General features: G+C 36.8%; 1 protein-coding gene across 1 annotated transcript; it reads left to right on the top strand.

The window, feature by feature from the left end:
* Positions 1-27,849: 27,849 nt before the first annotated feature.
* Positions 27,850-96,023, top strand: LOC308276100 (large ribosomal subunit protein uL23-like; the record flags this gene model as incomplete). Its single annotated transcript, XM_080714695.1, has 2 exons — positions 27,850-27,873; positions 95,571-96,023. The coding sequence occupies 2 exons, from the start codon at positions 27,850-27,852 to the stop codon at positions 96,021-96,023; spliced, it is 477 nt and encodes a 158-aa protein (XP_080570821.1).
* Positions 96,024-144,179: the final 48,156 nt, after the last annotated feature.

Raw genomic sequence — 144,179 nt, forward strand, 5'->3', positions numbered from 1 at the left:
CAAGTGTTAAGAGAGTTAAATGCACTCATTTTAATGGTAATAAAATATTATACTGGTGCAAGATAATGCTACTAACAAACAAATGTATATATGCATAGATGTGTATATATTTTTTCCTGTTTGAATTTTACAGAAATGCAAACAGTTAAGTTTCAATTAAAATAGTCTCAAATTCTTTAGACTCACACATTCTTCTTTTTTGTACATTTGAATAATTTAATGTTACTTTATATATGTGTATATATATATATATATATATAATCAAATATGCTTTTCCTCTCTTGCTTTTGTTGCTGAAATTGCCAGATTTTATTTTAATCTTATATGGTGAAGATGAAACAGAAAGGGAATATTAACATCATGATGAATATAGTTCATAATGAATTCTTTCTCTCAACTGAATACATTAAGGGGCAGAGGAAAGAGAGATTTTTAACATAAACCATCCTAGATCTTTAAATTTGTATGTAAAACTGGCACTAGTTCATCACTGCTTTCGCTGAGAAAAAAAATCAAAGTCACCCACAAGGGTTTTCCCCCCTCTTTCTTTAATAATGGATACTTTCAGAGACCTCCTAAGGTCCCATTCCCCCTGTCATGTTTAAAGGGTTTATTGTTTCCCGAAAAGCTTTCGCTGCTCCCTCTGGAGACTGAGCTGATCCAAGGTAATATTAATTCTGTGCCTCTCTCTTGTCGGAACTCAACTTCAAATGGAATATAAGAGATGAAAGCTGAAAGAGAGGTTATGTGGGCTGTCATCCGCCATTGTATCTGAAGCATCAACTGTGTTCAGAACAAATTAGGTGTCAGTCTGGTAAATCACAGTCAGGAAGGCAAATCAGTTTATAGAAGACTTATTTGGTCTCCTGGAATGCTCCACCATTCAGAGAACAGTTAATCTTTTTCTTCTTTTTGGTAATTAAGAAAAAAAATTCGAGATTTAGCTGGTCATTTTTATTGTCTCAACCCCTCCCCAACCCACTCCTTGTTTTCCCTACAGAGATGAAGAGCTATTGCTCTAAAGGGCTCCTTCCATTTGCTGGACCATTCACATGATGTCTCATTATTTTAGTTTAATTTTCTAAGTGAAGAAAGACCTTGGAAAGAGGAGAAGGAGGGGCTCGTGCTTTGCAAGGGGGTGATAGAAAGGGAGGGGAAGTGTGGCTTAGCTGTGGGCCTCCTTGGTGGAATGTTTGCAGAAAAAGGAGAGAAAGCACATGGAAGAATAGGCAGATCCTCTCTCCTGGGATGTGTTTAGTTTTCCCAACCCTTTTTTGATTTCATTAGCTCTTCATTAAGAAGTTTGGGTGGCAGAAAACGGGCAATTGCTTTTCACCTTGGAAAGTAGAATTTTAAATCTGTCCAATCTTTAGCCTGAGAAAAAAGGGAGACAAGAGATAAAATGAAAATACATTTTATCATATCAGGCTGCCCACTTTGCTTTAATTTCAAATAAAACTTTATTGAAAATTATAGACCAAGTAGCAACAGAAAAACACCAGACTGGGATGTGGTTGACCAGCATTTTAGCTTTGACAGCAATAATTGCAGGCGTCTGAGATAATTGCCTTAATATGCTTAATATGTTGGTTCACCCTCTTGTCACCTACAAATGGCGATTATTATTTCTTTTGGTAACACTGTTATTATGTGGATCAAATGAAAATAAATTATATCTAAATAAAATGTGCAAAAATTATGTTATTCCAAAGGCCTCACCACTGTTCATATCTGGGTTAGTACATACGTGTTTTTTCTCAAAGTACATTCATTATTTTCTGAATTCTCATTTAGTCTATTTGTCTGCATGGTTAGCTTTTAGTAACTTTGGGTATATTTGGCCTGCTGATAATAAGAGACTTCATGATTTCAACATTAAATGATTTCCTAGTATTTTTACAAAAACAATTGTATAAAGTAAAAGCATTGAATACTTTATATAGTTTATTTTTTTTTCTTATTTGAGACTTTTTAAGTACTCAGATAAGTACCCTTATCTGAGACTTTTTGCCTTTTTCTAATAACCCACTTGTTGATTCAAGTCAGTCTTTCAGTCTACTCATTTCTATCCCACATCTAGAAAGAAGGAATGGTACACAAAGACCACAATGAATTTGAACATACAGACCTTCTTATTTCCCTCTAAGTTTATTATCAGTAGATCATACCCCTGTGTTGAATCCCATTTCTCTATGGCTGTCCATTCTTCATCAAACCTAAGCATACAAGCAGATAATTTTTCCTAAGTCTTTGGGTCTTCACTTCCAAAGAGATTTTTTGTCATATAATATACTTCTTAAGCCTTTTCCCTTGTTAACCTACCTGTCCTGTTGTATGAGGGTTAGCCATGGCCCTTCTGAGAGGTGATGAAAGGCAGCTCATCGTCCCATCATTACAGAACATTCTTTTTGAAATGCTCTCCTGACCTAGTTTTCTTATTCTGAACACTCATGGTTCTCCTTCATTTTTGACTTCTCATTTTCTGCTACATTGAATATTCTCCTCGTATGTTTATCTCTGGAATAGCATATTAAGTTCCAGACCCTGTACTTCTTTGGCGTTAAGATTTTTAGCCTTTTCCAAGCATGGTGATGTATACCTGTAATCTCATTACTCAGGAGGCTGAAACAGGAGGATTACGGGTCTCAGAAATGTAGCCAGGCCCTCAGCAAGTTAGTGAGAATCTGTTTAAAAATAAAAATAATATATTAAGGCTTGGGTATAGGTTGGAGGTAGAATGCCCCTCAGGTCAATCCCAAGGATCAAATAAAAAACAATATATATATAATTTAAACTTCATCTGTCTCCTAATAACCAACTAGCATTTCCAGCTACTATAAATTTCCCCACAATGAGGAAATGGATCCATAGTCCATGGTATGCCTGACATAATAGAAATGAATCTTTTCATCAAATCGACCCCCCCTATATTTCTTAGTATTATATGCTACTAAAGAGCCCCAACTAGACTTTTCTTTTTATTTCTTCACAACTCAGTTTTTTGCTGATCCTCCCCCTCCCTCTAGATGCCAAAGCCTTTACTCTGTCACTGGCAGCCTCTCTGGCTCTTTTATTTAAGGCCCTCACCACTTCTCAGTCTGATTCCAAACATTTCCTATGCTACTTGAAGCCTTTCCTCCCATCCCACCCCTTCCAGTGAGTGCTCCAGCAGCTGCTTTTCTCCCCAAACCTGAAGTAATGTATCTTTGTGTTTTCTTTCTTTTTATCATGCAAAGTTTTCTACTAAAATGATTTTCTTCAGGTCAGTTCCTCCCCTGTGAGATCTTCTTACTCCCTTCTTAACTACACCTCCCTTCAAATTTGCTTCAGCTGGATTTGGTGGCACGCTTGTAATCCCAGTAATGGAGAGGCTGAGACCAGAGGATCTTAGGTGTGCTGCCAGCCTCAGGTACTTAGTGCGACCCTGTTTCAAAATAAAGAATGAAAAGTAGGACTGCAGGCATAGCTTAGCAGTAGAATACCCCTGGGTTTAATTCCCAGGATCCCACACACAAAAAAGCTTGCTTCAAATCAATTCATCAACATGCAAAGCAATCATAATCTTATTTCACTGTGTTTTTGATACTGACAAAAGTTCCAAAGTAAGATGCAGCAGACTGTTTCTTTTTCCCCAGGAATACTAATAATTCTTGATACAGAAAGATCTCCCAGACTTTACCGATGGGGGAAACTGATTCTTTTAGTTGATTGTTTTTTATTTTTCAAATTGTAACACCTCTACCATCCTTAGTATGAATGGTTTTGTTTTATTTTTTAATTCAGTGATATTGTTGGAATCCAAGTACACACAAAATGTGATAATTGAGCCCTGGAAGATCTAAAGAAAGTCATGTGCCAAGTCACTGGAGCCATGGGAGTCTCCACGGGTAAGCCGGAGCCACGTGGATTTATTCATACCCATTAAAAAATCTTCTTGTGTTATGATCGCTGGCTTTTAGGAGATCAAAGGAGCCAGGGCGGAAATGTTGTTCTTCTGACTGCGCAGCACACAAACATCATTTAAATGTCTTCTCAACATGTGCGTGCATCCAAAGCCCATTGGAGCATCAGGCAGCAATGGGAGTTGGCACCGTGCCTGCATTGTTAGTCTTGTTCCATTATGATGAAAACAGCAGTCAAGATGGAGACAGAAAGCCGGGGGGTAGTCATGGGTCTGAGTGAGGGCTGAAGACATAGTCCCACTGATATGTTCGAGTTTCTATTTTTGTCTTGAAAAACAAAATCATTGTGAACATTGGTAATCTCTGTGGCTAAAAGTGACCTGTGAAAAGTTCTTGCTTTCATCTGTTTGGAGACAAAGCTCTGTAGCCACAAGTAGCCTCAGTATTGAGATTAATCCACCCATGGTCGAAAATTGAGAAGAGCAATGGTCATGTCTGGACTGGTCAAATGCCTGAGTCCAAAGAGAGAGAGAGAAAAAATGCCAGTCAGCAAGGAGAAACATTTCTGTGCACTCTCCTCTCAAAATCTCTTCCTTTCAACATATTCCAAGAACACTGCATGGAATGATTTTATAACATTCATTTATGAAATATTATTATTCAAAGCACTTTTACATTTGCTAACTTCTTTGGGACTTTAATCTCTCCTGTAATGTTATGAAGCTTTAAAGTTCGAAAATTCCTTAGCAACTATTTCTCGAAAGCTCACATCTACTAAGACCCGAAGAGATCTCCTTAGTCCACCTAAAATCTTATAAATGGTAATACTGTATGATACACTTGTTGATTTTTCACTGATGTGAAACTTTACATAAATTTATTCCTAGAATCCTTTACAAGGTGGACACATAAAAGGAGATTCTGTGGCTGATGAGGAAGACTGTGGAGGACACTTTAGGTATCCAATCTGGGGTGGGAGATGAGTGACAAGTGTAGCCGGGATGTTGTTGAAACAATCAAAGTCTGATTAGTATTAGGTAATTGGCTAGTTTTCTGTTTTTGTCGTTTTGTCTCTGTGTGGTTTTTATGTTGGAAGAGATGAATCCTGGATAGAAATATGAAAGTATAAGAAACAGCAGGCTCTCCTGCTATGACTTCTGCACTCGCTACTTGCCTTTCCTGTAATTCAGTCCCCACACAGGCAGGGTACGTGCCCCTTATAATCATTCACACAGGTGAATAGTTGACTATTAGTCCTAACTACCTTAGACCGAGAAAAATGATTGTTCCCTCTGTCAATTCCCCAAACATGGAGAAGAATATTTTAAAGTAAGAAAAAGTTGCATTCTTATATAACTATGAGAAGCATTGGTCCACTACCTCAGCAGATGTCTTTCTGTAAATTTCTCTTATCCAGTCTTTCAAACCTATGGAGAGTACATATACTAGGTACATATCAGGCATCCAAACCCTCTCCCTGTGTACATCTTTCTCTCTTGCACTGTTTTTTAAGTTTCTTACCTTTTCCAGTGTGCCTATTTTTAAGGTTCAGTTAATATCACGTCTTTTAGAAGACACATTTATTGAATAAAAGCAAATAATTGTCTAGATTTTGCTAGCTTCAGGTTTCTGACTACAAACCTGATATTTAAGAATAGGCTGTGTTATCTTTCTTTTATATTTTTTCCTTTTATCATAGGATTTTGAGTATCACCAACATTTAGGATATTCAACTTTTTCTACTTTTAAAATATTCTATCAGAAATTTAGGGGAATTTCAAGGAATAGCTTTTCAATTCAGCCTATGTAGAAATCAAGGTGAATAATCAACTTGCTACTGGAAAAAAATGATCCTTAACTGTATCACATGTATTGAGTTACATCAGTGAAGACAAACAAAGACCCTGTGTATATTCTTCTCATTCCATGATGTCTCACAGTATGCTGAGTACAGGAATGGACTCTACTATGACTTGGATAGTTTTGGTATTCTCCTCAGAATTCACGTGTTGGGAGCTTGGTTTCTAGTGTTGAGAGTTGGGAATTCTATTGGAGGCAGGGGCTAGTGGGAAGCTTCAACCCTGGCCTCTCTCTTTTACTCTGGCTTCCTTTCTTACCATGTAATCCTTCCCTCTCACATGTGTTCCTGCCATTGTGGTTCCATTTGCCTTGAGGTGATACAGAAAAGGAGGACCTTTCCAGACTTGGCACTGGGCAGTCTGGACATTCAGCTTCCAAAATTGTAAGATAAATAAACTACTTAATAAAAAATGTACCCACCTTCAGGTGTTTCATGACAGTTAAAACCAAAAGCAAACAATAATGACACCAAAAACATGGTATAAATAAATATATTTTCTAAATAATATATACTATAAATATTCACTTATTTTATTTTCTCAGTTTTCAATATTGACATAAAACATTTTAATAATTCCAACAATAAATCTGTTATCACTAAAATACATTGTGAAAAAGTGGAAGTCAAAGAACAAAAATTTTGTCCAATATTTGTCATGTTGTAGTTTCATGAAATCACCTATGAGTAAGTCTCTTTTTCCTTAGTACCAAAAATAATGTTTGCTCTGCTTACCTCCAGAGTTTGTAATGAGGAAAAGTCTTAAAAAAATTAACTCAACATTCTCAAGCCTTATAATAAGACAAACACTATTTAGTGCTTATTATTACACATCTTGGGTATTCATTTTAGTTTACTACTTTATGGTGTTCTATTTTGTGTTTTGCTTTTTTTTGCTGATTTTTTTTTTATGGAACCCAGGGTCATTTGACTTCCAAGCTACACCTGCTGCCCTATTTTTTATTCTTTATTTTGAAACAGGGTTTCACTAAGTTGTGGAGGGCCTCACTAAGTAGCTGAGGCTGTCCATAAACCGCAATCTTTCGGTTTCAGCTTCCTCAATAGCATGCACCACCACGTCCACCCAATTTTTGTTTTTCTGTCATATTTTCTTACATCTCATTCACATTTCATATATTTTGAACACAGTCAAATATAGATGGATCCTTTGTTTTATTTTTCAAAGCAGTTTCTAGAACAGGTCAGAATTTTTGACAAATACTTTCTTGGATTTGAATCTATTTGAGTGTGCATTGGTTTTTCATTGAAAGAAGAGTTGTAGAATAGGCAAATGATGTAAATTTTCAGTTGAATTTTAAATATGAGAAAAATAAAATGATTTACCTACAAATCCATGGAAACACCACTGTGTACATCTGTGTGGAGGGGCTTGTTCTGTGTTTAGAGAATCCATCTGCCATCATTGCTACCCTGTCAAGAGGTCAGAAGATGTGATTATGGAAGCAGTAACCTTGCCATCAGTATTTAATCATCCCCACAATACTCACAATAATCAGTAGAGACAGGTGGGCGGCAGAACACTGGAAGTGAGACACAGGAAGGCAGCCCTCATCTGACTGCGGCTTCTCAATAAGTCACTCCTTTTTTCCTTTCCTCAAAGAGGTCACAGACTGAGCTGGCTGTGCTTATTGTCAAGTTGCCAGTCCTATTTGACCTGCAGATAAGTGAAATCTCCATGTGTCTGGGTGTCTGGAGATGCTTCACCCACCCTCCCTGTCAAACTCAGACTCAATTACCAGCCCAGAGAGCTGAAGGAATAAAATTGTATTGGCATCTCTCCAGCACCCCAAGACCTCACCGTCTGTCACCCTCTCTCACCTCTTCTACCGCGCAAACAGAAAGGTTAATGGTTAACGACGATGAGTTTGCTCTGCTGAAGGGTAGGGACAGGAAGATGTATAAGCTTTAATCCAGAAATCAGCATCTTCTGTGTCAGAGATCCAAGTAAAGTCATTGGCATGAAAAGGGGCAGCACAATAGTGTATCTCTAGACTTCAAAGTTAGCATAGAATTCATGTTCTACCTTTAAAACTAGCTCTCAGGGTGACAGTGGAAAAAACATGTAACTAATCTTGGTCTTGTTAAAAAATCATTTAGGAACAAATAGTCTCTAATTTTCCCATGATCTGAAAATAATCCTTAAAAGTTCGGGAACAGAATTTTGGCACAACACAACCTGTTTATCAAGCAAGTCTATGAAATGAATGCTTTCATTACAGGAATTTAAGATTGATCATTAGAATCATTTTTTTAAATCTAGGGTAGTATTGAACTCAGAGCCTCATGCATACTAAGAAAGTGGTCTACCATTCAGCTACATGCCCAGCTCTTAATTTTATTTTGATACTGGGTCTAGCTAAGTTTTCAGGTCTGATCTTGAACTTGTCATTCTCCTGCTTCATCTTTCTCAGTAACTGGGATTATAGGAAGGCACTACCATGCCCAAATGGAAATGATGGCCTTAAATATTGTATTATATTGGAAAATATTCAATTGCATCATACATTAAAAAATCAAGAAAAAAACCCAACACAAAGATATATGTTGTGGTGAATACCTATAATCCCAGTACTTGAGAGGCTGAAACAAAAATGATCACAGGTTTGAGGACATCCTCAGCAAGTCAGTGATATTCTCAACAACCTAGTGAGATCCTGTTTCAAAACAAAAAATAAAAAAGGGTCGGGTGTATCTGAGAGGTAGAATTCCCCTGGGTTTAATCCCCAGTACCAAAAACACATGATAAAAAAATAAAGATAGATAACATTTAATTAGCAATTATCACGAGTCAGGGTATGAATTAGATGAATTTTTTAATTCAATTCTCCCACCAAAGTTATTACATATGTTCTTGTATTGTCATTTTAAGTTGTCGAATAAAGTAAGAAAGCACAATTTGTATTACACAATGTGTCTGAGGATACACATGTTTGGTCTCAAATTCAGAAATATCTGAGTCAAAGCTTATATTCTTCAGAAAGATTTTTTACTCGAAAAGAATGGAAGAAACTTGACAGAATATGTCCAATTTGGATGGGTATTTCAGAACCTTTAGTTGAGAAACCTAAGAGACTAAGACAACTTCTCCAATTAACCAATATTTTTGTAAGAGTACTAAAGGATAGTAGATAGGTAGAGATGAGGTGACTGATAAAGTATCTTCTCTTGTAGTCCCCACTTTCTCCATTAAGACTTTCATGACCATGCTAACAGTCGATAATCTGTTCCACATATGAGTTCTTATAGTTTCTGATTATGAAAGATGCATATTTATATATGGTATATTTACAACACTGAATTTTCTAAACATATCTTTTATCAGTGTATTTAAATTGCAGTTCATGACAAGGACTATCTGCATATTTTGTATAGATCTGAATTCAGAAAACGTTTCCAGTAAACATATTAAAAGAGGACAATTTAAGTTTTCATCATAAATTACTGGATATCTCTTTATTACTTATGGACACAAAAATGTATATAAGATACTGATGTCGCTATGACACTTTCAGTTTCTCTCTAAGGAAAGAGCATTTATCCATGGAACATCATGTAATTGTGTCATTTTGGATACTTCTTTTTATTCAGCTTGGTCTACATTCAGACTTGAAGTAGAGTTCAAATGAACAGTGGTATGGGAAGTATGGAGTCCTTCCAGTAATCAAAATGAGTCCATAATTTAAAGCTTTTCAGTGATCTCTGTTTAAATTCTGTTTTATTCATTCATTCTGCAGCAATTTCTTTAACAACTATAGTTAGAATTGAGAGATTTGAGGCAGAGAGAATTGATTTCAATAAAAGTTTTATTCTTTTACTACTAATTCTCTTAAGTGGGCTTCAGCGAATTACCTTTGTTATGAAGCTATTACCAAGGATAGCATCAAAATAACTGGGGCCTCAGCCAAAGAATTTCTTAACTACAGTACAAGAATATAGCCCTTTTGAGAGAGGACATTTTCTATCCCAGAACTGGGAATAATCACAGTATGGCATTTGCCTTGATGCAAAACTGGGAATTTGAGCCTGAGACTACATAAATTAAAGGTCTTAATAGAAACCATGGGGAATTTTCATGAAATATCTGTGAGGAAAAGCACTTTTGTTCATTCTACTGCAGTGGCAATTTCAGCATTACATGTTATAATTTTAACAACCTGTACAATAGCGCTGCACTCCACCAGTTTTCTTTATTTTTCATCAAATATATTCTGCATGAGTTGGGTATGTTGGCACACACCTATAATCCCAGTACTTTGGAGGCTGAGACAGAGTGTCACAGGTTTGAGGTCAGCTTTAGAAAGGCCTTCAGAAACAAAAAATAAAAAAAATAAAATCAGACTGGGGCTGTGTGTCAGAGCTGCAACACTCTGGGTTCAATCTTCAATACCACAAAAGGAAAAGAAATTCTTCATGGATGTCAAAGAAGGCTTTCCATGAGATAGAATATTGGTCATGTGTCTTCTAAATAAAACATATACTATCAACTACTTAAAGGGGGAAGAGAGAGAGGGGAAGAGAGAGAGACAAAGAGAGGGAGAGAGAGAGAGAGAGAGAGAGAGAGAGAGAGAGAGAGAGAGAGAGAGAGGGAGAGAGAGAGAACCATTTAAAAGAACAACTAGTCTTGAGGAACCTATAGCTTCAAATAAAATGTTGAATTATTAATATTTTCACAGAGCTTAAAAACAGAGTATATATAAATTACTTTGAAATAAGAAATTTCCAGCAGAGAAAAATCCTACAATCATGAAGGACAATACATATGTATAAATTAACCAGTAAAAAGAAAGGGCAAAAAATTTAATTAGATATTGTTTAACATCAGTTATATTGAATCATATTAGAAAGTAAGTGAGATTAAAATGAATATCAAGATCTTTGGTAAGAGCTACAGTAATTTTAGAACAACTGTAACAGATTTTATTAATTTTTAAATTTTTTATTGGTGCATTGTATTTGTACATCTTACTGGGAGGCAAGATGGTAGAGACATACATGCACATTTTACCCAATTATCCCTTACCCAGTTCCCACCCCATTCCCTCCCCTGTCCTCCTCTTCATGTTTGGCTTATTGATTGGTATTGGTATGTTTTTTAAATTATATCATGTGCATTAGAAAGTTTCCCTCTTTCTACCTCCCACCCCCTTAGAAACTATAGACATAGAAGGAGATTCTATAGATGAGAAAATAAGGTGACCTAACTAACAGATTTTATTTAAGTTAAATACAGATATACCACCTGGTTGTGGTAGTGCAGTACTCAGTACTTCAGAGACAGTGATTAGAGGATCACAGGTTCAAGGCCCAAATCAGCAATGTAGCAAGACTCTCAGCAACTTAGCATGACCCTGGTTCAAAATAAAAATAAATAAATAAAAATGAAGTTAGAATGTCCTTAGATACACACACACACACACACACACACACACACACACACACACTGATGTTTTTCTTTTACTATGAAGTAAAATCTCATCCCATAGAAATAATTAGGTATAAAAATATAAAGAACTGTTCAATAGCATGAAGGAACAACAGAGAAGCCATTACTTAAGCACAAAGATTCTGGATGTAAAACCCTGAGGAGACGTCGACACTCTGCAGCTAACTCCCGCTTGAGCTGACTCCTAAATTTCACATGAATGTAATTAGAAGCAAGAAGCAAATAAAAATCAAGAAGCAATGTTTGAGAGATGAAAACATTAAAGTGATTTTTTTCCCCTTTGAGTCTAGGAGTACAAGAATCACCAAAGCTGGAGTTTAAGGTCACGAAGAAATAAGACCCATGCTCATTAATACTCCAAGGTTTTAATTTTAATTTTTGGAGGAACATAAACCTGTATTAAGGGCAAATTAAAATAAGACAATGTCCATACATTATTTGCAACCGAGGACAAAGCATGTCCTCTGTCAAAATAGCATTTAGCACCTTTACAATTTTTATATATAATGCACAACATCAAAGCAAAATGTGCAACATCATTGACCAAAATACAAGTGAAAAAAGTGATTGATAAACTCAGGTTAATGGGTGATCTGAATTTTAATGTTCAAATAAGAATTTTAAAGTAAATATGACAAGTAATAATGAGGATAAGTGCATTAAAAACATAATTATATCTTTACATTAAATTTTATTAGTCAATAATGAACCAAGAAAGATCCTAAAATTTAAAATGAACTGAAAAATAAACCAATGAAGATCCTAGGACTTAACAAAGATCAATGGCAGTAAAGAATTCAATAAGTGATTTAGGCATAGCGACGCCTGCCTGGAATATCAATATTGGGGAAGCCAGTAGAGGAGGATTCCAGGGTTGAGGACAGCCTCAGCAATTTAGCAAGAAATTCAGCAATTCAATGATATCTTGCTTCAAAAAAATGAATAAATAAATAAGCCAGGCATGATGGCACACGCTTGTAATCCCAGAGCTTGGGAGCCTGAGACGGGAGGATCGCGCAGGTTCAAAGCCAGCCTCTGCTACTTAGTGAGGCTCTCAGGAACTTAGTGAGACCCTGTTTCCAAATAAAGTATAAAATAGGTCTGGGAGTATAAATAAGAAAATAATAAGAAGGACTAGGGATAGAGCTTGGAGGCAGAATGCCTCTGGGTTCAATCCCAAACTCAAAAAAGAAAGAAACAAAAAAAAAAAAAAGGAAAGAAATCAATAAATACTTTATATTTAATGGTGAAATGTAAAGTGCAGAAAAGAGATATTCCAATAAAAAGATATATAAGTAGAAAATGTCAATGTTGAGGCAAATATATATACAAAACGTGCAGGAAAGTGAGTAAAAGCAGAATATCAATAGATATATGATTTTAATCCCAGCAACAAAGGAAAGAGTTGAGACACATAAGGTAAACTGAAGATAAACTTCCCAAGAATTTATCAGACTTGATACAAGAAATAAAGCCAACAATGACAGTACTATACTATCCAGAAACAAAAATTGAAAGAAATGGCATGTCAGCTAGGTGTGGTGGCACACACCTAAGATTCCAGTTCTTGGAGGGCTAAGACATGAGGGTCGCAATTTGGAGACAAGCCTCAGCAATTTAGCAAGGCCTTCAGCAACTTAGGGAGAGGCTGTTTCTAAGCAAAAATTAAATATGGCTTGGGGTGTAGCTCAGAGGTAGAATGTTCCTGTGTTCCATCCCCAGTAGCCTCCCCACACACACAAATACCTGTGAATATTATAGTAAATTTCTAGAAACTCAATGATAAAAATGCTTATGGTTCAAATAGAGAAAAGAAATATTTAGCTTCAAAGTTACAACAAAAATCTAACTACTTACTTGTCACAATAAGGAAAAGAATCTAGAAAATATTAGAATACCGATTTGGAAAAATAGAAAGAAAATAATGGCTAACATATACCACCCCAAACAAGTAATAACAGTAATGGCAAACACGGATGCATTTAGGAAAAGAAAAAAAAAAGAAAAAAAAAAACTAGAGATCTTCACAAAAGTAAATATTTTACCCAAAGAATTTTTCAGACTGAAGAAACAATATGTTAGAGGGAACTATATCATGGTGATACAGAAAAAATAAGGGTAAATCTTAAGGAAAACATGACTGTTTAAACAATAATGATAATATTTTTCAGGGTTTGAAATACATATTGTACTTATAGAACTAATAGTAATAAAATAGTTCTGGGATAAGTAAAGCCAAGTCTAAAATGTCAGATATTTAAAAAATGTAATGTAATCTATTATAAAAATGTGTATTTTGTAACCAGTAAGATAAATGGGAAAATTCAGGGATAGTGGAGCATGCCTGTAATACCAGTACTTGGGAAATTGAGACAGGAAGATTGCAGATTTGAGGCCAGCATGGAATAATTTAGTGAGACACTATTTCAAACTAAAAAATTAAATAGGTCTGGGTGTATAGCTTGGATGTAGCGCATCCTTGAGTTCAACCCCAGTGCCCATCCCACAAACAAATAAATGGGAGGAAAAAGAGCAGCATAATATTTAATTACAAGTTAATGGCACTGGGAAAGAACAGAATAAAATATGATGGCAAGAAAAAAGAAAATAGATGGGGCAGATGAAGACAAATACTGAAATAAAAATTTAGCTGACATATATATGTAAATTTTACTTAATTAAAAAATATGTAACAAAGGTTGTCAACATAGACATAAGCATAAAACATTACTATATATGCCTTATCAATCTAACATATAAGGGAATAAAATTTGAAAATAACCTTCTAATTGCAAAGATTATAGGTTAATAAAAGTTAAATCAAGAGTATGTACATCTAAGGAAAGCAAGTAAATTTATTTAATGTATAAATTCTAGCATCGGTAAAATATACCACTGAAGATAAAGAACTATATTTAAACTACATTTTAAAGGTAGGCATGGTGACACACACCATGTTTATTGTACTAATAGAACTAATAAACTAATAAACTACAATCCGAGTTGTTTGGGAGTCTGAGACAGGAGGATCTCTGGCTCAAAGATAGCCTCAGCAACATAGTGAGAATCTCAGCAAACTAGCAAGACCCTGTTTCAAAAACAAGAACAACAAAAGGGCCCAGGGTATAGTTTGAAGGTAGAATGTACTGGGTTCAATCCCTACCACAATAATAATAATAGTAATAAATAATAATAATAATAATAATAATAATAATGATGATGATAATAGCAACAACAACTAAAGTTAAGTCAATTCAATAGGATTTACTGCAAGTTTTTTTTTGTATTTTATTTAAGATGCATGAGCAAAGCAAACATTAGGTTAGTTAATAATAGAAAACTCTTAAAAGTAATTCAGAACATTGTCATAAAGTAAAAAAAATCATTTAATAATTTGAATGGAAGCAAAAATACCTAAAAATTAACACTCATAATTACTTATAAGCCAAAGGATAAAATTCCTTAATCTGAAAAAATAAAATAATGAAAAATTCTAAAGAAACATTAAACTCAATGGTGCAATATAGAAAACATTCACTTGGAATGAATCACAGATATACAAAGATTATCACTTTTACTAAACATACTGAAAGTCCTTGCTAGTGCAATAAGGCAAGAAAAAGAGGTAGGCAAAAAATAAACTAAAAGAGGTAGAAAAAATAAGACATGGAAAGAAATGAAAAAAATTTACACAGAGAAAAAAATTAAGCTTCTAAAAATGTTTTAAGGATTCATAATATTTTAGAATTAGCACATGTACTTAACAATGTCTTTGAATAGAAAAACAATATATAAAAATTACTGTATTATATTATCATATGTCAGTAACATCAAATGAGAAAAATTAATAGACCATTTAGAGTAACAAAATCCTATGAATTAATTTATGGAAACATATACAAGACATAAACAATAAAAACTTAAAAATAAAATTATGAGAAATTAAAAGAACAACGGGAGAAATATACTGATATGCATAAGAAGAATAGGTATAAAGTTGTTGATCCATCCACAATTAAAGGTATATCTTTAATATAATCTCAGTTATGTCCCCAAAGATTTTTTTTAAGAATTGGTACGCCAATATGAAAAAAATGCATATGGAATTGCAAAAGGCTACAGCTACATTATACGTATTTGTCCAAAGATTTCTAAAATAAAGAACTCCTATAACTCAATAAAAAAAAATTCATCTCTAGCTGGGCATGGTGGCGCATGCTTGTAATCCCCACGCTTGGGAGGCGGAGACAGGAGGATTGCACAGGTTCAAAGCCAGCCTCTCTGGCTTAAGAGACCCTGTTTCCAAAATAAAATATAAAATAGGTCTGGTAGTGCAACATGGATATAGAAGGGTTCCAACCCCAGGACCTCAAAAAATATTCTCTAAACATAGATATGCAAGTATCATTATAATATTCAGATTTCATTTTGGGGGTAATGGGGGAATTTTATTTGGGGAGAAGATGCCCAGGAGCACTATTGCTGGGTAATATGGTAGTTCCATTCCAGTCTTTTGAGAAACTTCCACACTGATTACCACACAGGCTGCACTAGTTTGCAGTCCCACCAATGGTATAGTAAGATTCTTATTTCCCCACAACATTGCTAGAATTTATCATTATTTGTTTTTGGTAATTACTATTCTTACTGGAGTTAGATGGAATCTCAGTGTAATTTTAATTTGTATTTGTCTCATTGCTAAAGATATTGAGCATTTTTCCATATATTTGTTGGCCATTTGTATTTCTTCCTTTGAAAAATGTCTATTAAATTTTCTCATTTTTAAATTTATTTTAGTGTTAAACTTTTTAAATTCTTGATATATTCTATTTATTAGACCTTTGTCTGATAGGTAAGTGAAATCTTCCATTCTGTAGGCTTTCTCTCTAGATTTTTTATGGTTCTCTTTGCTGTCCAGAAGCTTTTTAATTTAATGCTACTCAATTCATTAAAAGTTGTTCTACAGGCCAGGCATGGTGGTGCAAGCTTTTAATCCCAGCCCTTGGGAGGCTTAGACAGGAGGATCAAACAGGTTTGAAGCCAGCCTCAGCTGGCTCTCAGTAGTGAGACTTAGTGAGGCTCTCAGTAACTTAGTGGGACCTTATTTCCAAATAAAATATAAAAGAGGTCAGGGAGTAAAGCCTGGAGTAGAAAAACCCCTGGGTTCTACTCCCAGTACCACAAAAATGTTGTTGTACTTTCTTGGGGTATTATTGAGGAAGTTTCTACCTGTACCTATATGTTGGAGCATTGGTCTTATGTCCCTTTCTAGCAGTTTTAATGTTGCAGGCCTAGTTTATATGTCTTTGAACCATCATGAGTAGACTTTTGTTCAGGGTGAGACATTAGAGTTTTGTTTCATGTTTCTATGTATGAATAGCTAGCTTTCCAAGCACTATTTGTTGAAATGGCTGTCCTTTCCCCAGTGCATGTCTTCAGTGCCTTTATGAAAGACAAACCAATTATAGACATGGGGCTTTGTTTCCGAGTCTTTCTATTCTGTTTCATTGTCTTATGTGATTATTTTTGTGCCAATTGCATATGTTTTTTACTACTATCACTTTTGTAGTATAATTTGAAGTTTGGTATTGTCATGCCTCCAGCATAGTTCTTATTTAAAGAAGAACAAAACCATGCCATTTATAGGAAAATGTACGGAACTCGAGAGTATTATGCTAAGTAAATACAGCCAGTCTCAAAAAGTGAGTACATGTATGTTATCTTTATATATGGAAGCTAAAGATATATTCAAAAATAAAGGCAACATCAAAGAGATGAGCAGAGATCCATGGGAGTAACTGAAGAGAATTGGGAAAGGGAATTGAAGTCATGAGGAGTGTAATAGTTTAAGTTATGAATATATACAAAACTACCAGTTTCAATACTAAAGATATTCATGTGGAGGGGGAAGGAGGGGAGAGGAACACTTAGGGGGGAGGGCACCAAGAACTATGCTCATGCATCTCTCTAACATTCTTTACCCTAATATGATGTAAAATTACAATTCACCAAATAAAGAATGCATGTTATGTTTTCTCTAATATGCTCAAACTAGGGAGTATTAGGGATACCAGAGGGACTCCAGACAATGGAGGAGAAACCTCAGCAAAGCTAGAATGGAAGGATAGGAGAGGAAGAAGGCTGAGGTTGATTAAGGAAGGAGCTACATCTGAATTTGTGTAAAAATATAAATATAGCATGGTTAACCTGGACACTGATTGTTAGGAGGAAGAGTAGGGGAAGCGATTGGGAGGGTACCAAGCATAGTCTGTATGTATGCTATTTTCAATATGTTCTATATAAAAATAAAAAAAAATTTAAAAATAAAAATAAATAAATAAATCATAAAAATAACCCAGAATGAAATTAAATACTTAAGAGTAAAAGTACATATCTCATAGTTTTATAATCCATTCATCTGTTAGTTGATAGGTGGAAATCTAGACAAAGAAGGAAAAACCATTTATGAGTAAATAAGGTGACATACCCGAGGGGGATAGAAGGTAGGAACATACATTCATAAACATATCATTCATAAACATATCATAAACATATTATAAACATTCATAAACACACTCATAAACATATCATGACACACATTCATAAACATACCAAAGTCCATCAATAAGTCAAAGATGAGGAGGAGGGAGAGGAAGGGAATGGGGTAGAAAACGGGAAAGTGCTAAAGAAGTGATATGTGCATGTATGCCTTCATCATTGACCTCCGTTAAATGTATTACTACAATGCAGCAATACAAAATTTTTTAATGAGAAAAAAACAACTTGCATCTTCCTTAAAATAGTAAAAGTAATTGCAAAATTACTGGAAAAACTATGTCGATAATTATGCTGTCTTGAGATTAATAGGGTCTTTAAATTTGACTCTCAGATTCAGAAAGCATAAGAGAAAGAGAATTATTGTTTCTACTTGAAAACACTTGTTATTTTTATATGAAACAAGTATACTATAATGTTGAATTGTAAAACACTGATAGGAAAAATATTTGTTCCACAAATGTCTGAAAATGTTTTATATTCTGAGCATTCATCTTTTGTGTGGCACTGGGGATTGAACCCAGAGGCATTCTACCTCTAAGCTGAACACTCAGCCCGATTTTATTTCTTATTTGAGAACAGGGTCTTACTAAGTTGCACAGGGCCTTGCAAATTTGTCAGTCCTGGCTTTGAACCTGGGATCTTCCTGTCTCAGCCCTCAAGAACTAGGAAGGCAAGCATGCACCGACACACTCAGCTATATGCTAAGCATTCTGATTTAAAAAAAAATGAAACCAGATAAAATAGATAATATATTAAAAAGGAGAATTATAAGTGCAAAGTCACAAGTTTCTAGTAAATCCTTAACATATTCAACTTCCTCATGAATAATAGTAGTCAAAGAAACTCACATGAAAACAATCTATCTGATTGCCAACAATTAAAAAGAAATCTTGTTAGTACAGTTGGAATAAAACAGCATCTCTCATACACTCTTGATGGGTATTGTAAATTGGTCTGATTCTCAAGGCAATTTGATCAAATGAAGCTAAAAGCTTAAAAGCGTGTGTATTCTGTGAAGCCGTAATTACATTTCTAAATATAAGAAAATAATTGAATATTACAATAAATAGGTAGAAACTTCAGTGTTGATTCTTTAAAAATGTAAAAAAAAATGAAAACAATGTATTTTGAGCAGACTTAGACTGTAAAAAAACAACCAAAACATAGTGTCAGTCCTTCTAAGTATGTTTATTGCAATGGTGACCAGGACAGTCTCTTTATTAGTTAATACTTTTATGCAAACTTTATATAAATTATGCTATTTTAGGGCAGAGAGGATAGAGGAAGAAAGAGAGAGAGAGAGAGAGAGAGAGAGAGAGAGAGGGGGGGGGGAAAGGGGAAAGGAGAGGGAGAGAAAGAAAGAAAAAGATAGAGAAAGTGAGGGAGGGAGGGAAGGAGGGAGGGGAGAGAGAGAGAGAGAGAGAGAGAGAGAGAGAGAGAGAGAGAGAGAGAGAGAGAGAGAGAGAGAGAGAGAGAGAGAGAGAGAGAGAGAGAGAGAGAGAGAGAGAGAGAGAGAGACATTAGTACAACATAGAAAGCAGGTTGGGCAGTCATTTAACCACACAGCTCAGCTTGCTGTTTGAAGGTCTCAGTTTCAGGTCAGTTGTGGGTCTATCTGGGGTTTTCAGGCCTAACCAAATCTAGTACTCAACCAGAACTAAAGGTAAGAAATTACCAGACAGTTCCAGCCTTGTGGACAGGGTCAGCATTCAGCTTCATTTTCCCTGGTCAGAATGGCAAGATGGCAAGGCTCCTTGGCAGAAGCAGCTATGAGTCAGTCTCAGGTATGGACAATCATTATTCCCCAGGTTGCTAGAGACTCCAGGTGATTTTCAAAGCATAACAGCTGGGAGGAAAGCATTGGGCCTGCATGTAGCCTTTTAGTCTTGGTGTGGCACCTTGTGTCTGGCACCCTGATACTCTGGGTGGATTGTGCCACACCTATGTGGCACTGAGATTTACCCCTATGCCCTGCACATCATGTTGGAGTCTGCTGAGCCACACACAGGTATGCTTTGGGAGTTAAGTTCCTTTTTGTCATTAATGAAGTCCCCTTTTTAATATGTGATCCATACAATTTATCCCTGGATTCCATAGTGCCCACACAGAGACTGAGCCAAATCACAGAATCATGGAAACATAGCAAGTCTCAGCAAGTAATCGAACAAGTAAAACTCTAAAATAAAAAATTAAAAAGTATAAAAAGTTATACAGAGACTATTGGTAAAAATTATAGCATGAATTAGAAACCTAAAGAAAAGTTACAGACATCCATTATGCTAAGTAGGTGAAGGAAGACCAAGCCATATCAGTAAAATAGCATCGGCCTGTAAATAAAAAGGATATTATGACCAAGAAAAAGCAGAATCCTACCCAAGGAACTAATAATTGGTAGAGTAGAGAAATTTACATAGCCAGAAGAGGAAACAGTCCTACAACAGTGGATGGAGAGTGTGGAGGGACTTGGTTTAAACAGGTGTTTTTTGTTATGGGATTATATCAACTCAGTGAAAGTATATCCAATCAGCCACGAAACAGATGCAGTTAGATATTTGTCTACATAAAAATCCTTTTTAAATATATAGTCTTTGTGTTTAAAAGACCAAATAAGAGGGAATACAGATTCAAATGCTAAATAAACAGGTACAATTTACATATCTATTTAAAAGAAATATAGAATGCCTAATGGACAAGAAATGCTAACTGGTTAAAGCAATGTTTTTTTTTTTCTTTTTTTCTTTAGGTTAATCTGTTTATGCTAACTTCTATACACAGGAAGATGAGCTCTTAGCACTGTATCACATGGACCTTCTTGGAGGTTGGAGTATGCAGGGTGATACCCGACCTAATCTGATAATGTATCTCTCTTGGACCTAGAAGAAGGTGAGGATAGGAGCTAAGGGTGCAGTATCTAAGCAGCTTCGGTGCATGTAATCTCTGTAGAATTTCTAGCTCAGTGGCTGCTATAATCAAGGAACCCATGGCTCATTGCACTTCCTGAAATTATTGTTATTGTTTTTATTGAATAAAATTTCTAATTATCTCTACTTTCTCGCATTACATTAGAATTGGGTGCTCAGAAAACAATACCCCAAAGTATGGCCCGTTGACATTGAGATAAAGTAAACTGAGGGGCATTATAAGCATCCTCAGAAAAAAAAAAAATTCTGACCTTGTCCTGTGTCTCCCCTGAGATGCAAAAGGATTCTTACTCTCTGAAGTTCTTTTATCGGAAACTCTTCTAGAAGAAACACAATTGCATTTGGTGTTCTCCCAGTCCTTTCTTTAACCAGGGAATATTAAACTCATATTATATTTGAATATCAAAGAGTACCCAGTCTTTTACTTTATTATTTTGTAGGGTTTCGAGTTATTATTAAGGTGTGATCATATCTACTATATGCCCAGCCCAGAAGACAAAGCATGGTAAAGTAACCTTGCTAGGTTGAGAATTTTCATCTCAATAACTCATATTTCTTTTCCTTATCAAACTCATAAAACTTCCCTCCCAGAATACTTCTTTCTTCCCTGGTACATCCTCAGCTTTTGTGGTGTCCAGTGACTTTGACTCAGATATCACCAGCATAGCTATTAATAACACAAAGAAAAAATGTATTGCTTACGACAGCTAGAAAGAACCCCATTTCAGATACCTTTGGTGGAGTCATAGGAAGAATGGCAAAATAAATTTATTGAGAATTTGACATTTGGCTTACTTACTTCATTCAGGTCCATCAAAGTGAGAATTTGATTAGAGTTGAATAAGGATCATGATATGATTTATGAAATCATGGGGCAATGATTCTATTGAGATGTTGATGAATCTTTTGGAAAGTTTCTCTAATGAACAATCAAGTTATTTGCCTAGGCCAAAATCTTCTGGAATAATAATGTTATGCAAATGAAGAAACTGAAATAGTAATGTTAATGCAGTCAGCAATCTGGATGTAGGGCAGGTACATTCAGTTCTTTGTCCAATCTCCATAGAATGGTAAATTATTTTGTTCTCAATAAGCCCCTGGTTTCCTGACCTACCAACTTTGCCAGTCATAACATTAGAACCCTAAATTTCTTAAAAGTTCAGCCTCTGTCTCTTGTTATTGATGGACTTTATTTTAATAGAATTGAAGACAGCTTTCCAGTACATAAGTGTACCAAGTTGGAAATGAAGCATATCATACTGAAGGCAATAAGAATTGTTTAGTTACAGTGGGACCTTTATTTCTGAATAAAAGAGGACTTAATGAAAAGATTTGTAGTTGCCTAGGTATTAATGCTGCATTTCTATGAATTTGTGTATTTGAATGCTTGCCATTAGGCCACATTTTTCACAACTATAAAAAAAGGTTTTATATTACTTTTCTTCTGGCTCTAGTATGGCATAAGTGCTTATGAAAATGAATATTCCTATAATGATAAATAACTTTGAAATGGGCATATGGCCAAACATTTTTCTCTCTCTACATCATAAGTACCTTCTTGACTAGAGGAGGTAATGGTATCCCAGCAACAGATATGCAGTGCTCAATCTAATTGCCAAAGATTATATTTTAATGAACTTTGAAAAAAAAAAGTCAAGTTGACTACAGGGTTCTTTGTCTGATTAATTTGAATAAAATCTATAAACATCTGACCTAGCTCATTAACACCTTAATGAAGACAGAAGGATCTCTGATGCTCAATTTCCAAGGAACAAGTGTGGTGTGTGGTATTTTGATTTTCTGGAAGTAGAATAATAAGGTTCATAAAGTAGAATTTATGTGTTACAAGTCAGTGTGAGTGTGGCAATTACCAATACAATAATTGGGATACAGAGGACCTTGTCGATTATCTCACCAAAGGCACATTGCCAGCTGGTATTCCACCCTTTTGCTTCTATTTTCTTCTCCTTTACACTGCTGTGTTCCTGCCCTGAAAGTATATAATGTAATTTTACTACTACTTAATAAACACGTACCCAATGGAAGTAGCTGCCTCAGTTTAGAACACTAAATATTTAGTAAGAAATATTTCTGTGTGTGATTCTGTGTGTGTGTGTGTGTGTGTGTGTGTGTGTGTGTGTGTGTGTGTGTGTCTGGGATTTAACCTAGGGCATTCTATGTCTGAGCTACATCACAGTCCTTTTTTTTTTTTTTTCATTTGTTTGTTTTGAAACAAGGTCTCACTATGTTTCTGAGAACCTTGCTACACTGCTGAGGCTGACCTTAAACCTGAATCCTCTTGTCTGAGCTTTCTAAGTAGTAGGATTATAGGCATATGCCACCATACCCAACTCACTTATTGAGCAATTTTTGTAGAGATCAGTATAATTAATAAGAACACGAAAAATAAACATGCATGGTCTTGGCCCCTGAAAAGCAGTCAGATTGGGCTGATAATAAATGCAAAAGATTGTAAGAGATTTTTAAGTTTATTTAATTTTTTATTGGTATATTGCAATATAGAGGTTTTTCTATTAGATAACTCATTTAATGGTTATAAAAACTGGAAAACCATACCTAGTTATAATAGCCAGAAATACCACTAGATGCTGAAGTGTGAAACCTTTCTCTCATGGGATGGGGTATCTATCTCAAAGATTGTTTGGGTTACTTGAGAAGATAGAACATGCTCCTATCCTGTGCTTTTCCTTCTTTTTTGTGGTATATTGGAGATCCAATCCAGGAACATTCTACCTCCAAGCCACACCTCCAACCCTATTTTATTTTATTTTATTTTATTTTATTTTATTTTATTTTAATACAGAGTCTCACTAAGTTGCTGAGACTGCCCTTGAACCTGGGATCCTCCTGTCTCGGCCTCCCAAGTACTGGAATTACAGATACACACCCCCATACTCGGCTTCCATCTTGCACTTCTTTTTTATATTGGTGGTACTGGGGATGGAACACTTCTACATCTGGGCTGCACTCCCAGACCTATTTATATTTTATTTGGAAACAGGGTCTCTTAAGCCAGCGGGGCTGGCCTCATACCTGCACGATCCTCCTCTCTCCGCCTCCCAAGCGCGGAGATTACAAGCATGCACCACCATGCCCGGCCATCTTGCACTTCTTGAGTTACGAGTTCTTGAATACAAGTCTTGTCAGCATCTGATTGGTGAGTCTAGTGCTCCTGCCCATTCATCAGTGCATAGAAACTATAAAAGCATATAATTCAGACATTTAAACTCCTTTGAGTTTAAGACTGAGAAATCTGGAGGGAATTCTCCAAGCAGAGCAGATGATTAAGATGCCTAATGACTAGAGTCAATGACAAGAGTTCATGAGGGATTTACAGCTTACACTTAGGAGAACCACAGAGACACGGCTCAGTAATGGAAAACTACAGAAACTGTGGTTAGGATAAAATAAAATGCTGGCGGGCTGAAGTGGTGGTCCAGTCAAAATTCTTGAAGCTATAATCTAAGAAATTGCCCAGGTAACTTAGAGAAAAGGTGTCTTTTCTTACAGTTTTGAGTTTAGTACATGGGAAGCTGGGGAGCATGGATCTCAGGGCATGGTGGACGAAAGCAGAGAGAACAAGAGCACATGGGCTGTGTGCCCCTCACATCAAGAAGGCCAGAAGTAAGAGAAAGAGTGGGCAGAGAAGGAACCATTTATACAGTCCCCAAGGCTAAACTCCCAGAGACCCATCTCCAGCCACAACTTACTGGTGTGGATCAGGAAAATCAACTAAATGGATTTATCCATTCTGGGATTACAACCTTCAAGCGTTGATTACCTTAGCATCACACATTAATAAATGAGACTTTTAGGGGACATTTTATATCTAACTGTAACAAGTGGTAGAGAACATTCCCTTTATAGTGAACAAGTACATTGAGAAAGAATCAACAATAATATTAAGTAGATGTAGAACTTAAAAAAGGCTATTTTTGGAGGAGGACATAGTATAAGCAAAAGACGAGGGCTGTGAAACCACAAGTGGAGATCATCAAATTTTCATCTTTCTGTAAGAGATTGTATCATTCAGTTAATTGTATGAATTGAGGGCAAGGAACTTAATATTAAAATGAAGACTAAGCACCGGGCATGGTGGTGCATGGTTGTAATCCCCGTGCTTGGGAGGCTGAGACAGGAGGATCGCGCAGGTTCGAAGGCAGCCTTAACTGACTTAAGAGACCCTGTTTCCAAATAAAATATAAAATAGGTCTGAGAGTGTAACCCGGAGGCAGAAGGCCCCTGGGTTCCATCTCCAGTAGCACCCAAAAAAAAAAAAAATGAAGCCCCAAGCACAATTGGTGTTATGATAAATCGCTGAAATATAACAGAAATTTTACATTGTGGGACCCAGCAAAAGCTATGTGAAACTGGAATTGATCAAAGATTGACTTTTGTATTTCAAGAAGCATATTTTATAAATACAAGTCAACATAAACTCCACAGTAAATATTAATTTTTCATGAAGATTCTCTATTTCTTAAATTTCAAATCCATAACTATGTCCAATACTTCTTTTTTATTCTAGTGGTCATAGATGACTCTATCTTGTCTTTAAATATGCATGCCAATTTGTAAAATACTTCTTGCCTTGGAATATCACATCTATTTAGATATATTCTTTATTTAGGTCTTTATTGCTATTTTTATGGACTTTTGACTGGGGGTTTTGTTTATTTGTTTTTGTTATCAAGAGTGTTCCTAAACTTTGTTTATGTTAGATTTCATCAAGTGAGTTCTGAAAAATGCTACTGTGTAAACTGACTTCTGCAAATATATGTAACACATATCTGTGGCACAGCTCTTTTCAGGGAAGACTCTGAAAAGACTCTATTTTTAAAAATAATATAATTGTTAATTATGGTTAATTTCATGAGTCATATTGACTAACCACAGGATGCTCAGATATTTGGCTAAACCTTTTCCTGAGTGTCTGAAAAGATGCTTCAGAATGAGATGAACATTTGAGTAAAACAGATTACCCTTTCCATTGTGAATTGACGAGCCTAATTTAGCCTATCAAAGCCTTACTAAATAGGACAAAACAGTGGAAGAAGAGAAAACTTCCTTTCTTTTCTGTATCTCTTCAAGCTGAAGAATTGGCTTTTTTCTACCTTTAGATTTGAACTCAAGCTAGAACTTATACCATTAGCTACTCTGGTTCTCCATCTTGTCAACTAACGATCCTAATTCTCTGTGACCCCATGACCTAATTCCTTTTTATAATTCTTACACATAAGGGATATATAGCAGGAATATGCCATATATATGAGGTAGATATATATTTAAATAAAATGCATTTATATATAAATCTCAATATATAAGTAACATATACATGTATGAACACTGTTTACACACACACACACACACACACACAAACACATATATTTGACATGAGGATTCTCTATTCTTGACCTTCAAATACATAACTATGTTGATTCAACACCTTTTTATACTTTGCCATAGATATACACATATATATGTACATACAAATGCATGTATGTACTCATTATGTCTCTTTATATATATCATAAATATAGATATATTACATATTATACATAAGTTATGCAAATTGTAATCACAAAAAAGTTTTGCAATTTTTCTTACTGTAAACTTTCCACAAAGAAAATAGTATTCTTAAGTTATTTGTAATTTTTTCTGCTATGGGGTGAATGAATCTAGAAAACTTACATCAAGAGGTTTTAGTCAAATGTATACAAAGCTGGCTTGATAGAGTGTAATCCAGCCATGTGACAGGTTGGGTCCTGCGGGGTGGGACCTTAGAAAAGGAGGAGACTATGCTGGGCGATATTGCGAGACAGGCGATATTGTGAGAAGGCGGAGTTTCCATGCATAACCCCACCCACAAGATGTAAACTTTAAAAGGAAGAGCATATCCTTTCCAGGGTCAGAGGAGCTCAGAGGTCTTCAGGAGTGGTCTAGCTCCTATTCCCAAGAGAAGACCATATTAAAATTATTTTCTTTTTGGCGCATCAGTCTCTCTCACCTTTTTTATTCTGCCTAAAAAAACTTAACATTTGGTGCCAACACCTGGGGCAATTATTTTGTTTTAATTTAATTAAAATTTTTTTTTAATTTCTTGCTGCTGCTGCTGCTGCTGCTGCTGCTGCTGCTGCTGCTGCTGCTGCTGCTGCAGTTTACTCTGGGCGGGCTTGGCGGAAACCTCCGCCTGGATCCACCAGGGTGCTCGGACCGCTGGGACAGCTTCCACCCCGCATGCCACTCCAGGACCGCTACGGCCACCCACTGCTGCCCCGTACCTGCCTGGACCATGAGCCTTCTTCCTCAGCCCCCAGCCCTGTGCTCTCCGGGAGAGCCGGTGGCCACCTTCCAGGCCCCAAGCCCTGCTGGGAGCTGGCAGCCATCGCCCCAGGCCCGAGCTCTGCTGAGGGCCATCGGCCACCTTCCTGGCCCTGAGATCTGCTGAGAGCCGGTGGACTTCTTCCCGCCCCCAGCTCTGCTGAGATCCCCAGCCCTGTGCTCTCTTCCGAAGAGCCTGCGGCAATCTTCCCAGCCCGAGCTCTGCTGAGAGCCGGTCGATACATCCGACGAATGCTCAGAGCCGGTGGCCATCTCACCTCCCTGACAAGCCCCGGAGACCATCTTAAACCTCATCCAGCCCTGATTCCACCCAACAGTTCCACGGCGTGTTTTCCTGGCTCTGCAGCCTCTCAGCACTGCGGTTCCAGTCAGCACTGGCTGATAATACTACACTGCTAAGCTTCCCCTTCCTTGGACAAGTGGGTTCTGGCTTTTAGCCTCTTCTGGATTTGGGTTCACGGCTGTTAAAAAACCCAAATATTTGGTTCCGAAGTTCTCCAAGGGTAGCCAGGCTGCCCTACGGTTGTGTAAAGGGAATGGAGATGTCCTCTAACACAACTACACTGTTTCTGGACATTAGGCCAGTTTTGGGATGCCAAATTCCTGTTTTCGTCCTCACCCTCTGACCAGTCATGGGGTGAAGCCAGTCATCTAAAATAGACTCCCAATCCGCACTAGGCCATGTTCTGCTTAATCTCCAGACTCTAGGTTTATCTGGGGAACTGTGCCCCGAGCGGCTCATATTTTTCTGCATAAAAGTCTGGTCTACTTATGAGTTGGGTAATGGCTCTCGGTGACCTGAGATGGGTACGTTAGATCTTAAAATGTTAACTGATCTCAGAAACTTTTACAAATGGGCAAATAAATGGTCAGAAGTTCTGTACATATAGGCTTTTCTATGCATGCATTCCCCGCTTTCCCTTCAGATTCCCTTCCTTTGGCTTCCTGTCTTCCTTACTTGTCTTTTCTCAGGCACCTTCTTAGGGAACATGCTGACCGGTATCTTCCCCAACCTGGGACTGAAAAAGCAGCTCCACACCCTGTAATCAAGGCACTTAAGCCAGGGGATCAAGTCCTCCTCAAGTTACTTCAACCAAAACATCTCCAACCACGGTGGACTGGGCCCTTCACGGTGATCCTCACCACACCTACCGCAGCCAAACTGCTGGGGGACCCCAACTGGCATCATCTTACCCAGCTGAAAAAGGCTCCGGTACAACAGTTCCATGACAAATTATCTTGCACAGTCTTGGGGCCTACTAAGCTTCGTTTTTCTCGGCATAATTCTCTTTGATGTTTTATTTTAAGAGATCAACTTGTTCACAAACTATGATACTCTCCCTCTTCGCATGCCATACTATCATAACTCCGTGTCTGCTAAAGTCTCCTCGAGCACACATCACCAAGCTGTCCAGGGTAACCTCCAACTCACGCCGTAGCCATACTCCCACCTGCCCACTTCTGGAGGACCCAACTTCTCCCATCTGAGGATCCCCCTTACAATGCCCCTTTACAGCAGGAAGTAGTTTAAGATTCGAATTTCTGCCCATTATCACCAAAAGGCCGTGATGACAGGTTGGGTCCCACAAGCCGGGACATTAGAAAAGGAGGAGACTGTGCTGGGCAATATCGCAAGACAGGTGATATCATGAGAGGGGCAGAGTTTCCACACATAACCCCACCCACAAGACGTAAACTTTAAAAGGAAGGGCATTTCCTTTCGAGCGTCGGAGGAACTCGGAGGTCTTCAGGAGCGGTCTAGCTCCTATCCCCGAGAGAAGACCGTATTAAAATTCTTTTGGTGCACTGGTCTCTCTCGCCTTTTTTATTGCACCTAAAAAACTTAACACTATGTATACAAGATGTAAATAAGATGACACTTGGGATAATAATTTAGTGGGATAGTATTATAATATCCCAATACAGACTGCTGGAGAGAATCTCATTCTTGGAGAAAGTGATACAATGTAAAATGTTTGCCTAAGAAAAAGAGTCAAACTCTTATCACTAGAGTAAAATTTGGAGCAAATGAGCCAAATACCATGTCAATAAGTATAGCCAAACCAGATTTGGACAGGTGGTACACGCCTGTATTTCCAGTACTTGGGAGGCTAAGAAAGGAGGATCACATATTTGTGAACAGCCTCAGTAACATAACAAGACTCTCAGCAACCTACATTTCTAAAAACATATCCAAAGAGCAAATAAAAGCCCTTGGGCTGAGGGTATAGCCTAAAGACAGAATGTCCCTGGGTTTACTTGTGAATACCAAACACACACACACACACACACACACACACACACACAAGTGTAACCAGGCTGTGTGTGGTGGCACATGCCTGTAAAGTACTTTGGAGGATAAAACAGGAGAATTGCAGGTTCGAGGACAGCCTCAACAATGTAGCTAGATACTCGGCCTGTTTAAAAACAAAAAATAATGTAGATAGATACTCGACCCTGTTTAAAAACAAAAAATAAAAATGGCTGGGTGTATACTTGAAGGTAGAACACTGGGTTCCACCTCCATTCTCTCCTCTTCCCCCAAAAGAGGAAAATAGATAAAACAATAAGCTTAACTAAGTATAAATTTTTCAGTTGATTTGATCAGGTTTAAAACTGAGAGAATAACAATAATTAACATAATAAGAATGAGATAATAAGGGGATACTTAAATATTTCAATTGGTATATTTAACACATATTTTCTGTATTTTTTTTTCATGAGGTACTGGAGATTGAACCAGGGATATTGTATTTCTGACCTACATGCCCAGCCCCTTTTTTTTTCTTCTTATTTTGAAACAGAGTCTCACTAAATTGCGGAGGGCCTCACTAAGTAGCTGAGGCTGGCTGCAAACCCAGATCTTTCTGTCTCAGACTCTCAAGTACCTGGATTTCAAGCATTAACCACCACGCCTGATATATGTGCTGTATTTTATTCTTACATAGTACCCGATTTTAAATATGAAATAGCTTAAATTGCTATAGTTAGAATACTGCTTTACTGCTATAACAATATCATGTCAGGTGTGTGTGTGTGTGTGTGTGTGTGTGTGTTATCCAATTGAACTCAGGGGTATTCTACCTTTGAGTTACACTCCCAGACCTTTCTCTTTTTCAGTTTTAATCAGGGTCCTGCTAGGTTTTTAAGAGTTGCTAAATTGCTGAGGCTGTCCTTGAGCCTGCATTCCTCCTGTTTTAGCCTTCTAAGTGCAGTGATTACAGGTATTCACCACAACATGGGTTATGGTATTTGATGCTTTTATCCTTCTACATCCACTCCTTTGTTTCTCATCCATATGAATTTTTTAAATTTTTTATTGCTGCATTGAAGTCATACATCGTAATGGGACAAAAGATGGTGCAGACATTCATGCACACATCACCCAGTTAACCCTTACCCGATTCCCACCCAATTTCCTCCCCCTCCTTCCTGCTCATGCTTGGCTTAGTGATTGACTTTGATATGTTTGTTTAAGTACATTATGTGCTTTAGAGAATGTCCCTCTTCCCCCCTCCCATCCTTCCATCCGCTCAGTTAGGTCACATTATTTGCTCATTTATAGAATCTCCTTTTTTTTGTGTGGTACTGGGGTTCCTGGAAACCCTTCTACCTCCGGGCCATACTCCCAGACCTATTTTATATTTTTATTTTGGAAACAGGGTCTCTTAAGCCAGCAAGGCTGGCTTCAAACTAGGGCGATCCTCCTGTCTCTGCCTCCCAAGCGTGCGGAGATTACAAGTGTGTGCCACCACGCCCGGCCTAGAATCTCCTTCTTTGTCTAGAGTTCTTCCTGTTACCCATTTCTCCCTAGCTTTCATATATTAGGGAAAGCATCTGATTTCCTATTTTTTTGTGACTGACTAATATCACTTAGCGTAGATGTTTTTTATTCCCAAAATATATGAGTTTAGACTAGACCTTTTTCCCAAACAAGACTCACAAATCTAATTGTACACTCAAACTGTTTTCTCACTAACAGACATCTAAATTTGACATGTCTTAAACTGGCAGTCATAATTATTCCTGTCTACCTTTTATACTTGTTTTAAATGATAATTTTCAAAATACAAGTAAAATCATAATTCTTATATTGCTAAAATTTGTATTCAATTATTATGTAATGAATAGGACCTATGACCAGTTAGAAAGATAATACAGAAACAAGACACATTTATAGATCAAGCATATAAAGACAAGTGTATAAGAGGAGGCAAATTTTTCTTCTAACATGTGGAAGCTAATTAAACCTTCTACTGGACAGAATTTACATGTCTATCTATAGACAGGAATTATTTTGCATTGCTTTCAGACATACAAATTACAGACCATAATTTAGATCAAAAGTACCTGTAAAATCAGAATCAGATCAACTGAATCTAAGCAATGAATAGTATTTCATTGAAATAACTAAGTTATTTCACTAAAAAAAAATATTTTCTCTTTTGTTTCTTGCAGTCCATGCTTCCATTTCCTTGGGCCTTAAGGAGTAAAGTCATCCTAAACTCCTCTCTGTCTCTGACACTATAAATCATATTCTTTAGGACAAACTGTTGTCATTGTCTTTAAACTATATATAGAACCTGACAAATTCCTATCACCTGTTAATGTTATCATCTTGTTTGAGCTTCTATTATTTTCTACCATTTTTATCCAGCAGTTTGTTAATAAGCAGTGCATTCATAAGCACTTCTCTTCTTGTTTTTCTCTCCCCATATCTGGTGCAAGAACGATTCTTTTGAGTATGTAAATGAATTCCCCTCATTTGTCTGTTCAGTGCCCTCTATTTTCTTCTTCTCTCAGTGTCCAGAGTACTTACAATGATCTGCAAGGCCCTACCTGGTCTGATCACCATTAATTTTTTTTCCTTCTTGATTTTGGGGATTAAACTCAGGGACATTCTGCTTCTTAGATCCATCTCTAGATCTTTCTATTTTTTATTTTAAAACTGGATCTCCCTAAGTTTTCAAGGTCCTTACTAAATTACCAAGGCTGGCTTTGAACCTGTGATCCTTCTGTCTCAGCTTCCCAAGCACTGGGATTATAAGCCTTCAAACCCATTTCACATTCACTCCTTAACCTTGATTCTATTAGTCTTTACTATGCACTTTGCTCTGTCTTTTGTCTCTGTTTGGAACCTTTATACACATACACTTGGCTGACTCCCTCGTAGCTTCTTTATATGTTTTTGCTAAATTTCATCTTTTCAGTATAAAGCATTGTGATGGTTTTGCTAGAAACTGAAAACTGCTCCACTCTTCTACTCCCACACTTACCCTTACCCTCTGTTTCTTATACTTTCTAGTTTAGCATGTAAACCACTTATTTAATATGCATGTTGTTTATTGTCTCTGTACCTCAGCTGGACATAATTCATCAGGGTTAGAATTTTTTCTATCTGTTTTCTTACCTATAAATGTGCCAGAAGCACAATCCTTGCTCAAAAATATTTGTCAAATGAATACATAAATAGGTGATGAGTCTGCTGGCAATAACCAAGGCAGCTGGGCTTATGGGAACAAAGTGTTCAGTGCAAGAATAGTGGCTGCAACCCCGTGGGATGCAGTTCCTTTGCCTAGGATGAAGCTGTAAAAATACTTATTGGGACAGTATCTTCAAGGCTCTTAAGAGTTTAACTCCAAATTGAGTCAAATCTACAGACATTTATTCATATGAAAACAGCAAAAAAGGGAGTATTTAAAAGACATGGAGTAGACAGTAAGTAGGAATCCACTTACAGCTACTGTAAAAGAGGAGATTAAGAAAAAATGTCTTAAGCTGGTCTTGGTGGTGCAAGCATGTAATCACAGCATTTGGGAGGCTGAGACAGGAGGATCTCAGTTCACAGGCAGCCTCACTACTTCGTTAGGCCCTTAGCAACTCAATGAGACGCTGTTTCAAAGTAAAAAAATAAAAATCAGGGCTGGGGTTGTAGCTTGAAGGTAGGATGCCTTTGGGTTCCCTCCCTATTACCGCAAGAAAAAAAAATAAGGAAAAGAAAAAATAAAAATGTCCCAGAAATTCTCAGGGTAAAGGTATGTCATCACAAAAAGGATAGTAGTAAGATTTAGAATAGAAAGGAAAACATTAGCAACAGGAAGTGAAATATTAGTATAATAGAGTGATATCTTTTGATGGGTAGATATAAATTGTAGAAATTATATCCTGCCAAACTATTATTAAGAATCAAGGAAAATACCTAGCAAGGATTTTCTCCCATTTTGTAGGCTTTCTCTTTAGACTTCTGATGGTTTCCTCTGCATCACAGAAACTTTTTAATTTAACATCATCCCATTTATTAATTCTTATTTTAATTCCCTGTCTTAGAAAATTTTCACTAGTGCCTTTATTTTGAAGTATTGGTCCTATGTCCTCCTTTGGTAATTTTCAACTCTCTGGTCTAATTTCCAGGTCTTTGATCCATCCTGAGTTGATTCTTAGGCATGGTGAGAGGTTTAGGTATAATTTCATTTTTCTATTAATCATTAACCACTTTTCCCTATACCACTGTTGAAAAGGCTGTCTTTTCTCCAATGTATTTTTAGTTGAAAATCAGTTGGCTATAAGTATGTGGCTTTGCTTCTTTATCTTCTATTCTGTCCCATTGGTCTATGTGTCAGTTTTGGTGTCAATACCATATTGTTTCATTACTCTATATTTGTAGTGTAATTTTAAGTCAGGTATTGTGATGCCTCTTACATAGTTCTTATTGCTGAGAATTGCTTTGATTATTCTAAATATTTTATTTTTCCATAAGAAATTTAGGACTGAGCTGTACAGTTCTGTAACAAATAACATTGATATTTTAATAGGGGAATGCATTGAATTTGTAGATCACTTTTGGTAGAATTTCCATTTTGATGTTTGTTCTACCTATCTACCTATCTATAGGAGATCTTTCCATCTTCTAAGATCTTTGAATTTTCTTTCTTTCTTTCTGTTTTCTTTCTTTTATCTTTCTTTCATTTGCAGTACTAGGGATGGAACTCAGGGGCACTGTACTTCTGAGCTACATCCTCAGCCCTATTTTCTAGTCTTTTTATTTTTTGAAACAGGGTCTTACCAAGTTGCAAAGGGCCTCACTAAGTAGCTAAGGCTCTCTGTGAACTGGAATCCTCTAGTCTCAACTTCCTGAGTACTGTGATTATAAGAGTATGCCACCATGCCCAACTTTAGTCTTTTATAATTTTCATTATAAATGTCTATCACTACATTGATTAGATTTATTATTGATATTTTAATTTATATTTTAGGTAACTGTGAATGGCATTGTTTTCTGGATTTAAATTTACAGTGAATTCATGGTTACAATATAGAAAAACTACTGATTTTGTAGATTGATTTTGTATCCTACTACTTTGTTGAATTTGGGTCTTAGTGTGGAGATTCCTCAGAAAACAAAAATATCTAAATAGACTAATTAATTAAATTTAGTCTATTTAGTTTACTAAATATTTATTTATTTAGTTTACTAAATAGACTAAATAATTAAATAGACTAATAATAACAATATATGAATGTGGTCTTTTTCATGTTATCTGCAAATAGAGATAATTCAATTCTTCTTTTCCTATTTCCTTTCCTTTAATTTCCTTCTTTTGCCTTATTGCTTTGGCTACAGTATCAACTACTATATTGAAAATAAATTGAGATAGTAGGAATTTTTGACTTGTTCCTGATTTTTAAAGGAAATTATTAGAATTTTTCTCATTTAATATGATGTTGACTTTGGGATTATTGTATATTGTTTTTATGATGCTGAGGTAAATTCCATCTATTCTGATTTTTCTCAGCGTTTTTTTTATTTATTTTTATTTTTGGTAGTACTGGGGTTCCTGGAAACCCTTTTACTTCTGGGCTAAATTCCCAGACCTATTTTTATACTTTTTTAAAAAATTTGGAAACACGGTCTCTTAAGCCAGCGGGGCTGGTTTTGAACCTGCATGATCCTCCTGTCTCTGCCTCCCAAGCACAGGGATTACAAGTGTGCACCACCACACCCGGTTCTCAGTGTTTTTTAACATGAATGAGTGTTGGATTTTTCTTTTTCACCATTTATTAAAATAATCATATGATTTTTTCCTTAGCTATAAAAACTTAAAAGACTTAACACTACAAAAATAATCCAGTTAAAAAACAGGCAATTGAATTACCTAGACACTTCACAAAAGAAGAAATGCAAAAGGCTAATAAGTATGTGAAAAAAATCATTTCAATCATAAAAATCATGTTGGTAGCAATCAGGGAAATACAAATCAAAACCATACTGAGATTCAATCTCACCCTAGTTGGAATAGCAATAATCAGGAATAGAAACAAAAATAAATGCTGGTGAGGATGTGGGAAAATAGGAACATTTATACACTGTTAGTGGACTTAACAAATTAGTACATCTGCTATGGAGATTAGTGTGGAGATTCCTCAGAAAACTAGAAAGGTATTCACTATAAATTCCAGGGACTAAAATAATAATATAGTGATAAATAAATATTCATAGTGATAAATAATATCATAATGATAAATATTCGTATTTATAGCATCAAAATTAACAATAGCCAAATTATTCTCCTGCCTAGGTGTCAATCAATAAAAGAATGAGTTACAAAATTATGGTATATATACACACAATAGAATCTATTCAGCAATAAAGAAGAACAAAAAAAAAAATGTAATTTTCAGAAAAATGGATGGACCTGGAGAACATTCAGTGAGATGAGTCTGTCACAGAAAGTGTGAGGTCATATGCAGAAGCTGGGAAGAAATCTGGGCATAAGAGACTTTAAATAATGGAGCAGAAACTCCAGTGGAACAATGGAGGGGTTTGGAGAGGTTGGTGGGGGATGAAAAATATGAGTATTGAATAAAAAACTTTCCTTGAGATTATGAGTGTATATGAAATTACCAGTACCAATCTCAATATCATATACAGAAAAGGGAAAGGAGTGAGGAGGGATTTGGGGGAAGCTCACCAAGGGCTGTGTACATTTATGTCACAACTACTCTGGACTATATTATGATGTGTGTGATTGCAATGCACCAATAAAAATATATAAAAATGAAGAAAAATATAGAGGGTTTCAGGTTTACCAAGAAAATAGTTAATCTTTCCATGTCTTCAGCGAAAACAACTACAGAAATATTTATTTCAATATGAAAAACATAAATAAACCTGGAATATTATGAATAAAAAACGAATATGTGAATTAGTTTGGAATTAAGTCACTTTTATTTTAATGGTTGATTGTGAAGAGGTTAGTAATAATTACACTTATCCTCCTTTATCCATGGGTAATATGGCTTTGGGTTTATTGTAGAATGCCATTATGATCTGTAGGTAAGTTCCATCTATTCTGACTTCCTAATTGATGCCTGAAATCATATGCAGTACCAAATTCTATAAATGTTATGGTGTTTTTTTCTTTTATATATCTATGATACATTTTGATTTTAAATTTATGCACAGTAAAAGATCAACAAAATTATCTAAAATTAAAGACTGTAACAATATATCAATGTGGTCTTTCTCTAAAAATGTTACTTTCTTCTTGTGTTGATGTGAGATGATATAATGCCTACATATCAGATGAAATGAGGTGAATGGTGTAGACATTGTGAAATGTCTTTAGGCTGCTATTGACATTTTTCTAAGGACACATCAGAAGAAGTATCAGCCAGGCGTGGTGGTGCATGCTTGTAATCCCAGCATTTGGGAGGCTGAGACTAGAGGATTGTGGTTCGTGGACAGCCTCAGCTACTTAGGAAGGCCGTCCACAAATTAGTGAGACCCTGTTTCAAAATAAAGAATAAAAAAAAAAGGGCAGGAGTTTAGCTCAGAAGTTGAATGCCCTTGGATTGCATCCCCAGTACTGAAAAAAAAATGAGAGAGAGAATCATTCACTTCAAATTATTCTGGGTCATTGAGTCATACAGGGTGGGTAGCTCAATGTGAGAATCAGACTATCTCACTGGTTGGGGATCTTTAAAATTTGAAGGGTTTTTTGTTGAAATATTTTGTAGGGACATTGTAATCAGAAATGGTTATCACTTTCTTAGTAACTCATTAAAACATTACTGCAGAGGTTGGAATACTTTGGTGATTATATGAGTGACTTTAAAGCTTGTTTCTATCTGAAGATCATATTTAATAACTTTTCCTTTCATTGCTGTGTAATTTGCACATTGTGAGTCCCTTTTCAGATTCTTCCTCTTCCTTTGTAGATGACTTAACAAGTATTTCTAAGTCTTTTTTCATTATTTAAGGCCTTTTAGTTGGCCTTCAAGATTTTTTTCACTTATTCAACAAATAACATTGGCAAATCTATCTCTACCAACTTGTCAGCTGTATGAATCACTTTCTTAATCTTTTCCTTGACTCCCAGGAAGCCTACAAAGTTATTCACAACTTCATTCCATAATTTCTTCCAGAAAACATATTACTTGTTCATTACAGTTCTAAAAAATGCTATTTGCATCAGAGTGAATGCTCTCCTGCAGCACATTATGTATAGTTTGGGATCTGCATCCATTGCTGATTGAATGTACACCAAAGAACAGGCAGGTGTATGTGGCCTTGAAAAACCAAGAATGCATAGCTCAGTAGTTGAAGCAATAAAGTTGTTTGGAGGTAGAAACACAATTTCAACATTTTCATTTACATTTTTACAGCAACAGATTCAGGATAGCCAGGTACATTGTCTGTTATAATAGGATTTTAAGTTTCCATCCTTCCTCTTTCATATATTTTTCACATTCATTCTGAGATAAGCATTGGTGGAACCATCCCATACATAAGATAGATGCTGTCTGATTATAATGTCAGAACACAGATAGGTAAGACTTGTTTTTGAGAGCATGTAGATTATTTGCTCTCTACTCAACACTTGGCCGTATCATGTACCTATAGAGTATTTCCACAGAGTGCTACAGTTAATTTGTACCTCCTGTTTATCTCTGGTACTTCTTTGGTACTTCTGTGAATTTAGGTTTTATTGGGTATCTTCTCCCAGAAGAGCCTGGTTTCTTTGAATAATATTTCTTCTTAGGATCTTCAACTCTGCCAGAAATGTGGCAGAAGCTTTTTCTTTAATAAGTAGATGCAGTCTCTCCTATAATTTTAGTTCAAGTCTCAAATATGTGTAGCTATGCCTTACTTGCTATAAATTGCTTGGGTAATTAATATCCGGGGTTCATTAGCTGAAGTCTTCATATAGGCTCAATAGTTCTATTCATGTTTTTCACTTATAAATGTATTGCCTTTTCTATCTTAATGAAGTACTTACCATGGACTACTTATCATTCAGTATGCCCATAGGTTTTGCATTATGACAGCAAAAACTAGCACAAAGTTCTTTATTTTTCTACAATTTTATACATAGAAGTTTTTTAACTATTTATCTTAGCAATATGAGTCAGACATGGAGGTCTACACCTATAATCCCAGTACTTGGGATACTGAGACAGTGTTGCAGGTTCTAGAACAACCTCAGCAGCATAGCAAGATTTAGCAACTTAGTGAGACTCAATTTCAAAGTAAAAAAGATTTTAAAAATCTAAGGGTATAACTCAGAGATAGAATACACCTGGATATAATTTCTAGTACTAAAAAAAAAAGAGAGTTGAGAAATTTCAACATTTCACTTAAAAGAGCACTTGATAGCTTTTCTTTGGCATATCCAAACTGCCAACATCAGCAGGGCGTGGTGGCACAAGCTTGTAATCACAGCACTTGTGAGGCAGAGACAGTTGGATCGCACATATTGGAAGCCAACCTCCTCTACATCGTGAGGTTCTCAGCAACTTAATGAGACCCTGTTTCCAAATAAATTATAAGATAGGGCTGGAGTTATATCCCAGAGGTAGAAAGCCCCTGAGTTCCACCCCCAGTACCACACAAACACACACACACACACACACACACACACACACACACACACACACATGCACACACCGCTGCCAACATCACTACCATTTTATGACCATTATTAAGTAAAATAGGGTTACTTGAACAGAAATACTGTGATACATTGGCAGTACCTCTAATAAGATGACAACCACATAACTGAAGGTCAGGTATCATACGTGACATGAATATGCTGTAAAAAGGGATGATGCATGTCCAGGGCAGGATGGAGTGGGATGATATGAGAGTTTATTCTGTGATTCAGAATGGCGTGCTACTTAACTGTATGAGTTATTCAATCTGCAATTTTCTATTTAATATTTCAGACGAGGGTAGACTGTGGGTCACTAAGACCATAAAAAATAAAACTGTAGATCAGGGAGGACTACTGTAAATCCTCACTCCACTGCAAGCATTATATTCATTTTTATTATACACAGAATTATCACTTGAAAACAATTTAGTATGAAGATAAAATACTTGATTATCATAACTAACATCCTTGATCAATGTATGGAACACATATGGCCAATTTATATAAGTTGATTGCATAATAGATTTGAAAGAAAGCCTCAAGCCATAGATAAAAGCACACACACCAAAATGACTGTAAATCAATTAAAATTAAAATAAAAAATTGGAGTTCACCGGACGACTCCAGCAACAACCCACCAGGCTCCAGAGAGAAGGGGTGGACAGCGACCTGAGGCGAGCAGCTGCAGAACAGCCGGGTGTTATTAAGCAGTTTTTTCAGTGCAAGGAGCGTCTAAAGCTCCCAGGGGCTGGGCTCAGCACACCCTACAGGGACTCAGAGCTGAGCTCAAAACCAGAGAAGAAACACTCCAGGCTCACAGCCGAGGGCGTGGCAGCAGTGCCATATTGCCAGCTGCAGCAGCAGCGAGTTCAATGAGTCCACTACAGCTCCATCGGCACACTCAAAAACTGTGAGTCACATTGTGGCCCCTAGAGGAGAAATCCCAGTACTGCACTCCCAGGGACTTGCGCAGATAGTCTCCCTGGGTCAGAGATTTTTGCAGTCCAACCCAGTGGGGGAGAGGTGGCGGCAGAGATATCACACTATACTTGCAGCTCCCCATGGGAGAACGCCAAGCCTGGCACCCCCATGGTCTAAAGCAGCCTCAATTGACTCCCTGGGTCTGAGACTTTGCAATACAACCCAGTAAAGAAATAGTGGTGACTGAGATACCACAGACTCAAGATCCAGAGCACCTTAAGTGAAGTCGTAGTGACCCAGGAAAGAACCCAGAGAAGGCACAAACTTCTGAAATCATGGGAAAGAGGAAAAACAATGGAGCATTGAATGCCCACAATCCCACAACATTAGGAACCTGATAACACAGAAATTCAGAGATCTCTAGAAGATCAAATCATAAAAATTATTGTAGAAATAATAGAGGACTTTTGAAAAGAATTCAGAGAGTCAAAAAGAGATAAAGGATGGAATCATTGAAGTAAAGGCCTCAGTTCAAAGTATAAACAACTGATTAGACCACGTGGAGAATAGAATCTCGCTCCTAGAAGATGACCACTTCAAAAATGAATGCATAGTCTCTAATTTAGAAAAAAAAAATCTGGCAGCAGGAATTTAACATTGAAGAAATATGGACCCATTTTAAGAGAGCTAACCTAAGAATAATTGGAATAAAGGAGGGAAAAGAAGGTGAAACCAAAGGGATCTATAATCTCTTCAAGGAAGTGATAGCAGAAAATTTTCCAAACATAGAGCAAGAGGTTGATACACAGGTCCAGGAAACTTATAGAACTCCCTTTAGACAGGATCAGAGAAGAGGATCCCCATGCCACATAATTGTCAAAATGACTAATGTGGAAGCCAAGCAGAGAATCTTAAAGGCAACAAAAATAAAGGGCCAAGTGACATTCAGAGGCAAACCAATTAGAATCACTCCAGACTTCCCAAACCAAGTCATGAAAGCCAGAAGGGCATGAAGTAACATATTCCAAAAATTTAATGATAGCCAGAAAACTATCATTCAAATTAGATGGGTAAATAAGAAGCTTCCATGACAAACAGAAACTTAAGGAAATTATGTCTTCAAAACCAGGGCTAGAGAAAATACTCAAGGAGATTAACTGAAAAGAAGAAATATGTAATACACACCATAATCAGAAAAACAAGATTTCCCATCCAGCAGACAACTAAGCAAAGAAGAATAAACAGTATCTCAAACAGAAATAAAATGTTAACATGTTAGGAATTAAAAATTATCTCTCTATAATCACACTGAATGTAAACAGCCTCAACTTCCCAATAAAAAGCAAAAAGTGGCAAAATAGATTAAAAACCAGAATCCATCCATCTGCTGCTTACAAGAAACACACCTTACAAGTAAAGATAGGAACAAACTCAAGGTAAAGGGCTGGATCAAGGTAATCCATGCTAATGGAACTCGAAGACAAGCAGGAGTAGCAACTACAATATCACACAAGTTAGACTTCAAACTCAAACTTATTAGAAGAGACAAAGAAGGTCATATTTTACTGGCAAAAGGAATAATCCAGCAAGAGGAAATAACAATAATCAACATCTATGCCCCAAACATAGGTGAAGCTACTTTCATAAATCAAACTCTTTGTGACATGAAGTCACACATAAATCCCAATACAATAACACTGGGAGAGTTCAACACACCTCTCACAATACTAGAAAGATCTTCCAGACAAAGGGTCAGTAAAGATGCCTCAGAACTAAAGAACACCATTAACCAAATGGACCTGTTGGACACATATAGAATATTTTACCGAACTATAGCGGAGTTTACATTTTTCTCAGCTGCTCAAGGAACTTCATTCAAAATAGATCACATCTTGGGACACAAAATGAGCACTAGCAAATTTAAAAAATGTTACATACTTCCCTGTGTCATTTCAGATCATAATGGAATGAAACTAGAAATCAACTATAAAAAGACCCATAGAAACAATATAAACATGTGGAGACTGAACACCACAATTCTAAATGAAGAATGGGTCATAGAAGATGTAAGAGGTGAAATCAAGAAATTTCTAGAAACAAATGAAAACATAGATATGACATATCAAAACCTCTGGGACACTTTGAAAGCAGTATTAAGAGAAAAATTTATAGCCCTGAGTGCTCACATAAGAAAAACAGAAAATCTTCAAATAAATAACCTAATGACACACCTGAAAGCCCTTGAAAAGCAGGAACAATTGAACTCCAAAGCCAGTAGAAGATAGGAAATTATTAAAATTAGAACAGAAATTAATGAAATAGAGAATCAAAAAACAATACAGAAAATCAACAAAACCAAAAGCTGGTTTCTTGAAAAATTTAACAAGATAGATAAACCACTAGCCAACCTAACTAAAAAAGAAAGAGAATCAACCCAAATATGAAGATAAGGGATGAGAAAGGAGACATTACTACTGACAGTGTAGAAATCCAGAGGATTATCAGAAACTACTTTGAAAAACTATACTCCAACAAAATTGAAAATCTGGAGGAAATCGACAACTTCCTAGATAAATATAACCCTCCTAAACTGAGTCAAGAAGATATAGAACACTTAAATGAACCAATAACAATCAAAGAGATTGAAACAGAAATAAAGAGCTTACCATCATAGAAAAGCCCAGGACCAGATGGTTTCCCAAGTGAATTCTATTAAACCTTTATAGAAGAGATAACCCCAATACTCCTCAAACTATTTAGTGAAATAGAAAAAAATGGGACTCTCCCAAATACATTCTATGAAGCCAACATCACACTAATACCCAAACCGAATAAAGACAGTTCAAGGAAGGAAAACTACAGGCCTATATCTCTGATGAACTTAGATGCAAAACTATTAAACAAAATACTAGCAACACACATTCAAAATCACATCAAGAAAATCATACACCATGACCAGATAGGGTTCATCCCAGTGATGCAAGGCTGGTTCAACATACGAAAAGCAATCCATGTAATTCACCATATAAACAGAATCAAGAACAAAAATCACATGATCATTTCAATAGACGCTGAAAAAGCATTTGAAAAAATTCAACATACATTTATGATAAAAACACTGCAGAGAATTGGAATAGAAGGAACATATCTCAACATTATTAAGGCAATCTACAATAAGTCCACCACCAACATCATATTAAACGGGGAAAACTTCAAGAATTCCCCCTAAAAACAGGAACAAGACAAGGATGTCCATTATCACATCTTCTCTTCAATATCATACTAGAGACTCTAGCCAGAGCAATAAGGCAAGAAAAGGAAATCAGAGGAGTACACATAGGAAATAAAGAACTCAAACTTCTACTATTTGCAGATGACATGATACTATATTTAGAAAATTTAACAAACTCAACCAAAAGGCTTATAGAACTGATCAACAAATTCAGCAAAGTATCTGGATACAAAATTAATCTTAAAAAATCAGAAGCTTTCCTGTATACCAACCATAAATCCACTGAAAAAGAAATTCAGAAAACACTTCCACTCAGGATCTCCCACAAAAAAATAAAATACTTAGGAATAAACTTGATCAAGGAGGTAAAAGATCTCTACAAAGAAAATTATAAAATACTGAAAAAAGAAATCGAAGATCTTAGAAGATGGAAGGATCTTCCATGTTCATGGATCGGCAGAATGGCAGGATAAACATCATTAAAATGGCCATTCTTCCAAAAGTGATCTACAGATTTAACGCAATGCCTATTAAAATGCCAAGATCATTCCTCACAGACATAGAAAAATTAGTCCTTAAATTTATCTGGAATAACAAAAAGCCCAGAATATCCAAGGTAGTTCTCAGCAACAAAAAAACATGCAGGAGGAATCATAATACCTGACTTTAAACTATACTACAAAGCCATTGTAATAAAAACAGCATGGTACTGGCAAAAAAACAGATAAATAGACCAATGGAGCAGAATAGAAGACCCAGAAACAAGTCCACACACTTTCAGCCAATTGATTTTTGACAAAGGGACCAAAAACATACACTGGAGAAAAGATAGCCTGTTCAACAAACGATGTTGGCAAAACTGGTTAACCATATGCAGAAAATTGGAAATTAATCCCACTTTCTCACCCTGCACAAAAGTCAATTCAAGATGGATCAAAGACTTGGAAATCAAACCAGAGACCTTGAAGCTCCTTGAAGAGGGCATAGGTCCAATACTGCAACACATAGGCACAGATAAACACTTTCTCAACAAGACCCCAAAGGCACAATAAATTAAAAGGCAAATCAATACATGGGATTGCATGAAACTGAAGAGCTTCTGTTCAGTAAAGGAAACTGTCAAGAATCTCAATCGAGAGCCAACAGAATGGGAGAAGATTTTTGCCACCTACACCTCTAATAAAGGACTAATATTTAGAATATACAGAGAACTCAAGGAACTCAACACTAAGAAAACAAAGACCCAATAACAAAATGGGCAAAAGAAATAGACACTTCACAAAAGAAGAAATTCAAATGGCCAATAAATGCATGAAAAAATGCTCAACATCACTGGAAATCAGAGAGATGCAAATTAAAACTACCCTGAGATTTCACCTAACTCCAACTAGAATGGCAATCATTCAAAACACAAACAACAACAGATGCTGGTGAGGATATGGAGAAGTGGGAACTCTAAAACATTGTTGGTAGGATTGCAAATTAGTGCAACCACTTTGGAAAACAGTATGGAGAATCCTCAGAAGAATCGGAACAAATCTACCATTTGATCCAGCAATACCACTTCTGGGTATCTACCCCAAAGATAGGAAGCCAAACTTCCAAACTAATGCATGTGTATCTATGTTCATAGCTGCACAATTCAACATAGCCAAACTATGTAACCAGCCAAGATGTCCATCAAGAGATGAATGGATTACAAAACTGTGGGATATGTACACAATGGAATTTTACTCAGCCATTAAAAAAACCTCAATTACATCATTTTCAGGGAAATAGATGGAGCTGGAGGACATTATGCTAAGTGAGATTAGCCAGTCACACAAAAAATAAGAAATCAGATGCTTTCCCTAATATGTGAGAGTTAGGGAGAAATGGGACATAGATGGAAATCCTATAGAGGAGCAAACAAGGCAATCTAAAGGAGGAGAAAGGAGGGGGGAAGAGGAAAATTTCTAAAACACACAATGTACTTAAACATATTGAAGTCAGCCACTAAGCTGAGTAAGGGAGGGAGGGACAGGGAGGGAATGGGATGGGAATTGGGTAGGGGTTAAATCAGTGATGTGTACATGTATGTACACACAAGTTTTTTACCCTAATATGATGTATAAATATAATGCACCAATAAAAAATTAAAAAATAAAAAATATATATCTAGATAAAAGATTTAAAAAATTAAAAATTAAGTTTTTAAACATAAATGTTTCAAATTAACAAACCTTACTAGCTCTTAAGTATGAAGAGAATATAAAAGTGAAAACTACCAAATATTACTTAATGAATGACAAATTACTAAACAAAGCTTTGGAGATACAACTAAAGTCATTTAAAGATTAAATACACAATTGTAAATACAGCATAAGTTTACTCCAAGAAAGTGGGAAAATTTCTACAGAGTTTAGTAAAACTGGATAAATAAAACAAATAAGGCAGCTAGGCTTAGTGGTGCACACTTGTAATCCCAGCATTCGGGAGGCTGAGACTGGAGGATTGCGGTTCGCAGACAGCCTCAGCTACGTTAGTGAGGCCCTCGCCAACTTAGTGAGACCCTGTTTCAAAAAATAATAATAAGAAATAGGGCAGGGGGTGTAGCTCAGAGGTTGAATGCCCCTGGGTTCCATCCCCAGACTCACCAAAAAAGAAAAAGAAAAATATATAAGGCTATATGGAAATTAGTAAAGTTAAATAATGCATAGAAAGAATCAAGAGAGATATCAGTAGCACATGCATATTCTTTGAGAATCTAAACAAAATAAATGCATTTCTGTTCAGGTGAATTATTGGAAAAGGTAGAAATAAAACGTTTTAAGAGGAAATAAACAAAAATAAGACAAAATAACAATATTTTTAAAATATGAGGGCATCAAAATTATGATAAAGTTGAAAACAAATAAAATTATTTAACAAAAAATATGTATTTGAGTGGGAATAAAAATATTAGAAGATTAAATATTTATGTGATTAGCAATAAAGTATTATAAATAAAGTATTATTAAAAAATAAATGGAAAATGACTGGAATAGTTTTACCAATGTATTTGAGCAAACATTTAAGGTAGAGTTAACTTTTACCCTGTGAAAACTCAGAGAGTTAAAAAAAAAAGCATCCATCCAGGTCATTAATTGGGTGCATCTAGCTTGATTACAGAACAAAGTAAATCATGCAATAAAATGATACCAAGATTTTCCAAATAACATAGGTACATAATTCCTGAGTAAAATTCTACGAAATGCAGTAATAAAACTTACATCATGTTCAGGTAGTTTATTTTAGAAATTTAAGGTGATGCTTCATTATAAAATAATTGTACTTGCCATAGATTAATGAAGAAGAGAAATGTGAATACATTGTTGGTGGGATTGCAAATTAATGTAACCACTTTGGAAAAGAGTATGGAGGATCCTCAGAAAAATGGGAATGAACATACCATGTGACCCAGCAATACCATTTTTGGGTATCTACCCAAAAGAATGGAAACCACACTATCAAACTAAGGCATGTGTTTCTATACAATTCACAACTGCCAAAATATGAAACCAGCCAAGATGTCCATCAACAGATGAATGGATTAGAAATCTATGCAGTATGTACACAATGGAATTTTACTCAGTTATAAAGAACAAAATTACATCATTTGCAGGGAAATAAATGGAACCAGAGAACATTATGCTAAGTGAGTTTAGTCAGTTACAAAAAGTAAAAAATTGTATGCTCTCCCTAATATACAGAAGCTAGAAAGAAAAGAGTCTTAGGAGAAGTTCTAAATGAGGAAAGAGAAACTATAGATGAAGAAATATGGCAACCTAACTGAGGGGCATGGAAGGGGAAAGAGGAAAATTCCCTAATGTAGATGATGTACATTAATAACATATCAAAGTCAATCACTAAGCCAAACATAAGAAGGAGGGAGGGGGAGGGAATAGGATGAGAATTGGGGAAGGGCTGAATGAGTGATGTGTGTATAAACTCCTCTATCATACTGTACTCCATTAAGATGTATGACGACAATCACGGGAAAAAAAGAAAAAAAGAAAAAAGAAAAAAATAATATTTATTTATTTATTTATTTATTTATTTATTTTTTAATTGGTGCACTGTAGTCATATATCAATCACATTGGAGTACAAGACTTGAGAGGATATACAAGCACACATCATCCAATTATCCCTCATCCAGCCCCCATCCCATTCCCTCCCCCTCCCTCGATCCCATGCTTGTTTGGTGATTAACTTTGATACATTTGTTTATGTACCTCCTGCATTTTAAAGAGGCTCCATCCTCCCCTATTCCATACACTCTGATTGGTCACCTTAGTTGCTTCACTATAGGGCCCTTTCTATGGCTCGACCTCTTCCTGTTGCCCCTTTCCTCCTAGTTATTGCTGATTAGGGGAAGCATCTGATTTATATTTTTTGCAATATTTCTCTGTGCATGCCATGTTGCAAGTACCGATCCCACACTTGACAGCCCCAGTAGTGGCTTGGCTACCCAGGAGACTCATCCAGACCTCGCTGGCTCAAGCAGAGGCCTTGCCTCATGGTAGGCCCCAATTCTGGTCTCGCTGTCCCCGACACCAGCCTAACCCCTCAGCTGGCTCTGATCCCGGCCTCAGAGGCCCCAGTAGTGGCCTTGCCTCACGGCAGGCTCCAATGCCAGCCATTGGCCCTGGCACCGGCCTAAGCCCTTGTCAGGCTCTGATCCCAGCCTCGGAGGCCCCATCACTGGCCTTGCTTCATGGCAGGCTCCTATCCGGCCTCGGAGGCCTCAGCTGGCCCCGGCACTGGCCTAATCCCTTGGCAGGCTTCGTTCCCAGCCTTGGAGGCCCCAGGACCGGCCTTGCCTCATGGTGAGCTCTGATCCTGACCTTGCTGGCTCTGGCACCGGCCTAACTTCTCAGCTGTCTCCGATCCTGGCCTCGGAGGAACCAGCACCAGCCTTGCCTCACGGCAGGCTCTGATGACGGCCTCACTGGCCCCCGGTCTAACCCCTCAGCAGGCTCCGATCTAGCCTCTGAGGCCTCAGTAGAGGCCTTGCCTCATGGCAGGCTCCAATGATGGCCTTGCTGGCCCAAGTCCCAGTCTAACCCCTCGGCAGGCTGCGATCCAGCCTCTGAGGCCTCAGTAGCGGCCTTGCCTCACAGAAGACTCCGATGCCGGCCATTGGCCTCAGCACTGGCCTAACCACTCGGCTGGCTCCTCTCCTTGCCTCAGGGGCCTCATAGCTGCCCTAGCCTCACAGCAGGCTCCGATCCCAGCCTCGCTGGCCCTAGCACCGGCCTAACCCCATGGCAGGCTCCAATCCCTGCCTCAGAGGCCCCAGTAACAGCCTTGCCTCCTGTCAGGCTCCGATGCCGGCCGTTGGTCCCGGCATCGGCCTAACCGCTCAGAAGGCTCCGATCCCAGCCTCAGAGGCCCCAGCACTGGCCTTGCCTCATGGCAGGCTCTGATGATGGCTTCGCTGGCCCCAGCCCTGGTCTAACCCCTCGGCAGGCTCCGATCCAGCCTCAGAGGCCTCAGTAGTGGCCTTGCCTCACGGAAGGCTCCGATGCTGGCTGCTGGTCCCGGCACCTGCCTAACCCCTCGGCTGGCTCTTATCCTGGCCTCGGAGGCCCCAGGAACGGCCTTGTCTCACGGCAAGCTCTGATGCCTGCCTCGATGGCCCCAGCACCGGCCTAACCCCTCGGCAGGCTCCGATCCCGGCCTCGAAGGCCTCAGGAGCAGTCTTGCCTCCTGTCAGGCTCCGATGCCGGCCACTGGCCCCGGCATTGGCCTAACCCCTTGACAGTCTCTTATCCTGGCCTCAGAGGCCCCAGCACCGGCCTTGTTCACGGCAGGCTCCAATCCTGGCCTTGCTGGCCCCGGCACCAGCCTAACCCCTCGGCAGTCTCCGATACTGGTCTCGGAGGCCCCAGAACTGGCCTTGCCTCACGGCAGGCTCCGATGATGGCCTCGCTGGCCCCAGCCCTGGTCTAACCCCTCGGCAGGCTCTGATCCGGCCTTGGAGGCCTCAGTAGAGTCCTTGCCTCATGACAGGCTCCGATGACGGCCTCGCTGGCCCAAGTCCCAGTCTAACCCCTCGGCAGGCTGCGATCCAGCCTCTGAGGCCTCAGTAGCGGCCTTGCCTCACAGCAGGCTCCGATGCCGGCCATTGGCCCTGGCACTGGCCTAACTCCTCGGCTGGCTCTTATCCTGGCCTCAGAGGCCCCAGCACCAGCCTTGCCTCATGGAAGGCTCCAATACTGGCCTCGCTGGTCCTGGAACCGGCATAACCCCTCGGCAGGCTCCAATCCCAGCCACGGAGGCCCCAGTAGTGGCCTTGCCTCCTGTCAGGCTCCGATGCCGGCCGTTGGCCCCAGCACCAGCCTAACCCCTCGCAGTCTCCGATCCCGGCCTCGGAGGCCCCAGCACCAGCCTTGCTCATGGCAGGCTCCGATGATGGCCTCGCTGGCCCCAGCCCTGGTCTAACCACTCGACAGGCTCTGATCCTGCCTCGAAGGCCTCAGTAGCGGCCTTGCTTCACGGAAGGCTCTGATGCTGGCTGCTGGTCCCGGCACCGGCCTAACCCCTCAGCAGGCTCCGATCCTGGCCTTTGGAGGCCTCACCACTGGCCTTGCCTCACAGCAGGCTCCGATGCCGGCCTCACTGGCCCCAGCACCAGCCTAACCCCTCGGCAGGCTCTGATCCTGGCCTCGGAGGCCCCAGCACCAGCCCTGCCTCAGGGTGAGCTCCGATTCCGACCTTGCTGGCCCCGGCACCGGCCTAACCCCTTGGCAGTCTCCAATCCCGGCCTCAGAGGCCCCAGCACCAGCCTTGCCTCACGGCAGGCTCCAATGATGGCCTCGCTGGCCCAGCCCCAGTTTAACAACTCAGCAGGCTCCGATCCGGCCTCGGAGGCCTCAGTAGAGGCCTTGCCTCACAGAAGGCTCCGATGCTGGCTGCTGGTCCTGGAACCGGCATAACCCCTTGGCAGGCTCCGATCCGGGCCTGGCAGCCTCAGAACCGGCCTTGCCTCATGGCAGGCTCCAATCTCAACTTTGCTGTGTCCATCGCCAGCCTCACCCCTCGGCAGGCTCCAATCCGAGCACCCTCTTTGCCCAACCAATTGTCCCACATTCTCGAGGATGCGTGCTGGTAACAGTCTGCCTCTGGGGTTATTATTTCAAAAGTTCCAGGTATATTGCATCAGATCTCTGCTTCCCCTGAGTACTGGCCACTGCCACTGCCACTGCCTCTACCATTTCAGATCCTTCCCAGGCTCTTTTTCCACTGTGAATGTTGGCCAGTGTTCCTAAGCATGTGTGACGGTAGCATTTGACATTTGGTGTAATTTCTCCAAAAAAATAAGGTTGGTAGGATCCGATTTCTGCTTCTCCTGAATACAAGTCTCCACGACCATCATGGAGACTGCTTTCAACACCGCCTTTCTCCTTGGTCTCCGCTAAACTCTCTCCTTACAGGTTATATCCAAGATTCTTAACAATATAGAGAAACAGCAGTCCTCATTCACGGGGAATTTTTCCGTAAGTTCCAGTGCATTTGGATAAGTTTTTTCTGCATCTCCTGTGTCCGGGCATCCACCACGGCTTTCTTAACTCCTCTCCGATATTTTTTCTTCTTTTTTCTTTTTCTCTCTCTTCTTCTTTTTCTTTTCCTTTTCCTTTTTCTTTTTTTTTTTAAATAAGGGAAGACAGTATATGTGGTTTGAGGAGGTAGTGGGATCAGGCACTCAGTAGCACTGTAACCTGGTCGGTTTCCCCATTGGTCCAGAGTGCTCCGCACTACTCTGCCTGGGCCCCAGAATCCTGCGACCCGGGCCCCAGCTGGTGTGCCCCGCAGGACCCCCACCCGGGTCCCAGTGTCTTACTGTACGGGCTTCTTCAGGGGTCTGGTGTGCTACGCGCGGTCCGGCAGGGGCCCAGAGTCCCACGACCCGGGACCAGGCTGGCGTGCCCCGCGCAACCCCCGCGCGGGATCCAGGGTCGAAAAATACGATCTTTTAAGAGCTATTTAAAGTATTTAAAAAATTCAATACCTGTTTATGATAAGAAACAATAAGCCAAACATGAGAGGGGGGAGGGAGTGAAGTAAGAATTGGGGAAGGGCTAAATAAGTGATGGATGGGTGTATGACTCTACCATCTGGTACCCCATTAAAATGTAAGACTATGCCGGGCGTGGTGGGGCACGCTTGTAATCCCTGCGCTTGGGAGGCGGAGACAGGAGGATCACGCAGGTTTGAAGCCATCTGCGCTAGCTTAAGAGACCCTGTTTCCAAATCAAAATATAAATAATAGGTCTGGAAGTATAGGCCAGAGGTAGAAGGGCTTCCAAGAACCCCAGTACCACCAAAAAAAAAAAAAAAAAAAACAAAAACAAACAAACCAAAAAACAAAACACACAAAAAAGATGTATGACTACAATGCACCAGTAACAAATTTTAAAAAGAAACATTTTCTACCAAGAATCAGAAGAAATTTTAACCTGATTAAAATGACAGCAACAACAAACTCAACTAAGAGCATTCATCATACTCAGTGGTAAAACTCTTTAAATACTTCCTAGTAAGTTTATCCCTAATTACACAACACTACTTCGCTGTTTTATTCAATTCAATTGTAAATATGTGTTGAAGTCTTTCGTAAAACCAATAAAAAGGCCTGGTGTGGTGGCACAGGCTTGTATTCCAAGCATTTGGGAGGCTGAAACTGGAGGATCATGGTGTGCACCACCATGCCAGGCTAACAATACCATATTTTGAAATTTTTTAAAATAAAAATAAAAAGGGCTGGTGTGTAGCTCAGAAGAATGACATGGGTTCAATCCATGGTAACACACACACACACACACACACACACACACACACACACACACACCACTTGATTAATTACAGTCTTTTTAAATTAAGACTTGTGGCATGACATGACTATTTTGGCTGTACTTAAGAGGAATGTGTATTGTGTTGCTACTGGATAGAGTGTTCATTATGTGTTTGTTAAGCCCATTTGACATAAAGCATAATTCAAGGCCAATGTTTATCTTTCTCTTTGAATGATCTGTTCATTGTTCAATGTGCCACACCAGGCGTCTTCTATTATTTTTATTTCTATCTCTTTCTTCAGGTTAATTAATATCTGCATTATATATTTAGATGCTCTGATATTGTCTCTTGATTTTTTATTAATGTTTGTCTTTACTTTTAGCTGGCTATACATTTACACATTGGAAAATACTGGTAGTAACATCTTAATCTAGGATAATGCATTGCTATTTTCTACCACAGGTTTTAAGAAACACACACACTTCCCTAGCAATAGTGCTTTAAGCTGTGATTAAAAAACAACTAACTTGACTTCTTTCTTAAAGCATAGTACATAAACTTGAAAGCATAAATATTATTTTAAGCACTGTAAATATGGTATTTGTATTCTATGCTGACAAGAAAACAAAAGATTTTTATTTCCAAGCTTTTAGCTATCCTGTCAGAGAAGAAAAGGCATTCACTACATTAGGCTGGTGTCTCTTCTTTGGAATTCATGAAGTCAGAAACAAGAAATGATTGACGACAGTTACTTATACATGACTGACTGTACAATGCTAACTTTTAAACATGTATTAGTTTTTTCTATATTATTGCTGTTCTCAATAATATAAATATGTGAATTATCCATTTTCTTACTTTGTTACAGTAGAAAAATCACTTGGTCAATCAGCCTAGACAACTATATAAGTAGAAACAGCTATTATCCAAGTCCTATTATGGTATAAATCCCCATTTGCTCCTTCTATGTGTAGAGTTTTGATGAAGATGCAATTTGAGAGCTTAAGTTTCCTAAATATTTAATTCTATCTCTGCTCCAAACCAGTTTTCAGCAATCTAACTTTTATTAGTATTTCATTCAAAACTAAGGTACAATAGTATGTGTTATTCCTTCATGAGTTCAGATATGTTAACATCTTGTGTCTATTCTTTTGACTAAAATGTTTTATTTCTGAAAATATGATTGAAGTAAATTAGAGAAAGGATTAGGAAAGCACCAGCTTTTTTGATGTCCCTATTATCTGTTCTATTTATGGGTAAGTTTGAACTAGAGTAAGTTCTCTTAGCAATTCTCAAGGACATGAAAAAAAATCACTCTATTGTGCCACACTAATAGCAAAGAAAATAACTGAATATTAACATGGTGAGAGTGATCTGAGAATCTGTAGTCAAATAATAAAAAAAATCAGAAAAATAAAGCTTTTAACACCTTGACTTCTTCAAGAGAAAATCCCTATTTCCTTCTCCAAGCTGTATTTTATGTATCAGGTCTAAGAAACAGGAAGCTGCTCTAGTATTAGGATTTTAAGAGCACTGAGGTATTTACTGCAATCTCAAAGATTTCATTCCGCCTGAACCTGAAGTTTTCATCATCTCACTTATTTCTTAAATTATAAATCCTTCTGCCTGATGGGTTTTCATGGTAAGTTATGATGAAGAATATATATTAATCTCTAACTATTATTACTTATCATTCTTCCAAGTGATAGCACAGTAAAAGACTGACAGTTTAAGACAGAAAAATTCAGAGAGCATAGGTAATTTATAGGGTTACAAAAGTGTGTGTGTGTGTGTGTGTGTGTGTGCGCGCGCACACATGTGCACATAAGTATGAGTATGTATGTGTGTGTGTTTCAAGAAAGTAGGAGTATGTGTCATCGATGCTACCCAATTTTTGGTTTGTTTGTTTTAATTTTCTGGGGGAGACAGAGACAATAAAACACATGCTAGAAATATTTACATAATTTTACATTATCATAGTAACGTTAAGAGAGGTCTTTGCGTTGTCCATTAATCTCAATCTCTTTTCTACTAAGGGTATACCTAGGGAGCACAGATTCATTCTTTTAATTTGTTACCTATGATAAGAAGTTGGATAATTAGTTGATAGTTTTTCTAAGACATCAGAGAGCCATGAGCTGAACATACTGGGGCATGAGGCTACTCACACTTCACACAACTTCCAGGTGTGAAAACTATGTATCTCCATAGTAATTGAGTACACTGTTTTCCTTTTAGCACTGAGGTTTTCCTCAAAACTGCTGTCCCCAAAAATAAAATTTTCCATTGCTTCTCTGGAAATTCCAGATACAACATTATGAGGACTGGCTACAAGGGGAGATGAGACTGAAGAGGAAGATAGAGCAAGGAGGGCACAGATGCAATTTGTTGGGGGACTTATTGATAGAAGGTAGTCCTGGGCAGCAGTAAGATAAAATGATCCCTGCAATTTGAGTCAGAGTTAGGGGCATATGGACAAAAATAACTTCAAGTCAGAATATACCTGGTTTATTTCAAATGAATCTCAAAAAGTTGGACACACTCCTGGTGCTGAGATTTGTTTTCAAAGCTCTCCTTTTTACTCTAATGGCTTCATTTGTAGTATTCTGGGAAACTGTGTGGGGAAAACTGACTTAGGTTGGTCAGAAGAAATCATGACAGTTACAACTCAAGGTGAATGTAGTCAGGTCAAACTGAATCCACAGAGAGGCCTAGTGAGTCTCTGCCATTTTGAATGTGCTTGTTCTAGAAAATTATCTCTAGTCTCCTGTTGCTTATGCTGCTTGCCACTGATGCTCAATCTAAAAGTATCTCAAGTGTGGGGTCACAATAATATTGCAAATTCAACCAATCTCATGAAAATAGCTTTATTGTGATCTAGTATTTTAATTTGATTTCTATCCCCCGCATACAAAATATTCTTAGTCAAAAGCAGCCACCTGTGACATATCTTTTTTTGTTAGGTTTGTTTTTTTAGTGGAACTGAGGATTGAACCCAGGAGCATTCTATCTCTAAGCTACACCCTCAGCCCTATTTTTTATTTTTTATCTTAAGACAGAATATCGCTAAGTTGTAGATGGCCTCACTAAGTGGCTGAGGCTGGCCTTGAGCCTGAGATCCTCCTGTCTCAGCCTCCTTAGTATTGTGATTACAGGCACCACCACATCCAGCTGACATATCTTTTTCTTAGGTAATATTCTTTCCTCTGGGAAAATGATAAAATTGGGGACATATTTCTCTTGCACATTTATCTTTATTATTCATTGATCTTTATTACTCATTGAAATGTTTATTAAATAGCAATATATTGAAACGACTGGGTACTGGATACTTTTCTTAAATTTAGAAACAAAGAAAACTTCCCACTTTACATTTATAGTCTATATCATGCAACTCTGCTCCATACAACTTAAACTTCTTCATTGCCTGTTTTCACACAAGATACCTGTATTTTATTTTGCTTTATGTTTATTACTGCTTGTATGTAGTAATAGGAATTGAACACAGGGGTATTCTACCTCTGAACTACACCTCCAGCCTTTTTGAATTCTTTGTTTTGAAAAAGGGTATTTCTAGGTTGCTGAGAGCCTCCCTAAATTGAAGAGGCTGCCCTCCAACCTGATCCTCCTATCTTAGCCTCTCATTATTATAGGCATGCACCACCATTCCCAGGTCTTATAAGTATTTTAAGGCACCTATCATCTCTCCCCTCTACTCTCATCTATCTAGGACTAACTATCCTAATTCTTTGTTTCTGATGTAGCATGGTTTTTAATATTTCTAACACCTTGATTATTCTCAAGGATAGTTTCAGACTGCATAGCACAGCACTAATAATTAAACACAATGTTCCTAGACAGAGACAAACAACAATTTCACACTTCCAATACTTTCATATTTACTTTAATAGAGACTAAAATTTTATTAGCCTTTTTTGGAGTCACACAGTAAGGGAGGTTAAAAGTGGGCTTAGTGTTTATTAACATGACTGTCTCACACATCTCTGTCTCACCTTAATTTGAAGAACTTATCTTTTAAATTCATTTGCTGTCCTCACATTTATCACTGTGAAGTTCACACCATTAGATCCAGTCCATTGCTCAGGCTTGCCATCATCTTTTGAGATTTTATTTTGTCATCTGACATAGTCACTCTCCTTTGCTTTTGAACATCATGGCACTCACTGACTTTTTGAGCAAGCATCTTCTTTACTGTCATATATTTATGATGAAAATGTTGCTGTCACAGGTCAAAGACAATCCTTGAGGTTGACGAAAATCTAGTAATAAATACTCATTAATCAGAGTTGTTATTAATCTACAAGTGTACAAACTTTCTACAACTTCTTTTAAATGAATGTTATTAGACTGTAGACTAAAAAGCCGATACTTTTTGAAACAAATATATGAATCTGATAACACGGTCAGAGTGTAAAATTGAGTCTACTACTATGATGTGCATTTGTTAAATCTATGATGGTCCCCAACATTCACTGTTTCTTTTTTTAGTTACTGTTTTTTTTTTTTTTTTTTTTCAAATGTGGTACTGGGGATGAAACCCAGGGACATTGTCCCTCTGAGGTACACTGCAGACCTATTTTTTGTCTTTTTAATTTTTGAAACAGAATCTCACTGACTGAGTTGCAAAGGGCCTTGCTACATAGTTGAGGCTGTCCTTGAACCATAATCCTCTGGTCTCAGCCACCTGAATGCTGGGATTACAATCAGGTGCCACCATGCCTGGCTTTCTTAGTTGCTTTTGAACAATCCCTTTGAGCTCACAAATCTGCAATTCTTCAAGTTTAAAACAAATGCATTTCACTAGGCTTGGTGGTGCATGCTTGTAATCCCCATGCTTGGGAGGTGGAGACAGGAGGATTGCACAGGTCTAAATAAAAGTATATAAAATAGGTCTGGGAGTGTACCCCGGAGGCAGAAGGGTTTCCAGAAACCCCAGTACCACCCCCCCCAAAAAAAACCACACAAAAAACAAATGCATTTCTCCAACTTTCTATTATCTCTCATTTTCTCCATAAATCTTTAGAGATCACTTATGCTTGTTTAGAAACCTATTCCAAAGTTCTTTCAGTAAATAGTGAATGTGTGAAAAAATAATAATATGATGTTGTGACCAAAAAGTTTGGCATTTCCCAAATCAAAAGTGATTCCATGTGTCCTTGAACCCTGAGAGAATGACTAGTAGAGTCATTCTCTACTAGTGAAAGAAGTGAAGTGACCTTCTTTCTGCTCTGGGAGATTTCCCCCTTCTTTATTCTATTTCACACAGAAAATAATTTGATTTTCAGAAACCCTAGAAAACTTAAATATAAGGAGTTGGAGAAAATTCAGGTAATGTAAGAACTAAAGGATCAGAGCTGACACATTCATGGCTTTGATTTTCATTAGCTTCAGTCCATTAAACAAGCATTTGCCAGTGTAATACTGTATGCATAAAACAACTGAAATATTCATTAAATGGAAAAATGACTTGAGGATGTAGGCCAACCATCTCTCCTAGGCAGTATTGCTGCAGGGATATAGCTCACCAGGGTCTGTTGCTTTGCCATTTAGATTATTTATTTATTTATTTTTAATTTGAGGTATTTAAATATCTATGCATCATTGGAAAAATCTAAAGTTTTTGTGATGGAAATATTTTTCCTTTGGATCAAATAGTTGAAATATTAGGCTTTCAAATACTTTTTTTTTGTAAGCTCTTGACCCATATGATTGAAGTCATCATACAGAGTTAGTTCTCTTAGGTTTTAAGTAGAGAGATAATTTTTTTCTGATAAATCAGCTTGATTATTGCTAAATTCACTTACAAAAGAAACAATCATTAAAAGTTTGAATAAAGCCCATATATCAAACATTGGGCAAGACATTTTCTGGACATCCCTACTTTCAGACTAATAATTTAGTGGAGGGATTAGATAGGAATAAACATTAGTACAAAACAAGGTGAAACAATTAAATGACAAAAGAATGACCTGGGCAAAATTATTGGGCCAATTTAAAAAATAGGGCAACATTGCCTATGTTGACTAGGACAGATTTATATGAAATTCTGCTTGGCAGAAATATGGATTGTTTGATTCTAGTGGTATAACATAAGATCAATTATGTCAGTGAGCATTTGATCTGGAAAGAGGAATCCTTTACTAAATTTTTATTTAGTAAAGCTTTGATTATAAGGAAAAGGATAAATAATCTGGCTTTTGTATTCTTTCTTTTTGGTGGTACTGGGGTTCCTGGAAGTCCTTCTACCAAGCTCTTCTACTTCCAGGCTACACTCCCAGACCTATTTTGATACTTTTTTATTTAGAAACAGGGCCTCTTAAGCCAGCACAGCTGGCTTCAAACCTGCGTGATTCTCCTGTCTCCACCTCACAAGGACAGGGATGATAAGCATATGCCACCACGCCTGGCAATCTAACTTTTTTAACTAACTAGATTTGTGAAATTGCACAAGTCATTTTTTATCGAACAATCTGTCATTTCTAAGATATATTTAGAGGATTTTTTATGTCATACATCAAAACCAGAAAAAGTATGATCATGATATGCAAAGGCATGACCATGGTACAGCATGAAGTGTGTTCAGGAAGGAGCCACACTGTGTCCTTTGACTGGGTGTCATGTTATCAGAAAGAAACATAAATGCAGGGATACAGTTATTGAAAGTCCTGCGATATAATAATAAGAAATTTAATTTTAAAATTCTGGAACAATTTATATAAAATAAAATATATCTATTTTGAGAATACAATTCATTTAGTTTCATATATATTGTACCAGTATTGGGAATGGCCTAGGAAGATTTGAGAAAGCTCTAATTATTAAGATATTTCAAAAATTGGGTGAGGGGCAAATCAGTGAAAGACCTGGTCTTGGTTTCGGTCAGGAAACAAATAGCTATTGAAATTTAATATTGACTTAGCTAAAAGTAATTAGCAAGTCCCTAGGAGAGGGGAGCTAGGACTTCCTCTTTCTAAAGACATATCTACATAATAATGTAGCTAGGATGGGAGGAGGGGATTGACCTTTGTGAAAGAAACCTTGGAGAGGGGAGGTACCTTTCAGGGTAAGGGGAGGTACCTTTACCCTTTACCTTGCAGGGACATTTACTAGGTCAGAATTACATGAATAAGATGGAGGTATGTGTATAAAAAAGTCTGGTCCACAAGTTGTACCTTTGGTGAATTAATTAGAACCACCCCCTCATGTTACCCTTGGATATATGAAGCTGTAACCGTCTTCTGTATTTCTATCTTTTTAATAGACTTCTTTAAATCTTCAGCAAGAGTCCAGGCTAATGTATTTATCCTTAGCTCAGGGCAAGAACCCTTGGTTTTTCTGTTTTTCTTTTTTGGGTTTTTTTGGGTTTTGAGAGAAATTGTGTCCAGAACCCTAACAGGGATCCTCGGGAACAGTTTCCTCAAAACCATAACATATTCTCAAACTGTAATATATATTTTCATCAATTTCTAAACTTTTTGAACAGCCCTTGATTGTTCATTCCCTACTTTAATTTCAGGCTATTGGACTTCTTGTTATTATAATTTTGCCTTTTCCAGAATTTGAAGTAAATGGAATGATGCAATAAATAGACTTTTGGTATTGAATGTTTTTCCTTTTCATGTTATATTTTAGATTTACATAGGTCTCTGTACATCACACATTCTTTTCTTTTTATTGCTGTATAATAGTGGTTGTTTGGTTACCTTAGTTTATTTCCATTTATTGAGTGGTAAGCATTTGTTTCTGGTTGAGGATTACTATTAACAAACATACAAGAAAATTCAAATATGAGTTGTTTTTGAAAAATTTCTTTTGGGAAAATACCTAGGAGTGAGATTGTTGGGTCACATGGAAATTGTATGTTTATATTTTGAAAAAAAAAAAAAACTATTGAATTGTTCTACAAAGTGGATATATGACATTTTACATTCCTAAAAGTAGTATGTAAGCATTATAGCCAATTAAATTATTTGTCAATGTTTGAATTGTAAGAGTTTTTAGTATTATCTCTGTATGATTTTTAATTGGTATATTGCAATTATACATTATAATGGGGTTCCATGTGTTAAAATCATGCATGCACACAGATCTCTTTATACTCCCCTCCACATTCTACCAGCTCCCTTTTCCTTTCTCCCAATACAAATTAATGATGTTGGTTATCATACCTTCACATATTTCTGTGGAATTGTTTGAACTGCTTTCTTCTCCAGTCTTTCTTCCCCTCCATAATTTTCAGCTTTGCTTTGATTTATATTTTACTAATGACTAATGATGTTAAAATCTTCTTATATGTGTCATATATCCTCTTGAGTTTTTCTTTTTCTCTTTTTAAATCAAATATTTATTTAGTAAAGCTTTGACTATAAGGAGTTTTAATTTTTTGTTCTCTATCCTGGATACTATTGATGGATGTTTGCCAACTATTCCTCTACTACTCTACACTGTAACTTGCTTTCTTCATTTTCATGATAATTTCTTTTAAATACTAAAAACTCTTAATTTTGAAAAAGTCTAACTTAACATTTTTTTGTTTTATCGTATCTGTATTCTATTTAAGACACAAGTTTATCAAGAGTTTCTTCCCTGTAATATGAAGAAGTTTTAGTAAATCTATAATTTTTGTAGGAAATTACTTAGTAATTAATCAATTGAGTGGAGTATTTCTGAGTTTTCTCTTTTGTCTATCTTTGTACCAATGGTACGGTGTCTCGATAGTTGTTTCTTACATTCTATGCTGAATTCAGATGGTCTCAATTCTCAAATTTTGTTTTTATTTTTTAAGTAACAGGCTTTATTTTTTTAATGGTTTTAGGTTTGCAGGAAATTAAGCAGATACTACAGAGAGCTTCCAAACACCTTCTCTTTCTCCCACAGATGGTTTCACCTATTATTAACATCTTGCATTATTGTGGTACATTTGTTACAACTGGCAAACCAATAAAGATGCATTTTTGTTCACTGACATCCATAGCATTAGCATTGTGTTAGCATTTGCTCTTTGAGTTGTACAGGTCTAAAAGTTTTGACAAATTCATAATGTCATGTACCATTAGACTATCTGACCGAATACTTTGACTGCCCTAACAATTTTCTGGGCTTGATCTATTCATCCTTCTTTCCTCTCTCTGAAGTTGTGACAATCATTAATCTATTTAACTGACTTTAAAATTTTGTGTTTCTATTATATCATAAATTTGAAACACAAACTGTATAGTTTTTTCAAATGTTTCTTTTCATTAAGCAATATGTATTTAAGGACCATGATGTCTTTTGTAGATTGACAGTTCATTTAACACTAAATAATATTCTATTGTATGGATGTATCACAGTCTATTATTCACCTACTGAAAGATATTTATCAATAAAACTGATGTAAACATCTGTGCATAGGTTTATTGTGGACATGTGTTTTCAACTCATTAGTATAAATGCCCAGGTGGATAATTGCTAGAGCACAAAATAAGAGATGTTAAGATTATTAAGAAATTATATTTCAAAGTAGTCATACTATTTTTTTCCACTAGCAATGAATGAGAGTTTATGTTGTTCTACATTGTTAACAATATTTGGGAATGGTAGATTTTTTAAAATTTTAACCATTATAATAGATATAATAGATGCTTATCCGGGCGTGGTGGCACACACTTGTAATCCCCACACTTGGGAGGCGGAGACAGGAGAATTGCCCAGGTTCAAAGCCAGCCTCACTGGCTTAAGAGACCCTGTTTCCAAATAAAAATATAAAATAGGTCTGGGAGTGTAGCCCAGAGGTAGAAGGGCTTCCAGGAACCCCAGTACCACCACTACCAAAAAAAAAAAAATAGATACATGATGCTATCTCATTGTTGTTATTAATTGCTTAATAGCATATAATATTGATTGTATTTTGATCAATCTATTTGTCATTATTTTATGAAATGTATGTTCAGGCATTTTACTGACTTTACCCAGGAAGATTCCTCAAAGGAAGGATGAAAAGGAAGAATAGACATATTTGAGTGCTATCACAAAATCTATGTTAGGTAATACCATTTTATACCAAGTGCATACATTTACTGTTTACTTCAAAAATCATAGTGTAAGAACCTATAACCTGAAACTAAAATGGAGCAAAAAAAAAAAAAAAACTGTAACAGGTAGCTCTGGAAACTGACTGCCTTGTCTCTTATCAGTGTTCTCTCTGTGCACCTACATTGTTATTCTCACTCTGTCAATGAGCTATCTCTACTCATATTTTCTGATGTCTTATTGTTCAGTTTTTAATCATCTATTAAGCTTCCATGAACCTCTTTGTCATCATTTTTCAGTTTCAAATTCCACTAACAAGTTTAGTTAACCTCTTTTTGATTCAAGAACATAGATCCCAGATGGTTGTTCCCTGATCAAACTTTTCATCCCAGGTGATGAATCCCAAGCCTCTTGTCAACTAGTTTGCTAGCTATATTTCAAAAGATTCTTAAAGAAGGCACCTGTGCATGGTGGTGCACTTGAGAGGCTGAGATATCAGAATTGCAGATTCTAGCAATTTAGTAAGACCCTCAGCAACTTAGTGAGACTCTGTTTCAAAATTTAAAAAATAGGGTTGGAGTTATAGCTCAAACATAAAATATCTCTTTGTTCAATCCCCAGTACTGCTAAATAAATAAATAAATAAATGCTTAAGGCTAAACATGGATACCTAAAGAGTTAACATCAAGGAGTATAAATGTGGATACTTAATACACAGAGTTCCTTGAGGTTAGAAATTAAAGAAGTCACTGTATAACAGGCATAACAGCAAAAGGCATTGTGGAAGATTATTTCAAAGTTTAATTGGTGACAACTATCTTAAAATGTTGCAGAGAGTGCCAAAGGAAAACACATCTTTATACTTCATAATTAGAAAAGGCCTATAAATTTATGATGAGAGAGTAAAAGAAGATTTTATGGGAGATTGTACTCAAGTAAAGTGATCAATTTATCATCATCAAGAGGTTGAGAGCACTTTTATTTGGGGAATACCATGAGCTAAATCCAAAGAAAGGAATTAGAAACTAAGTAGATGGAGAAGTTGAAGAAGATAGTAAAGAGGAAGTAAATGCAAATATTGAAATAAAGTTAGTTAATATTAATATTAACTTTATAACTAACAGCTGATATATTTGGTCATAAATAAATACTAACAAGAAAATATATTGTACTTAAAATATGAGAAAATGAGCTAAAATTATCACCTAGGCGTATAAAAATTTTTGTAAAATATTAATTATTTAGGCATTTTCTTTTTCATAACCATATTTATCTCATGATTTTAATTTTACAAATAATAGAAGAAAATGGTCATATACAATTTCTATCCTGTTGTTACTGCTAGTCCCCAGCTTTGTACAAAAATCATCTTGAATTATGAAATTATAGTCTCATTTGGAACAGTCACACCACTTGAAATTAAAATAATTTAAAAGTCCTAGAAGCCAGGCATGGTGGTGCACGCTTGTAATCCCAGCATTCAGGAGGCTGAGACTGGAGGATCGTGGTTTGCGGATAGCCTCAGCTACTTAGTGAGGCCCTCTGCAACTCAGTGACAGAAGGTTTCAAAATAAAGCATAAAAAATAGGGCTGGGGGTGTAGCTTGGAAGTTCAATGCCCCTGGGTTCCATCCCCAGACCCCCCCCCCAAAAAAAAAAACAGTCCTAGATTCCAATGACATCATCACATTAATCCTTCTGTCCTTTTGACAGAACAAAATGAACAAAATTTAACCTTCTCAGAGAAACAAGGCATTAAACAGTATCCTTAGATATTCTCCCTTTTCTCTCTTAGAAACTAAGAAATAACATTTTATGATCCATACAATCTTCAATCACAATCCTTTATATGTTGTTTTATTAATACCAACAAATCTTCCCAACTTAGACTTAATCTCTTTGGTAGAAAAAGTAAAAGGTTTTTGACAGCATTTTAGTGATTTTTATTTCTTTCTCAGAAGCATTCAAAAATTACTACATTCCCAACAATATATAACCTTTTAAATTGTTCTTTAGTTCCTTTGATATTTTCCTGTTTATTCATAGAAAAAATGACTGAACATCCCATTGACTTTAATTGTCTTCCCCTTTTCAACTTGCCTTTTAGATCCAGTGTTATAACAAGTTTCAAGGCTATGATACATGGCCTGAGACATGGTCATCAAAAAAGAACCCCAAGGATTAGAGATCAAGAACGGAATAAAGTCTCTGGCGGTTACATGTTGACTGGACAGGGTGGGAGCATAGGCTAGAAAATTAATTCCACCCTTGCCTGATTGAATTAGTCCAAGCTTAAATATCAACTTGCTTCTAACTCTAGAAAAAGTACCAGAAAATGATAAATTGCTGAGGAAGTTATGGCTTTCTTATCTTGGTCCCATGTGTTAGTCCCGGTAACAAGGATCTGATCCAGTTTTGTCTTCTTTGAGCAAATGTTCTGGTCCTTTACATTTCATTACTGTGGGATAGATGTGTTTCTTCTTTCCTCTTCCAAATTTAAAATGAAAGACAGCTGCATTTATGCTGCAAGACTACTACAGAAAGATGCCTTTGCTTGCTGTTCTAAGAATTAAGTATACACGTACTTGTTCAGGGAAGAAAATGGCCAGGAAGAGGATAATTTATATTTCTAAAGAAACTCAGTGACATGTTATCAAGATCGAACAAAGGCAGAGACAATAAGGAATGCCTCTTCAGAAAATAGGTCAGAATTTGTTCTCTTTGTACTTTGGAGAGTCAGAGAAGATTAGAAAAATGGGATTTGAGTCAACACAGTAAGCCTTCCAGTCTTCAGCGCGGATCTCAGTGCTCCCATTAAACAGGTGTTTTTCCATTAAAGAGTTTTATAATGAAAACAGTCATTTCCACTGGCTTTGGGGCTAAGGCCCAGCTCACTCCCTATCCACCAAGAAGAAACATTGCTGTGGATGAACCCTTTCCAAATATATTTATTATTTTAAGGCTAGGAATTAGGGAACAGGACCAAACACCTGAATATTTGCCTCTTGAATCCTCTTACCTATTTGGACCCCTGGGATTGACCATAATTTTGACTTTATGTCTTTGGAGAAATTCCCACTCTATTTTTGTGAGGAAATTGGTAGGGAGCCTGGAAGGAAACTCTCCTTAGAACAGGGAATGCAGAGGGGAACCCTGCATAATAAGAGGGTGAAGTTTGTTGGCAATACAGACCATGGATTGCGTAGAACTACTCTGCATATATTATCACACAATATGGCATTATGTGAGAGAAGTGGAACTACAGTCATGTATTCTGGGTCCTGCCAAATATTACCTAATTAAAAGCAAACTCACTTAAGCAGTTTTTTACTACTCATGATTAGAAGCTGCTTAGTTTTTTAAAAAAATGTTTTATTACAGCATTGTGATTACACATCATAGTGATATTCAAAGAGATAAAACAGACATACACACAACACTTGGTTTATTTGCTTCCCAGTTCTACCCTTTCCTTCCACCACATTTTAGTGAGATTCATAGCAGAATCTTCAGACATTGTCACAGCATTATTCAAGCTGTTCCCTTCTTCAATCCTCCTTTCCTCCCACCTAGTTTTTCTCCCCCCATCCAATTATGTATTTTCCTGGTCTCTCTCCTCCTTTGTTTGAAGTTCTTTACTCTTCCTGTTGTTCTCTCTAGCTTTCCCAAATGAGAGAAAACCTAAGATCCTTGACTTTCTGAGACTGGCTAGCCTTGCTTACTATATTATTCTCTAGTTCCACCCATTTTGCTGCAAAGGGAATAATTTTGTTCTTTCTGGTTGAGTAAAATTCCATTGATGTATGAACCACATTTTCAATATCCAGGCTACACTCCCAGACCTATTTTTTATATTTTACTTGGAAACAGGGTCTCTTAAGCCACTCGAACCTACGTGATCCTCCTGTCTCAGCCTCCCAAGCATGGGGATTACAAGCATGCACCACCATGTCCGGCTTCTGTTTAGTTTTTTGATTTAAGCAAAATCCTAGAAAAGAGAAGCAGAAGTCAGACACTCATTTGTAGAATCAGCTTCACTTTGGAAGATACCCATTGGTAGAGTCTGATCACCCATAATCCAAAGCAGGCTGCCTTGCTCCCCTTCCTCTTCCTGCTACCTGTCACAACAGTTTCACACACAGCTTCAGCTTATGACAAAATTATTCCCATTTTCACAAAATTTTCTGTTCTTGTATTCACCATGGATGATCCAAATTTTCCCATTCTCTACAAAAGTTTTGTTCATTCTTTGCTCAGGTTCTAATTCTGGAATCAAGGGTTATTTCTACTTTTACTCCACTGATTGTGATCTCCTCTTCTATGAGCTCTTCTTAAATCTCTTTTTAGGTGGTTGAAAAATTATAACTTTCCAGGATTTTTTTTTTTAGTTTTTTTAAATGGAGATATCCTGTTCAAATTAAAATATCAGGCTCATTAAAGACTAGAAATATATTAACCTTTCTTTAGATGCATCAGGGCACAGTCAAAGAACCAGTGGATTATTTAAAAACTGAGATGGTATAAGATCTACATGTCTAACTAGGACTATGTACAAAACACCCTTGGTCAGAGATTGTGTTTTTTCAATATACAATATTTTATAAAATATATTTTTCTTGTGGTACCGATTGAGCTCAGGGACATTCTACATCTAAGTTATCCCCCCAGCCTCATTTATTTTTTGTTTTGAAACATAGCATCACTACCTTGCTGAGAGTCTTGGCTGGAACCATGACCCACCTGTTTCAGCCTCCTAATACTGGATTACGGCACGTGCCACCACTCACTGCTTTCTAAATTATTAAATCAACAAATATTATCAACCTTGCTCTTTAGTATAAATATCTGGCCCATATTTGTAACTCTCGTGCTGTGATCTTGTCTTGAAACTTGTGGCCAGTAAACGTTATAAAGTGCTTGCACTCTGGTTTTCATCTGTCATTGCTGCTCCTTGGAACCTGGAGATTGCCTGGAGCATGAGTATTGTAAAGCCTCCTAAAGGCAAATAGCAGAGACAAACCAACCTACCTGAGCATCTGTAGCCTAACCATCCTGCCAGCTGACATGGGGGGGTACACTGTTCTAGACCACCCACTCTAGTGACGCAACCCAAAGATTTCATCCAGTCTCTAAAAAAAATGGCAAATGTTTTTATAAAAAATAATAAGTAATTTGTGGATGATGCTTGGGTTATCAAAAGCAAACTGATTTCTGAAATTGCAGTATGCAGAAAGATAAACAAGTCTTTCAAACTACCAAAGCCTAGGAGTTGTGTGACTTTCTTGGAGTCTTCAGGATAACCATGAAGGAAGACTGCATTATTTATGGGTGGAAGAGTTAGCTGTATGTCAAGGCTCTGAAATGAGACATAATTGGGAGTAAGTTTCTCCTATGAAGTATCACTTCCAGCCAAATTTTTTTTCCATTACTGACTACCTGGGAGAAGTGCAATACTGTATATTTGGTTTCACAGAAGATTCTGGTCAAACATCTAATTCTTGAGATATTGGGAAACAGGACAATCTTTTTTCATTTTCTGGAATATTTTAAATAATATCAATATTATCTATCTTTTATTATAAGATAGAAGTATCTATAAACTACTTCAAGTCTGGTATTTACTGGTGCAAGTAGATTATCATAACTAATATAAATATTTAATGTTTATATTAAAAGATTATTTACTTATTTTAAATTTCTTCCTTGCAGTATATGATAGGTTATATTTAATAAGAATTTTCCACTTTAAGTTTTCAAATTTATAGTATTTTATCTGTAATTTTAAAGATATCTTTTCTTTAATTGCATATTTTATACTAGAATCATTTATTTATATATGTTTTATTCCTTTGGTCAGTTTTGGTAGAAACATGTTCCTCTCTCTCTCTCTCTCTCTCTCTCTCTCTCTCTCTATCTCTATCTCTATCTCTCTCTCTCTCTCTTCCACACCAGAATTCTACTTTTGAGTTACACCCCCAACATTTTATTATTTTATTTTTTGGTATAGGCTCTTGCTAAGTTGCTGAGGGTCTTGGTAATACCAGATTGGCCCAGAACCTCTCAGCATCCCAAGTACTAGAATTATAGTCATGCACCACCATGTATGACTAAGAACTTTGTCTGTTTTATTAGATTTTTCAAAGAATATTTAAAAATTTTATTGTTTATTTTTTCTTTCTTTATTGATGCATTTTAGTCATACATCTTAATGGGGTATAAGATGGTAGAGGCATACATGCACACATCACTCATCTTGCCCTTCCCCAATTACCACTCCATTTCCTCCCACCTCCCTCCTTCTCATGTTTGGCTTAGTAATTGACTTTGATACATTTCTGATGTACATCATGTACATCAGGGAATTTCCCACTTCTGTCCTCCCATCACCCTCAGGTAAAAATTATTGACAACCTTTTTTCCCTTTACATTTATATTTAATAACATTTTATTTTATTTTTTATTTGATTTAATTCCTCTTATTTTTATTTTATTTTCATTTATTGTTGTTAATAACTTGTATTGAATATATAGCTAATGATATTTTGAGATTTTTCAAATATAAATCTCAAATTTTGATGTGCTATATTTACATTATACTCATTTTTAAATACTCTTGTTCCATTATGACAACCCCCTGCCCGAATCATTTAAGTTTCTATAAAATTAAGCATCAGTCTGTATTTGACAAATTATATCTCATGGCATAAAGCATCCTATGAAAAACTATTGGCCTCATTTTCAATTTTCAAGATATGAAAAACTTTTTTTGTTGTTGTTGTTTTTTTGTTTGTTTGTTTGTTTGTTTTTTTTTTTTTTTTTTTTTTTTTTTTTTTTTTTGGTGGTACTGGGGTTTCTGGAAGCCCTTCTACCTCCGGGTAACACTCCCAGACCTATTTTATTTTTGGAAACAGGGTCTCTTAAGCCAGTGCAGCTGGCTTCGAACCTGCGTGATCCTCCTGTCTCTGACTCCCAAGCGTGGGGATTACAAGCGTGTGCCACCACACCCGGCTGAAAAACTGTTTTCTGAAATTGCAGCAAGCAGAGAGAAGGGTAACTATTTCAGACTGACTGTGCCCAGTGGTTTTGTAATTGCCCAGCAGTTTTTAGGACCACAATGACAAAAGATTGTTGTAGATGTTTGTTAGAAGATCTGAATTTCGGCAATATGAGTTAACAAAGTTGATGGTAAGAATTTAGCAAGACACATGGTCCAGAATTTAATTGGTTATTATTTAGGATGAAATTGACTTCTAAAAGAAGTTGAAATATTTGGGCTCTGCCTTCTTTTGTATATTCAAGAAAAACTTTTGCATTCTGTATGTTTTTTTTAATATTATGAAGTTTATACTGTGAGCCAGAATCTCATTTTATCCTATATATTAATGCATCTTCTCCCCATTTAAATGGTGAAGAAACTGAACACTAAGTGTGTTAAATACCTTGACCAAAAATTGCACAAGCAATAAACATGAGAGAGGTTCAAAGCCAAGCTAATTTACTTCATAGTCTCTGAACATTACCAAGGTGTCAGTCCTTTGCAGAATGTGCTATACATGAACACATTAATGTTCATACATGATTATCTAACCTTAAGGTTTTTGAGCTAAATTGAAGAAAAAGGTCAATTTGTTCCAGAATATAATAATTAAGACATTCACCCATTGTTTCACAATTAAGAAAAATGTATGTGCTAAAATATGAAGAAAAATTAAATATGGTTTTGGAAATGAAACAAAAACAATGACTGAAAATACATCAGAATACTGATTTGGCCATCAATATTATGAGTAATGAATGAACTTGGACAAGATGCTTGAGCTTCAGGTTCTGCATTTAATATTGTGAAAGTAGGAATGGGGTAAACTCTCAGGTTCCTTTCTACTTTGATACTTTTAGGGTCTCGTTTTTGCATTATTATAGGCCATCAGCTAAGCTATCCTGAAGACAAAGACATCTTTCCAAGCACTTTGCAAGCCACATCTACCCACAAGCCACCATCTTTTTAATGTAGATATAGAGTCAGCACTGGAAAGACATTATATAATTTTAAGTTGCTAGAGTATACAGGCTTTTAACCTGGGTGCAGTTTGCACAATTAGGATGAATCATAGAGACCAGCCCCTCACAAGGGCTCAATAAATATTTTCTGAATTGAGTTAAATGCTGTTGTTTTCTAATTTGTGATGTCCATCAGCTAACAATATAACATGCTTCAGCTGTGCAGCAGCAACCAGCACAACTGTCAAGCCTTCAATGCGGGAGCTATACCTTATGGTACTTTTCTTACCAAACTCACAAAAAGAGGGCAAGGAAAGCTTTTTCATTGTCTAATTTGATCTAATGGGGAAAATGCATTTCCTCTTTAGATTTGTTGAAAGCAATTCCATTTGAGTAAAATGACACCTGTCAAGTTCTTGATGGTTTCACATTTCCCGATAAAATTACAGGCATAGAAAAGCATACCAGGCTGGTCCTAACCACTTCAGTGTCATGAACAGTAGAGCTATAATTAGGGACTTTTGCCTAGTGTTAACAAATGCCAGAGGGCACCTCAATCGCTGCAGATGAGTTCTCCTGGATTTAATTAGCTCTCTCCTTCTATTCTTTGTAGAACTATGCTGTTCCTAATATACCTGGTGCTTGCTGCAGGCATGGGTCAAAGCATGCAGCTGTCAATTATTTAATATTCATGACATTTTTAAACAAATGAAGTGTACTTGCAGCCTGTAAGTATTGAAGGATACTGATGCCAGTGCATTTGTGGAATAGATAGCCTAGTTCTTTGAATAATAATTTGAAGAACTCAGAAACACAAGAAAATTTCTCCTTAGATCTGAAGATCTATCTTTGCTTTTTGCTTGTAACCATCAAGAAAGAGACAGAGAGAGAATGAAGGAAGCATTCTCTGGGTTTTAATTCCTGTTCTGTGTTATCTCATTAGAGCAATTTTGTACAACATTTCAGGTCTTACATTTTTTTTCATCTTTAAAATGGAAAATTGAACTAGCTGATTTCTCAGACTTCTCCATCTTTCAAAGTCTAGGCTTTGATGAGGATTATGGAAATTTCCATCAGATAAAGACTCATTTTCTTAAAAATAGGTTACTAAGTATGTAAAGAAAAATGAGATTATATAACTTTTTAACTAGATAAGTTCTATCCTGAAAAGTTGGAAAACACTTTTCATAACTATACCAGTGACATATAACACATAAAGACATTTCAGACTGAATACCTGAAAATAATGCACAACCGAAAGTTACAGTAGTTTCTTTTCAGCTTTTAGGTTACATTTTGGTGTATCAAAGGAGGAATTTGAGTATCTTGGTTATTATTGCTTCCTAAACTGCTAAACTATGTGCTTTCTTATGCCTCTGGAATATTTGGGCTCCTTAAAAATTGTTACATTTATTTTTTAAGCTATTTCTGCTGATTAGTTAAATGACTTAGCTATAGTCACTATGCTTTTTCCTTCCTTCCTTCCTTCCTTCCTTCCTTCCTTCCTTCCTTCCTTCCGTGGTATTGGGAATGAACCCAGGAGTATTTTGTCTCTGAGCTGCATCTCTAGCTCATCTTTTTTGTATTGAAACTGGGTCTTGGTAGATTGCTTAGAGTCTACATTGCTGAGGGTAGCTTTGAATCTGCAATTCTCCTGTCACCGTATTAGGTTTATAGATGTATACCACAAGGCCTAGCTGTCACTGTTTACTTAAACTAAAATCAACAGTACTTTAAAGAACAAACATTTGATTTCACCTTTGCTTATCTTAGCATTTATACCATTAACATTAGGACAGGGGCTCAGTTTATATGATATTAACATATACAATATGATAGCAAACCTTTTTTATTTTATATGTTGAATTATGGCGATTTTTTAAGGTTTGAGGATTTCCTCCATTTCATTTTTTTTTAAATTGGTGCATTGTAATCATATATTACATTGGAATGCAAGACTTGAGAGGATATACAAGCACACATGATCAAATTAGCCCTCATCCAGCCCCCATCCCATTCCTTCCCCCTCTCTCCATCCCATGCTTGTTTGGTGATTAACTTTGATACATTTGTTTATGTACCTCCTGCGTTTTAAAGAGGCTCTATCCTCCCCTATTCCAAACCCTCTGATTGGTCACCTTAGTTGCTTCACTATAGGGCCCTTTCTATAGCTCGACCTCTTCCTGTTGCCCCTTTCCTCCTAGTTATTGCTGATTAGGGGACGCATCTGATTTATATTTTCTGCGATATTTCTCTGTGCATGAAGCGTTGCAAGTACCTATCCCACTCTTGACGGCCCCACTAGTGGCCTGGCTACCCATTGGACTGATCCAGACCTCGCTGGCTCAAGCAGAGGCCTTGCCTCATGGGAGGCCCCGATTCTGGTCTCGCTGTCCCCGACACCAGCCTAACCCCTCAGCTGGCTCTGGTCCTGACCTCGGAGGCCCCAGTAGTGGCCTTGCCTCACGGCAGGCTCCAATGCCGGCCATTGGCCCTAGCACTGGCCTAAGCCCTCTGCAGTCTCCGATCCCGACCTCGGAGGCCCCAGCACCGGCCTAGCCTCACGGCAGGCTCCGATCCCAGCCTTGCTGGCCCCAGCACCGGCCTAACCCCTCGGCAGGCTCGGATCCTGGCCTTGGAGGCCCCAGCATTGGCCTTGCCTCATGGCAGGCTCCGATCCGGCCTCGGAGGCCTCAGTAGCGGCCTTGCCTCACGGAAGGCTCCGATGCCAGGTGCTGGCTCCGTCACCGGCCTAGCCCCTCGGCAGGCTCTTATCCTGGCCTCAGAGGCCCCAGCACCGGCCTTGCCTCACGGCAGGCTCTGATGCCAGCCGCTGGCCCCGGCACTGGCCTAACCCCTCGGCAGGTTCCGATCCCGGCCTCGGCGGCCCCAGCACCGGCCCTGGAATTATGGCAATTTTTAAGTAATGACTATGACCCTAGCATACGAATGTGGAATATAGAACTACAGTTGCATAAAATATGGCGCCAGCTCTTATAGATAATAATTAATTCAATTTCAGTGGTAACTACAAAGATTAAAGCATTATTTTAACAGCTTTATTGAGGTATAGTAATGACACTATAATAAGCTGCATGCATTTAAAGTGTAGGATTTGATCAGTTTGGCCATATTACTCACTTGTGAAATCATGACCACAATCAAGATAATGAACATAGCATCACCTCCCAAGGTTTCTTTATGCTGCTTTGTTATCTCTCTTTTTTTTTTTTGCGTATCTGGAGATGGAACCTAGGGGCATTCTACCTCCGAGCTACACCCTCTGCCCTAACTTTTATTCTTTATTTTGAAACAGGGTCTCACTAAGTTATGGAGGGACTCACTAAGTAGCTGAGGCTGTCCGCGAACTGCGATCCTCCAGTCTTAGCCTCCCGAAAGCTGGGATTACAAGCATGTGCCACCACACCCGGCTGATCTCTCCTTCTTGATCATTCCAATCTTTCTTCTTAAACAACTGCTGAGATACTATTACTTGGAAATAGTTTAAATTGTCTAGAATTTTATAAAAATTGAATTAATAGTATGCATTTTTTTACTTCTCTCAGTATAATTATTTTGAGACTCATCCACCCAAGTTTTTCTGTATAGCAATAGTTCCTCCTGTTTAGTGGTGAATAGTATTCTATTGTATGAATATACTGTGGTTTGTTTATTTGTTTATTCTAATGAGCATTTAGGTTGTATGCAGGTTTAGGCTAGTGTTTTAGCATGCTAGTATTTTGAACTACTTTGGTATTCAAAAGCTACACTAACCCATCATTTTTGGAATAAATTTTATTTGTTCGTGTTGTACCATCCTTTCCATATATTGTTGCTTTGACTTAGCAAAAGACCTTTATTTCTTGCAATTATAACCTTTGGATGTAATCATGAACACCCATTAGGAGTGCTCAAAAAGACCTCTTTTAAAGATCTATATTTGGTTAAGTTATTTAAGTTGTCTGTGCCTCAACTTACTTAACTATAAAATATCAATTACAGTAGTAGCCTCACTATTTCCTAGGAAATTTTCAGGACAAAATAAGACATTACAAGAGTGAGCATAGTGCAATGTGACATGGGTCAAACTTGGCCAATAGTACCAGATCACTTAAGAGTGGTTAAGTCTAGAATAGTAATGAGTGACAGGTTGCAATATATGAGAGGAAAGAGAAGGAGTTTTGACACACCCTTTGGTGGTTAGAAAATTTTATTTTCTTTTTCAGTCTATTCCTGATGACAAGAAATACTGTGTGACACATAGTAGGGGTCACTGAACATTAGCTGATGGAACAAATATCTGTCTCATAAGTGTGGTATGATATCTGGAATAGATAGATAAAACAAGTATTATTAGATACTTTCCTATAAAGGGAAGAGATGAATTGATGTACGAAAAATTTTAGAATACCTTAGAACATTTTGATGAATGAGCACATGGCCCATAGGGAATGAAAAAAGCAATCCAGAAAATAAGGCACTCAGATTGCAAAGAAACATAGAGAATTAAATGTTTATCATAAGGAAGTAAAAGAAAAACACTTGGAAAATGCAGAAATAAGCAGAGTTTATGCATAGCCTCAACTATCAGGATGGAAGCTTGGTTTGAGACCAACTTTTGAATGTCCTGTGTCAACTCTGATTGTTTACAAACCTTGGAAAGAAATAGAGGAGGAAAAGGTTACCACTCAACCGAGAAGATGTCAATTTGCCCTGTAGTTACTTGTGATTTGGAGCAATTCCAAACAAAAGTAGCAAATCGAAAGATCCCATCCCCTTTATTTTCTTCCCTTCTCTTGAAGAATACCAATTACAGGTGATTGAAAGAAAACATTTTCATGGTATTTCCCCAGACCTGATTGTGTTACAAGACTGGAGACAATCTCCTGGGCCCCAGACGGGACACAGAATATCAAGTTTGTATTTCATGCCTTAATTTTGCCATTATGTGAGGTTATATAGATGTTTATTATACTACTCAATACAAATTATAGTCAGATAAAGGCAATCACCATTTTTTTTTTTTTACTAGTTCTTCATATTCTGACCTGCCCTCATTTGGAGACAATGGTAATTTCTGGCATTTTAGAAATTTAATGCAACACCCAGATGGGCTCCTAGGTTACTGAAGGGATTGCATGCATGTTTCAGCATTTATTATGCACTTGCTGGTACACATTTTTACCATATAGGAGAATTAAAAAAAAAGAAAATCTACTGAGTGTCTGAATTAATAGATTCGATTGCATCAATAATTTTAAATAAAAGATTTTCTAGTTGATGATAAAATAGCATTATATAATTACTAAATAGAGCCTGGTAATATTAAATACAGGCACATATTTTTATAATGCTATAGCATGTGTTTTCAACAAGGTACTATCACTTTCCAAGGAGGTAAAATTTATATTTATGATGTGAAAAATTCTTAAATATTTAAATGGCTTGTGGTCCTCTAATATGCTGATTATATGAAAATAAATATACAGAATATCTCTGGCATTAAAATTTTAAAAACTTTGAGTACTATTAAACAAAAATATATAAAATAATCTTCTTAGGAGGGGATACATTACAAAAAAGGGTGAGAAATTATTTTCCAAACTGCTTTCTAAATATCTTCAAAGTATCTGTAGTGTTTATACTTGTATTCTCTACTTGCTACATTATATATAATTTTTTAAAAGGACAGTATAAACTTCCTATTTCTAATGAATGTTGAGAGCTATAATTTTATATATCTCAAGATACATACATATCTTAGTATACCTAGATATGCTGATTGATGAATCATAAAGATTTTTTTTTCTATCCTCTATTCTTCTTTTATTTTACCACTTCTATTTAGATTTGCTTATAACCTGTAAAAATGAAAAAAAAATTAAAAACTATTCCAAGCCAGGCATGGTAATGCATGCTTGTAATTCCAACATTCAAGAGGGTGAGACCAGAGGATCACGGATCATGGACAGCCTCAGCTACTTAGTGAAGCCCTTCCCACCTCAGGGAGATCCTGTTTCAAAAAAATAAAAAAGACTGAAAAATAGGGCAGGGGTGTAACTCTGAGATACAATGCTTCTGAGTTTCATCCCCAGTACCGAAAAAAAAAAAGCCAATATATATTCTAATGTCAAATAAATAATTTATTTGTAATATGAATTTTACACTCAATTTACTTTACTACCTATAATTTTACTCGCTGAATCTTAAGTCTATCTCAATATATATGACATCTTACTACCTGAACTTGCAATTGATTTTAACAAAATTGATACAAATATTGAGAAAACCTCATCTCTATGAATAAGTAATTTAATATAAGTTAATAGAATGTATTATTGCTTTTCCCTTATTGGTGACAGTTACAGATTTACATGAACCCTTTTAATGTTTGAATTCAGTGCAAGGTGGTATCCTGCATGCAGCCAGATCTGGATTTAAAATCCTACTTTAACCATGGCTACATCTCTGACTCAAGATAAGTAATTGATACAATTTTTGGTATTGGAAATTGAACCCACAGTTATTCTACCTCTGATTTATACTATGCTCTCAGGACTTTTTAATTTTTTTTTTATTTTGAAACAAGGTCTCACTAAATTGCTAAGACTGTCCTTTAGCCTGAGACCCTCCTCTCAAATGCTGGGATTACAGGCATCCACGACCATGCCCAGCAATTAAAAGCTTTTAAGATACATTGTCCTCATCTTTAGAATGAGTAGTATCATAATATCAATGTCACCAGCTTATTGTGAGAATTAAATGTTATAGCAGATACAAAACTCTTTGTATAGAAAGTACATAATAAATCAAGGTAAACATCAATGGTGTTGGTGCTGCAAGAGTAGAAGTAATAGTGTAGTGGTGATAATCCTATGATAGTGGTTATTTAGGTTAGGATCATGTTATTCATGTATTTATTTTATTATTACTATTGTTTTTGGTGGTACTGAGGTTCCTGGAAACCCTTCTACCTCCGGGCTACACTCCCAGACACCTATTTTTTATATTTTTATTTGGAAACAGGGTCTCCTAAGCCAGAGCGGCTGGCTTTCGACCTGAGCGATCCTTCTGTCTCCGCCTCCCAAGTGCGGGGATTACAAGCGTGCGCCACCACGCCCTGCTTATGTATTTATTTTAACACAGAAGCTTATTCTTTTAGAAAAACGATTGACTAAGGGAGCCATGATACCTAGATATTTTCAGCCTTTGGTATGATCGGTGTTTTATAGTATATTGAAAATTATGGCAAGTAAATGAGGCCAGAATGACACAGCTGAACTAAGAGAAATATGGAAAATTTAACAAAAAGAAATCTTGATAGGAATGATTTGAAGGCTCTGTATATAAGATGAAAAAAGAGACAATTCATAAAACTAATTTTAAAGGAATATTTCTAATTCAAAATTCAAAGGAGGAGGTATTTCTCATTGACAAACTATTGAACTATTATTGTGTTCACAGATTAAAACTGAAGATCATCCAATCTGTGGTAGCTGAGGGATGATTATATCAGTTTATCATCAATATGTCTGTTGATATGAAGGAGAAAAGTGACAGTGGAGAAAGAAAAATTTGTAAAAGTTGTTGAAATCCTCAAGGCAAATAAACATGATATGAGGACCTAAATTTTTGGTGGCAAGGGATTTGACAATTGTAATAAGACTGACTAAGCTGAGTTGCTGCTTGCAACAAAATCTACATATTGAGTGCCAAATAAATTGCAATCATATGAAAATATTTGTATGACGAATCATTATTCCTAATGGTTGAGACACAAAATGCACATTCATTGCTCACTGAAAGGATGATCATGATTAAGGTGGGAAAAAGCCATCGGTGATTGGTTATCACATGTTCATGGTAGGAATAAATGGAAGTCACTTTTCTGAAACTGACCAGCTAATCTAAAAGAAGTTTTCCTTCCTTTCATTCCATCCTTCCTTCTTTTTTTGTCTTCTCTTTTTTTTTTTTGAACTAGGAATTGAATCCAGGGGCATGCATACTACATCTGAGCGACACACTCAGTCCTTTTTATTTTTTATTCTGAAAAATCTTGCCAAGTTGCTCAGGCAAGCCTTCAACTTGTAACCTGAAATCCTGTTTCAGCCTCCCAAGTACTGGGAGTACAAGCATGCTCCCCAGCTTCAAACCTCTTTCTTACAGTCAGACTGGTAAATTAATATGTTTTATGACCTCTGGCTTAACTTCTAATAAAAAGTTGTATTCAAGTTGTTACATTGCAAAAATAGGAAATTAATTATGAATATATCACTGGATATAAGAAACTTCCTTTAAAGCATCATTGAGGTAATCCTCCTATCACTGATTGAATATATCAGTAGAACTCATTGTAATGTGCTCACTGAATCCCCAGCAAGTTTCAGGATCATTAACTGCTTACATAGTGACCTCAGTTGAAAGGTATTGGCCTGATGCGATGTCTCTCTCAAGGGCTGCCTCAGGCAGCAGTTGGAGCAGGTTGTACAATTCTTCATGATACATTGACAAATGAGAAATATCAAACTCTTTTAATCTTACAACATTAATCACTGGAATGTCTTTTGTTGTGTCAATGCCCCCCATAATGCTACATTCAAAGTACTACCCCCAAGTCCTTAGCTTCTGCCAACGTGAAGTGGAATTCTCTTCTCATATTTCAAGGTTCTGTACTCTTGGACTTAAACACAGGTGCTCTTAGTGGTAATACTCATTTTTTTAAATGGCAATATATTCAAACTTTACTGTACATCTTTCTAGAAAAATTATTCTTCAATCTGCTAAATGTTAAAAAAGAAAAATGGTTACTCTACAATAATTTTTCTGGTGATATAATATACTTTATACTAATAATTGAATAAGCATAACATTTTAGTGGGTGGATCAGAGAAATGCATGATAATGCTATTTGACTTTTTTTATTACAAGGTCATATATATATATATATATAATCTTTTGACATTCTATGAGAAGTCCAATGCATGAAGATCAGCAACAATTTTTAAAAAAGATTAAATAAAACAGGGCACTGTAACTAGGTTCTGGTTCAAAAATTTTTGGTTAATTGCCACATTTTTCAATAAGTCTACAATTTATGGCTTCTATTTTCTCATTTCTAAAATCAGAAAAAAGAGTGACATGGGTTCTAAGAATTCATTTCAAAATTTATCATACTATGTTACATTAGATACTATATTCATTTACAGAATTATTGAACTTGCATATCTTGTGCTCTGTTTTGCTCAGGATTGCCACCACTGTGACCTAAATACCTAACACCCAACACTTAGAGGAAGAAGAATTTAATTTTCTTACAGATCTGGAGAGGATCAGAGGTCACCATCCATTTGGGGGCTGGTTTCTGCCAAAGCTGAACTTCTTAAAGGAATACTGGCAGAGAGCAAAAAAAGCAAGGGGAGAGAATGAGGGACAATTCCAGTCCCCAAGATCACACCCCAAAGCCACATCCCAAGGGACCACCACCAGTGCAGCCCTGCTTTCAAACGTGGTTGCCTCACAACCTGCCTTGTCCAACCCATGATTTCTGGAGGGCATTTTAAATCTAAGCTATAGCAATTTCTAAGATCTAATTAACTAAAAAAATTCTATGATTTTGCTGCTTACCCGTATTTATTCATTCATGTACTCTCATTAGTTCCCAACACAGATGTAAATTGTTTGCTTAAATTATTCTTGATAATTATCATCTAACTGACTGTGCTTTTAATAATCTTTTTTTCACAGTCATATTCTACTCAACTATCACATTCATATTTCTAAAATATTATTACTCCAATTCCATCAGTAATCCCAGATATTTACAGAGTAAAATAATTTCTGTCTGAAAAAAATTCCACTGGTATATTTTCTGTTGTGTTTCATCCTTTAGCTTTGTGGTAACATATATTAGCTCTTTATACCCATATAAATTTCTCTCTTCTCCACAGTTCTGCAAACCATAGGCTTTAATACGGTTTCCAGTTGGTTACTTGCTCGAGCCAGCCGGCAAACATACAGGTTCCAAAGAGAGGAGTGAGGATTAAAGAATTCAGTTCTAAGAATTCAATTCAAGCATGGAAGGATTGCCAGTCTACTCCAGGGTCAATATCGCTACTGGCCAATCCGGGTTTATTTCTCTTGTGGTATTTATACAGTTTCTTACACTGGAATACAATAATGACAAATCCAAAGTACATACATCATGGGCAGGTCAATCAATACCCTCGTGCCACCACAAACAACACGAACCTAATCTTTCAGACCTTATTTACTTTGAACCCTCCATGACCCTAAACCTTGTTGACTCTGGGCAAAGGACAGTCAGCTGAGTGGAGGAAAGTCAGAAGTATTCTTTTAGTAAAGATAAGGGGAAAACCTTAATGGCTCCCCACAGTTACCCAAATAAAACCCTTAACAGCAGGCTTATCAGTCCTTATATTACCTCCAGTGCTTAGGACAGTGATGACCAAATAGTTGGTATGTAGTAAATAATCATTGTTGAAATAGATAATAATATATTTTTATAAATGCCTAATTTTCTTACTGTTCTAGGGTATGAATTTTGAGGTTTCAGGAATGAGACAGATTTTGCTGACTCCATTTATATCTTTTTCTCAAAGTGTCTTTGAATCTAGACTTGATTTTTCAATGGATTTCAGTGTTTTGCTATTTGTGTAGACATATATATGTAGATATATTTATGTGATATAATAGAAAGTACAAAGTTGACCAGCAGTCAGAATATTTGGATTTGTTAAGTTTAATTCCCTTGCCAATTTGACAGAATTAAATAAAGTTTTCTTCTAATTAACTTTCCTGGCTTTATAAGAATCATGTGAGGAACTGGGTGTAAAAACAAATATGCTATGCAGAGTGTTGTGAGTGAAGAAGTCTTTTGTTTCATTAACAAGAATTAGTAGTAATAACAGGAGCAGTAATAGTAATAGTAATTGCAAAGTTTTTATTTTTTTTTGGTGGTGGTGGTACTGGGAGTGGAACGCAGAGGCTTTCTACCTCCCGGCTATATTTCCAGACCTATTTTATATTTTATTTGGAAACAGGGTCTCATTAAGTTGCTGAGAGCCTCACTAAGTAGTTGAGGCTAGGTTTGAACCTGTGCGATCCTCCTGTCTCAGCCTCCCAAGAGTGGGGATTACAAGCGTGCGCCACTACGCCCGGCTAATTGCAATATTTTTTTTAAGAAATTTTGGACCTGTAGGGTAGAGAGTATATTTAGGACTATGTTGTTCCAAGTCTAATTAGTGTTTGTATTTATGATATGTGTGTGTGCACACATTATATATTTATTGGTGTCAGGGTACATTACTGATTCCTTTTCCAGCTATTACACTTGATCTTCATGAATGTCTTCTCAAGTGTTTAGATAGTGACATTTTTCACTGCCTACATGTTGGGCGCTCAAAGCTGGTCAAAATTGTGAAGTATCTCGATGCACAATTGTAATAATTATGTGGTAGCATAATCAATTCAGGTGGACTAAATAAAATATTAACTAAATGGCAAATAAACAACTGAAATAGATAATAAATTTATTTCTCATAGTTCTAGAATCTGGGAAATCCCAGAATAAGGAACAGGCAGGTTCAACATTTGACAAAGGCCTATTTCTCTTGTGTGACCCCTTACTACAACAGCAAAAGAGAAAAAGGATTTATCTGGATCTCTTATAGGCATGCACATCTCCTCATGATCTAATCTTATCTGTCCCCCTCAAAGACTCATCACATTCCTAATGCGATGTTTAGAATCTCAGCAAAGGGATTTTGGAAGTATACAGAATTTCAGATCATAGCAGGTTGCAAGGAATTGAACACATTAAAAAGACTCAATTGCAAAGTTAGTTAGTTAAGGATTTCAACAGGTAATCCTATAGGTGGAATGTAGACATAAAGGTCTTTGCCTCATTGTTATTGAATTAAATTTGCATGACTACTTATTTCCTCACTTCCTTATGGTTCTTCTCTTTCTAGGATAAACTAATAGGCTTGGTTTGCTCTGGAGCTTAGCTACACACTGATTTGGCATGACTTCTTAGCTTCAGAGCTGACTATTATTTGATGGAGATTGGTTATTTTTTAAATTATTTTATTGGTGCATTGTAGCCATACAACTTAATGGGGTACAAGACGATGGAGACATACATGCATACATCACCCAATTAGCCCTTACCCAATTCCTGCCCCATTTCCTCCCCTTTCCTCCTTCTCATGTTTGGTTTCGTGATTGAAAAGATATGTTTGTTAACATACATCATGTGCATTAGAGAATATCCCTCTTCCCTCTCACCAACCCCTCAGTTAAGTCTCCTTATTTGCTCATCTACGGTATCTCCTTCTTTGTCTAAAGTTTCTCCTATGATACATTTTCTCCTTAGCTTCTGCATATTACGGAGAGTATCTGATTTCTTACTTTTTGTGACTGACTAATCTCACTTAGCATAATGGTCACCAGTTCCATCCATTTTCCTGTAAGTGATGTGTTTTTCTTTATAGCTGAGTAAAATTTCACTGTATACATATGCTATTTTGTAATCCATTCATCTATTGAGGACATCTTGGCTGGTTCCATAGTTTGGCAATGGTGAATTGTGTAGCTATGAGCATAGATACTCATGCATTAGTTTGTTAGCTTGATTTCCTTTCTTTTGGGTAGATAAGCAGAAGAGGGATTGCTGGATCATATGGTATGTTTGTTCCCATTCTTCTGAGTATCCTCCATACTGTTTTCCAAAGAGGTTGCACTAATTTTCAGTCCTACCAGCAATGTATTAGAGTTCCTACTTCTCCACATCCTCACCAGTATTTGTTGTTGTTTGTGTTTTGAATGATTTCCAGTTGGAGTTAGCAACAGAAACCATGCAGGAGGAATCACAGTACCTGACTTTAAACTATACTACAAAGCCTTAGTAATAAAAACAGCATGGTACTGGCACAGAAACAGATGCATAGGCCAATGGAGCAGAATAGAAGGCTCAGAAACAAATTTGCACACTTACAGCCAGTGTAAAGCATACACTGGAAAAAAAGATAGTTTGTTCAACAGATGGCATTGGCAAAGCTGGTTAACCATATGTCAAAAAATTGAAAAAATTTCCACTTTCTCTCCCTGCACAAAAGTCAACTCAAGATGTATTAAAAACTTAGAAATTAGACCAGAGACCTTGCAGCTCCTTGAAGAGGGCATAGGTCCAACACTGCAACATATAGGCACAGGCAAAAACTTTCTCAACAAGACCCCAAAGACACAAGAAACTAAAAAGCAAATCAATACATGGGATTGCTTGCAACTGAAGAGCTTCTTTATAGCAAAGGAAACTATCAAGAACCTCAACTGAGAGCCAACAAAGTGAGAGAAGATTTTTGCTACCTACTCCTCTGATAAAGGACTCATAACTAGAATATACAGAGAACTCAAAAAGCTCCGCACTAAGAAAACAAATAGCCCAATCAAAAAATGGGCACGTGAGCTAAATAGACAATTCACAAAAGAAAAATTCCAAATGGCCAATAAATGCATGAGAAAATACTCAACATCATTAGCAATCAGAGAGATGCAAATCAAAACTACCCTAAGCTGGGCGTGGTGGCACACGCTTGTAATTCCCAAGCTTGGGAGGCGGAGACAGGAGGATTGCGCAGGTTCGAAGCCAGTCGCACTGGCTTAAGAGACTCTGTTTCAAAAAAATAAATAAATAAATAAATAAAAAGTATAAAATAGGTCTGGGAGTGTAGTCCAGAGGCAGAAGGGCTTCCAGGAACCCCAGTACTACCCCCCACAAAAAAAATCAAAACTACCCTGAGATTTCACCTAACTACAACTAGATTGATGGATTCTTAAAGATTCTTAATTCCAATATCTTGGAAAGAGTTTAATGGATTCTGTAGATAAGAGCCTACCATTAATTCCATCAACTACTTCCTACAGGTGTTAGTCTGTTGGGAAAGGCAAATATATATAATATTGCAGGGAGATCTCTCCCATTAAGGAGATGTAGGTTTTTCCAATGGAGACTCTTTCAGTAATGAGTGCAACATTTAAATATCTTCACTGTAATAAAAATCAATTTTCAGTCCCTACCATACTCATGTACATTATATTAGCCTTGGGTAGAGGACAGATATTATATTATTAAAATATATTTTTTCTTATATTTCAGATGATATAATTTCAGTATTATTCTGCAAAGCTGAATATAGTATAGATTTTAAATAGAGGAGTAATTAATTAAGGTTTGTATGTTAGGAAATAATCCCTGGAAATGAAAAGTAAGGCAAAGTAAAGGAAAGAATTGAATGGGAACAAAAAGAAAAGGGACAATTTAATTCAGAAGCTAAGTTAATCAAGAGAATGACTGGGAATAGAGTGAAAGTGACAGGTCTCAAAGATCTTAGGTAGGTCGAAGAATTGACAGGTCATAGGCTCTTTGGATATGGATGATGAGAAAAAGGAACCACTAAGTATTTCTACCATCTTGCTCACATGTTTGAAAGAAAGTAAAAAATAGAATTGAAGGTTGAAAAGATCTGGATTATTACATGATCACCTCACCTATCTCTAATTTCCGCATGCATATAAAATTTCACATTTCAGCTATATAATGATTTCCACAGTTACATTATATGTTTAATGAATAATTCTCTAACGTCAGGGTAGAAACAATTTGTTCATATTTCATTATCTAATAGGAGCACCTGCATTTCTAGATTGAAAAGAATAACTCTGCCATGGCTAATTGCCAAGGAAAAGCATATTTTGTGTGTTTGACAGAGCTGAGGATGTCTTTGGAAAAGAGAAATACTCCTTTGTATTTGTTACAGTGTGTGTGTTAATATATGTGTGTGTACATACAGACACAGTTTATCTATAATATATTTATATATAGTTTATATATAATACAATATAGAGTTCTTGAATAACACATTATATATGTATGTGTGTATACATAGTATATATGTATATGTACATACATACACAGTTTATATATAATGTATGTGTATGTATAACTCATATATTATATGCATATATAATTCATATATATATTATATGTAGTATATCACCTTACACATATGTAAACTTTGTTGCAGAGACTATTTAACTGCAAGGCCACACTGGTGAATAAATTAAAATAAGCTTTGGTTTGAACATTCTTTCATTAATTCCATATTTTATTTTTCCTTTTATCATTTAGCAAAGATATTTGGCGAGAATATAGATATATTTCTACAGATATTTGTACATCTCATCATGTGAGGTACAATGATTTAAAAAATGAAGGGAAAAACACAATCTTGGTCCTCAGGATGCTAAAGGCTGAAAAGTAAAAATAACATAAACATAAGATGATATAATATTATGGTACTGAAAAGTTCTAAGTACAGCCAACACCATTAGAGTAGGCATGTAATTTGCACTGTGAAAGTAGCCACACCTTGTTTAGAAAGGTTGTTAACAATTGCTGGAATTTGGGTGAATTAAGCAAGGAGGCAAGTTACTTTAGAAATATGAATTCTGTTAAAAAGAAGGGGAAGAAAATTTCCTTTTTTAAATTTCCTGTTAAATGAAAAAGACGAAATCATCCATCTTTGCCCTCCTCCTTCCTGTGCACCAATATTCCTGCTGTTCTTCCAATGTGACCCTCTTTACTGCTGGAGGATTTGGAGCTCACGAATTGCCTTATACTATACGTCCTAACTTCTCTCCGCTTTGGGATAGTCCTCTCAGCTCTAGGTATTCCTCAGAATCCTCATTATTAGGTACTATTATTGAAAGGGAAACATCTGATTTCCTGGAGTGTTTGATGAAGCAATTAAGGGATATGTTTTGAGATCATTAAAGTTATAGTTATTCTAGTGAAAGCAAAGTACCTCCATTTTTACCCTAAAACCTAGCAGCTTTGGAGAGAACTATTTAGAGAGCCCTGGGGAATGAAGAAGAGAGTGTTTTGGCTAAGCCTAATAATTCTGCTTAATTATATCTAGGTTCTAGTTTTTAAATCTAGAAAAAAATGCTTTCCAGAAAACACACATGCTGCAGCAGAACACTGTAAAACTCTAACTTTGAAAGATCTCTAAGCAAAGGCTTTCTTAGAGCCTCATCATCATAGGATGCAGACATTAGCCTGAGTTTTCACAGGTGTTAAAATACATTCAGGAGTAAATGAGGTATTTACCCAATGAGACAAAATCCTTAGAAAATAGATTGTCACGACTCTCTAGAATTTAACACTGAGTTTATATATCTTTCTGGCTTGCTGTTTGGATATATCTTCTCTAGAGAACTACACGGCTAAGTCTGACTTGGGATGGAAGTAAAAATGAAACAAGAACCACATTTTGTTCCCATCCCCCCACTGGCTTATCAAATAAGCATATGATATATATTCACTGAGCTAAGCAATGTGTGCATAGATAAGACATTTCATCTATAGACACTCAAGCTATTTTTGTTGATGTATTCATTTTCAAATATAAGACATGTTATTTTAATGTTCTATCTATTTTCTCCCACAGTGGACATATGGCTTTCCATGAATAATATGGTTGCCTGCTATTTTTTTTCTTCCTGTGCCATATCAGATATATGCATTTTAGAATGCTCTGCCCTTTGCTCTACTTGTTTAATAGTAGATAGTAAAAATGTATCATCATCATCACCATTAAAAATTGTATCATATACTTTGAGCCAATATTGGTTTGCATTTCATTAGTTGCCAACATTCTGTTAGCATCATAATTAGGAATCACTTAATTAAACTAACAAGGTCAAAGCAATTCCATTTTCTTCAGCTCCACAGCACATTCATGACCATGGAATTTTTTCTTACCTCAGATTAAATGATTCCACTTTTAAACATTAATTAAGTCCAACCCTAATGTTCCTTTCCTAAACTGTCCTGGGATGTACATCAGATTGTACACACACACACACACACACACACACACACACACACGCACACACACACACCCTGAAAGAGCTGCTTGGGAAAGGATTCCACCTTTTTGACTCTCAGGATACTGCTAGAGATTTGAGCAGCTTTCATGATAAATCATGCAGCGTTTCGGTTTATTTTTCACTGCAATTTCTCCAAAATATTTTTGACAACCATTTAATTTGCAGTGGGGTATTTATGTACTAACCCACACTTTGAGCAATTTATTCTTGAAAATGAAGTAGAAACAATAGACACTATGGTATGATTTCAATAAATAACAAAAATTTACTGCAATTGTTGCCATATTAGGATATAGCTTTACTGTCTTCAGAAAGAGACAAGATCTTAAGAGGAAAACTGCCTTTCAAAATGACAAGCAAGATGTAAAATTGAGATAAACGGCTCAAAAGAATGAATATCCAGCTGTGCATGGTCTTATTTCTGAGCTTGTTACATTTGCTTTCTAAAGAATTTTAAACCTTCCTGACTCAAGAGTAGCTAAAGGCTAATATACAAGATCTAGGGTGAACTCTGAAAAATAATTTTTTCCGGATTCTCTTCTTCTTGAAACATTGGAATTAGGTTTAGTTTAGCTATGGAAATTGGGAAAGAATAAAAGTTTGTCTTTGTGACTTATTAACAGAGTTTCTTACTTCACATCTTATAAAACTGTCAGAGAATTCCTACCCATTTATTTTTTAGAAGGCCTCTAATAGGATTGAAGGAAAACTGGTTATTTATTTTTTAGTGACAAGTTTGTTGACAGAGACTGTAGCTTCTGATTACTCCAGTCTGACTCTTCACACATTTATCCATCCTATTGTATTTAAATATCCTCTTAAGCAAAAGGCACTGAATTACTCCAACCACAGTGGGAATAAATCTGTCAACCTTTATTTCTTAACCATGTGCTATATAGAAGATGCCATATAAGGCATGAAAGAGGGTTCAAACAACTCTCAAGTCTCAATGAGACTTCATTAGATTCATCACCAAGTCAAGTCAGGGGAAGAAAAATAATAATTTGAAATATGACCAAAATGTTAAATTTCAAAGAAAGGCAGTGCTTTCTTCAGATGAATGAAGTAGGATTACCAAGGGAGTGGTTTATCTGCTAAGTGAAGAGAGAGAGAGAGAGCGAGAGCGAGAGAGAGAGAGAGAGAGAGAGAGAACAGGAGAGAAAGAACAGGAGAGAGAGAACAGGAAAGAGAGGAGAAAGAGATCAATTTGACTGAAGTATAGAAGGAGTTGTTTTTAGAAAAGGTAGAAGAGGAGGAATTTGTTTCAGGCATGATGGAAGTATGATTTGGAAAAGAGAAGAGGAGGGAGCATGGCTATTCATAAAGTAGAACTGATGATATATGCAGTGGCCTGAATGTTTGTGTCCTTGCAAAATTCTTATATTGAATCTTTACCTTCAAGGTGATGGTGCTAGGAGGCAGGGCCTTTGGTGGAAGTGTTTTACTCCATTTTCTGTTGCTGTGAGTGAATACCACAGATAGTAAATTTTACAAAGAAATGAGGATTATTCAGCCCACAGTTCTGCACGTCCAAGAACACAGTGCCCATTTTTTTGGCTTCTGATTAAGGTCTTTCTGCTATATCAGGACCTGACACAGAGAATGTCACGTGGTGGGACAGATCAAACACACACACCAATCGGAGCTCACTTTTATAATAAAGTCACTCTCCAAATGACCCATTAATCCATTATTGAAGTTATAACCCAGTCACATCTTAAAGGTCTCACCTGGTCCCACCTCTTAATACTTCACATTTCAAAACTTGTTCTGCTAGGGACATTGAGAGCACAGAAGTTTACTAGATCATTAGGATAGAGCCCACATAAATTTCATTTCTTGAACAAGAAACAAAAAGAGGTTCCCTGCCACTTCTATCATATGAGGAGACAACGAAAATATGGGTATCTATGATCCAGAGAGCAGATAGAGCCTCATCATACTCAGAATCTGAATTAATCTTAGACTTCCCAGGCTCCAGAGCTAGCAGAAATAAATATCTGTTGTTTACAACCCACTAGGTCTATGGTATTTCTGTTATTGCAATCTGAAATAACTAAAACAATATGATTTAAAAAAATGTGAGCTGGGCGTGGTGGTGCATGCCTGTCATTCCAGTACTTAGGAGGAAGAGACAGGAAGATTGCAGATTCGAAGCCACACTCAGCAATTTAGTGAGGCTCTCCACAACTTAGCAAGAACCTGCTTCCAAATTAGAAATGAAAGTGGGCAGTGGGTGTAGCTTGGAGGTAGAATGCGCCAGGGTTCAATCCATAGCAACACACACACACACACACACACACACACACACACACACACACACACCTGAAAAAATTATCTGGAAGATGTTGAGTACAGCATTTTGTAGAATAGAAATGTTTATGCTGATAAAAATGAAAATCAAATTGGTGAAGAATAAAAATCTAATGAAAAGGAGCCTAGTATTAAAAATTTTTAAACCCTATTTCAGATTGTTAAGAGTTGTTTTATAGCTAGGTATGGTGGCATACACTTGTAATCTCAATACTAGGGAGTCTGAGACAGAAGGATTGCAAGTCTGAGGACAGCCTCAGCAATTTAGTGAGACTCTCAGAAATACTGTGAGATCCTGTTGAAAATAAATAAATAAATAAATAAATAAATAAATAAAATAATTAATTAATAGGGCTATGGTGTAGTAAGAGATGGAATATATCTGGCTTTAATTCCTAGTACCACAAAACAAATAGAAATAAATGATTAAAAAATAAGTAAATAAAATGACTTGTTTTTCCTCTTATAGGATATTCACATTGCTTTAAATTTAATTTAATGAATAAATATATATTCATTTATATAACGTTTTGATTTTAGTATAACTCATACTAGATATTCAAGTTCAGGCAGTGTTCTGTTTTTTGAGAATTTAGCACTGAATTAAAGAAAACAAAATAAGAATGCACTTATAGAAGATATATTCTGGATGAGGGAAACAGTGTATTAAAAATAGATAAAATACATCAAATTTTAGATATGTTTAAATAGGAAGAAAAAAAAAACACTGACAGGGGATCATCCATGTGACTATTGGGGGACTGGAAGGCGTGACAGTCAGAAAGAGCACTCTGTAACTTAGTGAGACCAAATGGTCTGGGATTTTCAGATTTGTTTGGTTATGCTAGTATAAGAAATTATGTTTATTGTAAAACTTTCTGGTCTTAAAAAGTTTACTTCATATTTTTTTTCAGTACTGGGGAATGAACCCAGGGACATTCTACCTCCGAGCTATATCCCTAGTCCTATTTTTTAAATTTTATTTTATTTTATTTTATTTTATTTTATTTTTGGTACTGCTGATGTAATCTAGCTCTATTTTTTATTCTTTATTTTGAAACAGGGTCTCAGGGAGTTGCAAAGGCCTCACTAACTAGCTGAGACTGGCATCAAACCTGCGACCTCCTGTCTAAGCCTCCCAAATACTGGGATTACAAGCATGTGCCACCATGCCTGGCGATTAGCTCAGAATTTTTTATATGAACTAGCGAAATAAGTTCAGTATTGTGATTTGTGAGACATAGATATTAAAACTAGATTAACAACTCATTAGCTCTCAAGTTTTACATAGACCAGGTAATTTAGACAGAACTCAGCTCAGAATTTCTCCCTACCATGTGCATCTCATGTTATGCCCATGCTGATCTTTGTAGAATGCAGGCAGGAAAGCTTCTTGGATGGAGTTTTCCTACCAAGCCAGATCACATCTTATTCATGTTCCTACTGTCATGTTTCTTTTTTTCACTCTAATTTGTAATTGTCCAGCTGCTCTATAGAAGTCATCTCCACTGGCCATACCATAGACAACTTACTATGCAAAGTGTAATTATATCTGCTTGTCCTCATCCCCACCTTTCCTCTTGGCCACTAACCCTGTATCCTGCCATGCCTCAGGGCTCCTCTCCTGGCATATTCCTCACTGGAAATGCCTGTTGGAAAGGGAGGATCGATATGACTTGTTAATATGGGATAATATTCTTACTCAAAAATGCATACCTATGATGAATTTTCCAAACACACTGTATTTATTTTCCTTTTTTCAGGTTTTCTACTAATCCTGTGTGTTTGGACTAATATAATAGTTTCATAGTTAATGTTCTTAGGTGGTTACCTGAAATACACCTAAGTTCCTTGCCTTAGGATACTCAATATGCACTATGGAAACTATTCTGGGTAATTTACTGCTGTTTTGAACATTTAGAATCTGAGCAATTAAATCATAATCCTCAATGTCATCACCATAGTTAATATGATGAATAAATATTCAGTTCTTACTCTTTACCAGGGGAGGTATATCCAAGAACAATATATAGGTTATTTTGTTTGCTCTTCACAACTATCCTAAGAAGAAATTATTATTATTATCATTATTATCATTATAAATTATTATTGATGTAATTATTTTAGTGGCACTGGTGAATGAATACATTGTAACTCTGAGATACACCTCAGCCCTTTTTTATTTTTTATTTTGAGACAAGATTTTAATAAATTATGGTCTCACTACTTTACTGAAGCTGTCCTTGAACCTGTGACCTGTCTTAGCCTTCCAAGTACTAGGATTACAGGCATGTGCCATCATGCCTGGCTTATTAACTGTTATTAATAAATAAAACTGAGGAGGAAAAAGGCCATGTTATTTGACCAAAGTCAAATAATTATAAGTGAGAAGTTGGGGTTTGAATCTACAACATCTGACTTTGATGATCCTCTTGAATAATTTCTACAGCTAGTTATTCTGGCCACTAGAGTGATATCAAGGTTAAGGCTTTTCTATAGTAATAAAAATATAAATATTTCCCTTAACTAGAATAATAAAAATGAATGAGAGTGGTGATATTTCTGAAATATTTATCAGTGACCATAGGAATATGAAAAAGGGGAATGACAATATATGGGTATATAAATACACGATTCACATATACCAAATTACGACTGTCATAAAGCAAATCCATCCAACGTACTTCAGTCTCTTTCAGATCTTGCATTAAAATGGTAGGCAGTGTTACTGATTTGTGTCCTTGTAGATTTTGAGCAAGTCATGCGGTATAACACAGATCACCCAGTATTTACAGATGAGTTAAGGCATTGGCCAACTGTCCAAACACACAGAAAGCAGAGGAAATGAGGTGAGTTTTCTCAGAAATACCTATCATCAAACTCACATTTCAGGCCATCATAAAGCTGCGGAATGCATTATGAACAGATTTGTTATAATTTAATAGTGTTTTTTCCCTCTTGGAACAAGAGAACATAAATGTGAGCAATAACATTTTAGGATATGTAATACTTCAGTGTGTGCTTTCTTTGGCATTTTGATGAATAAAAGAAAAGACAAGAACAAAATTTTTCATCCAGGCAAATGGCTTTGGATTATTGGAATATAAAAGTTGATCATACAACCCCATTAAACACAATAACAGCAGGATGTAATCACAGAACACTAATGCCAACGAAAATCTTCATGAGGCACTGCAAGGGAGCTCTACCCTAGACGAAAAGCTCAGGGTGATGTGGTACTGCATGCCTATAATGCTAGTAACATCTGTAAGATGAGGAATCAATACTAAAATAATCTTTAGAGCTCTTTATTGTCCCAGCATTCTCTTATTTAGATTTGGGCAGACAATTCCAGAAGAACCAAAAGTTATTAAAACAACTTCCAGAACAATCTATTATACTGTTTAATGTGATAATAAGATTATTTTAATTTTTAAAAAGTTTCTTGCAGTTTGATGAATAGAATCATTTCTCTTCAACTAAATACACTGGGGATGGAACCCAGTGGTTTTCTGCCTCCGGGCTATACTCCCAGACCTATTTTCTATTTTATTTGGAAACAGGGTCTCACTAAGTTGCCGAGAGCCTCACTAAGTAGCTGAGGCTGGCTTCAATCCTGTGCGATCCTCCTGTCTCAGCCTCCCAAGTGCTGGGATTACAAACGTGCACCACCACGCCCGGCAATACTCAATTTTTTTTTTTTAATTTCAACACTCAGGTGCAAGCTATGGAAACGCTATTTCAAACTGTTACAAATGAGACTCAACATACTCTTAGATTGTGGAAGTAACAAGGTGTATTTCACATGGATGAGATAAGGATCAAAGAAAATGTTTTGAAGGGAATTTATAATTCATGAATTGATGTTACTATAAGAGACTGAATTTTCTGAATTCTCTGAATTCTCAGCAAATAGCACCATTCCTGGATCAGAGTAAAAGCTCAACAAATATTTTTTTACGAATGAGTAAGTAAAAAATGAGTAACTTACTTTAAGATAGCAGAGTCTTTCTCTGGTATCTTGAATTGTTATTAGCAGACTGCATATCCATGTGTATTTAGTGTTAATCTTGATCATGATTATATAGATGGCTCTTGATCTTTTAGAGCCTGGGAAACAAGACACTTTAGGAAACTCTTCATAGCAGATTTACTCTTAAAGCAGAGTCAGTATAAAACATGGTAGCTAGCCAGGCGTGGTGGCACACGCTTGTAATCCCAGCATTCAGGAGGCTGAGACCAGAGGATCGCGGTTCACGGACAGCCTTAGCTATTTAGTGAGGCCCTTCACAACTTACTGAGACCCTGTTTAAAATTAAAGAATAAAAAATAGGGTAGGAGGTGTAACTCGGAAGTCGAATTCCCCTGGATTCCATCCCCAGACCCCACCCCCACACACAAACACACACACACACACAAAAAAAAAAAATAATAATCATGGTAGTTATAATGAGTGAACTTGGCTTTGTGTCTCATGGTTTTGGTTTGGTTCCCAAATTTTTACCTTTTCTGTAGACAGAGATAAAGAAAGAAATTGCCTGCAAGATGATACACTAAATTGCATTGTATCGTGTTAATAAATTATTGAATACAGTGCTAGTCTAAAATAAAGATAAATAAGATTCATTTATTCTTTACTATACAATAATTTGCACCAACAATGAAGAAGAAATTGGGCTAAATAGAAAATAAAAATATCATTGTCATGTTTTTACTTCCCAGGATCTCATAGATCAGGAACCATCTATAATATGTAATCAAGACTAACAATAAATGATCATGGATAATACAGCCTAATAATTAAAACTAAGGATATTATAGGAAGGTTCTATTTTCAAATATAAGCTAATTAATTTCATTTAATCATAAAATATTTACTGAGCTTTTTCTCTAAGCCAAACACTGTGTTATTTGCTAAGTATTACATGATGAACTTGACAGATACCACCCTTTCTCTGAAGAAGAGAATTTAACTGTATTGCTAGGGTTATGACTAATTGTAACATGCCATCTAAATTTTAAAAAAATATATATATTTTTTGTGTAATGGTAGAAAAATAATGTATAAGCCAAGCATGGTGATGCATACCTGTATCCCAGTACTTGAAAGGTTGAGATAGGAAGATTTCAGGTTCAGAGCCAACCTCAACAACTTTGTGAATCCCTCAGCTACTTAGTGAGAACCTATTTCAAAAAATAAAATAAATATAATGAAGTAAATTAAAACAAGCTGGGATGTACTTTGGAGGTAGAATATCCCAGTTTCACTACACACGACCACACACACAAACAGTAGCATGTATATAACCTTTCCAGTGTGTGCCCCAAATGGTTGCATTAACTTTATGACATGCAGTAGTGTAAAAGGTAGGATATGGTCCTTAGTTCGCAGTTTATAAGTTATACTAAATTTTAAGTTAACATCAATTTTAGAATAGGAATGATTGTGCTTGCCATGTAAGAATCAAATGTTTCCTGAAACAAGAAATCTAAACACATGTTTTATGTTGTCCATAATCTTGTATAGGAGATAGTAAACTTGTTCTGTAAGGTGTTAAGTCGTAAATATTTTAGATTTGGTGGACTTTCTATGTAAGTCTCCATTAGTGATTGACTTTGATATGTTTAAGAATGTATGTCATGTACATTAAGAAGTTTACCTCTTCCCCGTCTCATCCCATTTTCCATTCATTTTCTCAGTGCCCCTTCTTTCAACCTGTAGAATCATCAGATCTTCTGCATTCTTTTGACTAACTTACTCAAGTATTTAATAAATATGTTTAACAAATTCCTTTTTAAAAAAATAAGTGGTTCTCTAACTGTGATCTTTGGTTCAGAACTATCAATCCTCATTTGGAGATTTGTTAGAACTGTTGAATTAGAAACTCTGAGGTAGTTGGTCAGAAATCTGAATTTTATTAAGCTCTGAAGGTAATCATTTTTTTTTTTTGGCAGTACTTGGGATGAAACCCATGGGCATTCTACCTCTGATCTATGCCCTCAGCCCTATTTTTTATTCTTTATTTTAAAACAGGATCTCACTAAATTGTGGAGGGCCTTGCTAAGTAGCTGAGGCTGTCCAAGAACCACGATCCTCCTGTCTTAGTTTCTTAAATGCTGGGATTACAAGTGTGCGCCACCACGCTCAGCTCCCTGAAGGTAATTCTAGTGTTAGAGTTCCAAAATAACTCACTCACCAAGTGACCAAATCCACCAGACTCATGCTACCACATGCAGTCAGTTTGTGCCATGCTCTTTAATAAACCAGGTTCTTCTTTATCACCAGGATGGTGCCAAAAGCAAAGAAGGAAATTCCTGCCCCTGCCCATGCCGAAGCCAAGGCAAAGTCCTGAAGTCCAAGAAGGCAGTGTTGAAAGGTGTTGACAGCCACAAAAAGAAGAAGATTCAAACCCACCCACCTTCCTGTAGTCCAAGAGGCTGCGGCTCTGGAGGCCGTCCAGATACCCTAGGAAAAGTGCTCTCAGGAGAAACAACTTTGATCCCCATGACATTGTCAAGTTCCCCCAACCACGAAGCCAGTCATGAAGAAGATAGAAGGCAACAACACACTTGTGTTTATTGCAGATGTCAAGGCCAACAAGCTGTGAACAGGCTCTGTGACACCGGTGTCGCCAAGATCGACACCCTGATCGGGACTGATGGAGAGAAGAGAGCATGTGTTCAACTGGTTTCCAGTTATGATGCTTTGGATGTTGCCAACAAAATGGGGATCATCTAAGCAGAGTCCCGCAGACTAATTCTAAATGTATAGTTTTTCACTATTTAAAAAGCAAAAAAAAAAAAAACAAACCAATTCAATTGTTTCAAATGGCCCTTTGACCAGGCCATTTCTTCCCCCATTCATTCTTCTACTAACTGAATGTTAATCAACATGAAGCACACAGGAGCGTGCCTGCAGCTATGGATTTGTTATTGGATTATAATTTTTACTAAGCTCCACTTTTCTCATGTCCTTTCTTACTGCCTCTTAAGCCCAAATTCCATGGCCAATCTTTGTATAAAATCTTGTTCTGTTCCTTCAACTAACTTGCCACTTCTGCATTCCATTTGATTAGGCTGCACAATCTCCAATCTTGATAAAATCTAGCTAAGAGTTCTGAATGTGTGCCTGCAGAGCTCAATGGGTGTGCAGAGAGATGATCATGGAACTAACAGATCTTACATAATGCAGGGTCACTAAGGGAAGCAGGGTGCTATTCTCTAGTCATCTTCTCTCCCTGTTGCCTGGCTAGGCTCTTCATACTAGTTCCTCATTCAGACCTCCAACATCTCCCCCACTTTTGACAATAAAATCTGATGACTCTTCTTTATTGAGAAAGTTCAAGTGAATAAGTTCTAAGAACCCTCATTAAGTACAGTACTTGGTATACTCTCTTAGCATTATGGATGGAATAACTATGCTCCTGGATTTCTAATTGTGCTAGATTCTTTTATCTATGACATATTGAAGGACATTGCTTCAGAAACTCTTCTTACCTTTCAAACATCAGTAGAGTTTTTCTTTTTCTTTTATTTTTTATTTTTTTTTTTTTGGTACTGGAAGTGGAGCCCGGGGACATTCTACCTCAAAGCTACACCCCTAACTCTATTTTTAATTCTTTATTTTTTTGAAACAGGGTCTCACTGAGTTGCAAAGGGCCTTACTAAGTAGCTGAGGCTGGCCTTGAACTGTGATCCTCCTGTCTCAGCCTCCCAAAGGCTGGGATTACAAGGGTGCACCACCACACCTGAATTTTATATTCTTTATTTTGAAACAGCATCTCACTATGTTGCAGAGGGCCTCACTAAGTAGCTGAGGCTGGCCACGAACCTGGATCTTCTTGTCTCAGCCTTCCAAGTACTGGGATTACAAGCATGCTTCACCAAGCTTCGCATAGTTTTCCTTTTTAATGGATCATTTCTGTCACCGCACAGGCATGCTATTATTTTTCTCATCTTAAAAAAATGTCAGGTGAGCCAGGCGTGGTGGTGCACACTTGTAATCCCAGCATTCGGGAAGCTGAGACAGGAGGATCACAGTTCGCGGACAGCCTTAGCTACTTAGTGAGGCCCTCTGCAACTCAGTGAGACCTGGTTTCAAAATAAAGAATAAAAAATAGGGCAGGGGGTGTAGCTCAGAGGTCAAATGCCCCTGGGTTCCATCCCCAGACCCGCAAAAAAAAAAAAAAAAAGTCATGTGTATTGCTTTTCTCATATTTATCCCATGGGTCCCTCTGCCTCCAGTAACTTACAGAAATGCAGTGATCAATATCACCAATTGTCCTTATATTGAGAAATTCAATAGTAACTTTTTGGTCTATTTCATATTTGAAATATTTAGATCACTTGACATTTTTTCCTCCTTAAAATATGCTTTTCACTTTACTTAATTTCTCCTCATTTGCCTAGTTTCAGATACTTTCTGGCTTCTTCATTTCTTTTTATATGACTCCTCTTTGATGTCTCCTTTACCACTAAACTATAAAGTGTCCCAAGAATTTGTTATTTTACCTTTCTTTCTTACCATACTCATTTTATACATGTGTGTTGGCAGGTACTGGGGGTTGAACCCAAGGGCATTCTACCTCTAAACTACACCCCAGCCCTCTTTTATTATTTGTTTGTAAATAGAGTCTTGCTAGGTTTCTGAGTCTCGCTTTGTTGCTGAGTTTGTCCTAGAACCTGCAATCTTTCAGCCTCAATCTCCCAATTACTGGGACTACAGGTGTGTGTCACCACACCTGACTCATAATTCATTTCTGACATGATATAATAGATGCTCTCTTAGACTCCAGTGTCTAATACCCAAGTGCTTACTTAAAATAGTCAGTTGGAAGCCGGGAGTGGTGGTGCACGCTTGTAATCCCAGTGCTTGGGAGGCTGAGAGAGGAGGATCACATAGGTTCGAAGCCAGCCTCAGGTACTTAGTGAGGCTCTCAGCAACTTAGTGAGACCCTGTTTTTAAATAAAGTATAAAATAGGCCTGGGAGTATAGCCCGGAAGTAGAAAAGCCAAAAAAAAATTCAGTTGGCTAGCTTAAAAAACTCTTAAACTTAATAAAAATCAATACATTTAGGAGCTTTCACTTCTAGTGTTAACAGAGTAATAGGAACTAGATTTATCTTCTCAAAGGATAAAACAATCAAGCCAGAATATTTTAAACAAGATGCTTTAGACTTTGCACATCCTGTAGCATAGGAAAAACAATTCTGAAAAAAAGTGAAAAACGGGGTGAGTCCTGTGATTGACCCAGATTCTCATATGTAAGGAGAATATCCAGGATGCTGCACATTTTCTTATGTTGAGAAGACGAAGCAGAATCCAGCCTGGCTGAGGTAGCCTGAGTTCACCAGGCAGAGTGCCAGGCAAAAGAGAACGGCACAGAGAGTGAGATTTTTAGAGGCTCCCCTTGAGTTTCCAAATGTCTATTTATCTCTATGTTTGTGTATTAAAACTACTTTAGGCCCAGAGAAGGGTGTCACCCAAAATGAGAACAAAACCCAATCTTTTGAGTTCTCATAAGTGCAATAATTGTTTATGTTACCCCAAGCCAGAGTAAATAGAATTGTTGTAATTCATTGAATATTGGAAAGGGTACTCAGAATAGTATTGATTTCATTATGGGTAAAATTAGCCTTAGATGAAACACTTTACAAAACCAACCTCATAAAGCACAAAAGTAACCATCAAGGCATCCAAACATTTCTAAGTAACTTAACTGTATATTGGGAAAAAAAGCTAGAGGATACTTATTCAGAACCCAGGAAGGTAAAAGTCACCATGTCTGACTCCTAGTTAAAGATTATCAGGCATGAGAGGAAATAACAGCAACAATAAAAAACCATGAAAGCACAGAGGTGAAAATCAATAGAAATAAATCCAGAAATAATACATTGATAAAATTAATAGAAAAATGTAATAGAACTGTTATCATAAACTATATTCTATAAGAGAAGAAATCATGAACATGTTAGAGTAAGGAAAGAAATAAATACCCAAGTTGGTTTCTAGATAGAAAAACCTCATTTTGAAAAATATATACCTAATGTCATTAATAACAAATTATAATTTGTAGAAAAATATGTTCATCTACTTGAAAGCCTAGCAATATAAACTGTACAAAATAACAAAAAAAGCTGAGCGACAAAAAACAAACCCAAAGCATTATTAGATACTGGCATTACATCAGATGGTTTAACTTAGATTTAGCTAAAGTTTATAAAAACAGTAAAAGGAAGGATAGGAAATATTTTAGGAAATAGAGATCACACATTTTCTAAATTTGATGAAAATAGTAAATCTACAGATACAGAAATTTCAACATGCCCCCGCAACAACAAAACACTGGAAAAATTATAGTAATGTTCATCATAAATTGCTTATAAAAGTACTTTCTAAAAAAATCATGAAAGCAGTCAGAAAAAAGACACATTATCTAGAAAGAAATGAAATAAAAGGAGTATAGAATTCCATCTTAAATAATGCAAGTGAGAAGTTAGGAGAGTACTGTCAGTAAAATACTCTTGAAAAACTTCTCTAATTTTCAGTGAATGCCAATATTTCTTTACGCACCTCCCTTCAGTAAAGTATTTTTCCTGGACAAAATGTGTCTTCTGTTCACTTACTACTTTTAAGCTTTTCAGATACTTCCCTCCTCTGTAGCATTACATTTCTAATAGTTTTTCTTTCATGTATAATTATCCATTGTCTGTTCACTCCTTAAAGATAAATTCTGTATGTGAGGCCCAGCGTGGTGGCGCAAGCTTGTAATCCCCGCGCTTGGGAGGTGGAGACAGGAGGTTCACACAGGTTCGAAGCCAGCCATGCTGGCTTGAGAGACCCTGTTTCCAAGTTAAAAAGAAATATATAAACTGGAGTTGGTGGCGCACGCTTGTAATCCCCGCGCTTGGGAGGCTGAGACAGGAGGATGGCGGAGGTTCAAAGCCAGCCTCAGCTACTTAGTGAGGCTCTCAGAAACTTAGTGAGACCCTGTTTCCAAATAAAGTATAAAATAGGTCTGGGATTATATCCCGGAGGTAGAAAGCCTCTGGGTTCCACCCCTAGTACCACCAAAAAAAAAAAAAAAAAAAAAAAAAAAAAATATATATATATATATATATATATATATATATATATATATAGTCTGATAGTGTAGCCCGGAGGTAGAAGGGCTTCCAGGAACCCCAGTACCACCAAAAAAAAAATCTGTATATGAAGAATTTTGAAATCATTTGGCATAAAGCAGATTGTATTCAATTAAAGAGATGAATGGACAATCACATTCTTTCAGTTTATAATTATAAAAATAATATTATTTATGTAATTTTAACTTTCATATAAAATTTCTAGTTTAATTGTCCCAAGTTTTGTAATAAAGACTTTTCTTTCTCTCTTTCTTTCTTTCTTTCTTTCTTTCTTTCTTTCTTTCTTTCTTTCTTTCTTTCTTTCTTTCTTTCATGTTGGAATTGAACCTGGGGATGTTCTACCTCTGGGTTACACCTTCAAATCTATTTGTTTCATTTTTCATTTTGAAATAGGGTCTCACTAAGTTGCTGAATCTGGCCATGAACCTTTAATCCTCCTGTGTAACCCTCCCAAGTACTGGGATTAGCAGTGTGTGCCATCACATCTAGCTATGAAGGTACTCTTATTATTTACTGTCAGCATGGCTTAGTTATTATTATTGAGAAAAGAGGGGCAGAATGAGTATTCATGTACAAATATGTCTGATGACAGTACCTCTATTTCTGGCTTTGATTCAGAAGACCTGAACTCAAGGATAGCACCTTTCCTTTAATAGCACTTAAAAAAAATTTTTATTGGTGCATTTTAATCATACATTTTAATGGAGTACAAGATGTTAGCATACATGCATGCATCACTCATTTACCCCTTCCTCAATTCCCACCTCATTCCCTTCCCCCTCCCTCCTTCTCATGTTTGGCTTAGTGATTGACTTGGATTTGTTTGGGAATGCACATCATGTTCATTAGGGAATTTCCTCTTCCCCCTTCCATCACCTCCAGTTAAGCCTCCCTATTTGCTCATCTATGGTTTCTTCTCCATCTTGAGTTCCTCCTCTGTATTAATAGCACTTTTAGCAAGTTATTTATATTTCTCAAGCTTCTGTTTCTTCACTTGCAAAAAGGGGCTAATAATGTGTTGTAACGTTTTTCCTAGTTATTAAATAAGATTATGTATATTGGAGTACCTGATATATGACAAATAGCCAATTAATAATGAATATCTATTATTTCTTATTTGGGCATCATGGTGCCACATGCCTGTAATACCAGTACTTGGATGCTGAGATAGGAGGATTGTAGGGTTTTTTAAAGTTTTTATTGGTGCGTTGTAATCATAATGGGGTACAAGATGGTAGAGGGAAACTTGTACACATTACTTATTTAGCCCTCCCCAAATTTCCACCCCATTTTCCCCCTCCCTCCTTCTCATGTTTGTCTTACTGATTGTTTTGTTTGTTTGTTTTTTGCAGGTCTATAGATGGAACCCAGGGGCATTCAACCTCTGAGCTACACATCCCTTGCCCTATTTTTTTTTTTTTTTTTTTTGTGGTACTGGGGTTCCTGGAAGCCCTTCTACCTCCGGGATACACTTCCACGGGATACACTCCCAGACCTATTTTTTAACATTTTTTTTTAATGTGGTCTCTTAAGCCAGCGAGGCTGGCTCCTAACCATCGCGATCCTCCTGTCTCTGCCTCCCAAGCGCGGGGATTACAAGCATGCACCACCATGTCCGGCCCTTGCCCTATTTTTTATTCTTTTATTTTTGAAACCGAGTCTCACTGAGTTCCAAAGGGCCTCACTAAGTAGCTGAGGCTGTCCGTGAACTAGGATCCTCCCGTCTCAGCCTCCCAAATGCTGGGATTACAGGTGTGCACCACCACGCCCAGCTTCTGATTGTTTTTGATATGTTTATGAGTATATGTCATGTACATTAGGGAAGTTCCCTCCCCAGCCCCGCAGGTAGGTTGCCTTATTTGCTCATCTATGGTTTGAGACTAGCCTCAGCAATTTAGTGAGACCTTATTTCAAAATTAAAATAAATTAAAATGTGCTAGTGTAGTTTGGAGGAAGAATTTCCATGGATTCAATCTCTAGTACTACCGTGTGTGTGTGTGTGTGTGTGTGTGTGTGTGTGTGTGTGTGTGTGTTTGAAAGTGGCTAAAACACTACAGCACCACTGTGAATAGGCCATCAGTAGGCAAAGAAAGGGGCTCTGTGCAAATACAAGAACAGAAAGAGTGTAGTAACAATAACTTTCCCTGTGATGTCTACACTTACCTTTAGGAGACTCATGTATTTTGCTGATCTTTTATTCTTTGAAATATGGAAAAATGAATCTCCATTGTGTGAATGTGTATGTGTATGTGTGTTATAGAGAATAATTTTTAAGGTACTAGCATTCAGTTAGCTTCCTGGTCAGCAACATTGAGGCAGCTCATGGAAATCTTATTGACTATGGTTAATGGAGTCATAATCATGGCATAACAGATTATTATTATTATTATTTATTATTATTATTATTAGTAGTAGTAGTAGTAGTATTGTTATTATTTGCACTGGAATATAAAAAAAATAGGAGAGCCCGTTTGTTAAGAATTAATGGGGAGAGTCTTGCAGAAGAAGATTTAGATGAGCCTTAAGCACTTTTGTGGGCCAGAATTTTATGGGAATTTGTTCCACTCCCCTTTCCTGCTGACCTTTTGGTGTACATTCTCACCCTGACCCTAAATAAAAGTATAGGCTTGGAGTAAACCCACCTCAACACAATCTTGTGGTGCAGTTGGTTTTACATGAAAATTGAACAAAAGCCAATTAAGAATTTGTTTTCACCTATTCAGATAACACCTTAATTAGTTGTATTTGTGGCACGAATTTTCTTGGATAATTAGTCTCATGGACTTTTGCCAGGAGGCATATTTCCTCCTCCTAGTGCTTTCTAGCAACAGCTGAAATATTAGACAAGCACTCTTACAACACATTATATTAAGAAGTTTAATTAGTGGAGAAAAAAATATTACCCTGGTATTAAACATTATGTACTTAGATTGCATATAGACACTGAAAACCACTTGGTCTATGTAACCCTTTTATCTTGCCAGCAATTGTGACCTCTTTGTTAGCCTCCTGTGGCATGGTAACTGTGGTTTGTCAAAATGACCTCCATTGAGTGGCCCTTCCTTTGTGATCAGCATGGCTGTGTGTCTAGAGATTCCTTTGTATTGCTGGTTTCACTCTCTTAATGGGCAAAGCCTTCATAGTCCCTGAGATACAAAGCTGATTTATTTCTTCTGCATGCTCTTCTTAGAATACAGTAGGTATCACTGTTTTGTAGCCATTCAGAGATCTTACACCAGCTCGAAGGTTGGCACTTGTATTTTCTCTTTGTCACAATAGATCAGGTCTTGGTTCCTCCTGTTCAGAGCTTTCTGTATTATCTATTTTGTCTTCCTTCATAACCTCAATCAAAGGAACAATATTGAAATACTCTTTGAGGTCACCTATATAGAGAATGGGATTCCTTTCACAGGTTTCTGCAGTCAACTTGCTTTCTGCCTCTCCCCAGGACTTTGTTTTGTATCAATTGTCTGTATCCCTTCAGTTTCCTATCCAGTTTTTTCCTTTAGACATACTCACAGATTCTTTCCCTGGAAGTATATAGGTTTTTCATGTATATTTCAGGGTTTCCAGATATCCAGGTAGTAAATGAATAGGGTGGATATATTATTTTTCATAGCTTTATATAATGTAAATATTTTAAGCTTCTAAATTCTATTACTATGTGATATGTGCTATCTTCTCAATCTCCAAAATCTAAAGCAAAACTCTAGAATTTTGCCATTATGTTAGCAAGACACTTGGATCATTGGCTCAAATTTTAGTGAATATATATTTTTGCATCATTTACAAACAACTTTATACCTTCCTTCAGGTGATGATTTTAAATTAGTAAAAAGTATCTATCATCTCTCATCAAATTGGCAAGTAATCTACTCCAATTTATTTTCAATTCTTATGTTTAAATAATAACTAAGCAGATTTAACAGTACATATCTGTCCTTATCAATAGAAGCATCATTGTTAAAGTAGAATGAAAAATGATTTTCTCCACTGACTAATTTTAATACATGTATACATTATAATGTTAAACTGTATTTTAACAGTGAGGAAATAAAAAAGCCAATGGAATGTTCATTTTTTCACTTAATTACCTTGGAAAATAGGTAGGGAATTAATTAGATTATGTAAGATAGAATTTTGAAGATAAGTCTATGAAATACCATAACAGAAACAACAGAGAACAGGGAATCATAAATATTTTTATGCTTTCTCTTAACTTATGCTACATTTCAGTTTTGCTATTTTCTTTACCTTCTTCAAACTCAGTCTTCTTTATTATTCATTAAAAAAAATAAATTTGGCTGGGCGTGGTGGCACACGCTTGTAATCCCCACGCCTGGGAGGCGGAGACAGGAGGATCACGCAGGTTCGTAGTCAGCCGCACTGGCTCAGGAGACCCTGTTTCCAAACAAAAATATAAAAAATAGGTCTGAGAGGGTACCCTGGAGGTAGAAGGGTTTCCAGGAACCCCAGTACCACCGAATAAATAAATAAATAAATAAATAAATAAATTTGTCAATACTTATGGATATTTTGGTTCTTCTAACAAAATAAATTAAGGACTGTATTAAATGTGGAAAATCCCTGAATAACAAAGGATTGCCCCCCAAAATACTAACACCTCCTTAATGAGAAACCTGGACTAACAAAATCTAAGATTACATTCAAATTTAATATTTTTTAGTTAAATAGTATTGATGGTTGACCTAAACTACAGAATATACTAACTAGAAATAAATGATTTTGGAAATCATAGGATTGTGTGTTCTTTGGGGGAAACAGTGTTCATAGATTTATGACTTGTACCTGATTACAACGGAGCCTGCGCTATACACATTTAATACATAGAATCTGGTACTCAAGAAAAGCAGAACACATATTGTAGTAATTATTTATTAATTAATTGTTGTATTGTCAAAAGGTCTGAAAAGCTGAAATATTTGATATCCATGAAGTAGCTTCAACATAGACAGGAATAGGAGGACCAGCTTGGTATAAATCTCAAAAGAAGGCTATTTTTCACTAATCATTTGGTCAGAAAAGACACACCTTTTCTCTAGGTCTTGAAACACCACAAATGCATATGTAATGTCATAGGTTGATTTTTAAAAATATTTTAGTTAATATTACTTTCTCCCTCAAATACAGTTTTCATTGTATGAGGATATATTCTGAAGTAACTCTTTCAGGGATGTGTTTATTTTGCCCAAGCACTGATTACAGTCCTTTAGATTTCTTCAGGATGCTCTTCTTGTCTTATCCTCAGTAGTATTTTGCTTGGTTTTGGAGAAATTACATTTTCAAATCTTATTTCTCTGTGGGGCCAATGAGGTCTGATGCCACATTTTTAAAGTGTGACTCTCTTTCCTTTCTCTTTCTATGTTTTCCTTTTTTTGTGTGTGGTACTGGGGTTCCTGGAAACCCTTCTACCTCTGGGCTACACTCCCAGACCTATTTTTATATTTTTTTTATTTGGAAACAGGGTCTCTTAAGCCAGAGAGGCTGGCTTTGAGCCTGCGCGATCCTCCTGTCTCTGCCTTCCAAGCGCGGGGATTTACAAGCGTTTGCCACCATGCCCGGCCACATAGTATTTTAGATGGCAAATGTTGTAAAGACATCAGCTTAGACTGCCTTTTTGACCCAATTATTCTCACTTAAATTACACAAATTTACTATTAGGCTTGTATAGTTGTAACTGTACAGATAAGAAAACTGAGACTTGGCAAATATAAATAACATGTGTAGCCAGGTGTGGTGGCACACACCTATAATACCAGTACTTAGGAGGATGAGACAGGAGGACAATAGATTCAAAGTCAGCCTTGGCAGTGTAGAAAGAGGCTCAGCAACTTAGTGAAACCCTGTTTCAAAATAAAAAAATAAAATCAGGCTGGGGTGTAGCTTGGGTATAGAATGTTCCTGGCTCAATTTATAGTACCAAATTAAAAATAAATTAATAAATACAATAATAAATAATAAATAAATAACACATGCACAAAGACACATCTAATCAATATAAAACCAGGGTGTGAAATTAGATGTGCTGGCCTAAGTCATTTCTCTTTTGTTTTATTTGGTGCATTGAAATTATACATCTTCTTGGGGTATAGAGAGATAGAAACACAAATTCACTCAACTCTTGGAGCCCTTCCCTCTGAGTCCCAGCCCTCTTCCTCCCTTACAAGTTTTTGAGATTGGGATTGGTAATTGTTTATACATACATAGCATTATTTCAACCTTTACACTTTTCATACCCCCATACCTTTCCTAAACCTCCCTCAACCATGGAATGAGAATTTTTGCTCTTCTATGTGATGTTACTCTTATTTCTGTTATTTCTCTCTAGCTCCCATAAATAAATAAAAATACATACATTCATTGTTTTTAGAACCGGCTAATCTCACTGAGAATATTATACTCATTTTCATTCACTAAAATGTAATGGCTTCATAATGTTGGTATTTGATTTGATGCTGTTTCTCTGAGATACTTATACTTGGCAAGTTAGGACCTTTGGAAATTGTTTTCAGGTTATTCTAGCAATTACTAAGGGAATAAAAATTATATTTTATAAGAAGTCCTACACAAGAAATCATGAGTCAATATGACGAACATGCATTCTTGAACATAACCAAAATGTATTTAAATAATGCTTTTCAGAATCATGATTTAGGTGTGCAGAATTGGACATGTAATAATTATTGATTTTTTAAAATTGCTTACTTTACACCGGGCATGGTGGCGCACGTTTGTCATCCCCGCGCTTGGGAGGTGGAGACAGGAAGATCGCCCATGTTCAAAGCCAGCCGTGCTGGCTTAAGAGATCCTGTTTCCAAATAAAGTAAAAAATGGGTCTGGGAGTGTAGCCCAGAGGTAGAAGGGCTTCGAGGAACCCCAGTACCACAAAAAAAAAAAAAAAAATTTAAAATAAAATAAAATCGTTTGCTTTACTTGGAAAACAGGCATCATAATATATCTTTCAAGGACTCATGTGAAGACGAAGATTCATCTTTAAGAGCCTAGAAAGCCGGGCATGGTGGCGCACGCTTGTAATCCCCGCGCTTGGGAGGCAGAGACAGGAGGATCGCGCAGGTTCGCGCGCGCTCTGGTTTAGGAGACCCTGTTTCCAAATAAAAATGTAAAAATAGATCTGGGAGTGTAGCCCGGAGGTAGAGGGCTTCCAGGAATCCCAGTACTACAAAAAAAAAAAAAAAAAAAAAAAAAAGCCTAGAAAAAGGCAGTACACTGACCAAATGTTAGCTTCTTTTCTTGTTCCACATATTGTATTTAATTCTAAGAAAAACACAAGAGTTGGATATTATCTTATTTTTCTAGGTGAGAACATTGGGGCTCACAGAGATGAAGCTCAACTCCCACTGAGTCATGTATCTAATAAACGGTGTAGCCAAATTTAGCATGGAAGGCTGCAGGACATTACACTTTTTGTTTTCTCTAGGGATTTTTCTAACTCACAGTGGGAACTTGGTACCACATGAACATTTCCTTTGATCTAGGCAGTCCCTTCCTGTTGGAATCCTCTGAGTTTACATCTCTTTGGTGTTTCAGGCCACTGGATTTAATTAAAGAGAACTGAATTTCTCTTTGTCAGAAAACCTTCAGGAAAGGGACCTACTTTTAATGATTTGGAAAATGGAGAATTAAACAAATCCGAGCCCGTAGCTGAAATCATTAGCTAAGTGTCTGGGTGGTACTAAGAAGTAGAATGGAGAAGGATAACCATTCCACAGCAGAACAAAATCACGCAAAGGGAAAAGAAACTTGTTTCCATTTATGTAAATGAAAAGGACTGGATTTAATAAGAAATTGCCAGGATAGCTATATTTATATCTTAATAATGTAAAAGTCTTCTATAATTAACAATTGTACAAATGGTTTGCAGGAGGTTTTTTAAATTTTGTTCTTTGTGATAAGTTCTTTCTCAGTCCATCTGAGTATAGTCTAACAGACATCAATCTAATAGACATCATTTATCTAATAGATAAATACATGATTTGTATTTGCTTTTTTACATACAAAGTAGTAGAAATTTCTAGAAAAGAAAACACATTCATTCCCTAAATAAAAAATAGAGTTTAATAAAGTATTTCTTGAGGATATCGATCTGTCATCATATACCACTTTAAACTTTTCCTAGGAGTTTTAATGATGTTATTTTATCCTCACTAAATAGTTTAGGAAGGTTTGTCAGTATCACATGCCCATTTAATGCAGAAAATTTCTTTTTTTTTTTCCCTTTCTTTCTATCCTGGGAATTGAAACAAGAATATTCGGCCTGCACGTTACACTCCCTGCCCTATTTTATTTTGAAACAGAATCTTGCTAAGTTGTTGAGGGTCTCTTTAAATTGCCAAAGCTGGCCTCAAACCTGTCTCAGCCTCCTATGTCCTGGAATTACAAGTATATGCCACCATGCTTGGCTAATAGAAAATATTTCTAAGGCACAAGGACATTTAACCTTTGACAATATTTAGATAGCAACTTAATATCAGAGTTGGGATTTTAGTATAAGTGTCAGAGTTCACTGTGGTCATCTTATTTAGAGGATGAGTCCCACTGCTCAAAAGAATCTTCTCAAGAGGAGATTTTTCCTGCCCCCTTGATTTTATGCAATAATCTACCCAAATGCCTTGTAAAATGAGAGCAGCATCCATTGATTATACCCTTGCATCTGTAAACATGTGTCAAAAATCATTCAGCTTCCATGACTACATATGCATTTAAATTGAAATAGTGTGTCTTGAATATAGTGTAGTTAATAGTAAAAACTTTCTCTTTGGAAATGTAGGTCTTTGAACATCTTCAAGATAGCTGACATGCAATTACCTTGATAAATGCCCAGTTGATCTAAGTTTGACCAATTAGTGGTTAAAGACATCTTTAGTATAAGGATTAGGAGAATCACAGCTACAAATTAATTTTATGTATAACAGGACAGTTTAATTCTGGCTTATTCTGGCAGATATCTACTTCACATAAACTTAATGTGTTGGGAGAGGTACTGAGAATTGAACCCAAAGATATTCTACTTCCGAGCTACACCCAGGGCTCTTTTTTTTTTTAAATAAAATTTTGTTTTGTTTTTGTTTTGAAACAGGATTTCATTAAGTTGCTGAGAGTCTCACTAAGTTGGTGAGGCTGATTTTGAACCTGCTGTTCTGTTTCAGCCTCCCAAGTACTAGGATTACAGGTGTGAACCACCATGCCTAGAAACTAACTTACTTTAACAGAAGATTCCAGCAAGTATGATTCTATCAAACACATACTGAGAATTTATATTAAAAACTGCTCAATCTGGAGAAAAAATTGTGGCTTAAATCTTAGAAATTTCATTTTATAGAAATGAAGAGTGAGGCACAGAGAATAAAGTAACTTACCCCAAGTTGCTTACTTGATGTCATATAGGTTTGAACCAGATGTCTTTTGATGTTAACCACGTTGACATACTTAAGGACATTTTAAGTTCCTTATTTTGTGTATTGAAATAAACACGTGGAAACTTCAAACAATCTCAAATTCAACCATTCATTTAGAAATACTTTCTTTCATATATCTATTCACATCACAAACGCCTTTGTGTTTCTTCCATATATCTATTGACATCATAAATGTCCTTTTGATTGTCAAAAGAACAAACAAATAAAAACATATGCACAATACAGGCAGCTTAGTTAGTAACTCCTCTCATGACTTTGCACAGATATTGAAAATTTTAGTCCTCATTTTCCTTGAGTACAATAATAAGGCTGAGTTACTTCCTTAAGGTACATGAACGTTAAGTACCAGATGCAGCTTTGTAATGAATACAATAATTACAGAACTCACCATACAGTGGAACAGTCTCTGAAAACCAAAGGCAAACAATGCTTTATATTTCAATCCTTTATATTGCTCTTTATTGACTGCAGAAAAATTGTTTGTGTTTTCCTTTCTTGTGTTGACTATAGTTGACTTTGGTTTACAAATATGAAATGCTCAGGGTGTCCATCAACGTGATTGCCTATAGAATGAAAACTCTAAATTCTTGCTTTGAGCCAGGCATGGTGGTGCACCCTTGTAATCCCCATGCTTAGGAGGCCAAGACAGGAGGATCATGCAGGTTTGAAACCAGCCTTTCTGGCTTAAGAGACCCTGTTTCCAAATAAAAATATAAAAATAGGCCTGGGAGTGTAGCCCAGAGATAGAAGGGTTTCCAGGAACCCAAGTACCACAAAAAATAAAATAAATTCTTGCTTTGACTAATTCAGCACATAAGTATTCAGATTTCAACTGAGCAAGATAGATAACTCATGTATCCAAAAGTCTGATGTCCAGATTAGGTCTTCTAGTGTGCCTCTGTGATCACACACACACACACACACACACACACACACACACACACCACACCACACCACTTGCAGTACTTGCAGGTGGGCCTATCACAGAGTAAGTCCAAATTTTAGCATCATTTCTCCCCATTTCGTTAGTTTATTTGCTATAATAAAGTTGTGAATGGTTAATAAACAGCCCTACCCCCCAAAAAAATCTTATCGAAATCCCCATCTATCGTGCACTAAGACTTAACCAATGAACATAGTTATATTGATGATATTCATCGGCACAGGAAACCATACAAATACAAAGGAAAAAAATAAGTGATTATTTGGTGCCAAATAATTTTGTACGACTCCTTGCAAATCCTCATAATTTTATATGAATGTTGCAGTCACCAAAAATTTCCTTCAAAGATATTGTTTCTAATAATTTTTATAATGTATTTATTTTTTTAGCTCTATTAAGCTTGTTTCTGGAGACTGTTTAACAACACTAGGGCAAAGTTTCAAATTTACAGCCTGGATTGTAGAACATTAGTTACCCAATAAAACCTGAATATAATTTTTGCAGAGAATCGCTTCTCCATTAACTTTTGAAGTAAACAACATGCCCCTATGATTACTCATTCTTTTGTTGACTTCAACCCAGTCTTCTTACATGTTCACACTAAAAAGTTCCATGAAGTTTATTTCAAGCAACAGGGGGCTGAGAAGGCTGATTTCACTTATAGTTTAAGGTTTCTTCCCCTCTCTTTAAATATTTATACTTCCAGTAAACAAACACAGATGTTTAAAAAAGGAAAAAAAAAGCTAACTGAAAACTTCACCCTGTGAAAACAGGCATATGGTAAGAGTTTTCAGTATGGTTTGATTTGGAATATACTAGAATGATGCAATTATTTAATGGTTTTTGCATAACGAATGCAAAAATTTTTTGGCTTATATAAACGCTAAAGTTTTTTACAAGCCATGTAAACTTTGTTACAGATAGATAAGTGATTACACGTAGATAGACGTGGCAGAGCTGTCTAAAACTCCGAACATATTTGGCATGAGTCAAGTATATTAATCAAAATCAGGTCACTGGGTAAGAGTCTTAAATAGGCTGTGCCCAGCTATAATACTAGTTAATATATCATTGGGGAAAGATAAGCTGAAAAATAATCAGTTACATTTTTACTTATATTTTATTATTCAATAATTGTTTCTGTAACTAAAGCGTTCTTTTTAATTGATTGTAGGTCATAGCAAACTATGCACAATGAAGTTTTGCTTAATTATTCAAAGTACTATTGCATCTTCCAAGTAGGAGCTGGAGCAACTAATGCACTTATATTCTGCAATCTGTGAATTATTATGGAATTAAACCATAAGCAAAAGAAAAAAAATAAGTGGGTCTATGTCTTGTTGTTGACTTGTAGAGAGGTCAGCCTGGATTTGATTTCATTAGTATTGGTAATTTGTGACATTAAAAAAAAGATGGTCAGCCGGGCATGGTGGTACACGCTTGTAATCCCCATGCTTTGGAGGCTGAGAGAGGAGGATCGCACAGGTTCAAAACTGGCCTCAGCTACTTAGTGAGGCTCTCAGCAACTTAGTGAGACCCTGTTTCTGAATAAAATATTTTAAAAAATAGGTCTGCTGGGAGTGGTAGCGCACGCTTGTAATCCCCGCGCTTGGGAGGCGGAGACAGGAGGATCACGCAGGTTTGAAGCCAGCCGTGCTGGCTTAAGAGACCCTGTTTCCAAAAATAAACAAAAGTATAAAATAGGTCTGGGAGTGTAGCCGGAGGTAGAAGGGCTTCCAAGAACCCCAGTACCACCAAACAAACAAACAAAAAAATAGGTCTGGGAGTATAACCTGGAGGTAGAAGGCCTCTGGGTTCCACCTCTCCCCCCAAAAAAAGAAGATGGTCTTCAGCTGGATGTGGTGGTGAATGGCTTGGGAGGCTGAGGCAGGGGAATTTTAGATTTGAAGCCAAATTCAGTAACTCTGTAGGGCCCTCAGCAATTTAGCAAGATCCTGTTTTGAAAAATAAAATAAAATAGGGCTGGGGTTATAGCTTGGAATCAGAATGCTTTTGTGTTTAATCCAAAGTAACACACACACACACACACACACACACACACACACACACAATCTTCAACTTCAGCAACTCATGAGACTCTCAGCAACCTACAAAGACTGTTTCAAATATAAATTTAAAAAGGCCAGGGATGAAGTTCTGAGGCTGAACTTCTGGGTTCAATTTCCAGTAAAACACACACACACACACACACACACACACACACACACACACACACGTCTTCTTTCTGATGAGCTATTTTCTAGCAATCCATTGTAATACCTCATAATTTTTTGGATAACAAGTAAAAGAATAGATCTAAAATGCACAATACACATAACAGGTCGTCCATTGTGCTTTGCCTGCTTCATACTCTCTGCCACTTCCTGGCGTTTTAACATCATTGACAGACATTGTCTCTCTCAGCCTTTTTTTCTTTTCTTTTGGTGGTACTGGGGTTCCTAGAAACCCTTCTACCTCTGGGCTATGCTCCTAGACCTACTTTATATTTTTATTTGGAAACAGGTATTCTTAAGCCAGTGAGGCTGACTTTGAACCTGTGTGATCCCCCTGTATCCACCTCCCAAGCGCGGGGATTGCAAGTATGCACCATCATGCCCGGCTTAATATCACATTTAAAAATATAAATTTATTTTTATTTTTATTTCTTTTTATATGTTTTTGGTACATTATAGTCTCACATAATCATGTAGTTCATAGTGTTGGTGATATGGCTTTATATGTAAGTCATTTCCTTACATTTTCTAAAAGGAGTCTGGTTGACTGTGGACAGGAAAGTCCTTATATTTTAAATAACTTTAGGCAGGACATATCATCCTCTGATCTGAGGGTATGTCTCAATTCTAGTTCAGACAATGTTGTGATATTTGACAAAAGGTTTACCTCTCTGAACTTCCTTCTTAAAAAAAAAAAAAAAGAATTTTCTGAGACAGGATAGTAGGTTTGAGGCCAGCATCAGTAACCTAGCAAAGCCCTTCCCAACTTAATGAGACCCTGTTTTTTTTTTTTTTTTGTTGTTGTTGGTTTTTTTTTGTTTTTTTGTTTTTTTGTTTGTTTTGTTTTGTTGTTTTTAAAAAGGCTGGATAGCCGGGAGTGGTGGCGCAGGCTTGTAATACCCGCGCTTGGGAGGCGGAGACAGGAGGATCGCACTGGTTTGGAGCCAGCCTTGCTGGCTTAAGAGACCCTGTTTTCACGTAAAAAAGTAAAAAAAAATAGATCTGGGAGTGTATCCCGTGGGAGTGTATCCCAGAGGTAGAAGGGCTTCCAGGAATCCCAGTACCACCAAAAAAAAAAAAAAAAAAGCTGGAGGTGTAGACTGGAGGTAAAATACTCCTTGGTTCAATCTTCAGTACCACAAGAAAGAGAAATGGTGGTCCACGCTTGCAATTCCAGCCTTCGGGAGGCAGAGACCAGAGGATGGAGGATCGCAGTTCAGGGACAGCCTCAGCTACTTAGTGAAGCCCTTCTCAACTCAGTGATACCCTGTTTCAAAACATAATAAAGACTAAAAAATAGGAGTGGCAGTATAGCTCAGAGGTAGAATGCCCCTGAGTTCCATCCCTAGTACTGCAAAAATAATAAAATAAAATAAAATAAAATAAAATAAAAAGAAGGAAAGAAAGAAAGAAAAAGAAAGAGAATCCATTAGATGTGACCACTTGAAAGTGTAGTATCAGGTGACTAGCTATTGCTTTGTTGGATTACTGGTAAGGGAGAAGCATATTTTCCTGGTGAGGTGTCTGCTACCTACTCTTTTTTTTGAAGAAAAATAAAATAATGAAAGTTTTTTTTAAGCCAAGCAACCAGAGAAAACACACAGAGAACTATGAGAACAAAGTCAGAAGCAACAGGGCAAAAAATGTCTCTTTAAACTAAAACCAGTTCTGAGAAGAAGTGGCAAGATGCCCAGCTACCAGGAAATGTGTTAAAATAAAACTAAGAGAAAGAAAAATAAATGGATCTGAGGAGAGGAGAGTAGAAGAGGAGGAGAGGGGCCAGAGGGTAGAAGAGACACGAGCTTGACACAACCAATGCATCTGTGCTCAAGAGCTCGGAGAAGGGCTATAACTATCAGGTATCAGGAAAAAAATGGTAGGTAATTTTGCCATACAAGCCATTTGTAAAATAATGAATTTTACTTGATCATGAGCTCTAACTTTTTATCTAAGAAACTACTTTGAGACTCCTAAATTTTATGAGTTTTATTCCAGTGAAAAATGCACATTAATTAAAACATACAATTTGGGGACATTATCCATTCCCCCTGAGGTCCATCTACCTGTGAAAAAAATCTCAGATTATAAGTAAATACTTTAGATTATATATATATATATATATATATATATATATATATATATATATGTGGAGCTATATATATGCATATGCATTTGTGTACATCAATTGTACATCTCTACTTATCAATATTTTATTTATTAGTGAGTGATTACCCAGCATAATGTGGCTGCTGCTAGTGTTTCTATTTCTCCATCACCTTTAAGCATACAGAAGACTTCAATATTGGTTTTGTAAAAGATGCTTACACAACTGGTTCTGGTCAATGGGATTTTGGCACCAATCATGCATGTCATGTTTTATTTGCATCACTGCATATCCATACCCAACTCCTGTCTCTCTCCTCCCTGATGCACCAAAATGGAATATAAATATAGCTGCAAGATGGTGGATCCTCCTAAGTAACTGTGAAGAACCATACCTTTGTTCACAGTATTCATGTTTTATTATAAAGACATACACACCTTCCTTGTTTAGGTTCTATTAGTTTTAACCTAGCATAATTTACAATATCCAACATAATTTGATAGTGTCTGTCACTGCTAGTAAATCAATGTCAACATCATCTTTGGGAAATAGCATCTTCTTTGCAGGCACACAGACTGAGATATTGAGATTGGCTATAGCAGTCATGTGGGGGCCCAAAGGAAGTACAGGCCAACAGTGAGGACATAGTCCCACCCACCTTGCTCAGATGCAGATGTATGTATAGTTGGGTAAGCATGATTAAGTAAAACATAACACACATGCGCATGTCAACACTGATGTGTATGTGTGCCATTTTTCCCAGAACCATGTATAAAGGATGGGTCTCTAAAATAAAGCTGCTATTGTTCTCTGCATGGCAAGTCTGTGTGCTTTCTTCTCACTGGGTATCTCACCCCAAAATATTCAGTGCAACCACAGCTGGCCCTAGATAGGGCCTTCAACAATTGACACAATTGGCAAGATGAGGTGATTATTTCCAGCACCCCTTTGGAAGAGCAGCCCCAGGAGTAATAGCCCAGGGTGGAAGAAATGTGGTCCCTGGCCTCCCTGACAGCATGAGTGTTGTCAAAGGATTGAGACAAGATATATCCCTGGTCAATGAAGTCCAGAATATAGTTATGTGATTTGGCAAAATAATGCAGGCAAAAGATAGGGGAAACAGTTCCTGTATGGCTGTTGTACTTGTGGTATTTCTTCCTTGTGGTAGCTGCTGCACAATATGTCTGTGACCAATGCTCAATCTGGGAATCAGACTTTAACTGGCTCATGGCTACAGCCTACATAGTTGAGAATAATGCCTGCAAGTTTCCTGAGATTATAAGCAGACTACTTAGATTTGGTGCAGATTGTATACAAGATGAGAATGTGAAAGATGACATTTTAAGCCTGGTATACTAGCTCTAATGAAGAGCCATTCAAAGCCCATAAGAGCCGGGCGTGGTGGTGCATGCTTGTAAGCCCTGTGCTTGGGAGGTGGCGACAGGAGGATTGCGCAGGTTTGAAGCCAGCCTTGCTGGATTAAGAGACTGTTTCTAAATAAAAATATAAAAATGGGTCTGGGAGAGTAGCCTGGAGGTAGAAGGCTTTCCAGAAACTCCAGTACCAACAAAAACAACAACAACAACAACAACAACAACAACAACAAACCCCAAACCAAAACCAAAACAAAACAAAACAAAAATCAAAGTATATAAGAAAGATCTGGTCCTGGTGGTTGGCCTCCAAGGACCTTTCAGCACCACAGCAGCCCTCATGTCCCAGTATGTTAACTAGCCAGCGTATGTGGTAATGGCCACATTGCCCTGGCTGGGAAAGTAAAAGTACACAGGCCAAGTGCAAAGCACCAGTGGAAGATATGGAATAAAGGTTCTCAGCAGGATTGGGCCCCCAAGTCCCAGATGAATTAATCAGGAAACAAAGAGCCTGTAAACATTAGCCATAGACAGATGTGATATGACTTACTGACAGTCAGACTGGCAGAAAATATAGGCCACCTGCCCAAAAAAGTATTCCTGGCACTTTGGAGGCAGCTTGGCTCAACCCAAAGCCACACATTTTTTTCTACAAAAGAAAAACAAAAAAAGGCCGAGGGATAAATCCATTTGGCTGACTTTCTCTTAGACTAGGAATTAGGTTGGGGTATTACTGGCAGGGGAACAAGATGACCTGATTCTGCATGAAGAAATGACTACTTATTCCTCCCTCTGCAGTATAAAATGTATCCTACATTAGTTGGTGAAAGATCAAGACAACACCCTTGTCTTTGTCAACCCAGACAAGTTTCCTGGACCTAAGGCTGCCATAGAGGGTTATGAAGGCTGTATCATTACAGTTCAACATGCCACCGTGACTTTGGGAATCAGACATCTACCTTGTAAGCAGTACAATGTGTGTGTGTGTGTGTGTGTGTGTGTGTGTGTGTGTATCTATTTTTTCCTTAGCTGAGTATATCCTGAGGGTGGACATGTGACAGGGATAGACAATGCCAACAAGTATTGAAGAATTCCAACTCAACTACTAGTGCATGTGGAAGAGACAATTGCTAGAGGACATACTCATCATCTTCTTTACAACTCCGACAAGCCATGAGGATTGTGAATGTATGGTAATAAAAGTTGTCAAGGAGGCATGAGTACATTGGACAAATGATACTAAAGCTAGAAGAGGCAAGTATAATTTGCCTGACTTATCACCCATTCAACTCTTCTGAGTGACCAGTGCAAAAACCTGACACTTCTGGTGCATGGCAGTAAGCTATTGGGGACTAAGTAAAGTGACCTCACCTTTACATGCAGTAGAACCCAATATTATAGAACTGAGGGATCATCTATGGCATGAATTGGGCAGTTCCATTATGTTATAGACTTGGCAAGTGCCTTTTTCTCCCTTGTAAATACAGAAATCCAAGGACAATTTGCTTTTACCTAAGAAGGATGCCAATGGGTATATTTTGTATTGTCCCAGAGAAATCCTCATAGTCTCACCTGTGTCACAATATGGTGGTACAAGATTTGGCCTCTTGGTGGAAGATTGAAAAAATATGATTGTACCATTATATTTATGATGTTACGCTAATCTCTGATTCTCTTACAGAGCTAGAAGCAGCTGCATGCTGTTTATGAGCCACTCTCCAGGAATGGTGGTAGGCGGTCAAGGAAGACAAAGTACAGGAACCTGGATGTTCTGTCAAATTCTTGGAATTTGTCTGGTTGTGTAAGACAAAGGTGATATCCGAAGCAGTGACAGATAAGATACAAGTATATCCTTGGCCCAAAATGGTCAGTTAAAGATGTATCTGTGTCTCTGAGGTTTCCTTCCTTCCTTCCTTCCTTCCTTCCTTCCTTCCTTCCTTCCCTTCCTTCCTTCCTTCCTTCCTTCCTTCCTTCCTTCCTTCCTTCCTTCCTTTCCTCCTCCTCCTCCTCCTCCTCCTCTTCCTCCTCCTCCTCCTCCTCCTCCTCCTCCTCCTCCTCCTCCTCCTCCTCCTCCTCCTCCTTCTTCTTCTTCTTCTTCTTCTTCTTCTTCTTCTTCTTCTTCTTCTTCTTCTTCTTCTTCTTCCTCTTCTTCTTCTTCTTTTTTGTGTGTATGGTACCAGGAATGGTACCCTAGGGCTTTTATACCTCCAGCTACACTCCCAGACCCATTTTTTATTTTATTTGGAAACGGACTCACTGAGTTGCTGAGAGCCTCACTAAGTAGCTGAGGCTGGCTTCAAAGCTGTGTGATCCTCCTGTCTCAGCCTCCCAAAGGCTAAAATTACATACATGCACCACCATGCTTGGCTCTCTGAGAATTTTGAAGAACATTTATAACCCATTTAGTTATGCTTACATACCTCTTACACCATCTTGTCCATAATAGGGAAACTTGGAATTGGCCTTTTGAAATGGAAATTGCATTTATTGCCACCAAGAAGGTGGTGGTACAGGCACAAACTCTGTGGGTAGTAGACTTTTCCCTTCTTTTTTAAATTAACAGTCCAAGTAGAGAACACAGGGATTATGGCAGAAGAAAAGCACTAAAATATCGAGTTGGATTTTGGTCACAACTGTGGAAAGGGAAAGAGGCACACTACTCTCTCATTGAGAAGCAGTTAGCAGCCACATATGCCTCCAAGTTTGTGAACCCATTACATGTGCTGGGTCAGTGATGGTGCAGATCACCTACCCTATTGAAGGTTGAGACTAGACATGGATAGCCCACATTCCCACTTGACAAAGTAGGGCACATCCTTAGCTCAAAGAGCATGCTTTTCTAGTAAATCTTTGAACAATTACATACTTTGCTGGGACCAGTATAGTTCTGAGTGACAGACCCCTTAAATCCCAAGAAATTGAAAGATACCTCAAGGTCCTGTGGAGAAATAAAAACTTCATTGAGGCCAGTGCATTTTAAAGCAACAACACTCTTAGAACCCATAGAATTAGGAGATGCTCCCAGTCCTTATAATGAAGGGATAGCCCCCTGTACCCAAAGAAGCATGATATACTGATGGATTTTATCATGGGCAACCATCTACGTGGGGATCTGTTGCCCTACAGCCAGCCATGGGAACATTTTTTTTTTTTTTCGCAGTACTGGGGATGGAAGCCAGGGGCATTCTACCTCTGAGTGACATCTCCAGCCCTGTTTTTTATTCTTTATTTTGAAACAGGGTATCACTGAGTTGAAAAGGGCCTCACTAAGTAGCTGAGTCTGTTCATGAACCTGGATCCTCCTATCTCAGGCTCCTGACTGCTGGGATTACAAGTGTATGCCACCACGCCAGGCTCAATGGGAACTTTGGTATGAGACAGATACCAGACACTACAGCCAATGGGCCAAGCTGCAGGTGGTCTGGTTAGTTCTCATGTAGGGGATTTGGCACATGCATGTCTGTACAGATAGCTAGGCAGTCAATAAATAATTCACCTTGGCACTAGTACAAAAATAGGCAGCACAAGACTGGTTAATTTGGCACAGCTCTTGATGCAGCAAAGTCTGGGTTTTCCAACTGCCCCCAGAACCCTGCCCACAGCACCATAGCTGTGTATGAAGCTAGGACACTTAAGCACCCATACTATGGAGCTTGTAACCCAGCAGTGGAAATTGCCTCTTAATCATGTTCAAGTGTAAAATGCTATGCAGCAGGGTTTTTGGTGTGCATAACATCACCCACAGAGATATAAGATTTCTACAATCCTGGGACAGGTTCCCCAAGTACTCAACCTTTGTAGGAATGGCAGGTCTACTGTACTGACTCACTACAGTCTAATCAGGGACCTCGGGATATTATGGCCACAGATCTGGGCCTCTGCCTAACCTGTAAACAGTACAGATCCACCAGCAACATACTATAACTTCCTTGAACAGTTGTCAGCAGCCTGTTTTTGGCCCTTGGTAGCGGCAAGTGAATGAAGTACTCATTTTACAAACCAGTAGGTACATACCTAGGCTCAGGACAATGAAACACTTTGGCATTTGCATGTTCCTTTCCTTGTGGCCTCAAGTGGCTGGAATGATTTAAAGCTTTCAAGGACACTTAAAGGAGGATCTAAAAGCATTACCCTCCCCAAATGGAAAAGGTGATGGGTACAAGTGCCTGTGACAGTGTGGCTTTTCAATGAGCAGCCCCACTGCACTGAGCAGGATCACTTAGATATCATAACAGCACCATACTATGAAGATAGTAGGAAGCTTAGAGAAACGCAGATTTTGATCAAAGGTGAGAGGAGGCCCCCTCTTATGCTCTGCACCTAACTCCTTGGCCCTAAGGTAGCAAGAAGTCTATGAATGGTCCTGGCAGGTACAGGTGTCTCAGGAGCCTTGGGTTGCACTCCTGGAGCCATGGGGCCTAGGACAGAAGGCCCAGTTACAACTGGACTCTTGGATAGCTGCCTAGCCCTGCTTGGTACAGGTCATCCTTCTGCCAGGGGTGTAATACATGGTTTTGAAAGGCATGCCACCTGCAGGTCGTAAGACTATGGCCTATTTTACTGGATACTATGGAAGATGTTCCTAACCCCTTACTTCTACTCAGGGTACTTTGATGTGATACCATTGAAATGGAATGACCACCTTTCTAGTGACTGTTCTCTCACAAGATAAGCATAGATAAGCATATTACCTATATCATATTCTCCTTGAAGGAAAGGATTTAGCTATGATGGACACTTTCTCCCTTCTCTTCTCTTCTCTTCTCTTCTCTTCTCTTCTCTTCTCTTCCCTTCCCTTCTCTTCTCTTCTCCTCTCTTTTCTCTCTCTCTCTCTCTCTCTCTTTCTCTCTCTCTCTCTCTCTCACTTCCCTGTTCTAACATCCAGGTAAACAACAAGTAATAACCTGCTTTCCTGGGCACACACCTTTGTAAGACTACACAATACTGGCTCTGCACCTAGCTACCAGTGGGAGCATCTGATACTGCAGACAAGTGGACTACCTTAAAAATCTGAGACCACATCTGGGACCACAACAACCTAGAATGGGATGAGCAGCACTGCCTGATAGAGAACTTGTACTGAGACCTTACTAACACTCTTCCTTTGTTGGGATAAGTTATAGAAAATGGGTAGAGCTGGCTAATTGAGTAATATGTAGAGCTTGGGGGCATAGCAAATTTGTATATAGAACAAGTGAATTAGTCTGTGACCAATCAAAATGCTAGATGGTTGCCTCAAGAACTATGTCAGAATGTTATTTAGTTACTAGATACCAACCTGTGGTGAAATAGGTGGAAACTAACAGGGGTTTTCTCTCAGATGGCTATCTCTGGATTTATGGACATTATGGCTGGCCATATATCCCTGCCTATTGGACATGGAGATGTAACTGGGGAAGACCATACGTACAGGGGTGAGTACTCCTGACTCTTTCTTATAACCCTAAAAATCGATACCTTCTATATCACCATTAGTACTATGTACACAATAGTGGCTTTACATTTTAGGTTGGTTTGAGTTGGTGGGGCAATAGATGTAGAACTATGGGAAGAAGATTTAGCCCAACATGTTGGCAAAGCTTTAAATATATCTCATTGATTTTTTTTCTTGTTCAATGGACAAAACTAATCTCCATGTTAAATGTGTATATATTCCAGACCAACAACAGCAGGTACATTATACTAATATATATGATACTAATACTCTCCTTTATTCTATTTTTGTTTCAAACTCCTAAAATAGTGATGATTTTAGAAAAATCTCAGTCAATATTTATTGAATAAGTGGATGAGATCCAGGATTTATTTTTTTAATTATTTTTTTCTTTTTCTACCTAAGTATGTTTTACAGAAAAGAGCTAATATAGAGAACTGTTATCTTTAGAAATTCCTGTTTGCCAAATTAACTATTGCAAATTAACTAACTCCAGCATCTGGAGAACTGGAATTCAGGAGGGCTCCTTCTTCCTTCCACCACTCTTGTACCTGGTAAAAATAGCATTTTTTCACAATGATGTTACAGCTCATAGGTGAGCAATTTAAAGTATGTCCTTATCATTCCACTAGGAAAGACTCTTAGAAGTGTGCACCTGCTTTCCTCTGGAGTTCACTTCATGTGTTTTCCTAATTTGCTGATTTTATTTTGTATTCTCTTATTGTAATAAGTTGTAATAGTGAGTAAACTACATGTAGCATCCTGTGAATTATCTAAGTAAACCATTGAAACTAGGAATGGGAATGGAGAACCCTGACACACACATAGCACATATGCAAACTATATCCAAATAATTTGGGCATGTACATGTGGTGTAACTTTGGCAGACACAAAGGTATTGATTATAACCTTGTCACATTTTTCAACATCTCCATATTTTCTGTTTATTATACCATCCATTTCCATTTGAAAATTTCCCTCAGTAGTGAGAGTGTTGTGAGTTGACACTTAAAGTTGATAGATACTTCTGTGTGTATTAATGTCTTTGCTCTAAAGTAATTAGTAAGCTCACAATTAAATTAGAGATTCTTGAATATCAAGATTCACATTTCTGTTTGTATGGAAATGTTCAATATCCCCTAGGCAAAAGTCTTTAGTTTTCTTTCCCAGAAGCCAAAATTTTACATGTTTGTAGTGGTGATGGATATCCCTGTGCACCTAGTTCCCACCCCAAACTTTTAGCCCTGTCTCACTCAAGACCTCACTTTGGCTGCAAGGCCCTAGTCCTTTCTACATGTGAGTCATATTGGCTGCCTTACAATACATACCCTGCTCTGCCAGCAAACAAAACCTGAGAGTCTCATCAATTTTCCTGGCTCATCAATTATCGCCCCTCCATCTGCTTTACATTTTCCAAAATGCTGACAAAATCTCTTGTCAGCATGACCCCTTTTCTGTTTCTTTTGTTTTCTTTATTACTGTGAATTTATATATTCTAACCTTTCTAAACTATCATTTTAATAAGGTCTTTGGATATAGAGAAGACAAAATATGTGGCAAATCCCAACTGTACTTTTTTTTTTTTTTTTACTATGTCTACACACTCTGAGTTGATTGTTAGGCTTCCCACATGGTATGATTGTATCAGCCCTGGCAAGATCCTCCCCTTTTCCCCAATGTCCCATTTACCTGCTTGCTTACAAATGAAATATTCATGACATTAAGTAAACAGTTTCACAATTGGAGAGAAAATTGGACAAACAAAGGTCTAAGAAATGTTGGCAGAATTCAAATTCATGTATAAAATACACACTTAGATCTTTGGGTTCAAACAAAATTTGAGAAGTAAAAAGTATTGTTGAGATCTGAAACGTAGTGATCTGAGTAACAAAATAGACAGTGAAGTGTACAAGATGGGACATTGAAGTATCTGAAGCAATTTTCTTTTGGTAATATTTTATGAAGTCCCATATGAGCCACGCTGGGGAACCAGCTTAGGGAACCATCAGCATGACCTCCCAGGCTTCAGTGATCTCCACTACACTTGATGGGAATTACATTAATGATAATTGATCACCATCTCAATGATCTTTGAACTGGAAGTACAAATATACTTGCTGGAATAAATTTACCATCATTACTTATATTTAATTTTGTCAAAATATATAGCCGGGCGTGGTGGCGCACGCTTGTAATCCCCACGCTTGGGAGGCGGAGACAGGAGGATCGCGCAGGTTTGAAGCCAGCCGTGCTGGCATAAGAGACCCTGTTTCCAAATTTAAAAAAGTATAAAACTAGGTCTGGGAGTGTAGCCCGGAGGTAGAAGGGTTTCCAGGAACCCCAGTACCACCAACATATATATGTGTGTGTGTGTGTGTGTGTGTGTGTGTGTGTGTGTGTGTGTGTGTTTATGTATGTGTGTATGTGTATATATATTCATCCCTTGTACTTTTCTTTAGTTATTACACAGTAAATATTTCTCATATCTAAGTAATTCATATTAAAGGACCTTTACTTTGTTCTCAATAATATGGAACACTTTGATTCTGAACATTCTTTCTCTCCAATCTACTATGGGCAGTATCACACTCAGTCCTTGAAAAGAGGAGACCTACTCCAGGCTTCAAACTTTGGAGTACCTTTGAGCCTGGATTCATGCACTTCGTTATCCCTTACTTGGAATCCATTTGATGCCTATGTTGCACTCTTATTTAAAATATAACTTTTATTGGTGCATTGTAATCGTAACAAAGTTCAGGGTGGTAAAGATATACATGCACGCAGCACTTGGTGATCTACTCCCTTTATACTGTCTCACTCGCTCTCCTTTTCAGTACTTGGTATTGAAATTGGTATTATTATTAATTTTTTTAGTGTCACTTAAAGTGTTTTCCCCATTTTACTCTGAAGTCACGTCTACGGTGTCATCCCTGGACCTTCTGGCCAGGACCCAATTCTAAAGAAAAATTTTGAAAATCCCCAGATGGCCTGTGCAATAGTTATTTCCTTGATTAGATTACATGAGACCAAGCCATCAACATGATACTAACCAGATGATTTTGTGTGGTTCTTATTTGTTCCATGTACAGTAAACAGGTCTGGAAAAGGACAAGTTCAGGGCTTTGGAGTATGATGGCCTAATGTCTATGCAGTATGTGTAACTTTTGCCTATTTAACTCTGATAGTGCTCCAAGCTACATAACTTGGAAGACTGCATGGTTGGTGGAAGGTGTCCATTATAGTACGTGTCAACCCCCTCTGGCATCTAGATGGTCATTCTACTCTTCTGCTAGCTCCATGCTCTGGTTCAGAGAGTCTTACAAGGTTGATGCCTGTCTCTACAAGAGTTTTTGAAACTTAGGCTATAATTAGAGTAGTTCATTTGGATTCTTGTCCTTTCTTGGCTGTAATTCACGTGTTGATGTGCTTGCTCTCCCTGGTGCTGTGAGGTAGACGTTCCCTATAGAGCTGGGACTTCTTTCACTTTGACAATGGGCTCTTTATCTCTTCTCACTGCTTATGGCAACATGTGGAATTAGTATGTACTTTACATTTGTCTGCATTCTCTGGCTAACATTTTGATGTTTGGTCATCATCAAGGAACTTGAGAGAGTCATTAGAAGCCAATGTTCATGGGTGATCAGTGGGTATTGTAGTGCCACATGTAATGATAAAACTACCATTAAATAAATAGTATTAGAAAACAGGTAAAAATGCTCAAAGATCCATGACATTATAAGTGACATTATAAGTAACATTGTTGCTATATTCCTGTTTAAGTGATGTATGAAATTATGCACGAACCATGAATTTGATAGTAAATTACATATAGAGATACAGAGATGGTTCTGTATCTGAACAAAAAGAAATGGTGGGTGCCTGGGCACTAGGAATAATCTTCACTGGTTGGTCAGTAGACAAAAGTATAAGTTTATGTTCCATAAACTATTCTAAATCTTTAAGAAATATTGATGCATTATAATTTTTAAATCTTAACAAATCACTCTACCTCACATGACCTGACACATTTTATAATTCCCTTTTAGATCAAAAATGTATATATACATAAGAGTTCTAGGCAAAACTATTTGTCCAGGGCCTCACATACCCCAGAAATAGCCAATATTTCAATATTTTGTGAAAATAAGGTCATATATTTTATCAGATCACTTAAGTGAAAGAAGCTATTGAACACTTTAAGTTTTCAATCTTAACTTCTGTATTTAACATAATATACATAAGAGATAAATTACAATACTTAGAAGATAGATGATGAAGATATTAATACCTATTTTATTTTAAATTTTATATTATATCTTTATTTCAAAATGATGTGCTAATAAAAAAGTAAGATAGGGCTAGGGATAGGTCAATGGTAAAATGTTTGTCTAGCATGTGCAAAGCTCTGGGTTTAATCCTAGGCACAAAAAGAAAAAAAGAAAAATACTTTAACAAAAGAAAAATGAAAGATGTAAGATGAAGTTAAGATCAAAACCTTTATATTCAGGTAAACAAAATTTAGATTAATTTACTGACTTTATAATGCAATAAAAACAGTGTGAAAAACTATTTTTATTTAATTATTATCCTTATGATTTATAACAAGTTATAAGACATAAAAGTCTACATCTTATATATTGATATTAAATAGCTGCATACAATATTTTTGAAGTACTATATACACTCACAAAAATCAAAATTTCCCAAGAACCTCAAATAATTATATTGAAATGAACATCATAAAATATTGAATAATGTAAAATATTTAAAAGTTTTTTTATTATTAACTTATTCTTGCATAAATTTCTTATTATTGCTGGTTCTGGTGGTAGATACCTGTAATAATAGTACTTAGGAAGCTGAGACAGGAGAATTATATGTTTGCAGCCAGCCTCTGCAACTTAGTGAGGCCCTGTTTAAAAAAATTAGGCCTGGGAGTATAGTTGAGAGGTAGAATGCCCGTGGGCTTAATCTCTAGTAACAGGTACATACAAATAAAGCCTTATAATTGAGCATATATAATATGTTCTCTATGATGTCTGTAAAGAAAAACATTCATGGGCTGGGATGTAGCTCAGTGGCAAAGCGCTTGCCTGGCGAGTGCACTGCCCTGGGTTCAATCTCCAGTCCAAAAAGATAAAAAAAAAAAAAAAGAAAAATATTCATGACAGCATGTAAACTATTTCATTTTAGCAACTATTTATATAATTATTTGCAAAATTTATTCAGAAATAAAATATCACAGATGCAATGGATATACATTGTGTATATATGTCTGTGCATACATATGTGTGTGTGTGTATATATATATTATATATATATATGTATATATATATCAAAATGAATTAAGCCCTGAAATATGATTTTGAATAGAAAAATAAAATTAGGCAAAAATAATATTCCATTATGAAAGTACTTTTCTATAGCTTGGATGTTGAATGACCCCCCAAAGTCCTACATATTAAGGGCCTGGTCCCCAGCCTGTGGTACTGCTATGAGGGAGTGGAACATCCAGGAAGATGGGGCCTAGTGGAATTAAGTTAAGTCACTGGGGTGTGCCTTTGGAAGATATTCTGAGACTCTGGTCTCTGCTCCTTGATCTCTTTGCTTCCTGGCTGTCAGGAGGTGAACAGGCTTCTTATGCCATGTAATTTCACTATGATATACTGTGTTGCTACAGGCTTAAAGCAACAGGAATCAAAGACCAAAGAATAAGTCTCCAAAATCAGGAGCCAAATTAAACCTTTTTATCTTTTAAAGTAGATTATCTCAGGAACCTTGTCACATGAACAGAAAGCTAACTAACACAAACTTACTAATTTAAACTATATAAAACAATATAATATTTGGTGTGAGGCTATAAATATATGTAACAAAAGAAAATACATGACAGTGGTATACACACACTACCAGTGGATGGAAGATATGTTAAGATGAAAAGAATTAAGTTGAGCATAACAGCAGAGAGGGTTTCAATAATATTTTAATTTTTTGTTTAAAAGTATATGAATATTTCTTTCTAAAATATTTTCAACACCTTTTTTTTTGTGTGTGTGTGGTACTAGGGGTGTAACCCAGGGACTTTTCTGCCTCCGGGCTATACCCTCAGACCTATTTTATACTTTATCTGGAAATAGGGTCTCACTAAGTTGCTGATAGCCTTCCTAAGTAGCTGAGGCTGGCTTTGAACCTACATAATCCTCCTGTCTCAGTCTCCCAAGTGCTGGAATCAACATGTTTTTTTTAAAAAATGAGAATCTCCAATTCTTCCTTATAGAGTGTAATAGTGCTATTCTATATTTTCTGTTTAAAAATTAATGGTTTTATATTCACAATTTAATCTAAAGTATACCCAGAATTTATTATTTTAATTAGCAAAACAATTATATTACTTTGGATATGGACAGATTGTAGTTCCAAAATTGCTCTTGAATCATCCATCCTACCTTATTAATTTTTAAAGTTACCTTTTTTATATACAGGTTTTTATACACAGCTGGAGATTGCAAACATATGATCATTAAATAAAGAGGATGTGAGCTTGCATACAATTTTAATAACTGTTTTGACTTGGGCAAGTCACTTAAATTCTAAGTCTTTGCTTCCTTTTCTTTAACATGAGGACAGTAGTATTTACTTTGTATGGTTATTGTGATAATGAGGAGCAACCAATTAAATTATGAGGGCCATTTGGTTGTGGTGGTGTAGGCTGGTAATCCAGTACCTGGGAGGCTATCAAAGGAGGATTTCAGATTAGAGGCCAGTATCAGCAATTTAGCAAGACCCTCAGCAACATAGTGAGAGACAGAAACAACAATGAAAAGCTTTCCATCAAAGAAAAGTTCAGGTTCAGATGGATTCCCAGTTCAATGTCACAAAGCTTTATATAAAGATTAAGCCACATGTTTTTCAAATAGTAAATATATTATAACCAAAATTATTTTATCCTGAGATGCAAAACTGGTTCAACATACGCAAAAAGCAATACTTGCTCTTCATCACATAAATAGAGGTAAGAATGAAAATCACAGCATCATCTCAATATATGGTGAAAAGGCATTTGACAAAATCTGATAACATCCATGTTAAAAACACTGCAGAAAATCAGAATAGAAGAAACTTACCTCAACATTGTAAACACAATATACATTAAACCCAAAGCCAAAATCATATTGAATGGGGGAAAATGTCAGAATTCTTTTAAAATCAGGAACAAGACAAGAATGCCCACTATTACTACTCCTTTTGAATGAGACCTTGTTTCAGTAATAAGTCAATCAATCAATCAATATTGCTGGCTTGTAACTTGGAGGTAGAATGCCCCTTGATTTAATCCCCAGGGCTCCCACCAAAACTATTATGAGGGATAATTCCCAGCAAATAAATGTCCACTGTCATAATTGTAGATTTCAAAAAAGAGAGAAGAAACTGGGCATAGCTGTAATCCCAGTCTTTGGGAAGTTGATACAGGAGGATGGTAGGGTCAAAGCCAGCCTCAGCAACTTAGTGAGGCTCTCAGGAACTTAGTGAGACCCCTTTTCCAGATAAAAATAAAAATTTGACTGGGGATGTAGCCCAGAGTTAGAAGGTCTCTGCGTTCTAGCCTCCAACCCCCCCCCACACACACACACGATTTTTTAAAATTCTTCTTAGTTGTTTGAAACCTCATTTCATCTGATGATCTGACAATATAATATGTTTATGAGTTTTAAGGTTTCACATAGTTTTTCTTCTCTTCCATTTTTTTTCTTGGTATTGAGGATTGAACCAACACATTCTATCTCTGAGCTACACCCCCAGTCCTATTTACTTTTTATGTATTTACTTTTATTTTTAAATTGGATATTACTAACTTGCTAAGGCTGACCTCAATCCTGTAATCCTCTTGTTTCAGCCTCCCAAGTATTGGGTTGGAGGTGTGTGCCACAACACCCAGTTACTCCAGCTGCTTTTCTTTTGAAAAAGAATTGACTGGGAAACTTCAAAATAGGTGCTTCCTAAAACTGAATTATAATAAACGCATAAAATAAAATAAAATTCTAATGAATTATCTCCTCTTCAAGAGAATAGATTACTTCTTTGTGCTGCATAGTAAGGGTCACTGTGCATCCAAGGATTGCTAATCAGGTTTAAAGAACACAGATAGATGACTAGGACTTGTTAATGGAGCAAGGAATACAATAAACTTTATAGTGACCTTTTGAGCAGCATAGGAGTTACTAATAACCTTGCCCTTTGTTATCATTTGACCATTCTTTCATCTAAACTAATACAATTTATTATAATGAAAGTATAGAATTTTTAAAGCATTGAATAATATGAGGATTTGAAATAATTAGGGAACAAATCTATTCATTTGTGAATAGTTGAAGAGGATTCCAAAAAAAACTATGCCAATTATTGCATGAGCTAATAAATTTTAACTTTAAAAATATCAGATGTTTCAAATAAGTTTTATTTAATGCAAATGAAATGTGGATTTGGTAACTAGAACATCACTTCTAATTGTTTTCTTCTGTATCCTTGTAAAATTAGCCATTTGTAGTTTAATTTCAAACACAGACATTCAATTATATTTCTGTTGGGATAAGAACAACTGTGGCATTTTTCTTCTGTGATTTCACAGAGCATGTTCAGGAAATGAAGAGGAAACAAATGATACCAAAACAAAGTCTGCTCCTGGAGAAAAACTTATAATGGGTATCTCTATCAATACCCAGATGTGGGAGAGAGACATCAAACACTAAAGATCCAGTCCCAGGAGGAACCTCTGAAATCATCCTTCTGTCCCAGGTAGGCATCCTCCCTCATTTGATGCAGAGGGAAACTGGACATCGTGACTTTCCTCTTGAGTTATTCAAGTTCTCCATCCACTTTAGTTTCAGGTCCTCCTCCCACATTCTTAACGTGTAACTGTGGGGACGTTCATGGCATATTGCTTCTGTGAGTTGAATCTTTGACTTTATCCCCCCTCGCTCCTCTTTGTCTTTCTATCTTAAAAATCTGATTCTTGGCCATGCGTGGTGGCACACGCTTGTAATCCCAGTACTTGAGAGACTGAGACAGGAGGATCCAGGTTCGCAGGCAGCCTTAGCTATTTAGTGAGGCCCTTTGCAACTCAGTGAGACCCTGTTTCAAAATAAAGAATAAAAAATAGGGCTGGGGCATAGCTTGGAGGTAGAATGCCCCTGGGTTCTAAACCCCAGTACTGCAAAAAAAAAAAAAAATCTGATTCTTGGAAGACAAATTTCTCATTATTTTGGCAAGAATAAAATTGATCTCTTTCATGGCAGTATGAATTTGGGAAGCATGATACAGAGAGAAAGGAAAGTCTGGGGAAATAGATGAGAAACTGGAGGGGGGACAGGTAGGTAACAAAATATGACTCTGACATCGACAACCTTTAGGGGTTGCTAATTTAAACATTTGGACTTTTTCTTATTCCTGATCACTTATCCCTTTTATTCAACCAGTTATTTGACAGACATTGCATCTCCACACTCCAAGAAGGAGAAAAAATCTGTAATAATAAATATTTTCTATTAACTTGTTAACCTAATTTGGAAAGAGTTAAATGATAAGAAAGTTCAAACAATTGTTTTCAGAATTTATGAGCCATAATTAACTTTTATAACAAATTTATTAATAAATACATCAAACAAAAAATTTACATTAATTTTACGTGTGTGTGTGTGTGTGTGTGTGTGTGTGTGTATGTGTGTGTTGATAGAGTGTCATTTCTAAAGCTGAATAAATAGTCACCTGAAATTTCACAGTCATAGCAAATTTGTTCTGATCCAGGCTTACCCAACTGGACTTTGCTTATACAGACATCATCCCTGTAATAATGTTCTCCGAAATGAAACAAAAGAAATTTAGCAGAATCAATATTCAATGATGTTTTTACTTAAAATGTCAACATATGAATTGCTTTACAAACAGCTGAATGGAGTTAGAGAAATTTACTAAATTTAGAAATATTTCCCAAATAAATGTATTTTATTCCATTGCCTTCATGCATACCTAGTAGCAAACTATTAAAATAATAAAAGCAATAAAAGCCAGTCATGGTGAAACTTGCTTGTAAACCCAGTACTTTGGAGGTTGAGACAGGAGAATTTCAGGTTCAAGGCCAGTGTGTAGTAACTTAATGAGACCTTGTTTAAAATGATTGGGGTATAGTTAAGACAAAGAATATCCCTAGGTTCAATCCCTAGTACCACTAAAATAAAAATAATTATTAAGCAAAGATAATCTGTATCATACTCTTCATGAGGACAGAAAAATTAAAGTCCTCATAAAATTAACAAACAACAGCAAATGATTTTGTTTAGCTGAGAGAAATAAAGGCAAATAAGGAAGAAAAATAGCTTAAATATAGGTATTAAAATGAGTTTTGTAAATAACTTCCAATAACTTTGTTTATTCATATAGTTTAGCATGTAAATTATGTCTTAACTTCATTCTTGCTTATTCTGGTGTTTTCTTCTTATCTAATAGCAGTAAAGCTATATTAGAAATACACACACATGTAGACACATGCACACACCTTTTTTCTATCAAACATTAACTTTTCAGGTGCATTGTTATCACTTAGCCTAATTTTCTATTACTTATTTCAAGATCAGAGAGAGTGAAGACACTGTGAATCTTAAAGTCAGACACCTTAGGAAACAATGCTTTTTCTTATATAAAGATGTGAATTGTGGACTGATATTGAAGAAATTCTAAAAAATATACCTATATCTAACCATGTTAAAGTATTCAAATTCTCCATATAGATTATATAATATGTTGCTAAGAATTTGAAGACCTTGTAGAATGTTGGCATAAAGCCAAAAAATTAGTCCATGAATATCCATAAATTATTTATCTTTAGTGATAAGATTGATTTAGCTAAGAAACAGCCACTTTATACAAGAAATTAAAAGCTACTCATTATCCAGTAAGGTGGTACATGCCTGTAATCCTGGTATTGTTGAGGCAGGAATATGAGGATTGCGGGACCAAGGGACAGCCTCAGCCACTCAGACCCTCAGCAATGCAGTGAGACCCTATTTCAAAATAAAATATTACAAAAAGTGTTGAGGTGTAACTCACAGGTAGATTGCCCCTAGATTCTATTCCTATTAACAAAGAAGAAATCATATCTTTAACATTTTAATATATCTTTCACTGAAGACTTCTTCCTATGGGACTGGCAGTCATTTTCATCTATCCTATAACAAGACTAGAATGAACAACAGATCATGACTTCAAAAACAAGCTATATACTTTAGAAATACTGAGCACTGGGATGAGCTAGCATCTCCTTGCCGTTTCTAGTACTGTTTTAGGGGCAATCCAAAGTAACTTTAAGCCATGTTTACCTGATAGCCCTTGACAATTATAAAGTTCCTTTCAAATTTTTCCTTAAGTTAAATATATAAGAATTATTCATAGGATAGTTTTGGAGGGTATTTTTTCTTGCTTTGTTTTGCTTTATTTTGTTTCCTAATGTAATTCTTAGTGTCCACATCATTGTGAATACTATTCATCTGAGTTACTGCCTTCTTCTACTTATGATTTTAAAAGATTAACAAAACAACAAGATATATCACAACTTCAGCTATGGACATGAGTCCACTTCCATAAAAATCCAATCAACGAGTTTCAAAATGCCAACTGCGGGACACAGCATATCTTGGTAACTGAAACAAAAAAAAAGTTCAACTACCGAGAAGCAGCATCTAGATGAGCAAAATAAATACAGCTCATGAACCAAAACAGAAACAGGAACCACAGCTGAAGGAATCCAATAACTCTGAACTACGAGATCCACTGCAAAATGCCCGAGCTGACCTGCTGTAGACCAGCTGCCAGTGGCATCTGTGGGCTGCGGGCCTGAACCACGAACCCCGGTGTAGCAGCCTCAAGAAATCCAAATAAATAATCCAAGTGCTTGAAATCAACCACAGACCTCCAACATCTTAAGTGCCAAGCAGCACATGAGCCAAAATCCTGTGTGCTCACCAAAGGTGGCACCTGTAGTGGTACAGCCTTTCAGAGACCTGGGGAAGGAACCCTGTGCACACAGGAAAGCCTCCAGAAAAACAGCACAGTGAGGCTTCCAGTGGCTCAGACCTTATCCAGGTAATAGTGTGCAACCAGAGAAGGGATCCAGGGGGCTAGTCCAGTTAGAACCTACTGTGATACAGGAAAGGTGCTCGGGGGCATGACAAGTTTATATTAGACAACCTCTGCACAAAGCAGTCAGAGGCTAGAGTCAGAGGCTGGGTCAAAAGCTGACAATAAGGTACAGAACAAATAAGAGACACTGAAATATACTCCAGAATCTACCAGTGATCAGACATACAAATTTTATATTGGCCCAGCCTCATATTTATAAATTAATAGGACCTTTTTTGGCTATTTTTTGTTCTGGTTTTTTTTGTTTTCCTTCTCTTTCTTTTATTCAGGTTTTTAGTTGCTGGTTTGGTTGTTTGTTTTGCTTTGTTCCCTCCCATGATCGCTAGTTCTTATTTTATTTAATTTTTGTCCTTTCTTTTCTCCTGTCTCTGCCTCCAAGCGCGGGGATTACAAGCGTGCGCCACCACGCCCAGCCGAAAAGAAACTATTTAAATGCATGGAGATTGAATGATACACTATTGAATGATGAGTGGGTAAGATCAGAAATTAGGGGAGAAATAAGAAATTTTTGGAATTAAATGAAAATAGAGAAACAACTTACCAAAATTTATGGAACACTTTGAAGGCAGTGTTAAGAGGAAAGTGTAGAACATTGACTGCCCACATAAGAAGAACAGAGAGTCGCCAACTAAACAACCTAATGACATATTTTAGGGGATAAATAAGAAATTTTTGGAATTAAATGAAAATAGAGAAACAACTTACCAAAATTTATGGAACACTTTGAAGGCAGTGTTAAGAGGAAAGTGTAGAACATTGACTGCCCACATAAGAACAGAGAGTCGCCAATTAAACAACCTAATGATACATCTTAAGGACCTAGAAAGACTGTAACAATGTAATCCCAAAGCAAGCAGAAGGCAGGAAATTATTAAAATCGGAGCAGAAATAAATGAAAAATAGAACAACAACAACAACAAAAACAACTCAAAGAATCAACAAAACAAAAAGCTGGTTCTTTGAAAAGATTAATAATATTGGCAAACTCCTGGCCAATCTACCCAAAAGAAAGAGAGAATCAACTCAAATTATTAAAATCAGAAATGAAAAAGGAGACATCACCACAGACAGTGAGGAAATTCAAAGGACTATCAGAAACTATTTTGAACATTTATACTCCAATAGATTGGAAAACATGAAAGAAATCAGTAGATTTCTAAGCATATATAACCTACCTAAACTGAACCAGGAGGACATAGCAAACCTTAACCAACCAATAGCAAGCAAAGAAATAAAAACAGCAGTAAAATTCTGCCATCAAAGAAAACCCCAGTCTCAGATAGGTTTCCAGCTGAATTCTACAAAACCTCAGTAAAGAATTAATCCCAATATTCACAACTTGATCCAGGAAATTGAAAGAGATGGAAATCTCCCAAATTCCTTCTATTAGGCAAGTATCACATTAATCACCAAACCAAATAAAGATACCTCAAAAAAGAAAAATTATAGACCAATATTTTTTATGAACATAGATGTAAAATTTCTAAACAAAATACCAGCTATACGCATTCAAAACCATATTAAGAGAATTGTACACCATGGCCAATTCAGTTTCATCCCAGAAAAGCAAGACTGGTTCAATGTACACAAATCAATACATGTTATTCACCACATAAATAAAACTGAGAATAAAAACCACATGATCATATCAATAGATGCGAAAAGGCATTTGACAAAATCCAACACCCATTTATGTTAATAACAGTGCAGAAAATTGGGATAGAAGCAATGTATTTCAACATCATTAAGACTATATACAATAATCCCAAAGTCAACATAATATCGAATGGGGAAAAAGTGCAAGAATTTCCTCTAAAATGAGAAACAAGACAAGGATGCCCACTATCACCACTCCTTTTCAATATAGTCCTTGAAATTCTTGCAGAAGCAATAAGACAAGAGAAGTAAATCAATGGAATTCGAATAGGAAATGAAGAATTAAAACTATCCTTATTTGCAGATGACATGGTCCTTTATCTAGAAGCCCCAATGAACTCAACCAAAACACTTCTGGAGCTAATTAACCAATTCGGCAAAGTAGCAGAATACAAAATCAATTTTAAGAAATCAGTTGCTTTTCTTTATTCCCACAATGAATCCACAATGAAAGAAATAAAGAAAACAATTCCATTCACTATAATCTCAAAACCAATAAAATACCTAGGGATAAACCTAACCAAAGATGTAAAAGACCTCTACAACAAAAACTATAAAACATTAAAGAAAGAAATTGAATAAGACCTTGGAATATGGAAAGATCACCCTTGCTCATGAATAGGCAGAATAAATGTCATCAAAATAGCCTTTCTGCCAAAAGTGATCTAAAGATTCAATGAAATTCCTAACAATATACCAATGACATTCTTCATAGACCTAGAAATATCAGTCATGAATTTTATATGAATAAAGAAAAGACTCAGAATAGCCAAAGCAATCCTCAAGCATAAAGAAATCAAATAACAACAAATGCTGGCGAGGATGTGGGGAAAGATCAACTCTTTTGCAATGTTGGTGGGAGTGCAAATTAGTTAAGCCACTATGTAGATCAGTGTGGAGATTCCTTAGAAAATTGCAAATGGTTCCACCATATGATTCGGCTATACCACTTCTGGTATTTTCCAAAGGAGTTGAAATCAGAGAACTACAGTAACATATGCATACCCATATTCATAGAGCACGATTTTTAATAGCGAAACTATGGAACCAATCTAGGTCTTAATCAGCAAATGAATGGATTGCAAAATTATGGGAAATATACACAATGGAATCTACTCAGCTATAAAAAAAATCATGTCATTTGTGAGAATACGGAAAGACCTGCAGACCATTATGTTAAGTGAGATCAGCCAAGCACAGAAAGAGAAGGGACTTATGTTTCCTTTAATATGCCCAAACTAGGGAGTATTAGGGATACCAGAGGGACTCCAGACAATGGAGGAGAAACCTCATTAAAGCTAGAGTGGAAGGACAGGAGAGGAAGAAGGCTGAAGTTGATTAATGAATGAGCTACATCCAAATTTGTGTAAAAATATAAACGTAGCATGGTTAACCTGAACACTCATTGTTGGGAGGGGGGAAAGGGGAAGGGGGGAAGGTGCCAAGCATAGTTTGAATGTATGCAATTTTCAATATGTTCTACATAAAAAAAGAAGAAGAAATCAGATGCTTTCCCTAATATGCCAAAGCTAAGGAGAAATGAGTAACAGGAGGAACTCTAGATGAAGAAGGAGATCCTATAGAGGAGAAATTAAGGTGACCTAACTGAGGGGATGGGAGGGGAGAAGAGAGAAACTCTCACAGCACATGATGTACATAAACATATCAGTCAATCACTATGCCAAGAATGGGAAGGAGGGATGGGGAGAAAATGGGGTGGTGATTGGGTAAGTGCTAATTGGGTGATATGTGCATGTATTCTACACAAGTCTTGTATCCCATTAAGATATATGACTACAATACAGCAATAAATTTTTTTTTTTAAAATCCAGTCAATGCTTTGCAAATTCTTTCTCCCAGTTTGTGGCTTATCATTCTATTCTCTTAACATTGTCTTTAGAAGAATAAACATAAAATGTTAGTTTGGTGAAGTTCAATTTATTAGGGTCTTTTCTTTAATATTTCTTGTTTTTAGGGTTATATATGAAACATATTTGCTTTATACCAGATATGATTGATAGGTTGAGTGCCTCCCTTTCCCCATGGGACCCCAAAGCAGGAACAGGAGGTGGAACCCCAGAAGCCAGAAGCAGAGTTATTGCAAGACTCCAGGTGTCACAAGACTCCAAACATCATGAGACAGACTCCAGGCATCTCGAGACTCTGGATGTTGCAAGGGAATAGGCATTCCTACATTGCTAGCCCCACCCCAAACTTCCTGCTTTAAATATGGAAGTACTTCCATTCCCTCCGCGACTTTGTTGACCGCATGGCTCATCGGTCCCTTCCCCCATGGTCAGCAGACCCACCTGAAGGCACCAGAAACATAAATCTTTACTCCCTTGTAACAATGAGAGACTAATGATATATAGTAATGACTATAAAATGGGAATGGAAGTATGGTTGTAATTTTTAACTACATTATTTTTTTTTTTTTGTGGTATTGAGGATGAAAACCAGAGTCCATTCTACTTTTAAGTGATAGCCCCAGCCCTACTTTTTATTCTTTATTTGTAAACAGGGTCCTCCTGAGTTGCAAAGGGCCTCACTAGGTAGCTGAGACTATGCGCGAACACAGATCTTCCTGTCTCAGCCTTTAGAGATTACAAGTGTTGGCCACCATACCCGGCTTCTAGTTACATTTTTGTTACTGTTTTTTTTTTACACAAGCAAAAAAAAATTTTTTTTTTGTATTCTCTCTCTTAAAAAATTCAAGCATGCTATTTCATACATCATGTGTAACAGTGATATTGTGATGCTAAGGAAAATATTTAAGATTTACCATCTCCTATGATAAAGCAAATTGAAAGATGCTAGAGTCCCTGCGGTGTCATTGTGATGTGCCATGGTGATTAATTTACAATTTGACCTCTTTTCATATGAAGCAAATGCACTTCTTTTGTTCAAGCCACTAGTAGATTTCCTGTTATTTTATCCAATGGCACACCTAAGTGATAAGTCTCTTTACTCTGCATATATCAATGTGTCCTTTGTGCAAGGAGCATTTGTAGAATATTTATACAGCAAGAGTTGTATGCATTTTGTAAAGATGACAAAATCATATTGTATACTAGATGCAACATCAACAGAATCATCTTTAACACTTGGGAAAAATCATGCCCCATCTTGCATGAAATTACATTTGGGCTAAAGAAAACTAAAAGAGTGAAAAAAAAAAGTTTTCACTTTTTTAGTGAACTAAATCTGTGGTCCTATACTATATCCCTTTTGTAAAATGGTTGGGGAGAGTTCACTGGATGTACAAGTCTTTGTAGAGCTTGGTACTGACAATGTATTCAATACCAACCAGCACATGTGCAATGATACAAAGGTGGTTTCTGCTCTCTTGAAATGATCCAAGCACTCCAGAGATTTATTCTTAAAAACCTAATCTTGTGACCTTCCTTCCTTCCTTCCTTCCTTCCTTCCTTCCTTCCTTCCTTCCTTCTCTTCCTGTCTGTACTTGGATTTAACACAGTGGTGTTTTTCCTCTGAGCTACACCTCTAGCCCTTTTTAGATTTTATTTTGCAACAGAATCTTCCTAAATTGCTGAGGCTGATTCTTTAACCTGTGATCATTTTGTCTCAGCCTCCAAGTACTGGGATTACAGGTATGTGCCACCACTTTCAGCAATAATACTTTTATTTACTAAATGTGCCTACTTTGTGTTTTTATAGTTGTAATAAGGAATGACTAAAATATATGTTCATAAATAATCACATGATTTAAAATCATACGAAGAGACATTTTTTTTCTTCTGGTCCACAATGATTAAAGAAGAGGAGATTATTGAGGAAAAACCTCACAAAAATATGCTTGATACATGAGGTACATTCGCCAACACAGTGAGTGAGTTCTCAGTTTTTTGTGTGTGACCTGGGCGTGGTGGCACACACTTGTAATTCTAGTCTTTGAGAGGATAAGACAGGAGAACTGCAGGTTCAAGGCCAGCCTAAGCAATGTAGCAAGACTATCAACAGCCTACTGAGACCCTGTTTCAAAACAAAAAGATTAAAAAAGAGTGTAGGAAATATGGCTCAGAGGTGGAATACCCTGGGTTCAATGACCAGTACCAAAAAAAAAAAAAATTATCTGTAGTTGCCCAATTAGGATTGAAGCAGGTCTTTGTGGAAAATAAAATCTAATGAAAGTTTGATTTGTAGTTTTGTAGAAACAGCTCTTAGGAGAGATTGTCTGGACTAGAAGAGACCTGTGAGGACATGAAATGTTCCATGACAGTAAAGGACAGTAATGAAGTTGGAAAACAAAGCTTCAGACATTAGCTCAAACGCTTAACAGAGTATGGCCCTGTCACAGCCTGAACTTTCGGGTGTCTATCAGCACTTGAGTTTATGTGTTTGTTTGTTTGTTTGTTTGTTTGTTTACTTAGAGTATTGGGGATTGAACCCAGGGCCATTCTACCTGTAAGCTACACCTTGGGCCCTATTGTCCAGTTTTGAAATAGGCTCTTGATAAGTTACTAAGAGTCTCACTAAAGTTGTTGAGACTGATTTCAAACCTGCGATTCTCCTGTTTCAGCCAACCAGGTACTGGAATTAGAGGCATGTGCTTCCATATGCAACAGCACATGCCTGTAACCCCTTATATGTACTTAGAAGTCCAGGAGTTGAGAACAAAAGCTAACGTATGGGTACTGATAAGATATGATGTCACACTCTCCACAAGAGGGAAGATTCCCTTCAAGTTCTAGCACAGCAAAACATATCAATCATGGAGCAAAATATATAGTGTTTGGAATAATTTCCAAGCTATTTAATGCTCTCTGTTGCATACATCCTTATTCTTTCATTCAAGAAATAGCTCCTTATTGTCAGCGCTCATTGGCTTCAGCTTTGGTCCATTGTTTTCTTAAAGGCATATTTAAAACTGATGTTCTTTCATCTCTCCATCCTGATATCAGTCTCTGTCTGACTGCCGTATCCCAGTGCTATCCCACCATTTCAATTTTCACCTTTGCTAATTTCAGGAACATTTGAACTGAAATTCAATATGATCTTGCCATTTTTTAATCATTTAAGTCATGTTTCATTATGTGAATCTTCTAATAGGTAACTTATGGCTATATTGCCTATATCTTTAAATTTTTTGCAGTTTCTAGTACCATAATTTACATCTTCAGCTCAATTCTTCCATCATGTCATTTCTTTTACTTTACCCTTTTCAAAAATTATATAGCATATTACAGTTTTAAGAAAGCTTAATGATCATGGGTTAGACACTATCATTTTACAGTCATAAAGCATAAAAATGTTTAAAGAATTAAATGCTTTCAACTCTGCACAGATAGAAGCTAAGATGAAGACAATTGATAGGCAGTAAAATCATTACTTTCCTTAATAAAGCATATTCATTTTGTCCAGTAGAAATATAATTAATTTTTATTCTAAAGGATAATTACCCCCAAATATTTCACTTTATAGCTTTACAGGATATTAATTAGTTTGTTTCTTATAGAAAATTCATTTTCGTTTTACAGACTACCTACATTTGTATCTATTCTTCAAATTCACCTTAGTATTTTCTAATTTAATCAATAAGTTTATAAGTTAAATGAAACATGAATATATAATCAAATTTCCATAATTTTATTTATCTTTTAAACCTGTTTTAAACTTTCGATAAATTATTCTTTAGAAGTATTACTAATTCCATTCATTTTATTATTATCATTTTAATATTGCATTGCAATTATACATCATAGTGAGGTTCAATGTTATCAAAACATATATGTATATAGGTTTTAGTGTATTTCCCTCTATATTCCACCCCACTTCTTCCTCTTCCCTCCCTATGCATGTTAGTGAGCTTAGCAGTAATACCTTCACATATTGCCCTGGTTTTATTTGAATGATTTCTTTCTTCAATTCTTTCTCTCCCAGTTCACTTCCACTAACTCTACAGGTCACTTTCCATATTATTTAAAGCCTCTTTTGTTTCTATTTTCTTTTTAGCTTCCACATATAAGAGAAAACCTCAAAGAAAAGCAAGTATAATTCTGAATATTAGAAAAAATAGAAATTTGTTCAGTTTGACGACCTGACAGGCCCTGCTTACTAATACTAATGCTTAGTGAGTGATATATACTAAAACATTTTTACTCTTACCACTCTATAAATTTTTCTAAATTGCATATGTATCTGTTTATCTTTCTTATACACACACACACACACACACACACACACACACACACCTGAAAGTAATATAAAGTCAGAAAAATAAGGCCACAATGTTGTATTTCATTGCATTTCTTCATTGTTCGTATTTTCATTGGTGGTGAGATGAGGAACTGCTGGACAATCAAAGAAGACCACACATGTCAGGGAATGGAGACATGCAACCTACATTTTGTTTCTAGTTGCTAAAATTACTACAGCCCTCAGAAAACAATGGTTATTGAAGCATGAAGAACTGTTGAGCGTTTCATATTTTATTGTGTTTTATTGAAGCCCTTATGGGTACAGGGTTACCATATTTGCAACCTGCAGGGTATTTGTTTTTCTTGCAACTGTTTAAGTTTAATATTTCCCTTCTGGAGTTGAGGCGTTTCCATTTAAAATAATGAAGAACATGTTGAAGAAACAAGAAATTCTTTTTTAAAAAAGAGCATATTTTCTATTTTAAAAAAAACAGAACAATTAAGGAGAAAAGGGTATTTTATTAAAGAATAGCACATGGATTGAAAAATGTGTCTAATTAGATTTACTGAGTCAGAGAGAAAAAAAAACTATATAAAAGAAAACCATTTTTTATTCCCTGGGCAAAAAAAATATTCTACCAGGTTATTCTTCCCTCTTTGAAAAGTATTGTGAATAGGGGAGAAGGAGAGGACTCTGGTTTTGTAAAGATTTCAAGATTATTCTGTATAAAAGGAAATAATAGTTTATGCATAAAATAGCCCATAGGCTCTGCTAAACAGTGCTCCAAACTCAGCTTTGATATAATTTAGTCTTCCTTATATAAACAATCTTCAGCTACTGACCTCAATACAAACCAGTGTTTCCCAAACTGTACCATTAGCAATTTCAAAGGTGGAAGGGAAAATGTAGTCAGTTTAGAATTCATCATGCTGGTGAAATTCTGAACTATTTAAATATCAGAGGAATATTTTAGAGATTTTTCTTTTAATAATTTAACTTTTATAATTATTTTGATTATTTATATTAATCTAGCTTTCTGAGATGGAATTTGCTTTAGGACTGATGGGTATCTCTTAGCTTCCTGCTCTCTGGAAAAGTCTAGATTATATATCATTCATGACATTAAATTGGAAGTTTCATGACATAAATGCAGTCCAGCCTTTCATTTGTATCAGTGGGAGTTTGGTTTTAGGACTTCTCTAACGTATCAAAATTCACAGATGCTCAAATCTCTTATGAAAAGTGATATAGTACTTGTATATAACCCAAGTGTATTCTTCCATATACTTTAAATCATCTTCAGGTTACTTATAATACCTAACAGGATGCAAATGCTCCATAAATAATAGTTACACTACTGCTTATGGAATAATGACAAATAGCATGGATGCTACTTTTCAAGTATTTTACATATATGGATGGTAGAATCTTCAAATACAGAACCAAGATATGGAGGATTGATCATACCAGATTGCCATTGTCTACCTCTGTATTCCCATTCACAAACACTGTAGATACTCAATAAATATATTTTCTAAACACGATGCTTGTTTTTTGGTACTGGGGATGGAACCCAGGGTCATTCTATCTCCGAGCTACACCCTCAGCTCTATTTTTAATTTAGTTATTTAATTAATTTTTATTTTTATTTGTTTAATTTTTGGTGGTACTGGGATTGCTGGAAACCCTTCTACCTCTGGGTTACTCTCCCAGACTTATATTATATTTTTATTTGGAAACAGGGTCTCTTAAACCAGCGAGGCTGGCTTCGAACCTGCCAGATCCTCCTGTCTCTGCCTCCCGATCGCGGGGATTACAAGCGTGCGCCGCCACGCCCGGCTATAAAGACTTTTTAACCATCTCTGTTATCCATGTTTTTTACTTTTAATGAGTCACTGAACACTCTCTCTATTAAACTAAATTGTTTTGAAGATCAAATTGCCCCATGGTTATTAAACATCTTTGGTGATTCTAAGGGCTATCAAAATAAAGTCTCGTGCAATGCTGCACCTGGTAAAGCTACTAAGATAAGCAGGTTCAATTATTCACATGGCAGCGAAGACAACTGAAGTTACTTGAACAGGGTCACAGAGCTCTTTCTTGTCAAGCTTTAAACAACCAGGACTCAGGTTTCATAATTTCTAGCTCAATGCTTTTGACATTATGATTATTATTTCTCTTTGCATGGGTTTTAGAACATT

This window comes from Muscardinus avellanarius (assembly GCF_963383645.1).
Source record: "Muscardinus avellanarius genome assembly, chromosome: 17".
In the NCBI taxonomy this organism is placed as follows: domain Eukaryota; kingdom Metazoa; phylum Chordata; class Mammalia; order Rodentia; family Gliridae; genus Muscardinus; species Muscardinus avellanarius.